This window comes from Triticum aestivum, chromosome 1B (genome assembly GCF_018294505.1).
Source record: "Triticum aestivum cultivar Chinese Spring chromosome 1B, IWGSC CS RefSeq v2.1, whole genome shotgun sequence".
In the NCBI taxonomy this organism is placed as follows: domain Eukaryota; kingdom Viridiplantae; phylum Streptophyta; class Magnoliopsida; order Poales; family Poaceae; genus Triticum; species Triticum aestivum.
Window position 1 is genome coordinate 431,459,618 of NC_057795.1, and position 144,179 is coordinate 431,603,796.

Sequence of the window (144,179 nt, forward strand, 5' to 3'; positions counted from 1 at the left end):
GTATAAGTCATGAAGAAAGCAGTAGCAGAATACTAAACGATCATGTGCTAAGCTAACGGGATGGGTCATGTCAATCACATCATTCTCCTAATGATGTGATCCCATTAATCAAATGACAACACATGTCTATGGTTAGGAAACATAAGCATCTTTGATTAATGAGCTAGTCAAGTAGAGGCATACTAGTGACTATATGTTTGTCTATGTATTCACACATGTATCATGTTTCCGGTTAATACAATTCTAGCATGAATAATAAACATTTATCATGATATGAGGAAATAAATAATAACTTTATTATTGCCTCTAGGGCATATTTCCTTCAATATTATCATCTCAATATCGCAAAACTATTGCAAGGAATCAAACATATCATATTCAGTGATCCACAAGTTTTATGTAGGATTTTATGACTAACCATGTGAATGACCAATTCCTGCCATCTCTCTAAATAGATATAAGTGAAGCAAGAGAGTTTAATTCTTTCTACAAAAGATATGTCCACGCTCTAACAAATTTATGTGAAGCAAAAGAGCATTCTACAAATGGCGGTTTTCTATGTGAAGAGAGACAGGCAATCCAAACTTCAAATGATATAAGTGAAGCACATGAAGCATTCTATAAAGCCATACTCAAAAGATTTAAGTGAAGTGCAATGAGCATTCTATAAATCAACCAAGGACTATCTCATACCAGCATGGTGCATAAAAGAAAAGTGAAAACTAAATGCAAAAGACGCTCCAAGACTTGCACATATCGCATGAATGAAGCTAATCCGAAAACATACCGATACTTGTTGAAGAAAGAGGGGATGCCTTCCGGGGCATCCCCAAGCTTAGAAGCTTAGTCTCCTTGAATATTTACTTGGGGTGCCTCGGGCATCCCCAAGCTTGAGCTCTTGCCTCTCCTCCTTTTCCTCATATCGAGTCATCCTCGATCAAACACTTCATCCACACAAAACATCAACAGAAAACTCGGTAAGATCCGTTAGTATAATAAAGCAAATCACTACTCTAGGTACTATTGCAAACCAATTCATATTTTGTTTTTGCATTGTGTCTACTGTAATATAACTTTTCCATGGCAGTGGGTAGAGTATTCAACCCAAATTTATTGATTCGACACAAGGGGAGCCAAAGAATATTCTCAAGTATTAGCAGTTGAGTTGTCAATTCAACCACACCTGGATAACTTAGTATCTGCAGCAAAGTATTTAGTAGCAAAGGAGTATGACAGTAATGGTAACAGTGGCAAAAGTAAAGATAGCAGTTTTGTAGTAGTGGTAACAGTAGCAACGGAAAAGTAAATAAGCGAAGCACAATATGTGAAAAGCTCGTAGGCATTGGATCAGTGATGGATAATTATGTCGGATGCGATTCCTCATGTAATAGTTATAACATAGGGTGACACAGAACTAGCTCCAGTTCATCAATGTAATGTAGGCATGTATTCTGAATATTGTCATACGTGCTTATGGCAAAGAACTTGCATGACATCTTTTGTCCTACCCTCCCATGGCAGCGGGGTCCTAGTGGAAACTAAGGGATATTAAGGCCTCCTTTTAATAGAGTACCAAACCAAAGCATTAGCACTTAGTGAATACATGAACTCCTCAAACTACGGTCAGCACCGAGAAGTATCCCGATTATTGTCACTTCGGGGTTGTCGGAGCATAACACATAATAGGTGACTATAGACTTGCAAGATAGGATCAGGAAGTCACATATATTCATGAAAACATAATAGGTTCAGATCTGAAATCATGGCACTCGGGCCCTAGTGACAAGCATTAAGCATAGCAAAGTCATAGCAACATCAATCTCAGAACATAGTGGATACTAGGGATCAAACCCTAACAAAACTAACTTGATTACATGGTAAATCTCATCCAACCCATCACCGTCCAGCAAGCCTACGATGGAATTACTCACGCACGGCGGTGAGCATCATCAAATTGGTGATGGAGGATGGCTGATGATGACGACGACGACGAATCCCCCTCTCCGGAGCCCCGATCGGAATCCAAATCAGCCCTCCCGAGAGAGATCAGGGCTTGGCGGTGGCTCCATATCGTAAAACGCGATGAAACTTTCTCTCTGATTTTTTCTCTCTGCGAAACGGAATATATAGACTTGGAGTTGAGGTCGGTGGAGCATCAGGGGACCCACGAGACAGGGGGGCCGCGCCCCCCACCCTTGTGGACAGGGTGTGGCTCCCTGGCCTTGATTCTTTCGCTAGTATTTTTTATATTTTCTAAAAGTTATCTCCGTGGATTTTCAGGTCATTCCGAGAACTTTTGTTTTCTGCACAATAAACAACACCATGGCAGTTCTGCTGAAAACAACGTCAGTCCGGGTTAGTTTCATTCAAATCATGCAAGTTAGAGTCCAAAACAAGGGCAAAAGTGTTTGGAAAAGTAGATACGTTGGAGACGTATCAGTTATAACTATTGCATGAGGAATCGCATCTGACATAATTATCCATCACTGATCCAATGCCTACGAGCTTTTCACATATTGATCTTTGCTTAGTTACTTTACCATTGCCACTGTTACAATTACTACAAAAACTGCTACTGTTACTTTGCCACTGTTACCGTTACTTCCATACTACTTTGCTACTAAATACTTTGCTGCAGATATTAAGTTATCTAGGTGTGGTTGAATTGATAACTCAACTGCTAATACTTGAGATTATTCTTTGGCTCCCCTTGTGTCGAATCAATAAATTTGGGTTGAATAATCTACCCTCGAAAACTGTTGTGATCCCCTATACTTGTGGGTTATCAATTATATCCGGATCATGGAAGGGATGCCGCCTCCGGAGTCGTCAGATGACAACCATACGGACGAGGAGCCGTCGGAGGACGAAGAAGAGGACGATGATGATGATGAGGAGGAATGGTCGAACAAGGAGGAGGACGACGACAACAGCAACAACGATGATGATGGCGGCAGTGATGAAAAGCCAACCGTCAGCGGCAAGAAGCATCCTTGCCAAGACGATGTCGTGGGGCCATCCAACAACAACAATAAAAAGAAGAAGAAGGACTAAATTAAGCAGACTGTACATATCTCTGTTTCTGTTCGCTCATATTAATTTGTTATCTCTGTTTATCCTGTCAATGTCATCGCAGACAGTTAGTAATAAGTATTCGACAGAGATCTTCTACATTATCGCCCATAGGTTGCTTTGTTTAACTATGTGCCCTGACGAGCACACAATTCAAAAAAAAGACCGTATGGGCTGTCTATAATGATCGCACACAAATCTGATTACCGACCTGTTTGCCAGGCATCACACACATCTTGTTACGCCGAATCGTTTGTGTTCACCTCGATCATCACAAACAGTTCATCGGAGTGAACTGTATGCCGTATATCGCACACACATTGATATGGATGCCCATTTCTGTTGTTCTATCTAATCGCAAACATTTCGTATGGATCAACCGTATTCCCAGCATAGCACACGCAACTAAAATCTGAACCCTGTTTGATGTGCCCACCATCGCAAACGGTTTATATCTTTTTTGACAGTTATTTTACACCACCATTTGAGATTATTGCATCGCACACAGTTTCGTCGAAGGGTCTCTGATCCTAGCGTCGCATTAGTAGCATCACGCAGCAGTGGTCAGTCAAGCGAGTACACAAAAAGACTGGTTTCGGCATTTTAGCAAAGCGTTCAAATTCTTCATCATCTTTATTTTTAGTTGACTTAGCTGGAAAGGGCATAGATGTTTGAACCCACGATTCTCTTTCTTTACTGTGTTTTCTAGCAACAAAGTCTCTTTTATCATATCTTTTATTCTTGGGTTGTGGGTTATCAAGATCAACTGTAGGTTCTATCTCAACATGATTGTCTGGTTCTTTATTATTTGTTGAGTTTTAGCATCAGAGATAAAAACTTCATTATCATTATCAGGAGGTTTTTCTACTTCAGGTTCACTAGAGGCATGCAAAGTCCTATCATTTTTCTTCTTCTTTTAGACGGACTACGTGCATTAGTGTTAACTCTTTGAGAGTCTTGTTCAATTCTTTTTGGGTGTCCCTCAGGATAAAGTGGTTCCCAAGTCATCCTACCTCCTCTGGTCATTACTCTAACAACATGATCATTGATATTATTGTTCATTTCATCAAGCAACTCTCTTTGAGATTTAGCAACTTGTTCTAACTGAGTTTGAACCATAGAAGCATGCTTCCCCACACCTCTAACATCATTTGAGATTCTAAATAACAAGTCACTCAAGCGAGCAATCATATCAGAATTGTATTTCAATTGTTTCATAACATTTGCATTGAAGTAATCTTGTTTTCTAATGTAATTTTCAAACTCATAAAGGCATTGGCTAGGGTGCATATTGTGATGATTATCATTATCATTGACTTTCATTTGAAAATTTACCTCTACCACCTTAGGCAGTGGTGGTGTATCAAGCCCATGTATTTCTTCAATAGGAGGTAAATTTTTGACATCCTCAGCTTTAATACCTTTTTCCTTCGTAGATTTCTTTGCCTCTTGCATATCTTCAGGACTGAGATATAAGATACCCCTCTTCTTCGGAGTAGGTTTAAGTGGTGGTTCAGGAAGAGTCCAATCATCATGATTTCTCAATATGTTATTCAATAATTCTATAGCTTGCCCAATAGTTCATTCCCTGAAAACACAACTAGCACAACTCTCTAGGAGATCTCTAGAAGCATCGGTTAGTCCATTATATAAGATATCAAGTATTTCATTTTTCTCAAGAGGATGATCAGGCAAAGATTTAAGCAATTGGAGAAGCCTCCCCCAAGCTTGTGGGAGACTCTGTTCTTCAATTTGCGCAAAGTTAAATATTTCCTGTAAGGCAGCTTGTTTCTTATGAGCAGGGAAATATTTTCCAGAGAAGTAATAAATCATGTCCTAGGGACTACACACACAACCAGGAGTAAGAGTATTGTACCAAGATTTAGCATCACCCTTTTATGAGAATGGAAATAATTTGAGAATATAGTAATAGCAAAATTTCTCATCTTGAGCAAAAAGGGTGGCTATATCATTCAACTTAGTAAGATGTGCCACCACAGTTTCAGTATCATAGCCATGGAAAGGATCAGATTCAACCAAAGTAATTAACTCTGGGTCGAAAGAGAATTCATAATCCTTATCATCAATAAAGATAGGTGAAGTAGCAATCTTAGGATCACATTTCATTCTAGCATTCAAAGATTTTTCTTTATACTTGCATAATAATTTCTCTAGATCATCTCTATCCTTACAAGCAAGAATATCTCTAGTTGTCTCCTCATTAATTACATAATCTTTAAGAACTTTTGGCAATTCGTATCTAGGAGGGCTAGTTCTAATAGATTTTTCAAGATTTTTAGTTTCGAGCTCATCATCAGTTTTAACAATATCATGTTTTCTTACTTTAGCAATTTGTTCATCAAGAAATTCACCTAGTGGCACATTATCATCAAGCAAGGTACTAGCATCATCATAAGTATCATTCGTAGCAGAAGTAGCATCATCAATACCTTGCGATATATTAGGATTAATAGCATGTGGTGGTGTTGCAAGTTTACTTACAACAGAAGGTGAATCTAAAGCAGAGCTAGATGGCATTTCCTTACCTCCCCTCGCCTTAGAGGGAAAAATCTTAGTCTTAGCATCCTTCAGATTCTTCATCATGGTAATTTGATAATAATCCCAAGTGACTCAACAAATATAGCTATGCGCCCCGGCAACGGCGCCAGAAAAAGGTATTGATAACCCACAAGTATATGGGATCGCAACAATTTTCGAGGGTAGAGTATTCAACCCAAATTTATAGATTCGACACAAGGGGAGCCAAAGGAATTTGTAAGTATTCGCAGTTGAGTTGTCAATTCAACCACACCTGGAGATTAATTATCTGTAGCAAAGTGATTAGTAGCAAAGCAATATGATAGTTTTGATAGTGGTAGCAATAGCAATAGTAACGATAACAGTGATAGTAGTGATTTTGTAGCAAGTGCAGTAGTAAGAGCAACAGTAGTAACTTAGCAAGATCAATATGTAGGAAAATCATAGGCATTGGATCGATGATTTGTTGGATGATATTCATCATGTGACAGTTATAACCTAGGGCGATACGGCACTAGCTCCAGTTCATAAATATAATATAGGCATGTATTCCGTAAATAGTCATACGTGCTTATGGAAAGAACTTGCATGACATCTTTTTTCCTACCCTCTCATGGGTGTTGGGTCCTATTGGAAACTAAGGGATATTAAGGCCTCCTTTTAATAAAGAACCGGAACAAAGCATTAACACACGGTGAATACATGAACTCCTCAAACTACGGTCATCACCGGGAAGTGTCCCGACTATTGTCATGTGACGCTCGGATAATTAAGCTACAGTAATCCTCGGCTAATGATGCCATGTCACCACTCTTACTGTTGCTAATCCTCGATTGATCCAAATCGCAATCCAAATTCAAGTTCAATCTAAAGTCCAAAATTCAAATTTCTCAAACATGCAAATAAAATGTTCAAAGCGTGGAAAATAATCTCTAGTTATTTTTCATGTTGGAACCAACCTCTTTTGGATTCCCATGTGTCCCTGGAAATTTATTTAGTGCTCCAGCAGCATTTAAAATTGGCCTTCACAATTTCTAAAAATGGTTAGGAAACTCCTTTTGACCCCATACTTTTTGTTCCATCTCAATTTATTGTGTTAGATTTATGTGCCAAGTTTTGTTCAAAACAAAACTCATTTGGTACAAAAAGAAAATGCAAAAGAAAAAGAGAAAATGGAAAAAGAAAAGAAGCAAAATAAAAGTAAACCCCCTGACTCCCACTGGGCCTAACCCAGCAAACCGACCCAGTCCGCCCACCTTGCCCTCTCGGTCCCTTCCCTCTCTCCTGTTTGTGCGACCGAGTCACTACAAGGGCAGGTCGCCCCGGACCACCTCGCCGGTGCCGACGCCGGGAGGGGATAAGGCCTCCAGCACTCCCGGCTCCTCGATCCCCTCTCCCACTTGCCCCCTCGCTCACCAATCCCCTCTCTTGCCTCCCAGACCGACCCTGCTCCCCCTCCTCTCTCTCTCGCTCGCCCACCTCATCCGAGTGCCACCACCGCATGTCCGTGCCGTAGCCGCGGCGACCACTTCCAAAGAGCCACCTCGACGAGTTCACGGGCTCCGCCGGGACCCCCTCTCCTTCTACGCCAAGCCACGAGGACCCGGATGCCCCCATGGCGCCACCCCCAGCTCGGCTCCTTCCTCGGGCCGCCACACACAGCTGCCGTCTCCGGTCGCCTCGACTCTCCCTCGGGCCTCCTCTGCAACGGAGGTGAGGACCACGAGCCCCCACTCCTCCTACCCCTCTGTACCTGGCACCGTAGGACTCCCACTGCGCCGCCCAGCCCCCCTGGCACCCGTGCCATGTTCTCCAGCCGCCGTTCGGCTGTCGTCGATGTCGCCGTTCGACCACCACCGCGCCTCCCTTCACCCTTCCACTGGGCGCGGCCTCGCCTAGCGCGGGTGTTGCGCGCTCGTGCGCGCCTGTCTGTGTCTCCACGCGTGCGGGTCGTACCCCGACCGAGCGCCGGCCGCCACACTCATCATTGTCGCTGCTGGTAGAGCCCACCCTAGCCGTGCCGATGCCACCACTAGGAGCGCCTCGCGGCGCTGAACCTGCAGAGCCCAGGCGCGCTTGCTATGCCTGCCGAAATCGGCCGGCCGGCGAGCGCCGAGCCGCCGGATTAGCTCCGACGGTTAACGCTGATGTGGCACGGTTAATTAGCAATGGTCGGGCTAATTAACCCCCCTAAACTAACCCCCCCCCCCACTGCTACTGACCCGTGGGCCCAAGGCCATTAACTTAGATTAGTTTTAAACTAATTTAAGTACACCCCCCCTTTACAATGACAGGTAGCCCCCACCTCTATTTATCTCTTTAAAAAGAAAATATGAATCTGTGAGGATGACACCTGGGCCCCACTACCCAGGTTTGACCAGTCAAGAGTTGACTAGTCAACTATGACTGGACTAAATGACTAGGTCAACCCAGCCCCCTGGCCCCACATGTCATTGACTGTGGCTAGCCCTTGCTGAGTTTAAAATGTATATCCTGTTTTTAATTCGTTCTAATAATAATTCTAGGAATTTTTAGAAAAACTTTAAAACTTTAGAAATTCATAGAAAATAATCCGTATCTCGGATGAAAAAGTTTTCTACATGAAAGTTGCTCAGAACGACGAGACGAATCCAGATACGCAGTCTGTTCATGTGTCTCACATCCCTAGCATAGCAAACATTGAACTTTTCCCCTTTGGTTCGTCTGTCTGACAAACGGCCGGAACCGGGAAAACTTTCCCGGATGTTTCCCCCTTCGCCAGTATCACCTAGCACCACGTTAGAACACCTCTAGCACTACTTTTTGTCTTGCGATGCTTATGTTTCCGTGTATTTACTGTTTCTACCCCCTCTTCTCTCCGGTAGACCCCGAGACCGATGCTGTTGCCACTGTGATCGACTACGTCGACGATGACCCCTCCTTGTCTGAGCAACCAGGCAAGCCCCCCCTTTGATCATCCCGATATCGCCCATTCTATAATCTCATGCTTGCATTAGATTTTGCTACTATTATTGTTTGCTCCTATTCTGAATGCATTGCCTGATTTTGTACCTGTTATTGTTACCTACCTGCTTATCCTAAACTGCTTAGTATAAGTTGGCTAGTGATGTATCAGTGACCCCCACCTTGTCCTTGTCGCCCCTGCTTCATCATCGATGACTCGATCAACGTGATCGACGACCAGAGCCCAACACCTCACATCACATCACGCCCCTTTTGTTGCTCGACTCTGCAGAGCTACTATCGAGTGCCGAGGGTGATCCCTCATAACGCACTCCTGATGATAATTCTGTAGTGTAGCTATTCGGTCGTGGTCATCGAGGGTGATTTCCTCTTTCACCATTCCCGATACGGCTTTGTCGTTCAACCCCTCAAGTGTGAACCTCGAGGGTGGTCCCTCTTACATTCACCTTGATGATTACATCGAGTGGAATCCTCTATGGGTGATTCCTCGGGCTTTCCCCTTGATGTTTGGACACACGGTTACAATGACATTACTTGAGACCTTGGTGAAAGTCGGGCGGGCCCGGAGAGCACCCGCAAGATGGTTACGTGGCACGGTCGGGCATTCCGAGCCCTTGTCGTAAGTCCACGAGACGGGGCGACGGGGTCACTTTCGATCGTGAGTCTCTGCTCGTCTTCGCAAGCTAATAGTACACTATGGTTTGGGTATTTGTTCTGAGTTGGCCTCTGGCCTTTACGCACTAACCACCACATGAGAATAGATATGGGCCTCGACGTCGCAGTATCAGCCAAAGCTTTGTCAGACGTCCAGCTCAGCAGTGCGGCACGGTCGGATCGTGCTGGCCATCCGAGGCGGTGCTGGTATTCACCCTGCGCGCAACGACCCGGAGTGCTGCGAGCGATGGGCCCAAGACCCCGGAGTGCTTAGGATGTAGACCAGCGGGGACCTCTCTGTTGAGCCTAGGTCGGGCTGCGACGTGTTGATCTTCTGAGGGCGGGCATTGACCCCAGAAAGGTGTGTCCGGCCAGAGTGATCGAGCGTGTTGGGTAACGTGGTGCACCCCTGCAGGGAAGTTATATATTCGAATACCATGTCCACGGTAATGGACGTTCAGACTTATATCCTGATCTTATACCACTACGAATGGATACTTGGATATGTGGCTCTGGGATTGCTTTCTCGTAGGGAGTCGAGGAAGGATCTCTGGGCATTAATGTTACAACATGTTTGTTAATTATAAACTGCTATTCTTTACTCTCCTAAATGCTGCAAGATGCTTGGAGCTGCTTGAAGATGCTAGTCTTCGATAGGCTAGGCCTTCCCCCTCTATTCTGGCATTCTGCAGTTCAGTCCACAGATACAACCCTTCCATTTGATACCAATGCATACTTAGTATAGATCTAATGCTTGCGAGTACTTTGGATGAGTACTCACGGTTGCTTTGCTACCCCTTTCCCCCCTTCTTTCTTCTTTCCGGTTGATTCAACCAGATGGTGGATCCCTGGAGCCAGATGCCACCGCCGATGGATGCTGCTACTTGAAGACCGCCGACGACCAGGAGTAGTTAGGAGGTCCCAGGCAGGAGGCCTTGCCTCTTCGATCGTTGTTTCTTTTGTGCTAGCCTTCTTAAGGCATCCTTGTTTAACTTATGTCTGTACTCAGATATTGTTGCTTCCGCTGACTCTTGTGTATCGAGCTTGTATTCGAGCCCTCGAGGCCCCTGGCTTGTAATATGAAGCTTGTATTATTTTATTTGTGTCTAGAGTTGTGTTGTGATATCTTCCCGTGAATCCCTGATCTTGATCATACACATTTGCGTGTATGATTAGTGTATGGTCGAATTGGGGCGTCACAAGTTGGTATCAGAGCTGACTGCCTGTAGGATCCCCCTTTCCAACTCCTTGGCCGAAGTTGAGTCTAGTCTTTTAAAAATTGTTTTACTAACATGGCTGTGTGGCTTACGGGCCCACATCGCCAATTTGGTGGTATTAGGATCTTTTATTCCTTGTGTATACTCTGGGAATCTGATCTCTCTTCCATTCAGGTTAAATGGTTTTGCAAACTATAAGTCTAGGTTCTCGTAAATACTTCTCCCGGAGCGCCCCTTCATTCCAGATGATGGCCCGCTTCACCAAAAGATTCTGAAGATACTCTCTGATGCTTTCTCGAGACCCTTGTGTCCTTCGCCGTTGCAATCCCTACCACCAATAAATCCTTATGCGTAACTACCTACGTTGTCGTTCATACCTTCATCCCCAGTTGCTCTTGTTATTAAGATGTCCTAAAATACTCTTCGATGTTCTGAGGATCCTTTATGCTTGCTGCCCTGCAGTCCTTGCCGCATGAATACCCCTTCGAATAATTACTCGCCCTTATCGAGTATCCATTCACCCCCCGTTATTCTTATGCTTCATAAGATACTTGGTAATACAATCTGAGTTTTCGATGACCTCTGTCGCCTATTGCTTTTGAAAGTCTTACCTGCCTACACTCTGGTTAATTCCATATGCCTAGCAGTATCCATTGACGTCCTTTGTCATTATCATCTTGAGTCTTTCGATTTGATATGTCTGTGTCGCAATCATCAGTTGATCCTTATAGATTATCTTTCCAGCTCAGATGTCTGCCCGAACATGAGTTGGTTCTCGGCCGATTAGATTGCCATTGATTGTGCCCTAAGTCTATTCAACTTAACCATCCTTGGTCAGAGCGTTTGCTTCTGATCCCTTGATTTTGGAAATCGCAGTTCCCTTTGCATTGGACTCTGAATTAGTCAGTTGCTTCTATAATCCGATACCTTGCATTCTTTCTTCTTCTGGCTGAGTATCGATACTCACATCAGATCCCTCGTGTACCACCAGATCCTTTGTGGGGTTCTATCCGACAGCGTCCTTCATATGCCGTAACCTTGTGAGCTTCCTCGGATACATAATGCCTTTGGTAAATTGTATCCCCTGCTTTTGTCAACCATGCTATGTTTCCGAGCTTGAGTTATTTATTCCTAAACTTTGTGGTATGTGTTCCTAAGATGCCCCGATGGGTTGAACCTATGCCTTCCACAATCTGTGTGAACCCGGAAACTTCTACAGGTCATACTCTACTAGTGTTATGCTAGATAAAATTTGAACACTACGACTTTGTCGAAATTGGGAAGTGAATGAAAGGTTATGCATTAGAGAAGTGGGAGTGGACCTTGAACTTTGTGTTCATTCCCATGGACACGATGTAGATCCTATCATGGAAGCTTCTTGTTATAATAATTGTCCCCTTGTGATAAGTTCATCTTGTATCAATGTTTGGTCCTTTGCAACCGTGGTTCCGACCAGATTGTTCTTCTTTGATCTCATTGCTCGGACAAGTTAAAGTACTTGTCTTCTGCAGAGCTTTTCATCTGTCCAACCTCTATCCGGTTCTACCTTCGAGTAATACCCTCTGGTATCTCGAGAATATCACAGAACTACATAACTTCTTATGAGTTCTTCATCAACTATTATTTCTCGTCGATTCAAATTTTCCACGGGTTCTGAGTTGTTAGACACTCGAGAACACCGATAACTGATTCGAGTCTACACTTTCCTTTCCATTATTTTGTTCAACCTTTTTTTGTAACCTATCATACCTGAGCAGTGATAATTTCCTGCTTATGTAAACACCTCGGTGTACATTCTCTGCCAGTAAGACCTTGTTACTATTGTTGATGGCATTCTGGTAGCCGCCGATGGACGAGAACTTTGCCTATTGGTCCACCTCGTCTTAACGAGCAGGAAAATGGTTCTCTTCGCCCCTCGCCCTTGGTACCAACGTTGCTGCCAACATAACTGAGAGGTTGTCCTCTGACCTGCCTTGCTATCATGACCGTGCAAAATGTAACGCCTTCTTGCTTTTAACCCACATGGTGGGACCATAACCCACAGTTCCACAGGATCAAAACCTAACTCTCCTGTACATCTCTGTCTTCCAAAATTGTTCCTCACGCTTGGTTTCGTATGTAATTCACGAGCCACCTTCTTGTGATCTGTTCTGGTATCAGATGTAATACTTATTCTTGAAGCTTTGAACCCCTTTAACCCTCTGTTTCAGACATCGAACGATTACCTACCCGGTTGAAGCTTCTTATTGCTCCTTCTTATCTTGCTCTCGATGACTTTCTTAAATTTCAACTTGAGAGAAAGCCTCTATGCCACGTTCAGTGAGATAGCCCTCAGGTACCTATCTTGTGATGTGCTCCGTCCTTCTCAAGTCTTCCCCCCTTACTTCACCACGTAAATCTCGTGACGAGATTTCTTGTAGTGGAGGAGAATTGTGACGCCGGATAATTAAGCTACAGTAATCCTCAGCTAATGATGCCACATCACCACTCTTGCTGCTGCTAATCCTCGATTGATACAAATCGCAATCCAAATTCAAGTTCAAACTAAAGTCCAAAATTCAAATTTCTCAAACATGCAAATAAAATGTTAAAAGCGTCGAAAATAATCTCTAGTTATTTTTCATGTTGGAACCAACCTCTTTTGGATTCCCGTGTGTCCCTGGAAATTTATTTAGTGCTCCAGCAGCATTTAAAATTGGCCTTTAAAATTTCTAAAAATGGTTAGGCAACTCCTTTTGACCCCATACTTTTTGTTCCATCTCAAGTTATTGTGTTAGATTTATGTGCCAAGTTTTGTTCAAAACAAAACTCATTTGGTACAAAAAGAAAATGCAAAAGAAAAAGAGAAAATGGAAAAAGAAAAGAAGCAAAATAAAAGGAAACCCCCTGACTCCCACTGGGCCTAACCCAGCAAACCGACCCAGCCGGCCCACCTTGCCCTCTCGGTCCCTTCCCTCTCTCCTGTTTGTGCGACCGAGTCGCTACACGGGCAGGTCGCCCCGGACCACCTCGCCGGCTTCGACGCCGGGAGGGGATAAGGCCTCCAGCACTCCCGGCTCCTCGATCCCCTCTCCCACTTGCCCCCTCGCTCACCACTCCCCTCTCTCGCCTCCCAGATCGACCCCGCTCTCCCTCCTCTCTCTCTCGCTCGCCCACCTCATCCGAGTGCCACCACCGCCATGTCCGTGCCGTAGCCGCGGCGACCACTTCCGACGAGCCACCTCGACGAGTTCACGGGCTCCGCCGCGACCCCCTCTCCTTCTACGCCAAGCCACGAGGACCCGGACGCCCCCACGGCGCCACCCCGAGCTCGGCTCCTTCCTCGGGCCGCCACACACAGTCACCGTCTCCGGTCGCCTCGACTCTCCCTCGGGCCTCCTCTGCAACGGGGGTGAGCACCGCGAGCCCCCACTCCTCCTACCCCTCCGTACCTGGCGCCGTAGGACTCCCCCTGCACCGCCCAGCCCCCTCGGCACCCGTGCCGCGTTCTCCAGCCGTTGTTCGGCTGTTGTCGATGTCGCCGTTCGACCACCACCGCGCCTCCCTTCACCACCCCCCTGGGCGCGGCCTCGCCTCGCGCGGGTGCTGCGCGCTCGTGCGCGCCTGTCTGTGCCTCCACGCGTGCGGGTCGTACCCCGACCGAGCGCCGGCCGCCGCACTCATCGTTGTCGCTGCTGCTAGAGCCCACCCTAGCCGTGCCGATGCCACCACTAGGAGCGCCTCGCGGCGCTGAACCTGCAGAGCCCAGGCGCGCTTGCTATGCCTGCCGAAATCGGCCGGCCGGCGAGCGCCGAGCCGCCGGATTAGCGCCGGCGGTTAACGCTGACGTGGCACGGTTAATTAGCAATGGTCGGGCTAATTAACCCCCTAAACTAACCCCCCCCCCCCACTGCTACTGACCCGTGGGCCCAAGGCCATTAACTTAGATTAGTTTTAAACTAATTTAAGTACACACCCCCTTTACAATGACAGGTAGCCCCCACCTCTATTTATCTCTTTAAAAAAATATTAATCTGTGAGGATGACACCTGGGCCCCACCACCCAGGTTTGACCAGTCAACAGTTGACTAGTCAACTATGACTGGACTAATTGACTAGGTCAACCCAGCCCCCTGGCCCCACACATTGACTGTGGCTAGCCCCTTGCTGAGTTTAAAATGTATATCCTGTTTTTAATTCGTTCTAATAATAATTCTAGGAATTTTTAGTAAAACTTTAAAACTTTAGAAATTCATAGAAAATAATCCGTATCTTGGATGAAAAAGTTTTCTACATGAAAGTTGCTCAGAACAACGAGACGAATCCAGATACGCAGTCCGTTCATGTGTCTCATGTCCCTAGCATAGCAAACGTTGAACTTTTCCCCTCCGGTTCATCCGTCTGACAGACGTCCGGAACCGGGAAAACTTTCCCAGATGTTTCACCCCTTCGCCAGTATCACCTAGCACCGCGTTAGAATACCTCTAGCACTGCTTTTTGTCTTGCTATGCTTATGTTTCCATGTATTTACTGTTTCTTCCCCCTCTTCTCTCCGGTAGACCCCAAGACCGATGCTGTTGCCACTGTGATCGACTACGTCCACGACGACCCCTCCTTGTCTGAGCAACAAGGCAAGCCCCCCCTTTGATCATCCCGATATCGCCCATTCTATACTCTCATGCTTGCATTAGATTTTGGTACTGTTATTGTTTGCTCCTATTCTGAATGCATAGCCTGCTTCTGTACGTGCTATTGTTACCTACCTGCTTATCCTAAACTCCTTAGTATAGGTTGGCTAGTGATCCATCAGTGACCCCCACCTTGTCCTTGTCGCCCCTACTTCATCATCGACGACTCGATCAACGTGATCGATGACCAGAGCCCGACACCTCACATCACACCACACCCCTTTTGTTGCTCGACTCTGCAGAGCTACTATCGACTGCCGAGGGTGATCCCTCATAACGCACTCCTGATGATAATTCTGTACTGTAGCTATTCGGTCGCGGTCATCGAGGGTGATTTCCTCTTTCACCATTCCCGATACGGCTTTGTCGTTCAACCCCTCAAGTGTGAACCTCGAGGGTGGTCCCTCTTACGTTCACCTTGATGATTACATTGAGTGGAATCCTCCATGGGTGATTCCTTGGGCTTTCCCCTTGATGTTTGGACACATGGTTACAATGACTTTACTTGAGACCTTGGTGAAAGTCGGGCGGGCCCGGAGAGCACCCGCAAGATGGTTACGTGGCACGGCTAGGCATTCTGAGCCCTTGTCGTAAGTCCACGAGACGGGGCGACGGGGTCACTTTCGATCGTGAGTCTCTGCTCGTCTTCGCAAGCTAATAATACACTATGGTTTGGGTATTTGTTCTGAGTTGGCCTCTGGCCTTTACGCACTAACCACCACGCGAGAATAGATATGGGCCTCGACGTCGCAGTATCAGCCAAAGCTTTGTCAGACGTCTAGTTCAGCAGTGCGGCACGGTCGGATCGTGCTGGCCATCCGAGGCGGTGCTGGTATTCACCCTGCGCGCAACGACCCGGAGTGTTGCGGGCGATGGGCCCAAGACCCCGGAGTGCTTAGGATGTAGACCGGCGGGGACCTCTCTGTTGAGCCTAGGTCGGGCTGCGACGTGTTGATCTTCCGAGGGCGGGCATTGACCCCAGAAAGGTGTGTCCGGCCAGAGTGATCGAGCGTGTTGGGTAACGTGGTGCACCCCTGCAGGGAAGTTATATATTCGAATACCGTGTCCACGGTAATGGACGTTCAGACTTATATCCTGATCTTATACCACTACGAATGGATACTTGGATATGTGGCTCTGGGATTGCTTTCTCGCAGGGAGTCGAGGAAGGATATCTGGGCATTAATGTTACAACATGTTTGTTAATTATAAACTGCTATTCTTTACTCTCCTACATGCTGGAAGATGCTTGGAGCTACTTGAAGATGCTAGTCTTTCATAGGCTAGGCCTTCCCCCTCTATTCTGGCATTCTGCAGTTCAGTCCACAGATACAACCCTTCCATTTGATACCAATGCATACTTAGTATAGATCTAATGCTTGCGAGTACTTTGGATGTACTCATGGTTGCTTTGCTACCCCTTTCCCCCTTCTTTCTTCTTTCCGGTTGATGCAACCAGATGGTGGATCCCTGGAGCCAGATGCCACCGCCGATGGATGCTGCTACGTGAAGACCGCCGACGACCAGGAGTAGTTAGGAGGTCCCAGGCAGGAGGCCTTGCCTCTTCGATTGTTGTTGCTTTTGTGCTAGCCTTCTTAAGGCATCCTTGTTTAACATATGTCTGTACTCAGATATTGTTGCTTCCGCTGACTCTTGTGTATCGAGCTTGTATTCGAGCCCTCGAGGCCCCTGGCTTGTAATATGAAGCTTGTATTATTTTATTTGTGTCTAGAGTTGTGTTGTGATATCTTCCCGTGAGTCCCTGATCTTGATCGTACACATTTGCGTGTATGATTAGTGTACGGTCGAATTGGGGCGTCACATGTCACTCCGTGTTTGCCAGATCATAACACGTAGTAGGTGACTATAACTTGCAAGATTGGATCTAGAACACAGATATGATTGTGATAACATAAACGGTTCAGATCTGAAATCATGGCACCCGGGCCCAAAGTGATAAGCATTAAGCATGGCAAAGTCATAGCAACATCAATCTCTCTACATAGTGATACTAGGGATCAAGCCCTAACAAAACTAACTCTATTACATGATGAATCTCATCCAACTCCTCACCGACCAGCGAGCCTACGAAGGAATTACTCACTCCAGTGGGGAGCATCATGGAATTGGCGATGGATAAGGGTTGGTGATGACAAGGATCCCCCTCTCCGGAGCCCCAAACGGACTCCAGATCTGGCCTCTAAACGAAGAACAAGAGACAGCGGTGGCTCCATCTCGTGGAACACGATAATTCTTTCTCCCTGATTTTTTCTGGAAAAATAGGATTTTATAGCGTCGGTTTCAGGGTCTGCGGGGCCACCAGGTGGGGACAACCCACTAGGGCGCGCCTAGAGGGGGGGCGCGCCCTGGTGGGTTGTGCCCAACTAGGTGCCCCCTTCAGTGGTTCTTGGCTCCAGAAATTCTCTTTTATTGTATAAAAAATCCTCGCAAAGTTTAGTTCCATTCCGAGAACTTTTATTTCTGCACAGAAACAACACCATGGTAGTTCTGCTGAAAACAGCGTCAATCCGGGTTAGTTTCATTCAAATCATGCAAATTAGAGTCCAAAACAAGAGGAAAAGCGTTAGGAAAAGTAGATACGACGGATATGTATCAATGTACCACCGGTAATTTGTTAAAGTTTAAAGAGTATTCAACCGTTGCTTTAACTTGAACCTATCTTACTAATGACCAAATTTGTTCTTTATTCCTACATAGTCGCCACCTCCACTTTGTAAGTACTTCACATGGATTGATTAAGATGTGCCAGAAGATGTTAAAAAAGATCAACATCGAGACTGTCTAAGGAGGCAACAGTTGTTTGAAGAAGCATTTCAGAGAGGCTTGGATGAAGAGCGTCGTGAAAAGGAGAAGATGGAGCGAAAGAAGCGTGAGGAGGAGAGGGCACGGAAGGAGAAGATTGCTCGTGAAGAGAAGAGAGCAAGAAAGCTTGCAAGGGCTCGTGAAGCCCAAGAGGAGGATGAGGCACACGGCAAGAAAGGAAAATGGCCTTGTGTGACCCAATAAGGCCTTCGTTTCGAGAAACTTGTCATGAACTATGCCTTCGATTCGATAAACTTGTGATGAACTATGTCTTTGATTTGTGAAACTTGTGATGAACTATGTACTTTATTTGTGAAACCTGTCATGAACTATGTCTTTGATTTTTGAAACCTGTGATGAAGCTATCTCATGAACTACATTTGTTGTGCTATTGTTGTGACTTGTTGAAATGATGATGATGAAGAAGAAAAACAGAGCAAACTCTACTTTGCACCCTACCGCGAGACGTCTTGGCGGTAGGATATGAAAACCTACCACCAGAGGTCATGGCGGTAGGGTGCCTAACTTTCCTGTGATGAAAAAACTCCCCTGTTATGTGGTAGGGTTGGCCACCCTACCGCCAAGGTAGACGGCGGTAAAGTTGGTCACCCGACGGCCTGTTGTGCTGCCTCTCCTGTGACCAACTCGGCCACATTTTCTACGGTAGGGTTGGCCACCCTATCGCCAAGGTCCATGACGGTATGCTTGGCCACCCTACCGCCAAGGTCCATGGCGGCAGGGTTGGCCCCTACTGCCTTCTGTTGGCTGTCCTGTGGAGAATTCGGCCACATTTTCTGTGGTAGGGTTGGCCACCCTACCACCAAGCACCATGGCGGTAGGGTGGCCACCCAACCTTCTTTTTCCTTTCTTTTTAGCCCTTTGCCTTTGCCTTTCTTACAAACTCCTATGAACTAAGCATCCACAAATGACATCCAGAAATGACCGAGTAGCAAAGACATACATAACTGAGCATAGTTCATTACATCCACAAAGGACACTTGTTCAAATGACTTAAAACATCTACCGATTCAAATGACATGAGTTCAAACCAACCAAATGAAGGGGAGTGAGGGAGGTACCTTGCGATTACTATAACGGTCATTGAAGGCAAAAATCCTAACTGTCTCTTGACAAAAACTATAACCCTAGGACTAGATCGAGCTACAATTCGAGAGGTAACTACTATAAATTTCGTCATAAGCATTTACTTAAACATAACCCTAACCATAACCCTAGCCATAACATTAAACCCAACCCTAACAAAGCCCTAAATGATAGTTCTTAGTACCCAAACAATGCTAGTCACACAATACATTGTCAAAGCACAAACATTACCCTAAATGCATCATATACATTGATTTCACCACAACAAAACCATGAACTAGGGTTTGCAATAAAATGAGCAAAATACAAGATTCCAACGAACCAAATGAAGGGGAGTGAGGGAGGTACCTTGGGTGATGAAAGTGCTCCGGATCCACCGGACAAATCTCAAGTAAATGACTAACATTTGAGAGGCCTTGTGTGAGTAGAAGAGGGGAGAAGAGGCCTTGAGCTTGAAAGAGTGAGAATGGGGTATGGGGGTGAATCTGTGGGTGGGAGAACACAACTGTCGGTGTCAAAACCGGCGGATCTCGGGTAGGGGGTCCCGAACTATGCGTCTAGGCGGATGGTAACAGGAGACAAGGGACACGATGTTTTACCCAGGTTCGGGCCCTCTTGATGGAGGTAAAACCCTACGTCCTGCTTGATTAATATTGATGATATGGGTAGTACAAGAGTGGATCTACCACGAGATCAAGGAGGCTCAACCCTAAAGCTAGCCTATGGTATGATTGTTGTAATGTATGTTGTGTCCTATGGACTAAAGCCCTCCGGTTTATATAGACACCGGAGAAGGCTAGGGTTACACAGAGTCGGTTACAATGGTAGGAGATCTACATATCCGTATCGCCAAGCTTGCCTTCCACGCCAAGGAAAGTCCCATCCGGACACGGGACGGAGTCTTCAATCTTGTATCTTCGTAGTCTTGGAGTCCGGCTGTCCGGACACCCCCTAGTCTAGGACTCCCTCAGTAGCCCCCGAACCAGGCTTCAATGACGGTAAGTCCAGCGCGTATATAGTCTTCGGCGTTGCAAGGCGGGTTCTCCCTTTAAGTTCCATGTACCTGCCGAACAATGTCCGGCTTCCTCATAAATGTTGTGCTTCTTGGCTTCTACGCCCAATAATGGCCTTCTTCCACGCGTCGCACGAATGCAAAAAGCCAGGGTGTCTTTTATGTTTCACCCCCTAGTCGTGCAAGTCATCCGCCTACAAAAGAGGCAAAAATCCAGATCCAAATCGCACCATCTTCCTTCCGCGAATACTCATCGGTGCGCCTTTGACCCAAAAATCCATTCCATCATGGACCGTCGACGCGGCTCCTCTTCTCGCGCTCCCAGCCCACTGCCAGGAGATTGGAGGAGGTGCTCTGTTCCACACAACGAGCTAGTGAAGCTCCAAGCGGGGGGATATCTCCCTCCGGCCTTCATGGTCCCGGTTCGAGCCGGGCTGGCCACCTACCAAGGTGGGAAGCAAGCAGAGGCTACCCCAAGTCCCAACAAAGGGGAGCGGGTATGCTTCGTCCCTTATCTGATAAGGGGACTCGGATTTCCGATACATCCGTTTCTCCGCGGGCTCCTGGAGTTCTACGGACTCCAGCTCCATCACCTTACACCCGCCTTTGTCCTGCATATCGCGGGTTACATAGCTCTTTGCGAGCTATTCCTGGGCATCGAGCCCCATTTTGCACTATGGAAGAGGTTGTTCTGCCTCGTACCCCATTCTCACGAGGGATCTATATATCAAGTGGGCGGCGCCGAAGTATGGCGCATTGCCGGGACCAGATATCCATCCGGTACCCCGAAGAAGGCGTCCGAAGATTGGCCTTCAGAATGGTTTTACATAGAAGACGCTCCGCTGCCGGACCCAATCCGGGTCGGCCTCCCAGAGTTTAGTGCTGCTCCTCTGAAGAAACGCCTTAGTTGGCGCCCGCGGAGCCCCCAATTGGAGGAAGACAAGAGCGTCCATTACCTGATGGGCCGAATAAAATTACTAGCCCATTCCGGGTTGACCATGATTGGAGTCATGGCAACATGCATCATGCGGGGGGTACAACCATTGCAATACAGGGGCCACCCCATGTGAGATTTCAACGGGGAAGATGATGCCACCCGCCATGGCCGCAAAGGGCCGGATTCGACCGAGGATCTGGTGCAGATCCTGTCCGACCTGTACAAGGGGGAGAAGGAGGACTTCCTTCGAACGAACCCCTTGAATGGGTTTTCCATGAATAACCCTCGGAGCTGGGTAAGCGAACACTTTTAAGGGCTCAACCCATGCTTTCAAAGTCTAAGCTTTTTACATTATATCTTCGGCGCAGGAACTGCGCCGGATTGTGGAGGACATGGTAACTCCAGCTCCGCAACCCGAGGATCCAGAGAGATCCCAGGATCCGGCCTCTGAAGAGGATCCGGATATCAAGGTGGAGCTGATCGACGGGGTGTTCCACCAGCTCAGCATGGATAACGCTTTAGTCGCCATTACGGCGGACTACCCCGGATTATATCCGGCTTCCCAGGTGATTGTGACCGAGGTCTGGACACCATTATCTCTTCCTTGCCCATTTCTGACCTTCATGAACGATGGTGCTTTACAGGAAACGCCTTCAAGGCGGGAAGCCGAGCCCGCGGCGGCTGACCAACAAATGCCAGTCCGGACCAGCAGGCGGAAAAGGAGCACGGCGCGGACTGGAACGTCGCCGCAAGGGTATAGTTCGTATTTAAATATTCAGAGCAACATTCCTAGGGAGCGTATGAGTGCTCGTGATCTTTGTAGGAGAAAAAGCGCTCGCCGGACTGCGGGCGTAGAGGTTGCCGATCCGACCTATACCGGTCAGGCTCCAGCGCCTGGTCTGGAGGGGGAGACAAGCGTAAGGCGCGGGCCGGATACTCCTCCAATGGAGGATACCGACAGACTGTCCGCCACCAAGTCTGAGGTGGAGAGCGCCATGAACCATAGGCGCCGCCGGACAGTATTTCGTGACGCGTGCTTTTCCCCTGAGGCGCTGAACGCCTTTAACGCGGGGGACGCGCACCTCCGTGCTGCTCAAGATGGTTTTACCAGAGCCACGGAGCAGTATGTAAAAGACATACGGGTAAGGGAATTTAATGGTTATATATGCCAGTAGCCCCCGAGACTTAAAGTAGTTATGTTAACTGATTTAAGGATCATTTGAAATGCAGGCTCTTACCGAGAAGAATGCCCAGCTGTCTCAGGAGCTGCAAGAATGCAAGGCCCAACTTGAGGCCGCACTTGCTGCCGCAGGAGGAAACACAGAGGCCCCTCCTGGTAACACATTTTTTTGTTAAATATAAGCGCTGTGCGGCGTGCGCGCAAGTCTAATAATGACATTGCAGGTGCTGCCGGACAAGATCCGGACAGGCAGGAACTGCTGCGCCAGCTGAAGGCCGGTGAGAGGGTGCTGAATAGGGTACAACAGGAAAGGAACAAGCTACAAGATGCCCACGTCCAGCTTGGAGAAGAGCTGAAAGGCGTTCGGGTCGAGCTGTCCGGCTCCGTTAAGGAGAATCAGCGGCTTCATCGCGGCATCTATAGTAAGTGCTTGAGTGAACTCCTTTGAAAAGAAGAGTTCGGCAAGGAAGTCAATTGACAGAATATGTCTTGTAGGTATACTCACAGGTCGCCCTGCGGAGGAGATGCCCGTATCGACGGGTGATCAACTTCCCGAGCTGTTGCAACTGCTCGAACGAGTCCGGCAGGCGATGAGCGGCGTCGTCCAGGCATTATGGCCAGTCGTCTCCCTACCCGAGGGCCTTGGGGAGCTTGCGGAGAAACTCCAGGGAGTGCGGCAACGCTTCCGTTTATAGAAGATTTCGGCCTGCCGCCAGGGTGCCAGGGAGGCTTGGGCCGTGGTGAAGACGCGGTACAAGAAGGCGGATCCCAACTACATGGCCGAAGTTGGACCGGTGGGGCCCGATGGGAAGGAGATCCCTGTGAGTTTAGTATACAACCAAGTAGAGTTGGCTGCTAAATTTTCCCAACGGGACTATAAGTTAGACAGCCTGTTAGACGGGATTGAGGAGGAATACAATCAGTAAATTTGACAATGTATTTTAAAATGACATGTGAAATGCCTTCTAGCCGGATTGTAGATCATTTGTCTTTGCCGGCCTTTTCGCTTCGACCTCGGGACCCTAGAGTCCGGAGTGTGTCCGAATACCTTTTTGGTTAAGAAACAATCGGGGTATGCATGGAGACCAGGCGTAGGGGTCATTAGTGCTTTATCAGACAAGTGCCCAACTATGTATGTTATATTACATGGTTAGTAAGAAACATCTTCCAGGGAGAATAGTTCCGTTAAGGGTTCCTTTCCCTGGGAGGCATGCCCTAAAGTGCATGTCCGGACTGCGAAAAAAGCAGAAAAACATCTGGGTTAGATAAACAGATAGGTAAAAAATCATCTTTCAACTCACCGACCGAATATTCCCTTAAGAACGCTAGCTTTCGGCTTCACCCAGTCTGAGGTACACATCCGTCTGACCCAGCAGTAACAATCGCAAAGGTGCTCCCTTTACCTCCTAGCCGAACAATCGGGAACGTAGGGGTAAGCACAGGAGCCAGGCAACCCAGCTTGGCCAAAACTTAAGTCATATCGATGCATATAATGGTGAGTAAAAGGTACATGTGGAAGCTTGACACATGTGCTAGGCATGAAGCCCTTGCAATTGAGCTTCTTGAAAAGAAGCCCCCAGGTATAATGAGTGCGGATGGCACATCGAGTGTGTGCGAACAATGCGCAAGTGGGCCCTTAAGGGCTTTTTATGAAGAAAGGTTAAGAGAAGAAAGAGAAACGAAGTGCAGCTGGAGTGTAAAAGATTTGGACGGGGGAAGGGGACGAACTCTTAGTCCGGCGCTAGGCGTAGAATCTTCGGAGGCGGGCTGCGTTCCATGGGTTCGGCTCGAGTCGGTTGTCCGATGCATTTCGCAGACGGTACGCCCCGCCGGTCAGGACTTGGTCGATAATGAAGCGGCCCTCCCATTTGGGCTTGAGCTTGTCCTTTTTCTTGTCCGGCAGGCGTAGAACTAGCTCGCCAACGTTATAAGTCTTGGCCTATACTTCTCTGCTTTGATATCTTCGAGCTTGCTGCTGATAAAATGCGGAACGAGCCTTGGCGACGTCGCGTTCCTCCTCCAATGCATCCAAGTTGTCCTGCCGATCCAGCTCGGCTTCTCGTTTTTCGTACATGCGCACTCGAGGTGAGTCATGAATGATGTCGCAGGGCAAGACCGCCTCTGCGCCGTATACCATAAAAAATGGTGTGAATCCGGTAGTACGGTTAGGCGTTGTCCGCAGCCCCCAGAGTACGGAGTCGAGCTCCTCTACCCAGTGCGTGTCGGATTTTGTAAGTGACCGCACTAGTCTGGGTTTAATGCCGCTCATTATTAGACCATTTGCTTGTTCCACTTGACCGTTGGTTTGAGGGTGATAGACTGAAGCGTAATCGAGCTTAATGCCCATATTTTTGCACCATGACTTAACCTCGTCGGCCGTGAAGTTCGTGCCGTTGTCGGTGATGATGCTATGGGGGACACCGTAACGGTGTACGACCCCGGATATAAAGTCTATCACTAGTCCGGACTCTGCCGTTTTGACCGTTTTGGCCTCTATCCATTTGGTGAATTTATCCACCATGACCAATAGGTACCTTTGCTTGTGGGTTCCCCCTTTAAGGGGTCCAACCATATCAAGCCCCCAGACCGCGAACGGCCAGGTAATGGGTATAGTTTTGAGGGCGGTGGGTGGCATATGGCTCTGATTAGCAAAGAGCTGACAACCGACGCATCTCTGGACTAAGTCCTGGGCATCTGCCCGGGCCGTCGGCCAATAAAATCCTGTATGGCATGCCTTTCCTACAAGGGCCCGGGCTGCTGCGTGGTGTCCGCCTAGTCCGGCATGAATTTTAGCCAGGAGGTTTCGCCCTTCCTCTTCGGAGATACACCTTTGAAGGACTCCGGTTGTACTTTTCTTATAAAGTTCTCCCTCATGGACCTTGTAGGCTTTCGATCGCAGGACTATGCAGCGGGCCTCATTTTGTTCTTCGGGGAGTTCCTGCCTAAGCAAGTAGGCTAGGAATGGTTCTGTCCACAGGGCGATTACTGCCATTATGTCGTGGGCTGAAGGTGTTATGTCATCGGCTGAATCGCCGGTTGGCGCGGTTGTTTCCGGTTTGTCATTTCCGGTCTCCCCTTCCCATAGTACGGACGGCTTGAAGAGCCGTTCCAGGAAGATATTTGGAGGGACAGCATCACGTTTTGCACCGATGCGTGCCAGTACGTCGGCTGCTTGGTTATTATCTCGGGCTACGTGATGGAATTCAAGTCCTTCAAACCGAGCTGACATTTTTAGGACAGCGTTGCGATAAGCTGCCATTTTCGGATCCTTGGCGTCAAAGTCTCCGTTTATTTGGGATATTGCAAGGTTTGAATCCCCGCGCACCTCTAGGCGCTGAATGCCCATGAAGATTGCCATCCAGAGACCATGTAGGAGGGCCTCGTATTCGGCTGTGTTGTTGGAGTCCGTGTACATTATTTGAAGTACGTATCGGACTGTGTCCCCGGTTGGGGACGTCAAGATGACGCCAGCCCCCAGTCCGGCCAACATTTTGGAGCCGTCGAAGTGCATAGTCCAATTGGAGTATGCGCCGTACTCTTTAGGGAGTTCGGCTTCGGTCCATTCAGCGACAAAGTCAGCCAAAACTTGTGACTTTATCGCTCGCCGAGGCTTGTAGGTTATGTTGAATGGTAGGAGCTCGATGGCCCATTTTGCAATCCTGCCCGTTGCGTCGCGGTTGTTTATAATGTCATTGAGTGGTACTTCAGAGGCCACTGTTATCGAACACTGTTGAAAGTAGTGTCGGAGCTTCCGGGATGCCATGAACACCGCGTAGGCTATCTTTTGATAGTGTGGGTAACGGGACTTGTAGGGGGTTAACATAGTGGATACGTAGTACACAGGTTTTTGAAGAGGGAATTTATGCCCTTCTGTTTCTCGTTCAACGACGAGTACCACGCTTACAACTTGATGTGTTGCTGCGATGTATAACAACATGGGTTCGCCTAGGTTTGGCGCAGCTAGGACCGGATTTGTTGCCAATATGGCCTTTATTTCTTCGAGTCCGGCAGTGGCAGCATCCGTCCACTCGAAGTGTTCGGTGCGCCTAAGGAGGCGATAAAGGGGCAATGCCTTTTCTCCCAAGCGGGAGATAAAACGGCTTAGAGCTGCCACGCATCCGGTTAATTTTTGTATCTGCTTGAGGTATTTTGGAATATCCAACTGTGACAGAGCTCGGATCTTGGCCGGGTTTGCTTCAATTCCTCTACCGGATACAATGACGTGTTTGGTTTTGACGACTACGTCGTCTACGTATGCCTCGACTGTTTTGCCGATCTGGGTAGCCAGACATGTTTGAATCATGCGCTGATATGTTGCGCCGGCGTTTTTAAGTCCGAAGGGCATCATGTTGAAGCGGAATGGTCCATATGGAGTGATGAATGCCGTTGCGGCTTGGTCTGCTTCCGCCATCTTGATTTGATGGTAGCCAGAGTATGCGTCGAGGAAGCACAACGAATCGTGCCATGCGGTAGCATCGATAATTTGGTCGATGCGGGGGAGGGGGAAGGGATCCTTTGGGCAAGCCTTATTGAGGTCTTTAAAATCGACGCATAGGCGCAGGATTTGTCCTTCTTTGGTACCATTACCAGATTTGCTAGCCAATCCAGATGTTTGATATCTCTGATGAATCCGGCTTCCAATAGTTTGGCTAGCTCTTCTCCCATTGCCTGTCTTTTGGGTTTGGAAAATCGTCGAAGAGCTTGTTTGACTGGCTTGAATCCTTTTAGGATGTTTAGGCTGTATTCTGCCAATCTGCGTGGGATTCCGGGCATATCCGAAGGATGCCAGGCGAAAATGTCCCAATTTTCCCGAAGGAATTCGCGTAGTGCGGCGTCTATCTCGGGGTTCAATTGTGCCCCAATGGAGGCCGTCTTTGTTGGGTCCGTTGGATGGACCTGGAATTTTACTATTTCATCTGCTGGTTTGAAGGAGGTGGACTTGGATCTTTTATCGAGTATCACATCGTCCCTGTTCACCGTAGAGCGCAGTGCGGTGAGTTCTTCTGCTGCTAGGGCTTCGGATAGTGCCTCCAGGGCTAGTGCGGCTGTCTTGTTTTCGGCGCGGAGTGCTATGTCTGGATCACTAGCGAGAGTGATTATTCCGCCGGGCCCAGGCATTTTGAGCTTCATATACCCGTAATGGGGTATGGCTTGAAAAATTGTGAATGCCTCTCGTCCTAATATAGCGTGATATCCGCTGTTGAACGGGGCCACTTGGAACGTGACTTCTTCGGATCTGTAATTGTCCGGCGAGCCGAACACCACATCGAGTGTGATTTTTCTGGTGCAGCGCGCTTCCCGGCTAGGGATTATTCCTCTGAAGGTTGTGTAGCTTCGCTCAATACGGCTCCAGTCTATTTCCATTTTTTGAAGAGTTTCCTCGTAAATGAGGTTTAGTCCGCTGCCGCCATCCATGAGGACCTTTGTAAGTCGAAAGCCGTCCACTATGGGACTAAGTACCAGTGCGGCTGGTGCTCGGGCTGTTCGGAATTTAGGTTCGTCGCTGGCGTTGAAGGTGATGGCTGTGTCGCTCCACGGATTTGCTATTGCTACTTGGTAGACTTCGGCGAGGCCGTGGATTGTTCGTTTTCGCATATTATTTGATGCGAAGGTCTCGAAGACTGTTGATACCGTACCGGTATTGTTGGAGTGGTTTTCCGGGGCTAGAAGCTCCTCGCCACTTTTGGCCACCTGCCGTAATATCCAACATGCTCGAAGGCTATGTGTTGGGACGGCGCCCTCTGTACTATGAAGCTTACAGGGTCCGCTGAGCCATCCCTCCAGTACGGTTCCGTGCCCTTTATGGGGTTTTTGCTTTTTGGTTTTTGTATCTGGGGCCTGAGTATGATGCACCCTTTTGTTGCGGACTAGGGTTGTATTCGGGGCCGGATTGTCCCAAAACTGATTTTCGGTTTTCCGGAAACTCTCCATCGCACAGTATTTTCGTACTATGGACGCCAGATCGGTGAAGCGTGTGATTTTACGACGGCCGATGGCGTTCAATATTCCCTTGTCCGTGCAATTATTGCAAAAGATTGAAATTGCGTTTTCCTCTCGGCAGTCCTTTATCTTGTCCATGACCAGGAGGAATCGGTCCCAGTAGTGATGTACTGTTTCAGCGGGCTCTTGCCGTATTAGGGATAGATCGCATATGTCTGGGCGGGTGGGTGGAATAAATTCCGGATCCCTACCCATCTCGGGGCTTAAACGCCGTGAAGTTTCCAATTTTGGAAGCTTGGATTGCTGGACGTTGTCCAACGAGTCCGGTCCGATGCCTGACTTTAAGTTCAGTGCTCGATCGAATTCCGTTCCTTCGCGGGAATCCGGCGTGGAGGGTTCGGGAGCCCGGACATGTCTAGTTTTTAATACAGGAGAAAAGTTGCCGCATTGTTCCTCTACCACTGCGACGTGGTGGGTGACCTGGGGAGAGTTAATCTCTCTCAGATCGGTTTTAAGCCCAATCTGATTGTAGTCCGTAGCGACTCCCAGGGCGGCGATGCGATCCAAGAGTTCGTTGACAGACGAGAGCTCTATCGGATCCAGCCGCTCGGCGAATTCCGAGCTGACATGGAGATTGCTTTTGACGACTTGAGAAGTCATTGTCGAAGCAATGGCCGGACAGGCGGTCATAAGAAAACCACCTAGCCGGATAGTTTGGCCGGCGGCCAAGGCCCCTTTGGCGAAAATACCGTCCTTGAAGATGGGTGGAGGCATCCTTCCTATCGGTGACGGCACAGAGGAACTCTCAATGAAAGCACCAATGTCGGTGTCAAAACCGGCGGATCTCGGGTAGGGGGTACCGAACTGTGCGTCTAGGCGGATGGTAATAGGAGACAAGGGACACGATGTTTTACCCAGGTTCGGGCCCTCTTGATGGAGGTAAAACCCTACGTCCTGCTTGATTAATATTGATGATATGGGTAGTACAAGAGTGGATCTACCACGAGATCAAGGAGGCTAAACCCTAAAGCTAGCCTATGGTATGATTGTTGTAATGTATGTTGTGTCCTATGGACTAAAGCCCTCCGGTTTATATAAACACCGGAGAAGGCTAGGGTTACACAGAGTCGGTTACAATGGTAAGATATCTACATATCCGTATCACCAAGCTTGCCTTCCACGCCAAGGAAAGTCCCATCCGGACAAGGGACGGAGTCTTCAATCTTGTATCTTCGTAGTCTTGGATTCCAGCGGACGATGATAGTCCGACTGTCCGGACACCCCCTAGTCCAGGACTCCCTCAACAACCCCCACCCCTCACAATCTTATCCAGGACCCTACCGCTAGAGTACCCCGCGATAGGATGTTACTGTAACGCCCCAGATCTAACTTTCCATATTTGTATCCAACTCTTGCCGTCTCCGGCGCTAAGTTATATTTATTTCTCGGGTTGGGTCTTTGTCTTCGTGTGTGTTGTTTTCGTTTTCATGCATCTCATATCAGGTCATCACGTGCATTGCATTTGCATACATGTTCGTCTCATGCATTCGAGCATTTTCCCCGTTGTCCGTTTTGCATTCCGGCGTTTCGTTCTCCTCCGGTGGTCATTTCTACCTTTCTTTCTCGTGTGGGGATTAAACATTTCCGGATTGGTCCGAGACTTGCCAAGCGGCCTTGGTTTACTACCGGTAGACCGCCTGTCAAGTTTCGGGTCATTTGGACTTCGTTTGATACTCCAACGGTTAACCGAGGGACCGAAAAGGCCTCGTGTGTGTTGCAGCCCAACACCCCCCAAATTTGGCCCAAAACCCACCAAACTCTGCTCCATGTCCTAGAGCGTTCGATCACGATCGTGTGGGCGAAAACCGCACCTCATTTGGACTCTCCTAGTTCCCTCTATGCCTATATATACACCCCTCCGTTTTCGGATCTCTCCCTCTCCCCGAAACCCTAAAAAAAAAACAGATCCCCGTCAGATCCGCGCCGACGGACGTGTCCGCCCCCGGCCGGACAGCGTCCGTGGCCGCAGCCCGCCCACTCGGGGGCCGCCACGTCACCCCCGCCGCCGCCGCCTCCCACCGCGGCCCGGGAGCCCGCATCCGGCCCCCGCGGCCCGGTGAGCTCCGCCGCCGCCCGGGACTCGCCTCCCGCCGGGATCCGCCGCCTCCCCGACCTCCGGCGACCGGCGCCGTCGCCGCCGCCGCACCGGCCGCCGCCGCGCCGCGTGCCCGCGCCTCCGTGGCCGCGCCCTCGCCCGCGGCCGGCCCCGCCGGCCACCTCGCCGCCCCTCGTCGCCCCGGCGACCACCGGATCCGCCCCGGCCGCCTCCTCCCGCGACTCCGGCGGCCAAGTCCGGCCAGCTACAGTGTTCCCCGCCGCCGCCTCGGAGTCCGTGCCCGATCCAGATCTGGATCTGGGATATTTCGGTTGACCTCTCTCCCCCGAAACCCTAATTTTTCGTGCTATCTTTGACTGCTTGTATCTCCGCAACCGTAGCTCCGTTTTGGGTGTATGATATATCAAAATCTTCGCCTCGACATGTACATCATTTCATTCCATTGCATCATTTGCATTTGAGGTCATCTTGATACCCAAAATGCTGTTAGAAGGAGGCTTCGTGAGTTAAATTGCAGATCCGTTAGTTCATCATGCACTTTTGTCATTTTTGCTATATTTAATTCGTGCATGATATGCCTGTGCCCCTTTGGGATGTATTGTGAAGCATTTTGTCTTCTTTCCAGAGGTGCCACCCATGCATTTTTAGGATGTGTGTGTTGTCTTGTGCAAGCTTGCGAAGTAGGGTACCTGAGAATGCAGATTTCAGGGACTTAGTGATTTTCACTAAGTCTGGGATATTTTAGTTCACGATGCTATATGTCCAGCTTGTTTCCTAGTGATCCGTGCCTCTTTTGAGGATGATCAGTAAGGGAGTTTTGATATTTATGTTATGCTCTATCCATCCATGTCTTTGTTTGCATTTGTGGAGTGCTCTAGGTTGACTCAATCGAGCTCAACTTTTGCTTCATTGTTAATCCGGGCAGATCGTCAACTTGTTTGCGATTTCGCCGATGCTACCGTTAGCGTTCCATGCATGCTATGCCTTCGTTCTTGCCATGTGTAGCTAGCACTTTGTGCCTTCTTGCTGGTGATATGCTTTCCTTGCCATGACTTGCACCGTAGTGAGTGCATCGAGCTCGTTTACATGCCTTCGTGAGTTAAATTTCAGCATGTCTCAGTTTTCACTAAGTCTAAAAACTGATTGTGTTCGAGCGATGTTCGTGAGCTCGGTAGAGTATTTTGTGAACCCTTTTGGCCCCAGGTCACTTTGGGTGTTTTGTTAAGCTTGTTGAGTAGCTCCATGCCATGTTCTTACTTGTCATGTTTAGGTTTTCTATCATGTTGTTTTGCTGCTCCGAAGAGGGCTTCGTGATCTGAAATTTCAGACTAGTGTTAATTTCACCAAGTCTGAAATCTGTTTTGCATTTGCGTTTTAGCCATGCTTGTTTGAAACTCTTAATGGATGAATTTGCCTATGGCTCAGTGCTAGTGTTTTGTCAACCATCTTGTGTACATCACTGCCATATATTTTTTTTTCATGTTTGGTGGCTGTAGCATGTTCTTTTCGTTGCATTTAGATGCCTACTTGCTGTAAATCGCAGACCGGTGTCATATCTTAAAACGCTTGCCATTTCCAAACCGTAGCTCCGATTCCTATGATCTTTATATCGTTTTCAAGCGATTTCATCCCCTCTATCCAGTGGCACACTTGGTTTTCCAAGTTGATGCCAGGGTCATGCATTTCCTGTCATATCTTGCATTTTGCATCCCGCATCGCATCCCGCATAGCATATCGTCATTTCATCATATTGCTTGGTCTTGCCCGTGGTTGATTGTATCCTTGTTGCTTGTTTGTCTTGTTGGGTAGAGCCGGGAGACGAGTTTGCTACCGAGGAGCCCGTTGAGTTTGCTTGTGAGGATCCAGTCAACTCTGACAACTGTGCAGGCAAGATGATCATACCCTCGAAATCACTACTATCTTTGCTATGCTAGTTTGCTCGCTCTTTTGCTTGCCACTGCTTCGATGCCTACCTTTTGCTTGTCAGCCTCCCAATTGCCATGTTGAACCTCTAACCCACCTTTGTCCTAGCAAACCGTTGATTGGCTATGTTACCGCTTGCTCAGCCCTTCTTATAGCGTTGTTAGTTGCAGGTGAAGATTGGAGCCGTTCCTTGTTGGAACATTTATATTGCTTGTTGGGATATCATTATATTGATATGTTATCTTAACGCATCTATATACTTGGTAAAGGGTGGAAGGCTCGGCCTCTCGCCTAGTGTTTTGTTCCACTCTTGCCGCCCTAGTTTCCGTCATATCGGTGTTATGTTCCCGGATTGTTGCGTCCCTTACACGGTTGGGCTATAATGGGAACCCCTTGATAGTTCGTCTTGATTAAAGCTTTTCCAGCAATGCCCAACATTGGTTTTATCATTTGTCACCTAGCCTCTTTTTCCCTTGGGTTTCCGGAGCCCGAGGGTCATCTTATTTTAACCCCCCCGGGCCAGTGCTCCTCTGAGTGTTGGTCCGAACCAGGCAGCCTGCGGGGCCACCTCGGGGAAACTTGAGGTTTGGTTTTACTCGTAGCTTGACCTATCCGAGCGTGCCCTGAGAAAGAGATATGTGCAGCTCCTATCGGGATTTGTCGGCACATTCGGGCGGTGTTGCTGGACTTGTTTTAACCTGCCGAATCATCTTGTTGTACCGAGATACCGAGTCTGATCGGTGTGTCTTGGGTGGAGGTCTATTCCTTCGTTGACCGTGAGAGCTTGTTATGGGCTAAGTTGGGACCCCCCTGCAGGGATTGATCTTTCGAAAGCCGTGCCCGCGGTTATGGGCGGATGGGAATTTGTTAATGTCCGGTTGTAGATAACTTTAATTAAACTTAATTAAAATGAATCAACCGTGTGTGTTACCGTGATGGCCCCTTCTCGGTGGAGTCCGGGAAGTGGACACGGTGTTGGAGTTATGCTTGCGCAGGATGTTCCTTTAGCTTCTCGCTCGAGCTTCGCCTTCTCTTCTCGCTCTCTTTTGCGTATAAGTTAGCCACCACATATGCTAGTCGCTTGCTGCAGCTCCACACATATTGGCCTTATCCATTCCTATGAGCTAAATAGTCTTGATCGCGTGGGTGTGAGATTGCTGAGTCCCTGTGGCTCACAGATACTACTACTCCAGATGCAGGTCCAGGTGATTCTGCTCCAGTTGACGATTACGAGCTCAGGTGGGAGTTCGACGAGGACTCTCAGCGATACTACGTATCTTTTCCGGATGATCAGTAGTGGTGCCTAGTTGGGGTTATCGATTCAGGACCTTGTCGCATGTTGGGGGTCTTTTCTATTTTGGCGCCGTAGTCGGGCCATGAGTGCTTGTTTGATGGATGTTATTTATGTACTCTGATGTGACGTGGCGAGTGTAAGCCAACTATGTTATCTCCCCCTTTATTATGTATTACATGGGATGTTGTAATGATTGCCTGACTTGCGACATTGCTTTCAATGCGGTTATGCCTCTAAGTCGTGCCTCGACACGTGGGAGCTATAGCCGCATCGAGGGCGTTACAAGTTGGTAATCAGAGCCTTCCCCGACCTTAGGAGCCCCATTGCTTGATCGTTTTTAGCAGCCGAGTTGTGTCTAGAAAAATGTTTTGAGTCCTTAGGAATTATATATCGGAGAGCTTAGGAATTCTTTTACTTCCCAGTCTCCTCATCGCTCTGGTAAGGCATCCTGGCGTAGAGTTTTGACTCTTCTCTTCTCAAATTTCACTAAAAAATTTTTAGGATCACGCGAGTATCTTGGTTTTGTTACGATGGTTTTGTGACGAGAACATTGTTCTTGGTGCCTCCTGTCTTTAGGGGTTGTGGCAGTGTCCCGGGGAGTTGAGCTCCGAGGTGTTGTCGTCACAATTTTATCGTTGCAATTCTGGTATACTTGAGACATGTTCGCCGACATCGAAAATCTCTTTTATGCAGTTCGTTGGTGAGATAACCTCGACGCCACCCAGTACTGGGGCGGGAGTTCGGGAGTATCGCCATAACTTGTATAACGGATGCTTTTCGAAGGTTGAGGTAGATGGTTTCCGAAGTTTTCCTGGTTATGTGTTGAAGGATGGATACAGCTGGATGTAGGATTTGCTAGTTTGGGTGAGATATTGTGCTTCCCCTGTATCCCCAACACCTGATTGCATAACCGGAAAGGTTCGGGAGTTTCATAGGTGGGAAATCTAGTAGCTCTAGTTCTTCTTCCACGGATATTGGTTTGAGATTGGGATTTCTTACCGATTATTCGTTCTTGATCCGTACCTTGTTGATTTATCTCTCTACCTTAATTCTTCGGGGCTTCGCAATTTATGGATGTGTGATCTTTTGAAGAGGAATGCATTCGTTTATTTTGTTCGGATGTGAAGAATATATGTTGCAATTTTCATTCCGTTGGATTCAGCTTCTATATTGTTGTCTATCTATGTGCTAATGGTGGTCAACCTCTTCAGGATGGCTCCTCCAACGCGCACGACTCCGGGAGAAACCACTGCCACCTTTGCTCTTCTGCTGATACGGCTGACGGAACGGAGGAGGAGGAAGCCAATACTTCTGCTGCTTGACCACTTGAGTAGAGGAAGACGGAGTAACATCTCTGGCACGCTTCCTGGAAGCATCACATCTCATCTGAGCAGCCTCTTGCTTCAGTGCCATGTTGTAGAACTCATCGTATCTCAACGGCTCAAAGAGGACAAGAGCGAGCTGAATTTCCTCACGAAGACCACCCCTGAACTGATAGATCATACTCTTCTCATCAGGAACATCCTGCTTGGCAAAACGGGCGAGCTTCTGGAACAACTTGTTGTAGTCATAGACAGACAAAGAGCCTTGCTTCAGATTGCGGAATTCCTGACGCTTACTCTCAACCACACTTTGAGGGATGTGATGAGCGCGGAAATCTTGACGGAAATCGTCCCAAGTGATCAGACGTCCACCTCTGGAATCCTTGTACTGCTGGAACCACTCTGCAGCCTGATCTTTGAGCTGGAAAGAAGCGAACTTGACGAAATCTTCAGGCCTGACGTTGCTGCATTCAAAATGCTTGCCCCTAGATACGTGGGACCTTTCAAGATTGTCACCAAGAGAGGCGACCTCGCCTATCAACTCGAGCTTCCTTCAAACTTTGCAAATGTTCATGATGTGTTCCATGTCTCTCAGCTTCGAAAGTGCTTCAAGACTCCTGACCGCACCGTCAACTTCGAGGACATTGAGCTCCAAGAAGATCTCTCCTATCGTGAGCACCCAGTTGCTATTCTCGAAGAGACTGAACGCAAGACTCGCAACAAGTCAATCAAATTTCTCAAAGTCAAGTGGTCACACCATTCCGACCGTGAAGCTACCTGGGAACGCGAGGATCACCTCCGTTCTGAGTACCCGGAGTTCTTTCAGTCCTAGATCTCGGGACGAGATCTTTTCGTAGTGGTGGAGTGTTGTAACGCCCCAGATCTAACTTTCCATATTTGTATCCAACTCTTGCCGTCTCCGGCGCTAAGTTATATTTATTTCTCGGGTTGGGTCTTTGTCTTCGTGTGTGTTGTTTTCGTTTTCATGCATCTCATATCAGGTCATCACGTGCATTGCATTTGCATACATGTTCGTCTCATGCATTCGAGCATTTTCCCCGTTGTCCGTTTTGCATTCCGGCGTTTCGTTCTCCTCCGGTGGTCATTTCTACCTTTCTTTCTCGTGTGGGGATTAAACATTTCCGGATTGGTCCGAGACTTGCCAAGCGGCCTTGGTTTACTACCGGTAGACCGCCTGTCAAGTTTCGGGTCATTTGGACTTCGTTTGATACTCCAACGGTTAACCGAGGGACCGAAAAGGCCTCGTGTGTGTTGCAGCCCAACACCCCCCAAATTTGGCCCAAAACCCACCAAACTCTGCTCCATGTCCTAGAGCGTTCGATCACGATCGTGTGGGCGAAAACCGCACCTCATTTGGACTCTCCTAGTTCCCTCTATGCCTATATATACACCCCTCCGTTTTCGGATCTCTCCCTCTCCCCGAAACCCTAAAAAAAAAAACAGATCCCCGTCAGATCCGCGCCGACGGACGTGTCCGCCCCCGGCCGGACAGCGTCCGTGGCCGCAGCCCGCCCACTCGGGGGCCGCCACGTCACCCCCGCCGCCGCCGCCTCCCACCGCGGCCCGGGAGCCCGCATCCGGCCCCCGCGGCCCGGTGAGCTCCGCCGCCGCCCGGGACTCGCCTCCCGCCGGGATCCGCCGCCTCCCCGACCTCCGGCGACCGGCGCCGTCGCCGCCGCCGCACCGGCCGCCGCCGCGCCGCGTGCCCGCGCCTCCGTGGCCGCGCCCTCGCCCGCGGCCGGCCCCGCCGGCCACCTCGCCGCCCCTCGTCGCCCCGGCGACCACCGGATCCGCCCCGGCCGCCTCCTCCCGCGACTCCGGCGGCCAAGTCCGGCCAGCTACAGTGTTCCCCGCCGCCGCCTCGGAGTCCGTGCCCGATCCAGATCTGGATCTGGGATATTTCGGTTGACCTCTCTCCCCCGAAACCCTAATTTTTCGTGCTATCTTTGACTGCTTGTATCTCCGCAACCGTAGCTCCGTTTTGGGTGTATGATATATCAAAATCTTCGCCTCGACATGTACATCATTTCATTCCATTGCATCATTTGCATTTGAGGTCATCTTGATACCCAAAATGCTGTTAGAAGGAGGCTTCGTGAGTTAAATTGCAGATCCGTTAGTTCATCATGCACTTTTGTCATTTTTGCTATATTTAATTCGTGCATGATATGCCTGTGCCCCTTTGGGATGTATTGTGAAGCATTTTGTCTTCTTTCCAGAGGTGCCACCCATGCATTTTTAGGATGTGTGTGTTGTCTTGTGCAAGCTTGCGAAGTAGGGTACCTGAGAATGCAGATTTCAGGGACTTAGTGATTTTCACTAAGTCTGGGATATTTTAGTTCACGATGCTATATGTCCAGCTTGTTTCCTAGTGATCCGTGCCTCTTTTGAGGATGATCAGTAAGGGAGTTTTGATATTTATGTTATGCTCTATCCATCCATGTCTTTGTTTGCATTTGTGGAGTGCTCTAGGTTGACTCAATCGAGCTCAACTTTTGCTTCATTGTTAATCCGGGCAGATCGTCAACTTGTTTGCGATTTCGCCGATGCTACCGTTAGCGTTCCATGCATGCTATGCCTTCGTTCTTGCCATGTGTAGCTAGCACTTTGTGCCTTCTTGCTGGTGATATGCTTTCCTTGCCATGACTTGCACCGTAGTGAGTGCATCGAGCTCGTTTACATGCCTTCGTGAGTTAAATTTCAGCATGTCTCAGTTTTCACTAAGTCTAAAAACTGATTGTGTTCGAGCGATGTTCGTGAGCTCGGTAGAGTATTTTGTGAACCCTTTTGGCCCCAGGTCACTTTGGGTGTTTTGTTAAGCTTGTTGAGTAGCTCCATGCCATGTTCTTACTTGTCATGTTTAGGTTTTCTATCATGTTGTTTTGCTGCTCCGAAGAGGGCTTCGTGATCTGAAATTTCAGACTAGTGTTAATTTCACCAAGTCTGAAATCTGTTTTGCATTTGCGTTTTAGCCATGCTTGTTTGAAACTCTTAATGGATGAATTTGCCTATGGCTCAGTGCTAGTGTTTTGTCAACCATCTTGTGTACATCACTGCCATATATTTTTTTTTCATGTTTGGTGGCTGTAGCATGTTCTTTTCGTTGCATTTAGATGCCTACTTGCTGTAAATCGCAGACCGGTGTCATATCTTAAAACGCTTGCCATTTCCAAACCGTAGCTCCGATTCCTATGATCTTTATATCGTTTTCAAGCGATTTCATCCCCTCTATCCAGTGGCACACTTGGTTTTCCAAGTTGATGCCAGGGTCATGCATTTCCTGTCATATCTTGCATTTTGCATCCCGCATCGCATCCCGCATAGCATATCGTCATTTCATCATATTGCTTGGTCTTGCCCGTGGTTGATTGTATCCTTGTTGCTTGTTTGTCTTGTTGGGTAGAGCCGGGAGACGAGTTTGCTACCGAGGAGCCCGTTGAGTTTGCTTGTGAGGATCCAGTCAACTCTGACAACTGTGCAGGCAAGATGATCATACCCTCGAAATCACTACTATCTTTGCTATGCTAGTTTGCTCGCTCTTTTGCTTGCCACTGCTTCGATGCCTACCTTTTGCTTGTCAGCCTCCCAATTTCCATGTTGAACCTCTAACCCACCTTTGTCCTAGCAAACCGTTGATTGGCTATGTTACCGCTTGCTCAGCCCTTCTTATAGCGTTGTTAGTTGCAGGTGAAGATTGGAGCCGTTCCTTGTTGGAACATTTATATTGCTTGTTGGGATATCATTATATTGATATGTTATCTTAACGCATCTATATACTTGGTAAAGGGTGGAAGGCTCGGCCTCTCGCCTAGTGTTTTGTTCCACTCTTGCCGCCCTAGTTTCCGTCATATCGGTGTTATGTTCCCGGATTGTTGCGTCCCTTACACGGTTGGGCTATAATGGGAACCCCTTGATAGTTCGTCTTGATTAAAGCTTTTCCAGCAATGCCCAACATTGGTTTTATCATTTGTCACCTAGCCTCTTTTTCCCTTGGGTTTCCGGAGCCCGAGGGTCATCTTATTTTAACCCCCCCGGGCCAGTGCTCCTCTGAGTGTTGGTCCGAACCAGGCAGCCTGCGGGGCCACCTCGGGGAAACTTGAGGTTTGGTTTTACTCGTAGCTTGACCTATCCGAGCGTGCCCTGAGAAAGAGATATGTGCAGCTCCTATCGGGATTTGTCGGCACATTCGGGCGGTGTTGCTGGACTTGTTTTAACCTGCCGAATCATCTTGTTGTACCGAGATACCGAGTCTGATCGGTGTGTCTTGGGTGGAGGTCTATTCCTTCGTTGACCGTGAGAGCTTGTTATGGGCTAAGTTGGGACCCCCCTGCAGGGATTGATCTTTCGAAAGCCGTGCCCGCGGTTATGGGCGGATGGGAATTTGTTAATGTCCGGTTGTAGATAACTTTAATTAAACTTAATTAAAATGAATCAACCGTGTGTGTTACCGTGATGGCCCCTTCTCGGTGGAGTCCGGGAAGTGGACACGGTGTTGGAGTTATGCTTGCGCAGGATGTTCCTTTAGCTTCTCGCTCGAGCTTCGCCTTCTCTTCTCGCTCTCTTTTGCGTATAAGTTAGCCACCACATATGCTAGTCGCTTGCTGCAGCTCCACACATATTGGCCTTATCCATTCCTATGAGCTAAATAGTCTTGATCGCGTGGGTGTGAGATTGCTGAGTCCCTGTGGCTCACAGATACTACTACTCCAGATGCAGGTCCAGGTGATTCTGCTCCAGTTGACGATTACGAGCTCAGGTGGGAGTTCGACGAGGACTCTCAGCGATACTACGTATCTTTTCCGGATGATCAGTAGTGGTGCCTAGTTGGGGTTATCGATTCAGGACCTTGTCGCATGTTGGGGGTCTTTTCTATTTTGGCGCCGTAGTCGGGCCATGAGTGCTTGTTTGATGGATGTTATTTATGTACTCTGATGTGACGTGGCGAGTGTAAGCCAACTATGTTATCTCCCCCTTTATTATGTATTACATGGGATGTTGTAATGATTGCCTGACTTGCGACATTGCTTTCAATGCGGTTATGCCTCTAAGTCGTGCCTCGACACGTGGGAGCTATAGCCGCATCGAGGGCGTTACAGTTACACCCTACCGCCAGGGTCGGTGGTGGTCGGTTCCTTTGCCACGCGTGAGTGGCTGTTAACTGCCAGACGCCGTCAGGGCACCTACCGCCAGGTGTGGCGGCAGTAGCCTATGCAAGGCTACCGCCAGGTTCGGCGGCGGTAGAAAAAGGGTCAAATCTCGAAATTTTTTGGACCAGGATCAGATCCTGCTAAACTACGTGAAAAGGGTCAAAACATGAAATTTTGCCTCCGTGTGAACGTGTTGCATGATCGGATACACGCATGCATGCTGATGGCTTCCCTTTTTAATTTTGCATCAGGTGCATGCAGTTGATCAATGTGTATGCATGGATGGGTCGCATGTGCATGTCCACTCACTTGAGCATTCCTGGATGAATTGATAGGACTATAGGACTACATGCATGTCGCATGCATACATGTGCAAAAATGCAAGGTTTAAGAAATAAATTAATCACACTGTTTTAATCCCGAAAATAAAAACATATTCGATAAAATCCCTAAAATAAAAACTAAAAGTCAAAACATTTAAGTATTACCCTTCAAGAAGAAAGAAAAATAAAAAAACAAATAATAACTAAATTTGCACATACTTTACACAGAAATTACGCATTTCTATAATATGCAAGTACTAGCATATAATAATAGAATTTTCACAAAAATGAAGTTTTCTAAGAAGGAATGAATCAGTGGCATTGGTATTACTATTAAGGAAGAAAGGAAATAAAATAAAAGGTAAAATGATATTAAAATAATGAAGTTTCTAAGAAAGAATGAATTTGTGGCATTGATACTTTAAGAAAAGTAAAAATAAGTACAACAAACAACGACAAAATTTGCATACTATTTCATAGAGATGGCACATTTTATAATATGCAAGAACAAACATATAATTGTGACTTTTTTGCAAAAGAATGTTTCCCACGAATGAATAAATTAGTGGCATTGGCAGAACCCTTAAAGATGAAATAAAATAAAAGAAAAGAAAAATTAGAATCAAAATAATTATTTTTTCTATGGAAGAATGAATTTGTGGCATTGACATTGCACTTTAAGAAGAAAGTAAATGAAAAAAACTAAAAACAACTCAAAATAATGAAGTTTTCTATGGAATAATGAATTAGTGACATTAGTATTACCCTTTAAGAAGGAATAAAATGAAATAAAAACTAAAATAAAAATTATTCCAAGAAATTATGAATTAGTGGCCATACTATTGCCCTTCAAGAAAAAAATGAAAAAAACTAAAACAAACCATGACAAAATTTGCATACAATTTACACAGAAATTGCATTTCTTATAATATGCAAGAATAAACATATAATAGTTGTCGTGGACTTAACACGGCAGATGCCCTAGGAAAAGGACTTAGGTGTGGAGCCATCACAACTAGGTTAGGTTGAAGGGGTTAAACGAGACAAAGGACAGAGAGAGTTTACCCAGGTTCGGCCCCTCTCAACGAGGTAAAAGCCTACTCCTGCTTTAGGTTGTATTGCTCGGGTTTCAATTACCAGGGAGCGAATACGCTTGACCTAGTTCTCGATCAGTTGTTTCTTGAGTTAACACACCACCGGGTCACCCCTTTATATACACATGTTGATGCCCGGCGGCTTACAGAGTCTCGACCGGCTCACAAAAACGTGACTGGCTCAGTTTCTAACTTAGCTTGTCTTACAGTACAAGTTAAGATATGGCGGCTCACACCCATGGGCCTCAAGCCCTCCCCGGGTCTTGGGCCTTCAATAAGCTTGCCCTATGAACCACCATCTTCACATCCTTATGGGCCTCTCCATCTTCAGCCGCCAATGGCATGACCCGGCCCCTACTGGCGGGTCATACCCAGTAGTTATATCCCAACATTAGGCCCCAGGTTGATTTGAACTTGTTCCCATCAATCTTCAGTACTTGACTTAGTAGAATCTTCCATCGTCAATTTTTACCAATTCATTGTAACCCGTCATGACGTCACATCTTAGAATTGTGTTAAGCCGCCATGATGTCATCTCGCATTAACTTCGCAGGAAGCCCAGAACATCTCAATAGATCTTTATCTTTAATGGACCTCCCAAAAATCAAGGCGACCGTGTAGCCACATAATCATTTTTCCAGACTCCTTGATTCCCGTGCATGCCACTTATCCATCTCCTTATAAATAGGGATAGGGGGTCCTCCTTTTCACTTTTACCTTGCCCCGTCATCTTCATCTTCTTCCTCACGACACCTCAGCCATCCCGAGCTCCGCCGTCGCCGTCTCCGTCCAGCGCCCTCAACTCCGGCCGCTGCATCGACCTGGTCGGACAAGAGCACTGCAGCACACCTCCTATGTTCCTCAACATCAGTAAGTACTTACTTTTCCCTGTAGCAGATCTGCATTAGGGTTTTCACCATTTGATATGTCTCTGTCGTATCTATAATTTTTGATTGTTCCATGCCAATATTATTCAACTTTCATATACTTTTGGCAACTTTTTATACTACTTTTCGGGCTAACATATTGATCCAGTGCCCAGTGCCAGTTTCTGTTTGTTGCATGTTTTATGTTTGGCAGAAACCCATATCAAACGGAATCCAAAACAAATAAAAACAGACAGAGAAGTATTTTTGGAATATTTGGGATTTTCCGGAGGAAGAATCAATGCGAAACGGTGTCCGAGGTGGCCACGAGACAGGGGGGTGCGCCCTCCCCCTGGGCATACCTGGCATTCTCGTGGGCCACCCGTAAGGCGGTTGATGCTCTTCTTTTGTCGGAAGAAACCTAATTTTATGAGAAAAATCTGGGCGAAAGATTCACCCCGATCGGACTTACGGATCTCCAGATATAAAAGAAACGGTGCTAGGGCAGAATTTCAGAACGCAGAAACAGAGAGAGACAGACAGATAGATCCAATCTCGGAGGGGCTCTCGCCCCTCCCACGCCATGGGAGCCAAGGACCAGAGGGGAAACCCTTCTCCCATCTAGGGAGAAGGTCAAGGAAGAAGACGAAGAAGGGGGGCTCTCTCCCCTTGCTTCCGGTGGCGCCGGAACACCGCCGGGTGCCATCATCATCACCGTGATCTTCACCAACACCTCCGCCACCTTCACCAACATCTCCATCACTTTCCCCCATCTATATCCAGTGGTCCATGCTCCCGCAACCCGCTGTACCCTCTACTTGAACATGGTGCTTTATTCTTCATATTATTATCCAATGATGTGTTGCCATCCTATGATGTCTGAGTAGATTTTCGTTGTCCTATCGGTGATTGATGAATTGCTATGATTGGTTTGAGTTGCATGTTTTATTATTGGTGTTGTCGTATTGTGCCCTCTGTGTCGCGCAAGCATGAGGGATTCCCGCTGTAGGGTTTGCAATATGTTTATGATTTGCTTATGGTGGGTGGCGTGAGTGACAGAAGCACAGACCCGAGTAAGTAGGTTGTTTGCGTATGGGATAAAGGGGACTTGATACTTTAATGCTATGGTTGGGTTTACCTTAATGATCTTTAGTAGTTGCGGATGCTTGCTAGAGTTCCAATCATAAGTGCATATGATCCAAGAAGAGAAATTATGTTATCTTATGCCTCTCCCTCAAATAAAATTGCAATAGTGATTACCGGTCTAGTAACATAGTCAATTGCCTAGGGACAATTTCACAACTCCTACCACCACTTTTCCACTCGCTATATTTACTTTATTGTTTCTTTATATAAACAGCCCCTAGTTTATATTTACGTGTTCTTTATTATTTTGCAAACCTATCCTTTCACACCTACAAAGTACTTCTAGTTTCATACTTGCTCTAGGTAAAGCGAACGTCAAGCGTGCGTAGAGTCGTATCAGTGGCCGATAGGACTTGAGAGAGTATTTTTTCTGCCTTTAGCTCCTCTTTGGGTTCGACACTCTTACTTATCGGAAGAGGCTACAACTATCCCGTATACTTGCGGATTATCAAGACCTTTTTCTGGCGCCGTTGCCAGGGAGTCATAGCGTGGGGTGAATATTCTCATGCGTGCTTGTTTGCTTTATCACTAAGTAATTTTTATTTGCTGTTCTTAGTCGTTTTCTATCTTTAGTTATGGGTAGGAAACGCAAAATACCAAAAACATTAGTTGTACCTACTGCACCAATGGTTGAAGAACCACTCAAAATCTATCACACTGCTGAAGCTTTTTACTGGATCATCTTCGATCCCTATGTGCTCGTGCTGAAACCCCCACTAGCTTAGTTGAGGGCAAATCTTTAGATGAGCATGCTTGTTTTGTGGGACACCGTATATCTGAAAAAGGGAAACTTTTACTGGATCAAATTCATCGGTTGCAATGCTATGCTTGGAATTTATGTGAAATATATGATATTACTTGTTGTTCTGAAAACCCTAAGAAACATCTTCCCTACCAATGTGAGTTTATTGATAATGGAATCGTATCTTCATACGCTAAGGGTGTTTATAATTACTATGATGTTCAAGAAATTGAAGAATTTGTTGCTTTTAAGGGTGCTTATGAAATTGCTTCTTTGATTGAAAAGTATGATGCTACTCTCTACAAATCTGAAAATTTTGCCATATTTGAATATTGTTATGATAATTGTTCTTCTAATGCCGATGTTAAACTATATATTGAGAAATTCTCCGTTTTCCAAGAAGAGACTAATATTTTGCAGGAAGCTATGGAAGAAGAAATTGATGAAACTGTGAGCTCATTGGATGAAAAAGATGATGAGGAGAGCAAAGAACAAAAGGAGGAAGAGTGGATTGATCACCCGATCCCACCTTCTAATGAGAGTAACTCTTCAACTCATACATTGTTTAATTCCCCTTTGTGCTTACCGAAGGATGATTGCTATGATGATTGCTATGATCCCTTTAATTCGTTTGAAATATCCCTTTTTGATGATGCTTGCTATGATTGTGGCCAAGATGCCAATATGAATTATGCTTATGGAGATGAACTTGCTATAGTTCCTTATGTTAAACATGAAATTGTTGCTATTGCACCCACGCATGATAGTCCTATTATCTTTTTGAATTCTCCAAACTACACTATATCGGAGAAGTTTGTGCTTATTAAGGATTATATTGATGGGTTGCCTTTTACCATTGCACATGATGATTTTGATAGATATAATATGCATGTTCTTGCTGCTCCTACTTGCAATTATTATGAGAGAGGAACTATATCTCCACCTCTCTATGTTTCCAATACGATAGAATTGCAAGAAACTTCTTATACTATGCATTGGCCTTTACTATGTGTGCATGAATTGTTCTTTTATGACATGCCGATGCATAGGAAGAGACTTAGACTTCGTTGTTGCATGATATATGTTACTTTGTGCTCACTACTAACTCACAAATCATTGTTAATTAAAATTGGCTTTGATATACCTTGGGATCTGGTTGGATTCATTACTTGAGCACTATATGCCTAGCTTAATGGCTTTAAAGAAAGCGCTGCCAGGGAGACAACCCGAAAGTTTTAGAGAGTCATTTATTTTTGTTGTGTGCTTTCATATAGTTTAAAAACGAAAAAAATAAAGAGGGGAACCAAAACTTTTCAAAAACGAAAGTGAAAGTGAGAAAGACAAGCATTGTTGAAGTGGGAGCTAGCCTTGAACTTTGTTCATGCTCACGGAAACTTTGTGAATCTTGATTACAGAAACTTTTCAACAAAAATAATTATCCCCTTGTACAATTCCATTGTATTACAAAAATAATGTGCCAAGTTTTGCCTTTAGGATGTTTACAATGCTTGTTGGGTTGTACGGTGCAGGACAAAAACTTTGGCTGTAGTGCGCGATTTTACATTTGTAACTGAAAAGTCAAACGGTTCTGGGTCCTCTTGCACTGTCTTTCTGTACAACTTTTTTAGTTTTCCTAATTTTGGTAGAATTTTTGGGGTACCAGAAGTATTGTGAATGTTAAGATTGCTACAGACTGTTCTGTTTTTGACAGATTCTGTTTTTGATGCATAGTTTGCTTGTTTTGATGAATCTATCAATTTATATCAATGGATTAAGCCATGGAAAAGCTATATTACAGTAGACACAATGCAAAAACTAAATATGAATTGGTTTGATACAGTACTTAGAGTAATGATTTGCTTTACTAATGGATCTTACCGAGTTTTCTGTTGAAGTTTTGTGTGGATAAACTGTCTAATCGAGGATGTCTCGATATGAGGAAAAGGAAGAGAGGAAAGAGATCAAGCTTGGGGATGCCCAAGGCACCCCAAGTAAGTATTCAAGGAGACTCAAGCATCTAAGCTTGGGGATGCCTGGGAAGGCATCCCCTCTTTCTTCAACAAGTATCGGTATGTTTTCGGATTCGTTTCGTTCATGCGATATGTCCAAGTCTTGGAGCGTCGTTTGCATTTAGTTTTCACTTTTCTTTTATGCACCATGCTAGTATGAGATAGTCCTTGGTTGATTTATAGAATGCTCATTGCACTTCACTTAAATCTTTTGAGTATGGCTTTATAGAATGCTTCATGTGCTTCACTTATATCATTTGAAGTTTGGATTGCATGTTTCTCTTCACATAGAAAACCGCCATTTGTAGAATGCTCTTTTGCTTCACTTATATTTGTTAGAGGGTGGGCATATCTTTTGTAGAAAGAATTAAACTCTCTTGCTTCACTTATATCTATTTAGAGAGATGACAGGAATTGGTCATTCACATGGTTAGTCATAAAATCCTACATAAAACTTGTAGATCGCTGAATATGATATGTTTGATTCCTTGCAATAGTTTTGTGATATAAAGATGGTGATAATAGAGTCATGCTAGTGGGTGGTTCTGGATTGTAGAGACACTTGTGTTGAGGTTTGCAAGTCTCGTAGCATGCACATATGGTAACCGTTGTGTGACAAATTTGAAGCATGGGGTGTTTCTTTGATTGTCTTCCTTATGAGTGGCGATCAGGGATGAGCGATGGTCTTTTCCTACCAATCTATCCCCCTAGGGGCATGCGTAGTAGTACTTTTCTTTGAGGGCTAATAAACTTTTGCAATAAGTATATGAGTTCTTTATGACTAATGTGAGTCCATGGATTATACACACTTTTACCTTTCCATCATTGCTAGCCTCTTTGGTACCGCGCATTGCCCTTTCTCACCTTGAGAGTTAGTGCAAACTTCGCCGGTGCATCCAAACCCCGTGATACGATACACTCTATCACACATAAGCCTCCTTATATCTTCCTCAAAACAGCCAGCATACCTACCTATCATGGCATTTCCATAGCCATTCCGAGATATATTGCCATGCAACTTCCATCATCATCATATACATGACTTGAGCATTCATTGTCATATTGCTTTGCATGCTCATAAGATAGCTAGCATGATGTTTTCATGGCTTGTCCGTTTTTTGATGTCATTTCTACGCTAGATCATTGCACATCCCGGTACACCGCCGGAAGCATTCATATAGAGTCATATCTTTGTTCTAGTATCGAGTTGTAATATTGAGTTGTAAGTAAATAAAAGTGTGATGATTATCATTATAGAGCATTGCCCCATGAAAAAAAGAAAAAAAGAAAAGGCCAAAGAAGCCTAAATAAAAAAGGGGGACAAAGAAGCCCACCCAAAAAAAAAGAAAAAAAAAGAAAAAAGGGGCAATGTTACTATCCTTTTACCACACTTGTGCTTCAGAGTAGCACCATGTTCTTCATATAGAGAGTCTCCTATGTTATCACTTTCATATACTAGTGGGAATTTTCATTATAGAACTTGGCTTGTATATTCCAATGATGGGCTTCCTCAAATGCCCTAGGTCTTCATGAGCAAGCAAGTTGGATGCACACCCACTTAGTTTTCAGTTTGAGCTTTCATACACTTATAGCTCTAGTGCATCCGTTGCATGGCAATCCCTACTCCTCGCATTGACATCAATTGATGGGCATCTCCATAGCCCGTTGATTAGCCGCGTCGATGTGAGACTTTCTCATTTTTTTGTCTTCTCCACATAACCTCCATCATTATATTCTATTCCACCTATAGTGCTATATCCATGGCTTACGCTCATGTATTGCGTGAGGATTGAAAAAGCTGAATTGCGTTAAAAAGTATGAACCAATTGCTCGGCTTGTCATTGGGGTTGTGCACGATGGGAGCATTTTGTGTGACAAAAATGAAGCATGGCCAAACTATATGATTTTGTAGGGATAAGCTTGCTTTGGCCTTGTTGTTTTGAAAAACATGATTGCTTTATTAGTACGCTCGAAGTATTATTGTTTTTATATCAAACGATAGACTACTGCTTTGAATCACTCATGTCTTAATATTCATACCATGATTAGATACATGATCAAGATTATGCTAGGTAGCATTTCACATCAAAAATTATCTTTTTATCATTTACCTACTCGAGGACGAGCGGGAATTAAGCTTGGGGATGCTGATACGTCTCCGTCGTATCTATAATTTTTGATTGTTCCATGCCAATATTATTCAACTTTCATATACTTTTGGCAACTTTTTATACTACTTTTGGGACTAAAATATTGATCCAGTGCCCAGTGCCAGTTCCTGTTTGTTGCATGTTTTATGTTTCGCAGAAACCAAATATCAAACAGAATCCAAACCGGATAAAAACGGACGGAGAATTATTTTGGAATATTTGGGATTTTCCGGAGGAAGAATCAACGCGAAACGGTGTCCGAGGTGGCCACGAGACAGGGGGGCGCGCCCTCCCCCTGGGCGCACCTGGCACTCTCGTGGGCCACCCGTAAGGCGGTTGACGCTCTTCTTTTGCCGCTAGAAAGCTAATTTTATGAGAAAAATCTGGGCTAAAGATTCACCCTAATCGGAGTTATGGATCTCCAGATATAAAAGAAACGGTGCCAGGGCAGAATTTTAGAACGCAGAAACAGAGAGAGACAGAGAGATAGATCCAATCTCGGAGGGGATCTCGCCGCTCCCACGCCATGGGAGCCAAGGACCAGAGGGGAAACCCTTCTCCGATCTAGGGAGAAGGTCAATGAAGAAGAAGAAGAAGGGGGGCTCTCTCCCCCTTGCTTCCGGTGGCACCGGAACGCCGCCGGGGGCCATCATCATCACCGCGATCTTCACCAACACCTCCGCCATCTTCACCAACATCTCCATCACCTTCCCCCATCTATATCTAGCAGTCCACTCTCCCGCAACCCGCTGTACCCTCTAGTTGAACATGGTGCTTTATGCTTCATATTATTATCCAATGATGTGTTGCCATCCTATGATGTCTGAGTAGATTTTCGTTGTCCTATCGGTGATTGATGAATTGCTATGATTGGTTTGAGTTGCATGTTTTATTATTGGTTCTGTCCTATGATGCCCTCTGTGTCGCGCAAGCGTGAGGGATTCCCGCTGTAGGGTTTGCGATATGTTTATGATTTGCTTATGGTGGGTGGTGTGAGTGACAGAAGCACAGGCCCGAGTAAGTAGGTTGTTTGCGTATGGGATAAAGGGGACTTGATACTTTAATGCTATGGTTGGGTTTTACCTTAATGATCTTTAGTAGTTGCGGATACTTGCTAGAATTCCAATCATAAGTGCATATGATCCAAGAAGAGGAAGTATGTTAGCTTATGCCTCTCCCTCAAATAAAATTGCAATAGTGATTACCGGTCTAGTGACGTAGTCAATTGCCTAGGGACAATTTCACAACTCCTGCCACCACTTTTCCACTCGCTATATTTACTTTATTGCTTCTTTATCTAAACAGCCCCTAGTTTATATTTACGTGTTCTTTATTATCTTACAAACCTATCCTTTCACACCTACAAAGTACTTCTAGTTTCATACTTGCTCTAGGTAAAGCGACGTCAAGCGTGCGTAGAGTCGTATCAGTGTCCGATAGGACTTGAGAGAGTATTTGTTCTACCTTTAGCTCCTCGTTGGGTTCGACACTCTTACTTATTGAAAGAGGCTACAACTATCCCGTATACTTGCGGGTTATCACTATTCATCGGTGTTCTTCATTGTTCCTCATTTTCTTTTCTTGGCCCCGTAGTTTGATCTGAATATAGTACCGAAGTTGCGTGGCAGTAGTTTAGCACCCCTTTTCAATCATAGAATATCCTTCCTCTATACAAAAACTTCATCTGAGCATACGAGTTCTTCTGCCGCCACCGCCTTAGGTTTAGAATTTAGTTTATTTTCTCAACTACTGTAGATCCAAAATCATAACCACAATCTGTGGAATCTGTTTGTCGATCACTTAGCAAAATTTACTTTTAGATATGTTGTACTGCAAACATGCGGGCGGCTTATATGATAAACCGTAAACCACCATATAGCATTAGTCCCCTTTGTTAAGCCGTCAGTATGTGTTCAGAATCCGTATAACCCGGCACCGCCTTCCGGCTTAATCATGTCGATCCTTATAGCACTTACTTTTTAATCACTGGCCGGCTTAACAACATAATCTTAAAATGACAATATTTTCTTTTTAGGCCTTCATCCTCAAAAGGACCAAGACTGTCACCGCATGCAACTGGGTCGTCTCCCGGGTCACTGAGGAATCACTGAACGAATATGTTCAAATGGGCGTCTTAGCCAAAAAATATGTCATGCATTGGAGGGTCCCCGACACAGAAATCCCTCCTGGGCCTAAGGAAGGTGAACTAATTGTTTTTCCGTGATGTACTGCACTTCTTCAAGCATCATCCTCAAGACATCGGGCCCAATTCTATCTCAAACATTTGTAACTTTCAAGTGTTTTGTGAAGTGTACCTTCAATAGGAGCCCAATGTAGAGCTGTTCAGGGAATTCTATTACCTGAACCGACAGACTGAATTCACAGATGGGCCCAACCTAGAATTAGGCGGTATTTCGATTCAGAGGCGGAAAGAAGCCACCTTCCCACCTGCAAAATTGCCCAGTCACCCTAAGGACTGGAACCAACCATGGTTTTACTGCAAGATGCCTCTCCAGAAGGGGAACATCCTCTGTCGGGTTATCGAGAAAACTAGCTTAGCAACATGCACCACCTCCCGGAGCGGATCAGCACAGAGGAGTGGGCCAAATTTATGCCCCTTTTTCAAAAATCAGAGCTTTAGTGGCTAACGGTTTGACTGGCATTGGCCTAGTTTGATGCTGGGTCGCATGGAGAATTCTGCCCTTAAGCCGCCGCCCCGTCTTAATGTGCGAGTAAACTGGAGACGTCAAAGACCCCCAGCACCACAACCAAATAGAGCTGAATGATGATGATATCAATGATATGACCAAGTCCCTGCTGAACGAGAGCTTGGCAGCCTGCAGCAAAATAGGGTTGAATCCTTTCTGCGTTCTCAACAAGCCACCACATGTAAGCTTTTAAACGATTTCCAGTTTAATCATATCTTCACTTAAAATTTCCTCTTATAACCATTTGATTGCCGCTGGCCGATTCTCCTTTTTGGAATAGGAAGTTGCAGGATAAGCCGGCCAAGAAGACCCAACGAAGAAAAAGGCTACTAAAAAGCCTGCCAAGAAGAAGACCAACCCCTCCAAGTTATTTAACTTGGATGATGATGAGTCGGAGGTAGAACTTGATTCCCTTGGCTTATTTTTTGTAATCTTATTGACAATGATCACTATCAGGATGACACGGAAGGCAGTCACGCAGATGGTGAAGAGGTAACTATCCTTTCCTCCGACTCAGAACCTTTGCCAAGACAGAAAGTTCGTCAAGCAAGTCGGAAAGTATGGTTTTCTCACCCTTTAGCTTACTTGGATTCCAACTTTATTTTGAAGAAGAAGCAGCATGCAGCTCGCTGCACAACCCGGAATAGCAGCGGTGGGGTTCTCTCCTTCGGCTTACCCAACACGTCGGCTCCTCGCAAGCGCCGTCGAGAGGTTTCACAGATTTCCGACTTAGCTTTTCCCAAGGCGGGTCTTTTTCAACAACCTCTTAACCCTTCTAATTCAAACTATCAAGGAACTTCTCACTCTTCATCTGGTGATTCCACTGGGACTTAGGTTCCTCTGTTCAAGACTGTTCCTGGGTGAGAACACTTAAGCCTGCTTGCTTTAACACCTTACTCAATTGGTTTACCAATCTCATCATGTGTTTTACTTTCAGTGCTATGGCCAAACCCAGCAAGAGGCTGAAGGTTAATAAACCAGCCAAAGATCCCAAGGTTGCTGACCCGGAGAAGCAAACAATGTCTGAGTGTTTGCATCAGACTTCTGAAGCAACCATGGATGATCCACCGCCAAAGGAGCACCCTGTCACCATGGACTCCGTAAATGTTGATCCGGAGAATGCTAAGCCGCCCAGTCCCGCTCAGCCGGCTCAATAAACTGAAGAAGTAATAGTTACTGGGACGGCTTATACTGCTCCAGACAACCCCACCGCCTTATCCAAGCACAGCGCCAAGGAAGAAATTTCAGCTGTTGATAAGGGCAAGTGGAAACTAGACTTAGAAAGTTACGGCCAGTTCAATGCTCAGGAGATTCACTCTGGTTATCTAAACCGCCTTCACACCAGCCGTGACTTTGAGGCCGGCCTGGTCAACCTTATGAAGGAGCATTTTGAGCTAAGAACTGCAATCTTCCCCATATAAGTATACATCTGTCAGCCGCCAAGTCTACTGAATATGAAAACTTGAATATGCTGTAGACTTAAATATCCTTTTTGATCTTGTAACCATGCCATAATAATGTGTAATCTGCAAAATCAGAATGACTAGTCCCCATGGGCCAGGTTAAACTCGAAAGTTAAGCCGGGACTTCAAATAGTAGTGCTCAGTTTCGCACGTGTAGCCCCCAAGGTCCAGCTTAATCAACATGGCTAAGCCGAGACTTATCACCATATTTATGAATAAAATCCAAATATGTAGCCCCCATGAACTGGCTATAGTTGTAGAAATTTAGCCGGGTCATCATAGAATTGTCTTGAAAAAGAGCAATGTACATTAGCCCCCAAGTGCCAAGTAAAATACTTGTATTATGCTTGGAACTTCAAATAAGGTGATTATCATAACCATATATTGGTGCTGACTCGCCGTATCTTATAGGCTGAATTAACCATGAAAGAATCTCAAGAGGCGGATGTGAGGAAAAATATCCAATCCCAACAATCGGAGACTTCAAAGGTAAGTCAGAGCTGAAAACTGCCTTAGAAAATATTGAGAAGCTGAAGAAGGATTTCAGCACAGAGAGAACTAGCTGGGAGAGCTGAAGATGCCAAAGTTGCCCTTAAACCGGTGACTGATGAGGTGTCCGGTTTAAATCATCAAATCAATAGCATGACAGCCGCCATCTTTGGTAAGTAATATCGCACTTCAATCTTTCATCATCAATGCCTGGAATAATCATTCAACCGGCTTATCAATATCTTTTGTAATGCGGGCTCCAGAGTTTCCCACCTTGGCTCAGACATGCGCATGAAGCTAAAAGTTGCCTACACTCTATAGAGAAATTATACACTGGCGCTCAACGGGCTATCTCTGTTGTCTCCCGCAAGAAGCAACCACCTTCACTCATCAAGGAAGTGTTGGAAAAATGACTGTGCTGTCGAAAAGAGTTGAAGAATTAAAACTGGTGCAATCACTGCGCTAAGCCGGGCAAAGTCATGGCAAGCAAACTTGACCCGGAAGAGCTATCCATCGGTTGCCCTAGCTTAAAAGAAGATGGGTCTCCCTTTAGCGCCAATGACTTCACCAATATAGTAAGGGAGATGCGTCCTTTGGCAAGTAAATTGGATGAGGAAACTGATCTCTCCAAGTATCATCCGGTTTATGATGTTGACAACAAGAAAGTGAAAGCGCCAGTTCATGAGGCCATGGACCTTATCCCTCGACACATAAGCACACCTTCGCTCCTAACATTGACCCGTCAACCCTTATAGACGATGAAGCTGTTTTCAAAGCTTTGACTGGGATCAATTGGGCCACATCTGACTTCCAGCCAATGGGTGAAGAAGAAGAAGAATAATAACCGGTGCAAGATGACCCGGAATCTTCAACACGCCAAGGCCAAGACAACTGATCCAAGGGCCGGTTTATCATCCACATCATTGGATGTTGTGTGCATCAGAAACACTTATTCTTTTGGGCCACATGGCACCTTGTAATAGTCTAGTTGAAAACAATGATCTGCCATGCCATCGTGCATGCTTATTTGCATAACACTTTGAATTGTTGATCTAATGTTGAAGATTTGCTGCTTAAGCTCATAATTCAATCACACAAATCGTATTTATCATACTCCCTGCACACAAGCAGATAACATGTGCCTTGGCGGTTTACCCTAGGGCAGGTCATAATGTCCCATATAAAAGTTGCTGGCGACTGCATAGTCCATAACTAGGGCGGGTTATCAAAACCTTGCATATTCATATAACAAGTAAGTAACATACCTATGCAATTTATTCATACTGCCGGCTTACAATGCCATATGCAGCAAGGGTAACAGCCCAAAGACTTAGAGCACAATGCCCAAAGTGCCTAATCAAACATACTGGCGACTTATCGTCCAAAGCCAGGCCGGGTTATCAAAACTCCGGATATACTCAAATATGAGTCATAAGGATCAAGGATACATGGCTTGAATCATTTTAAAACCATATGTCAATATGGTACAAAAGATGAACCCAAAAAATGTTCAAAGCAAATACAAATCAGACTAAACAAGGCCTTCATAGGTTGCCAAGCCTCAATATCAAGTGCTATTCAAGGGCCGCACAACCACTAAGTTAATCATTAATTCAAACCTGTAAGCCGGGTCTCACATGACCAATCGCCATTTTAACTTTGACAAGTTCAGGTTCTTTATAAGATTGACTATCAAGAGTACGACAAGTCATTCCAGGATTACCTGGGCAGAGTGGCAGACATACAAAGGCAGGATAACCCAGATTTTTGGTGAATACACCTGGCGTCCAAGCCGATCACAAGGGTAAAATAAAGCTATGGTCATTGAACAGGAAGCCCCCAAGTAATTTGCAATCAAGGCTTACAAGCCGGATCAGTAGGGTAGTCATAGCTATGCTCAATGAGTAGGAAGCCCCCAAGTAGTCTTTATCAAGGTGTACAAGCCGGATCAAGAGGGTAGTCACAGCTATGCTAAATGAGCAGGAAGCCCCCATGTGATATTATGAATTGACATAAAGACTCAAATTCTCACAAATGAAATGACAGAGGCCCTAAATTATCAGGGATGTCGGCTTTATTATAATAATCATAATATATACATTGGTAGAAGTATGTACATCACAAGAACCGGTGGCTCAGGTGTAATAAGGCCAAAGATGAGCAATGTTCCAGGGCCGACAGGTCTCCTCCTCATACTTGCATGAGTCCTTGTGCTCTCGAATATCAATGAGGTAGTATGACCCGTTGTTCAGATTTCTGCTGACCATAAAGAGCCCTTCCTAAGGTGGAGACAATTTGTGCATGTCTGTCTGATCCTGGATGAGCCGGAGCACCAAGTCACCTTCTTGAAAGGTCCGAGTTTTAACCCGACGGCTGTGAGAACGATGTAGATCTTGCTGGTAAATCGCCGAATGAGCCGCCACAAGGTCACGCTCCTCATCCAGAAGGTCAAGAGCATCCTGATGTGCTTTTTCATTATCAGCTTCAACATAAGCCGCCACACGGGGCGAGTCGTGACGGATGTCACTTGGGAGAACCGCCTCTGCTCCATAAACCATGAAGAAAGGCGTGTAACCCATAGATCTGTTGGGGGGTAGTATTGATACTCCAAAGCACTGAGGGTAACTCGTCAACCCAACAACTCGGCGTCCTCTGCAAAGGGACCATAAGTCGGGGTTTTATGCCCCTCAAGATTTCTTGATTGGCTCTTTCAGCTTGACCATTGGACTGGGAGTGAGCCACTGATGATACATCAAGGCGAATATGCTCTCGTTGACATAATTGTTTCATAGCACCCTTCGATAGATTAGTGCTATTATTAGTTATAATGCTGTGAGGGTAACCAAAATGGAAATCACCTTTTTGATGAATTGAACCGCCGTTGCTACATCACACTTGCTGACCGGCTCTGCCTCAACCCACTTTGTAAACTTGCCAACTGCCACCAGGAGGTGAGTCTTTTTGTCCTTTGATCTTTTAAAAGGCCCAACCATATCCAGCCCCCAGACTGCAAACGGCCAAGTAATTGGAATCATCCTCAATTCTTGAGCCGGTATATGAGCTTGTCTTGAAAATTTCTGACAACCATCATACTTGCTAACCAAATCCTCTGCATCAGCATGAGCCGTCAGCCAATAAAACCCATGGCAAAAAAGCCTTAGCCACAAGAGACTTAGAGCCGGCATGATGGCCACAATCTCCTTCATGAATCTCTCGTAGAATCTCACGGCCCTCCTCGGGAGAAACTGATAACCCACAAGTATAGGGGATCGCAACAATTTTTGAGGGTAGAGTATTCAACCCAAATTTATAGATTCAACACAAGGGGAGCCAAAGAATATTTGAAGGTATTAGCAGCTAAGTTGTCAATTCAACCACACTAGGAGATTAATTGTCTGCAGCAAACTGATCAGTAGCAAAGTAGTTTGATAGTTTTGATAGTAGTGATAGTAGCAACGGTAACGGTAACCGTGATAGCAGTAATTTCGTAGCAAGTGCAGCAGTAACGATAGCACTAGTAACTTAGCAAGAACAATATAAGATAAATTCATAGGCATTGGATCGGTTACTTGTTGGATGATATTCATCATGAGACAGTTATAACCTAGGGCGATACGGCACTAGCTCCAGTTCATCAATATAATGTAGGCATGTAATCCGTAAATAGTCATACGTGCTTATGGAAAGAACTTGCATGACATCTTTTGTCCTACCCTCCCGTGCAGCGGGGTTCTATTGGAAACTAAGGGATATTAAGCCTCCTTTTAATAGAGAACCGGAACAAAGCATTAACACATAGTGAATACATGAACTCCTCAAACTACAGTCATCACCGGGAGTGGTCCCGACTATTGTCACTCTGGGGTTGCCGGATCTTAACACGTAGTAGGTGAATATAACTTGCAAGATCGGATCGAAAACATGGATATAATGATGATAACATAAATGGTTCAGATCTGAGTTCATGGCACCCGGGCCCAAAGTGACAAGCATTAAGCATAGCAAAATCATAGCAACATCAATCTTAGAACATAGTGGATACTAGGGATCAAGCCCTAACAAAACTAACTTGATTACATGATGAATCTCATCCAACTCCTCACCGACCAGCGATCCTACGAACGAATTACTCACTCCCGGTGGGGAGCATCATGGAATTGGCGATGGAGAAGGGTTGGTGATGATGAAGAATGAAGATCCCCCTCTTCGGACCCCAAACACACTCCTGATCTTGCCTCCCGATGAAGAACAGGAGGTGACGACGGCTCCGTCTCGTGGATCGCGATAATTCTTTCTCCCTAATTTTTTTCTAGAAAAATAGGATTTTATAGCATAGGTTTCAGGGTCTGTGGGTCCACCAGGTGGGGACAACCCACCTGGGCGCGCCAGGAGGGGGGCGCGCTGCTACGTCTTGAGCTTGCGTTGGTTTTCCTCAAAGAGGAGAGGGTGATGCAGCAAAGTGTAGCATAAGTATTTCCCTCAGTTTTGAGAACCAAGGTATCAATCCAGTAGGAGGCTCCTCAAAAGTCACACGTACCTACACAAACAAACTCAGAACTCGCAACCAACGCAATAAAAGGGTTGTCAATCCCTTCACGGCGACTTGCGAAGTGAGATCTAATAAAGATAGTATGATAAGATAAATATATTTTTGGTATTTTATAATATAGATGCAAAAAGTAAAGATGCAAATAAAGTAGATTGAAAGCAAATATGATAAGAGATAGAACCGGGGGCCATAGGTTTCACTAGAGGCTTCTCTCAAGATAGCATAAGTATTACAATGGGTGAACAAATTACTGTCGAGCAATTGATAGAAAAACGCATAGTTATGAGATTATCTAGGCATGATCATGTATATAGGCATCACGTCCATAACAAGTAGACCGACTCCTGCCTGCATCTACTACTATTACTCCACACATCGACCGACTCCCGCCTGCATCTAGAGTATTAAGTTCATAAGAACAAAGTAACGCATTAAGAAAGATGACATGATGTAGAGGGATAAACACATGCAATATGATATAAACCCCATCTTGTTATCCTCGATGGCAACAATACAATACGTGCCTTGCAACCCTTTCTGTCACTGGGTAAGGACACCGCAAGATTGAACCCAAAGCTAAGAACTTCTACCATGGCAAGAAAGACCAATCTAGTAGGCCAAACCAAACTGATAATTCGAAGAGACTTGCAAAGATAAATCAATCATACATAAAAGAATTCAGAGAAGATTCAAATATTATTCATAGATAAACTTGATCATAAACCCACAATTCATTGGATCTCGACAAACACACCGCAAAAAGAGTTTACATCGAATAGATCTCCGCTAGAGAGGGGGAGAACATTGTATTGAGATCCAAAAAGAGAGAAGAAGCCATCTAGCTAATAACTATGGACCCGTAGGTCTGTGGTAAACTACTCACAACTCATCGGAGGGGCAAGGATGTTGATGTAGAGGCCCTCCATGGTTGATTCCCCCTCCGGCAGAGTGCCGGCGAAGGCTCCAAGATGGGATCTCGCGGATACAGAAGGTTACGGTGGTGGAAATTGTGTTTCGTGGTGCTCCTGGATGTCTTCGGGGTACATAGGTATATATAGGAGGAGGAAGTATGTCGGTGGCCGCCCGAGGGGCCCACGAGATAGGTGGCGCGCCCTAGGGGGGCACGGCCCCTATCTCGTGGGGCCCTCGGAAGCTTCTTGACTTGCACTCCAAGGTCTCCGGATCAGGTTCGTTCCAAAAATCACGCTCCCGAAGGTTTCATTCCGTTTGGACTCCGTTTGATATTCCTTTTCTTCAAAATACTGAAATAGGCAAAAAAAACAGCAATATGGCCTGGGCCTTCGGTTAGTAGGTTAGTCCCATAAATGATATAAATGTGTAAAATAAAGCCCATAAACATCCAAAAGGGGTAATATAGTTGTTGGGGAACGTAGTAATTTCAAAAAAATTCCTACGCACACGCAAGATCATGGTGATGGCATAGCAACGAGAGGGGAGAGTGTTCGTCCACGTACCCTCGTAGACCATAAGCGGAAGCGTTAGCACAATGCGGTTGATGTAGTCGTACGTCTTCACGATCTGACCGATCCAAGAACCGAACGTACGAGGCCTCCGAGTTCAGCACACGTTCAGCTCGATGACGATCTCCGGCCTTCGATCCAGCGAAGCTCCGAAGATGAGTTCCGTCAGCACGACGGCGTGGTGACGATGATGATGTTCTACCGGCGCAGGGCTTCGCCTAAACTCCGCGACGATATGACCGAGGTGGAATATGGTGGAGGGGGGCACCGCACATGGCTAAGGAATGATCCGTAGATCAACTTGTGTGTCTATGGGGTGCCCCCCCACCCCCGTATATAAAGGAGCAAGGGGGGAGGCCGGCCGGCCCCTTGGGCGCGCCAAGGGAGGAGGAATCCTCCTCCTAGTAGGAGTAGGACTCCTCCTTTCCTACTCCTACTAGGAGGGGGAAGGAAGGGGGAGAGGGGGAAGGAAAGGGGGGGGCGCCGCCCCCCCCTCCTAGTCCAATTCGGACCAGAGGGGGGAGGGGCGCGTGGCCCATGCTGGCCGCCCTTCTCTCCTTTCCCCTAAGGCCCATAAGGCCCAATACTCTCCCGGGGGGTTCCGGTAACCCTTCCGGCACTCCGGTTTTCTCCGAAATCACCCGGAACACTTCCGGTGTCTGAATATAGTCATCCAATATATCAACCTTTATGTATCGACCATTTCGAGACTCCTCGTCATGTCCGTGATCACATCCGGGACTCCGAACAAACTTCGGTACATCAAAACTTATAAACTCATAATAAAACTGTCATCGTAACATTAAGTGTGCGGACCCTACGGGTTCGAGAACTATGTAGATATGACCTAGAACTATTCTCGGTCAATAACCAATAGCGGGACCTGGATGCCCATATTGGTTCCTACATATTCTACGAAGATCTTTATCGGTCAAACCGCATAACAACATACGTTGTTCCCTTTGTCATCGGTATGTTACTTGCCCGAGATTTGATCGTCGGTATCCAATACCTAGTTCAATCTCGTTACTGGCAAGTCTCTTTACTCGTTCTTTAATACATCATCTTATAACTAACTCATTAGTTACAATTCTTGCAAGGCTTAGGTGATGAGTATTACCGAGAGGGCCCAGAGATACCTCTCTAACAATCGGAGTGACAAAACCTAATCTCGAATTATGCCAACCCAACATGTACCTTCGGAAACACCTGTAGAGCACCTTTATAATCACCCAGTTACGTTGTGACGTTTGGTAGCACACAAAGTGTTCCTCCTGTAAACGGGAGTTGCATAATCTCATAGTTGCAGGAACTTTTGTATAAGTCATGAAGAAAGCAATAGCAGTATACTAAACGATCAAGTGCTAGGCTAACGGAATGGGTCATGTCAATCACATCATTCTCCTAATGATGTGATCCCATTAATCAAATGACAACACATGTCTATGGTTAGGAAACATAACCATCTTTGATTAATGAGCTAGTCAAGTAGAGGCATACTAGTGACTATATGTTTGTCTATGTATTCACACATGTATCATGTTTCCGGTTAATACAATTCTAGCATGAATAATAAACATTTATCATGATATGAGGAAATAAATAATAACTTTATTATTGCCTCTAGGGCATATTTCCTTCAGTCTCCCACTTGCACTAGAGTCAATAATCTAGATTACATAGTAATGATTCTGACACCCATGGAGTCTTGGTGCTGATCATGTTTTGCTCGTGAGAGAGGCTTAGTCAACGGGTCTGCAACATTCAGATCCGTATGCATCTTGCAAATCTCTATGTCTCCCACTTGGACTTGGTCCCGAATGGAATTGAAGCGTCTCTTGATGTGCTTGGTCCTCTTGTGAAATCTAGATTCCTTTGCCAAGGCAATTGCACCAGTATTGTCACAGAAGATCTTCATTGGTCCCGATGCACTAGGTATGAGACCTAGATCGGAAATGAACTCCTTCATCCAGACTCCTTCATTTGCTGCTTCCGAAGCAGCTATGTACTCCGCTTCACATGTAGATCCCGCCACGACGCTTTGTTTAGAACTGCACCAACTTATAGCTCCACCGTTTAATAAAAACACGTATCCGGTTTGCGATTTAGAATCGTCCGGATCAGTGTCAAAGCTTGCATCGACGTAACCATTTACGACTAGCTCTTTGTCACCTCCATATACGAGAAACATATCCTTAGTCCTTTTCAGGTATTTCAGGATGTTCTTGACCGCTGTCCAGTGATCCACTCCTGGATTACTTTGGTGCCTTCCTGCCAAGCTTATTGCTAAGCATATGTCAGGTCTGGTACACAGCATTGCATACATGATAGAGCCTATGGCTGAAGCATAGGGAACATTTTTCATTTTCTCTCTATCTTCTGCTATGGTCGGGCATTGAGTTTGACTCAACTTCACACCTTGTAGCACAGGCAAGAATCCTTTCTTTGCCTGATCCATTTTGAACTTTTTCAAAATTTTGTCAAGGTATGTGCTTTGTGAAAGTCCTATTAAGCGTCTTGATCTATCTCTATAGATCTTGATGCCCAATATGTAAGAAGCTTCACCGAGGTCTTTCATTGAAAAACTTTTATTCAAGTATCCCTTTATGCTATCCAGAAATTCTATATCATTTCCAATTAATAATATGTCATCTACATATAAAATTAGAAATGCTACAGAGCTCCCACTCACTTTCTTGTAAATACAGGATTCTCCAAAAGTCTGTATAAAACCATATGCTTTGATCACACTATCAAAGCGTTTATTCCAACTCCGAGATGCTTGCACCAGTCCATAAATGGAACGCTGGAGCTTGCACACTTTGTCAGCACCTTTTGGATCAACAAAACCTTCCGGCTGCATCATATACAACTCTTCTTCTAGAAATCCATTCAAGAATGCAGTCTTGACATCCATTTGCTAAATTTCATAATCATGAAATGCAGCAATAGCTAACATGATTCGGACAGACTTAAGCATTGCTACGAGTGAGAAAGTCTCATCGTAGTCAACCCCTTGAACTTGTCGAGAACCTTTTGCAACAAGTCGAGCTTTATAGACAGTTACATTACCATCAGCGTCAGTCTTCTTCTTAAAAATCCATTTATTCTCAATGGCTTGCCGATCATCGGGCAAGTCAACCAAAGTCCACACTTTGTTTTCATACATGGATCCCATCTCAGATTTCATGGCTTCTAGCCATTTTGCGGAATCTGGGCTCATCATCGCTTCCTCATAGTTCGTAGGTTCATCATGGTCAGGTAACATGACTTCCAGAATAGGATTACCGTACCACTCTGGTGCAGATCTTACTCTGGTAGACCTACGAGGTTCAGTAGAAACTTGATCTGAAGTTTCATGATCATCATCATTAGCTTCCTCACTAATTGGTGTAGTTGTCACAGGAACCGGTTCTTGTGATGAACTACTTTCCCATAAGGGAGTAGATACAGTTATCTCATCAAGTTCTACTTTCCTCCCACTCACTTATTTCGAGAGAAACTCCTTCTCTAGAAAGGATCCATTCTTAGCAACGAATGTCTTGCCTTCGGATCTGTGATAGAAGGTGTACCCAACAGTCTCTTTTGGGTATCCTATGAAGACACATTTCTCCGATTTGGGTTCGAGCTTGTCTGGTTGAAGTTTCTTCACATAAGCATCGCAGCCCCAAACTTTAAGAAACGACAACTTTGGTTTCTTGCCAAACCACAGTTCATAAGGCGTCGTCTCAATGGATTTTGATGGTGCCCTATTTAACGTGAATGCGGCCGTCTCTAAAGCATAACCCCAAAACGATAGCGTTAAATCAGTAAGAGACATCATAGATCGCACCATATCAAGTAAAGTACGATTACGACGTTCGGACACACCATTTCATTGTGGTGTTCCAGGTGGCGTGAGTTGCGAAACTATTCCACCTTGTTTCAAGTGTAGGCCAAACTCGTAACTCAAATATTCTCCTCCACGATCAGATCGTAGAAACTTTATTTTCTTGTTATGATGATTTTCCACTTCACTCTGAAATTCTTTGAACTTTTCAAATGTTTCAGACTTGTGTTTCATCAAGTAGATATACCCATATCTGCTCAAATCATCTGTGAAGGTGAGAAAATAACGATACCTGCTGCGAGCCTCAACATTCATTGGACCACAAACATCAGTATGTATGATTTCCAACAAATCAGTTGCTCGCTCCATAGTTCCGGAGAATGGCATTTTAGTCATCTTGCCCACAAGGCACGGTTCGCAAGTACCAAGTGATTCATAATCAAGTGATTCCAAAAGTCCATCAGTATGGAGTTTCTTCATGCGCTTTACACTGATATGACCCAAACAGCAGTGCCACAAGTAAGTTGCACTATCGTTATCAACTCTGCATCTTTTGGTTTCAACACTATGAATATGTGTATCACTACTATCGAGATTTAATAAAAATAGACCACTCTTCAAGGGTGCATGACCATAAAAGATATTACTCATATAAATAGAACAACCATTATTCTCTGATTTAAATGAATAACCGTCTCGCATCAAACAAGATCCAGATATAATGTTCATGCTCAACGCTGGCACCAAATAACAATTATTTAGGTCTAATACTAATCCCGAAGGTAGATGTAGAGGTAGCGTGCCGACCGCGGTCACATCGACTTTGGAACCGTTTCCCATGCGCATCGTCACTTCGTCCTTGGCCAGTGCTCGCTTATTCCGTAGTCCATGTTTCGAGTTGCAAATATTAGCAACAGAACCAGTATCAAATACCCAGGTGCTACTACGAGCTCTAGTTAGGTACACATCAATAACATGTATATCACATATACCTTTGTTTACTTTGCCATCCTTCTTATCCGCCAAATACTTGGGGCAGTTCCGCTTCTAGTGACCAGTCTGCTTGCAGTAGAAGCACTCAGTTTCAGGCTTAGGTCTAGACTTGGGTTTCTTCTCTTGAGCAGCAACTTGCTTGCTATTCTTCTTGAAGTTCCCCTTCTTCTTCCCTTTGCCCTTTTTCTTGAAACTAGTGGTATTGTTGACCATCAACACTTGATGCTCCTTCTTGATTTCTACCTCCGCAGCTTTTAGCATTGCGAAGAGCTCGGGAATAGTCTTGTTCATCCCTTGCATATTATAGTTCATCACAAAGCTCTTGTAGCTTGGTGGCAGTGATTGGAGAATTCTGTCAATGACGCTATCATCCGGAAGATTAACTCCCAGTTGAATCAAGTGATTATTATACCCAGACATTTTGAGTATATGCTCACTGACAGAACTATTCTCCTCCATCTTGCAGCTGTAGAACTTATTGGAGACTTCATATCTCTCAATCCGGGCATTTTCTTGAAATATTAACTTCAATTCCTGGAACATCTCATATGCTCCATGACGTTCAAAACGTCGTTGAAGGCCCGGTTCTAAGCCGTAAAGCATGGCACACTGAACTATAGAGTAGTCATCAGCTTTGCTCTACCAGACGTTCTTAACATCGTCAGTTGCATCAGCAGCAGGCCTGCCCCTAGCGGTGCTTCCAGGACGTAACTTTTCTGTGCAGCAATGAGGATAATCCTCAGGTTACGGACCCAGTCCGTGTAATTGCTACCATCATCTTTCAACTTTGCTTTCTCAAGGAACGCATTAAAATTCAACGGAACAACAGCACGAGCCATCTATCTACAAACAAACATAGACAAGCAAAATACTATGAGGTATTAAGTTCATGATAAATTTAAGTTCAATTAATCATATTACTTAAGAACTCCCACTTAGACAGACATCTCTCTAGTCATCTAAGTGATTACGTGATCCAAATCAACTAAACCATAACCGATCATCACGTGAGATGGAGTAGTTTTCAATGGTGAACATCACTATGTTGATCATATCTACTATATGATTCACGCTCGACCTTTCCGTCTCCGTGTTCCGAGGCCATATCTGCATATGCTAGGCTCGTCAAGTTTAACCTGAGTATTCTGCGTGTGCAAAACTGGCTTGCACCCATTGTAGATGGACGTAGAGCTTATCACACCCGATCATCACGTGGTGTCTGGGCACGACGAACTTTGGCAACGGTGCATACTTAGGGAGAACACTTCTTGATACTTTTAGTGAGAGATCATCTTAAAATGCTACCGTCAATCAAAGCAAGATAAGATGCATAAAGGATAAACATCACATGCAATCAATATAAGTGATATGATATGGCCATCATCATCTTGTGCTTGTGATCTCCATCTCCGAAGCACCGTCGTGATCACCATCTTCACCGGCGTGACACCTTGATCTCCATCGTAGCATCGTTGTCGTTTACGCCATCTATTGCTTCTACGACTATCGCTACCGCTTAGTGATAAAGTAAAGCAATTACAGGGCGTTTGCATTTCATACAATAAAGCGACAACCATATGGCTCCTGCCAGTTGCCGATAACTTCGGTTACAAAACATGATCATCTCATACAATAAAATATAGCATCACGTCTTGGCCATATCACATCACAACATGCCCTGCAAAAACAAGTTAGACGTCCTCTACTTTGTTGTTGCAAGTTTTACGTGGCTGCTACGGGCTGAGCAAGAACCGTTCTTACCTACGCATCAAAACCACAACGATAGTTCGTCAAGTTGGTGCCGTTTTAACATTTGCAAGGACCGGGCGTAGCCATACTCGATTCAGCTAAAGTGAGAGAGACAGACACCCACCGGCCACCTTTAAGCACGAGTGCTCGTAACGGTGAAACCAGTCTCGCGTAAGCGTACGCGTAATGTCGGTCCGGGCCGCTTCATCTCACAATACCGCCGAACCAAAGTATGACATGCTGGTAAGCAGTATGACTTGTATCGCCCACAACTCACTTGTGTCCTACTCGTGCATATAACATCAACGCATAAAACCTAGGCTCGGATGCCACTGTTGGGGAACGTAGTAATTTCAAAAAATTTCCTACGCACACGCAAGATCATGGTGATGGCATAGCAACGAGAGGGGAGAGTGTTCGTCCACGTACCCTCGTAGACCATAAGCGGAAGCGTTAGCACAATGCAGTTGATGTAGTCGTATGTCTTCACGATCCGACCGATCCAAGCACCGAACGTACGGGGCCTCCGAGTTCAGCACACGTTTAGCTCGATGACGATCTCCAGCCTTCGATCCAGCGAAGCTCCGGAGATGAGTTCCGTCAGCACGACGGCGTGGTGACGATGATGATGTTCTACCGGCGCAGGGCTTCGCCTAAACTCCACGACGATATGACCGAGGTGGAATATGGTGGAGGGGGGCACCGCACACGGCTAAGGAACGATCCGTAGATCAACTTGTGTGTCTATGGAGTGCCCCCCCCCGCCCCCGTATATAAAGGAGCAAGGGGGAGGCCGGCCGGCCCCTTGGGCGCGCCAAGGGAGGAGGAATCCTCCTCCTAGTAGGAGTAGGACTCCTCCTTTCCTACTCCTACTAGGAGGGGGAAGGAAGGGGGAGAGGGGGAAGGAAAGGGGGGGCGCCGCCCCCCCCCTCCTAGTCCAATTCGGACCAGAGGGGGGAGGGGGCGCGCGGCCCATGCTGGCCACCCCTCTCTCCTTTCCCCTAAGGCCCATAAGGCCCAATACTCTCCCGGGGGGTTCCGGTAACCCTTCCGGCACTCTGGTTTTCTCTGAAATCACCCGGAACACTTCCGGTGTCCGAATATAGTCATCCAATATATCAATCTTTGTGTCTCGACCATTTCAAGACTCCTCGTCATGTCCTTGATCACATCCGGGACTCCGAACAAACTTCGGTACATCAAAACTTATAAACTCATAATAAAACTGTCATTGTAACGTTAAGCGTGCGGACCCTACGGGTTCGAGAACTATGTAGACATGACCTAGAACTATTCTCAGTCAATAACCAATAGCGGGACCTGGATGCCCATATTGGTTCCTACATATTCTACGAAGATCTGTATCGGTCACACCGCATAACAACATACGTTGTTCCCTTTGTCATCGGTATGTTACTTGCCCGAGATTTGATCGTCGGTATCCAATACCTAGTTCAATCTCGTTACCGGCAAGTCTCTTTACAGTCGGAGTGACAAAACCTAATCTCAAATTATGCCAACCCAACATGTACCTTCAGAAACACCTGTAGAGCACCTTTATAGTCACCCAGTTACGTTGTGACGTTTGGTAGCACACAAAGTGTTCCTCCTGTAAACGGGAGTTGCATAATCTCATAGTTGCAGGAACTTTTGTATAAGTCATGAAGAAAGCAATAGCAGTATACTAAACGAGCAAGTGCTAGGCTAACGGAATGGGTCATGTCAATCACATCATTCTACTAATGATGTGATCCCATTAATCAAATGACAACACATGTCTATGGTTAGGAAACATAACCATCTTTGATTAATGAGCTAGTCAAGTAGAGGCATACTAGTGACTATATGTTTGTCTATGTATTCACACATGTATCATGTTTCCGGTTAATACAATTCTAGCATGAATAATAAACATTTATCATGATATGAGGAAATAAATAATAACTTTATTATTGCCTCTAGGGCATATTTCCTTCAATAATAGCATGGAACAATCAAAAATTATAGATACATTGGAGACGTATCAAGCATCCCCAAGCTTAATTCCTGCTCATCCTCGAGTAGGTAAATGATAAAAAGAGAATTTTTGACGTGGAATGCTACCTATCATAATTCATAATGTATTTTCTTTATTGTGGCATGAATGTTCAGATCCAAATGAATACAAAATAAAAGTTCATATTGATAAAAGAAATAGTAACACTTCAAGCATACTAATCAAAGTAATCATGTCTTCTCAAAATAACATGGCAAAAGAAAGTTCATCCCTACAAAATCATATAGTTAGGCTATGCTTCATTTTCGTCACACAAAGATGTTCCCAACTTCTATACCCCCGATGACAATCCAAGCAATTGTTTCATACTTAAATAATCTCAAACTTTTTCAACCTTCACGCAATACATGAGCGTGAGCCATGTATATAGCACTATGGGTGGAATAGAATATGATGATGGGGATTGTGTGGAGAAGACAAAAAAGGAGAAAGTCTCACATTGACGAGGATAATCAACGGGCTATGGAGATGCCCATCAGTTGATGTCAACATGAGGAGTAGGGATTGCCATGCAACGGATGCACTAGAGCTATAAATGAATGCTCAACAAAAGAAAACTAGTGGGTGTGCATCCAACTTGCTTGCTCATGAAGACCTAGGGCATTTGAGGAAGCCCATCGTAGGAATATACAAGCCAAGTTCTATAATGAGAAATTCCCACTAGTATGAAAAAGACAACTTATGAGACTCACTATATGAAAAACATGGTGCTACTTTGAAGCACAATATATGAGACTCACTACATGAAGAACAAGGTGCTACTTTGAAGCACAAGTGTGGAAAAAGAGATAGTAACATTGCCCTTTTTATTTATTTTCTTCCCCCCTTTTTTTTGGGCCTTTCTTTTTTTTCTTTTTTTGGCCTTCCTTTTTTTTCTTTGGGCAATGTTCTAATAATGATGATCATCACACTTCTATTGATTACAACATAAGGATTACAACTCGAAACTAGAACAAGATATGACTCTATATGAATGCCTCCGGCGGTGTACCGGGGTGGTGCAATGAATCAAGAGTGACATGTATGAAAAATAATGCATGGTGGCTTTGCCACAAATATGATGTCAACTACATGATCATGCAATGGCAATATGACAAAAGTAAAGTATGTCATGAAGATGATGAGCGGAACGGTGGAAAGTTGCATGGCAATATATCTCGGAATGGCTATGGAAATGCCATAATAGGTAGGTATGGTGGCTATTTTGAGGAAGATATAAGGAGGTTTATGTGTGATAGAGCGTATCGTATCACGGGGTTTGGATGCACCGGCGAAGTTTGCACCAACTCTCAAGGTGAGAAAGGGCAATGCACGGTACCGAAGAGGCTAGCAAAGGCAGAAAGGTAAAAGTGCGTATAATCCATGGACTCAACATTAGTCAAAAGAACTCATATACTTATTGCAAAAATATAGAAGTCAACAAAAACCAATTACTACGCGCATGCTCCTAGGGGGATAGATTGGTAGGAAAATACCATCGCTCGTCCCCGACCGCCACTCATAAGGATGCACAAGCCAGGTACACTTCATGTTTCAAATTTGTTACACAACTTTAACCATACGTGCATGCTAAGGGACTTGCTAACTTCAACACTAGAATTCTTTAAATTTATAATCACCCAACTATCATGACTTTAATATCACTACCTCCATATCTCAAAACAATTATCAAGTATCAAATTGATCATAGCATCCAATTCACTTCCTATGATAATTTTTGTTATACCCAACTTGGTTGCTCATCATTCTAGGACCAACTTTATGATAATAGCAAATACCATGCTGTTCTAAAAGAATCTCAAAATAATATAAGTGAAGCATGAGAGACTAGCAATTCTTCAAAATTAAGACACCACCGTGCTCTAAAAGATATAAGTGAAGCACTAGAATAAAACTATCAAGCTCGAAAGATATAAGTGAAGCACATAGAGTATTCTAGCAAATTATAATCAAATAGGCTTCTCCCAAAAAGGTGTGTACAGAAATGATGATTGTCGTAAACTAAAAAGCAAAGACTAATATAATACACGACGCTCCAAGCAAAACACATATCATGTAGCGAATAAAAATATAGCTCCAAGTAAAGTTACCAATGGACAAAGACGAAAGAGGGGATGCCTTCCCGGGGCATCCCCAAGCTTAGGATTTTGGCTATTCTTGAATATATTGGGGTGACATAAGCATCCCCAAGTTTACGCTCTTGCCACCCTTTATTCCATAGTCCATAAAAGCTTTACCCAAAACTTGAAAACTTCACAACACAAAACTCAACAGGAAATCTTATAAGCTCCGTTAGTGAAAGAAAACAAAACCACCACATAAGTTACTGCAATGAACTCATTATTTATTTAATTTGGTGTTAAACCTACTGTATTCCAACTTATTTATGGTTCATAGACTGAATATTAGCCATAGATGCATTGAAATAAGCAAACAACACACGAAAAACAGAATCTGTCAAAAACAGAACAGTCTGTAGGAATCTGTAACTAACGCAAACTTATGGAACTCTAAAAATCCTACCAAATAGGAAGTCCTGGACAATTTGTTTATTGAACAGCATAAAAAAGAATCAATGCAAAAGCACGTTCCTGTGATTTAACAAAATTATATTCGTGCGCGTAAAGTTTCTGTTTTTCAGCAGAATCAAATCAACTATCATCGTAGGTTATCCTATAGGTTCTACTTGGCACAAACACTAATTAAAAGATAAAAACACATCTAAACATAAGGTAGATTCAAGATTTATTGGATAACAGCAAGGAAAAATATTGGGTTGTCTCCCAACAAGCGCTTTTCTATAAAGCCTTTTTAGCTAGGCATTGAGATTTCAATGATGCTCACATGAAAGACAAGAATTGAAGCACAAAGAGAGCATCATGAAACACGTGACAAACACACTTAAGTCTAACATACTTCCTATGCATAGGCATCTTGTAAGCAAACAAATTATCAAGGCAAGCAAAAACTAGCATATGCAAGGAAGAACAAAGAGATGATAGCAATCTCAACATGAAGAGAGGTGATTTAGTAACATGAAATTTTCTACAACCATATTTTCCTCTCTCATAATAATTACATGTAGGATCATAAGCAAATTCAACAAAATAGCTATCACAAAACATATTCTCAACATGATCCACATGCATGCAAAGTAGATAGTGGGATTAACATTAGCTAAAGTCATGACCTTTCCAAACCCACTTTTATCAAAAATATCAAAAGATTGAACATACTCCAAATATGTGGGATCTAAAGTTGACACTCTTCCAAACCCACTTTCAATATTATTTCAAACATTATTATGAATCTCATATTCATCATGGGGCTTAAATAAATTTTCAAGGTTATAAGAAGGATCACCCCAATCATCATCATTGAAACAAGTAGTAGACATAGCAAAACTAGCGTCCCCAAGCTTAGGGTTTTGCATATTATTAGCACAATTGACATCAAGAGAATTTATAGGAAAAACATTGTAATCATGCTTTTTATTCAAGGAGTTATCGTGAATCACTTCATAAAGTTCTTCATCACAATTTTCAGATTCACGAATTTCAAGCAAAACTTCATAAAGATAATCTAGTGCACAAAACTCACTAGCAATTGGTTCATCATAATTGGATCTCTTAAAAAGATTAGCGAGCAGATGAGGATGCATAGATATTAGGTTCTCTGTTTAGTAATAAATAAGCATCTATTCCAACCAAATGAGCAAACGAAAGGGCAAGCAAAAAGATAGAGGAGGAGATTGAGAAAGAGAGGGCGAATAAAACGACAAGGGTGAAGTGGGGGAGAGGAAAATGAGAGGCAAATGGCAAATAATGTAAATGCGAGGGAGATGGGTTTGTGATGGGTACTTGGTATATCTTGACTTGAGCGAAGACCTCCCCGGCAACGGCGCCAGAAATCCTTCTTGCTACGTCTTGAGCTTGCGTTGGTTTTCCTCGAAGAAGAGAGGGTGATGCAGCAAAGTGTAGCGTAAGTATTTCCCTCAGTTTTGAGAACCAAGGTATCAATCCAGTAGGAGGCTCCTCAAAAGTCCCACGCACCTACACAAACAAACTGAGAACTCGCAACCAACGCAATAAAGGGGTTGTCAATCCCTTCATGGCCACTTGCAAAAGTGAGATCTAATAAAGATAGTATGATAAGATAAATATATTTTTGGTATTTTATAATATAGATGCAAAAAGTAAAGATGCAAATAAAGTAGATTGAAAGCAAATATGATAAGAGATAGACCCGGGGGCCATAGGTTTCACTAGAGGCTTCTCTCAAGATAGCATAAGTATTACGGTGGGTGAACAAATTACTGTCGAGCAATTGATAGAAAAGTGCATAGTTATGAGATTATCTAGGCATGATCATGTATATAGGCATCATGTCCATAACAAGTAGACCGACTCCTGCCTGCATCTACTACTATTACTCCACACATCAACCGACTCCTTCCTGCATCTAGAGTATTAAGTTCATAAGAACAGAGTAACGCATTAAGCAAGATGACATGATGTAGAGGGATAAACACATGCAATATGATATAAACCCCATCTTGTTATCCTCGATGGCAACAATACAATACGTGCCTTGCAACCCTTTCTGTCACTGGGTAAGGACACCGCAAGATTGAACCCTAAGCTAAGCACTTCTCCCATGGCAAGAAAGACCAATCTAGTAGGCCAAACCAAACTGATAATTCAAAGAGACTTGCAAAGATAACTCAATTATACATAAAAGAATTCAGAGAAGATTCAAATATTATTCATATATAAACTTGATCATAAACCCACAATTCATCGGATCTCGACAAACACACCGCAAAAAGAGTTTACATCGAATAGATCTCCACAAGAGAGGGGGAGAACATTGTATTGAGATCCAAAAAGAGAGAAGAAGCCATCTAGCTAATAACTATGGACCCGTAGGTCTGTGGTAAACTACTCACAACTCATCGGAGGGGAAAGGGTTTTGATGTAGAGGCCCTCCATGGTTGATTCCCCCTCCGGCAGAGTGCCGGCGAAGGCTCCAAGATGGGATCTCACAGATACAGAAGGTTACGGTGGTGGAAATTGTGTTTCGTGGTGCTCCTGGATGTTTTCGGGGTACTTGGGTATATATAGGAGGAAGAAGTACTTCCGTGGCCGCCCGAGGGGCCCACGAGACAGGGGGCGCGCCCTACAGGGGGGGCTATCTCGTGGGGCCCTCGAAAGCTTCTTGACTTGCACTCCAAGCTCTCCGGATCAGGTTCGTTCCAAAAATCACGCTCCCGAAGGTTTCATTCCGTTTGGACTCCGTTTGATATTCCTTTTCTTCGAAATACTGAAATAGGCAAAAAAACAGCAATATGGGTTGGGCCTCCGGTTAGTAGGTTAGTCCCAAAAATGATATAAATGTGTAAAATAAAGCCCATAAACATACAAAAGGGGTAATATAATAGCATGGAACAATAAAAAAATTTAGATACGTTGGAGACGTAGCACGCGCCCTGGTGGGTTGTGCCCACCCAGGTGCCCCCCTGTGGTGGGTCTTGGCTCGAGAAATTCTTGTTTATTGCATAAAAATTCCTCCCAAAGTTTCGTTCCATTCTGAGAACTTTTATTTCTGCACAAAAACAACACCATGGTAGTTTTGCTGAAAACAACGTCAGTCCGGGGTTAGTTTCATTCAAACCATGCAAATTAGAGTCCAAAACAAGAGGAAAAGTGTTAGGAAAAGTAGATACGTTGGAGACATATCAACTCCCCCAAGCTTAAACCTTTGCTTGTCCTCAAGCAATTCAGTTGATAAACTGAAAGTGAAAAAGAAAAACTTTTACGAACTCTTTTGCTCTTGTTTGCATAAATAAGCTTAAACAGCACCCAGGTTTTCAGCCAACATTATAACTAACCATGCCGACAATAACTCTTAAAGATTATATTGACTCATATCAATGACATAATCAGCTAGCGAGCAATAATAAGATATCTCAAACGGCAACATGTTATCAAAACAACCATGATATAATATGACAATAGTGGTATCTCGCTATCCCTTTCCGAGACTGTAAAACATAAATGTAGAGCACCTCCAAAGTTCAAGCAGCGGCTAAACATTGTAATTCATGGTAGAAAAGATCCAGTCATGATGCACCCAACATTAGCTACACACAATGCTTAAGTCATGACAGCAGTGCTCTCAGGTTCTGGTGCTTCTTTTAGAAGGTGATGACACAACATAAAAGTAAATAGAAAGTCCCTTCACAGAGGGAAGTAGTGATTTGTAGAGGTGACAGAGCTCAAGTTTTTAAAACATAGGTAAATGATATTTTGAGACATGCACCCTTCTCATTTACTTCACGACCATCAGTTATCAACATCTTCCATGCTAAGCACGCTAGTGGCGGTTCCCAAGCGATAAAAGTAAAGGTTTTGACTCCATTGGGAGTTTTTGTTTGATTATTTGCAAGCTTTTTCTGTTTGCAGTTTGGGACTGGGCATCCCTATTACCGCCCTTTTCTCGTGAGATGGCGAGTGAATGAACACTCGACCTGAGAATAACGCGCTTAGCATGGAAGATACCGACCACCTCATGTCGTTCCATGAACGATCTAGACACACAAAAAGGATATTTATTAGAAGTTTTTAGAGGTGGCACATGCAAATTTACTTAGGATGGAAGGGTAATAACGCATATAGGTAGGTATGGTGGACTCATCTGGAATAACTTTTGGTTCAAGGTTTTTGATGTACAAGCAGAATTCCCACTTAGTACAGGCAAAGGCTGGCAAATAGATGGAGAAGCAGCCAGCTAGAGAGCAATAACGGTCATGAACATGCATTATGCATAAGTAACATTGGACACTAGCATGAGTAGGATATGAGCACCATGAACATAAATATCATAGAGGTTATTGATACGTCTCCAACGTATCTATAATTTTTGATTGCTCCATGCTACTTTATCTATTGTTTTGGACTATATTGGGCTTTATTTTCCACTTTTATATTATTTTTGGGACTAACCTATTAACCGGAGGCCCAGCCCAGAATTGCTGTTTTTCCTATTTCAGTGTTTCGAAGAAACGGAATATCAAACGGAGTCCAAACGGAATGAAACCTTCGGGATCGTGATTTTCCAACCGAACGTGATCCAGGAGACTTGGACCCTACTCCAAGCAGTGCCCGATGAGGTCACGAGGGTGGAGGGCGCGCCTCCCTACCTCGTGGGCCCCTCAGAGCTCCACCGACGTACTCCTTCCTCCTATATATACCTACGTATCCCCGAACGATCAGAACAGGAGCTAAAAACCTAATTCCACCACCGCAACCTTTTGTATCCACGAGATCCCATCTTAGGGCCTGTTCCGGAGCTCCGCCGGAGGGGGCATCCACCACGGAGGGCTTCTACATCATCACCATAGCCCCCCCGATGAAGTGTGAGTATTTTACTTCAGACCTTCGGGTCCATAGCTAGTACCTAGATGGCTTCTTCTCTCTCTTTGGATCTCAATACAATGTTCTCCCCCTCTCTTGTGGAGATCTATTCGATGTAGTCTTCTTTTTGCGGTGTGTTTGTTGAGACCGATGAATTGTGGGTTTATGATCCAGTATTATCTATGGAAAATATTTGATTCTTCTCTGAATTCTTTTATGTATGATTGAGTTATCTTTGCAAGCCTCTTCGAATTATCCTTTTTGGTTTGGCCAACTAGATTGGTAGTTCTTGCAATGGGAGAAGTGCTTAGCTTTGTGTTCAATCTTGCGGTGTCCTTACTCAGTGACAAAAAGAGTTGCAAGGCACGTATTGTATTGTTGCCATCGAGGATAACAAGATGGGGTTTTTATCATATTGCATGAATTTATCCCTCTACATCATGTCATCTTGCTTACGGCGTTACTCTGTTTTTACTTAATACTCTAGATGCATGCTGGATAGCGGTCAATGAGTGGAGTAATAGTAGTAGATGCAGAATCGTTTCGATCTACTTGTTTTGGACGTGATGCCTATATACATGATCATTGCCTAGATATACTCATAACTATGCTCAATTATGTAATTTGCTCAACAGTAATTTGTTCACCCACCGTAGAATACTTATGCTCTTGAGAGAAGCCACTAGTGAAACCTATGGCCCCCGGGTCTATTCTCATCATATCAATCTATATCACTTTATTTACTTGCTTTGTTTTTACTTTGCCTTTACTTTTTACTTTGCATCTATCTATCAAAAATACCAAAAATATTATCTCTATCAGATAAAACTCTCGTAAGTGACCGTGAAGGGATTGACAACCCCTAAGCGTTGGTTGCGAGTTTCTATCGTTTTGTGTAGGTACGAGGGACTTATGCGTGGTCTCCTACTGGATTGATACCTTGGTTCTCAAAAACTGAGGGAAATACTTACGCTACTTTGCTGCATCATCCTCTCCTCTTCGGGGAAATCCAACGCAGTGCTCAAGAGGTAGCAAGAAGAATTTCTGGCGCCGTTGCCGGGGAGGCTCACGCAAGCAAGTCAACAATACCAAGTACCCATCGCAATCCCTATCTCTCGCATTACATTATTTGCCATTTGCCTCTCGCTTTCCTCTCCCCCACTTCACCCTTGCCATTTTATTTTCCCTCTCTTTCCCAATCTCCTCCTCTCTTTCCCGTTTGCCTTTTCTCGTTGCCTTTCTGTTTGCTTGTGTGTTGGATTACTTGTTGCCATGGCGTAAGATAATACAAAATTGTGTGATTTCTCGAATACCAATAATAATGATTTCCTTAGTACTCCGATTGCTCCTCTTAATAATGATGAGTCTTGTGAAATCAATACCGCTTTGCTGAATCTTGTTATGAAAGATCAATTCGCCGACCTTCCTAGTGAAGATGCCGCTACTCATCTAAATAATTTTGTTGATTTGTGTGATATGCAAAAGAAGAAAGATACGGATAACAATATTGTCAAATTGAAGTTATTTCCGTTTTCACTTAGAGATCGTGCTAAAGTTTGGTTTTCATCTTTGCCTAAAAATAGTATTGATTCTTGGAACAAGTGCAAAGATGCTTTTATCCCTAAGTATTTTCCTCCCGCTAAGATTATCACTCTTAGGAACGATATCATGAATTTTAAACAACTTGATCATGAGCATGTTGCCCAATCTTGGGAAAGAATGAAATTAATGCTTAGCAATTGCCCTACTCATGGTTTGAATTTATGGATGATCATACAAAATTTTTATGCCGGATTGGATTTTGCTTCTAGAAATCTTTTAGATTCGGCCGCGGGAGGCACTTTTATGGAAATTACGTTAGGGGATGCTACCAAATTGCTTGATAATATTATGGCTAATTATTCTCAATGGCACACCGAAAGATCATCTAGTAAGAAAGTGCATGCTATAGAAGAAATCAATGTTTTGAGTGAAAATATGGATGAACTTATGAAGATGTTTGCTCCTAAAAATACTCCTCTTGATCCCAATGATATGCCTTTATCTACTTTGCTTGAGAATAATAATGAATCTATGGATGTGAATTTTGTTGGTAGGAATAGTTTTGGAAACAACTCTTATAGAGGGAATTTTAATCCTAGGCCTTATCCTAGTAATCCTTCTAATAATTATGGAAATTCCTACAATAACTCTTATGGAAATTTTAATAAGATGCCATCTGAATTTGAGAGTAGTGTTAAAGAGTTTATGAATTCACAAAAGAATTTTAATGCTTTGCTTGAAGAGAAATTGCTTAAAGTTGATGATTTGGCTAGGAACGTTGATAGAATTTCTCTTGAAATTGATTCTTTAAAGCTTAGATCTATTCCTCCTAAGCATGATATCAATGAGTCTCTCAAAGCCATGAGAATTTCCGTTGATGAGTGCAAGGAAAGAACCGCTAGGATGCGTGCTTCCAAAGATGCCTTTATTAAAGCGTGTTCTTCCAATCCCTATGAAAATCAAGATGAAGATCTAAAAGTTATTGATGTGTCCCCCATTAAATATTTGTTTTGCAATATGAATCTTGATGAATCTGAAGATTATCTTCCTTTACCTAGAAGGCGTTCTAAGAATTCGGAGTTTCTAGATCTTGATGATGAAATTTATGAAAGTGGGATTGAAATAAATAAAAACCGTGATGTTGCTAAACCCACTATTTTGGATCTCAAGGAATTTAATTATGAAAATTGCTCTTTGATTGGTTGTATTTCCTTGTTGCAATCCGTGCTAGATTCTCATCATGCTTATAGTCAAAATAAGGCCTTTACCGAACACACTGTTGATGCTTTGATGCAATCTTATGAAGAAAAACTTGAGTTAAAAGTTTCTATCCCTAGAAAACTCTATGATGAGTGGGAACCTACTATTAAAATTAAAATTAAAAATTTTGAGTTTCATGCTTTGTGTGATTTGGGTGCTAGTGTCTCTACTATTCCCAAAACTTTATGTGATTTGCTAGATTTCCGTGATTTTGATGATTGCTCTCTAAACTTGCATCTTGCGGATTCTACTATTAAAAAACCTATGGGAAGAATTAATGATGTTCTTATTGTTGCAAATAGGAATTATGTGCCAGTAGATTTTATTATTCTTGATATAGATTGCAATCCTTCATGTCCTATTATTCTTGGTAGACCTTTCCTTAAAACGATTGGTGCAATTATTGATATGAAGGAAGGGAATATTAGATTCCAATTTCCCCTAAAGAAGGGTATGGAACACTTCCCTAGAAATAAAATAAAATTACCATATGAATCTGTCATGAGATCCACTTATGGATTGCCTACCAAAGATGGCAATACCTAGATCTATCCTTGCTTTTATGCCTAGCTAGGGGCGTTAAACGATAGCGCTTGTTGGGAGGCAACCCAATTTTATTTTGTGTTTTTTTTGTTTTTTCTTCTATTTAGGAATAAATAATCCATTTACCTTCTGTTTGGATGTGGTTTATATTTAATTAGTATTTGTGCCAAGTAGAACCTATAGGATAACCTACGATGATAGTTGATTTGATTCTGCTGAAAAACAGAAACTTTGCGCGCACGAATTTAGTTATGATAAATCACAGGAACGTGATTTTGAGTTGATTCTTTTTTATTCTGTTCAATAAACAAATTTTCCAAGACTTCCTATTTTGGTAGAATTTTTAGAGTTCCAGAAGTTTGCATTAGCTACAGATTGCTACAGACTGTTCTGTTTTTGACAGATTCCGTTTTACGTGTGTTGTTTGCTTATTTTGATGAATCTATGGCTAGTAAAATAGTTTATAAACCATAGAGAAGTTGGAATACAGTAGGTTTTACACCAATATAAATAAAGAATGAGTTCATTACAGTACCTTGAAGTAGTCTTTTGTTTTCTTTCTCTAACGGAGCTCACGAGATTTCTGTTGAGTTTTGTGTTGTGAAGTTTTCATGTTTTGGGTGAATTCTTTTGATGGATTATGGAACAAGGAGTGGAAAGAGACTAAGCTTGGGGATTCCCATGGCTCCCCCAAGATAATCCAAGGACACCAAAAAGTCAAAGCTTGGGGATGCCCCGGAAGGCATCCCCTCTTTCGTCCACTTCCATCGGTAATTTACTTGGAGATATATTTTTATTCACCAACATGATATGTGTTTTGCTTGGAGTGTCTTGTATTATTTGTGTCTTTGCTTGTTAGTCTACCACAATCATCCTTGCTGTACACATCTTTTGAGAGAGTCATACATGAATTAGAATTTGTTAGAATACTCTATGTGCTTCACTTATATATTTTGAGCGTGATAATTTTTGCTCTAGTACTTCACTTATATCTTTTAGAGCACGGTGGTGGATTTGTTTTAAAGAAACTATTGATCTCTCATGCTTCACTTAGATTATTTTGAGAGTCATTAATAGCATGGTAATTCGTTTAATGTTAATATACTTAGTGTTCTAGACATGTGAAACTTTCTTTTGAGTAAATTGAATACTAAAGATAAGTTTGGTGCTTGATAATTGTTTTGAGATATGGAGGTAATAATATCAAAGTCGTGCTAGTTGATAATTGTGAATTTGAGAAATACTTGTGTTGAAGTTGCAAGTCCCGTAGCATGCACGTATGGGTAAAGTTGTGTAACAAATTTGAAACATGAAGTGTACCTGGCTTGTGCATCCTTATGAGTGGCGGTCGGGGACGAGCGATGGTCTTTTCCTACCAATCTATCCCCCTAGGAGCATGCGCGTAGTACTTGAATTTTTTGATGGCTTCTAAATTTTTGCAATAAGTATATGAGTTCTTTTGACTAATGTTGAGTCCATGTATTACACACACTCTCACCTTTCCACCTTTGCTAGCCTCTTCGGTACCGTGCATTGCCCTTTCTCACCTTGAGAGTTGGTGCAAACTTCACCGGTGCATCCAAACCCCGTGATACGATTCGCTCTATCACACATAAACCACCTTATATCTTCCTCAAAACAGCCACCATACCTACCTATCATGGCATTTCCATAGCCATTCCGAGATATATTGCCATGCAACTTCCATCATCATCATCATGACATACATTACTTTTGTCATATTGCCATTGCATGATCATGTAGTTGACATCGTATTTGTGGCAAAGCCACCGTGCATTATTTTCCATACGTGTCACTCTTGATTCATTGCATCATCCTGGTACACCGCCGGAGGCATTCATATAGAGTCATCCTTTGTTCTAAGTATCAAGTCGTAATTGTTGAGTTGTAAGAAAAATAAAAGTGTGATGATCATCATTATTAGAACATTGTCCCAAGTGAGGAAAGGATGATGGAGACTATGATTCCCCCATAAGTCGGGATGAGACTCCGGACGAAAAAAAGAGGCCATAAAAAAATAGAAAGGCCCAAACAAAAAAAATGAGAGAAAAGAAGAGAAGGGACAATGCTACTATCCTTTTACCACACTTGTGCTTCAAAGTAGCACCTTGTTCTTCATGTAGTGAGTCTCATATATTGTGCTTCAAAGTAGCACCTTGATCTTCATGATAGTGAGTATCATAAGTTGTCTTTTTATACTAGTGGGAAATTTTCATTATAGAACTTGGCTTATATATTCCAATGATGGGCTTCCTCAAAATGCCCTAGGTCTTCGTGAGCAAGCAAGTTGGATGCACACCCACTAGTTTTCTTTTGTTGAGCATTCATAGCTCTAGTGCATCCGTTGCATGGCAATCCCTACTCCTCATGTTGACTTCAATTGATGGGCATCTCCATAGCCCATTGATTAGCCTCGTCAATGTGAGACTTTCTCCTTTTTTGTCTTCTCCACACAATCCCCATCATCATATTCTATTCCACCCATAGTGCTATATCCATGGCTCGCGCTCATGTATTGCGTGAAAGTTGAAAAAGTTTGAGATTATTTAAGTATGAAACAATTGCTTGGCTTGTCATCGGGGGTATAGAAGTTGGGAATATCTTTGTGTGACGAAAATGAAGCATAGCCTAACCATATGATTTTGTAGGGATGAACTTTCTTTGGCCATGTTATTTTGAGAAGACATGATTGCTTTGATTAGTATGCTTGAAGTATTATTATTTTTGTATCAATATGAACTTTTGTCTTGAATCTTTCGGATCTGAATATTCCTATCACAATTAAGAAGATTTATATTGAAATTATGCCAAAGTATCACTCCGCATCAAAAATTCTTTTTTCTCATTTACCTACTCGAGGACGAGCAAGAATTAAGCTTGGGGATGCCTGATACGTCTCCAACGTATCTATAATTTTTGATTGCTCCATGCTACTTTATCTACTGTTTTGGACTATATTGGGTTTTATTTTCCACTTTTATACTATTTTTGGGACTAACCTATTAACCGGAGGCCCAGCCCAGAATTGTTGTTTTTTGCCTATTTCAGTGTTTCGAAGAAATGGAATATCAAATGGAGTCCAAATGGAATGAAACCTTCGGGATCGTGATTTTCCAACCGAACGTGATCCAGGAGACTTGGATCCTACTCCAAGCAGTGCCCGAGGAGGTCACGAGGGTGGAGGGCGCGCCCCCCTGGGCGCGCCCCCTACCTCGTGGGCCCCTCGGAGCTCCACCGACATACTCCTTCCTCCTATATATACCTACGTATCCCCGAACGATCAGAACAGGAGCCAAAAACCTAATTCCACCACCGCAACCTTCTGTATCCACGAGATCCCATCTTGGGGCCTATTCCGGTGCTCCGCCGGAGGGGGCATCCACCATGGAGGGCTTCTACATCATCACCATAGCCCTTCCGATGAAGTGTGAGTAGTTTACTTCAGACCTTCGGGTCCATAGCTAGTAGCTAGATGGCTTCTTCTCTCTTTTTGGATCTCAATACAATGTTCTCCCCCTCTCTCGTGGAGATCGATTCGATGTAATCTTCTTTTTGCGGTGTGTTTGTTGAGACCAATGAATTGTGGGTTTATGATCCAGTATTATCTATGGAAAATATTTGATTCTTCTCTGTATTCTTTTATGTATGAGTGAGTTATCTTTGCAAGTCTCTTCGAATTATCCTTTTTGGTTTGGCCAACTAGACTGGTAGTTCTTGCAATGGGAGAAGTGCTTAGCTTTGGGTTCAATCTTGCAGTGTCCTTACTCAGTGACAGAAAGAGTTGCAAGGCACGTATTGTATTGTTGCCATAGAGGATAACAAGATGGTTTTTTTATCATATTGCATGAATTTATCCCTCTACATCATGTCATCTTGCTTACGGCGTTACTCTGTTTTTACTTAATACTCTAGATGCATGCTGGATAGCGATCGATGAGTAGAGTAATAGTAGTAGATGCAGAATTGTTTCGATCTACTTGTTTTGGATGTGATGCCTATATACATGATCATTGCCTAGATATACTCATAACTATGCTCAATTCTGTCAATTGCTCAACATTAATTTGTTCACCCACCGTAGAATACTTATGCTCTTGAGAGAAGCCACTAGTGAAACCTATGGCCCCCGGGTCTATTCTCATCATATCAATCTATATCACTTTATTTACTTGCTTTGTTTTTACTTTGCCTTTACTTTTTACTTTGCATCTATCTATCAAAAATACCAAAAATATTATCTCTATCAGATCTCACTCTCGTAAGTGACCGTGAAGGGATTGACAACCCCTAAGCGTTGGTTGCGAGTTGCTATCTTTTGTGTAGGTACGAGGGACTTGTGCGTGTTCTCCTACTAGATTGATACCTTGGTTCTCAAAAACTGAGGGAAATACTTACGCTATTTTGCTGCATCATCCTCTCCTCTTCGGGGAAATCCAACGCAGTGCTCAAGAGGTAGCAGTTATGTTGGTTTTGATTCAACTACATGCATGAACATGTGCCAAGTCAAGCCACTCAAACATTCAGAGGAGGATACCATATCATCATACTACATCACAATCATTTTAACGCAATGTTGATATCCAAGATAAATCATTATCCACTCCCAGCTACTTATGCATGGCATGAAAAACTATAATCTCTAGTTGTCATTGCAAACATATTTAATCATAATGGGCTGAATCATGGATACTAGGTAAAACATATTTACACAAACAGAACAAGTCGATTTCATACCCGTTCCTCTCTACCACGGCCAGTTCATCGAATATCGTCATTATTACCTTTCACTTGCACGACCGAACGATATGAAAATAATAATGGTGCAAGAGTGTCGTGGACTAAGCTGGAGTCTGCAAACATTTTATTCAACAGGAGAAGACAAGGTAAAATGGGTTCTTTATTAGATCAACAATTATTCATATGATATGCACTCAACATTTTCATCGTGGTCTTCTCCTCGGTAAGACTCGAATAAAAAGAAAATAAATTCAGAGAAACACACTCAAATATTTTTAGAGTTTTTTGGTTTTCTATCAAGCAAATAAAAGGGAAAAGCAAAAACGAGAAAAACTATTTACATGGGAAAGCTCCCAACAAGAAAAAGAAGAACAAGGGAATCTTTTTGGGTTTTCTTTTTAGTATTACAACTATGCATGCATAGAAGGTAAACTAACTACAACTATTTTTTTGGTTTTTCTAAAGTTTTTCGAACACACAAGAAGAAAGCGAGAAAATAAATCTAAGCATGGATGATAAAATGAAAAAGTGTTAACACCGACAACTGGAATGAAATATGTGAAGATGAATGTAAAGTCGGTGAGAAACACGTACTCCCCCAAGCTTAGGATTTTGGCCTAACTTGGTAAACAGTCAGTAGCCTGGATGGCAGTTGGGGTACTGAGGAGCGGGCATCCACTCATCCCACTGCTGAGGCTCCTCCACTACTATAGCCTGGTTATTCCGGTAGGCGATGATATCTACAGGCATAATCCTATATCCGCCCCTGGCAACATGATCTAACAAATCAGGAGCATGCAATGGAATAATATCACAAGTTTCAATGCTAAAGACCAGGTTATAAGGAATAGGAATGTCAGGGTAATCTCGTGCAATAAAACGGTGGTGCTCCATGGCTGCACGGTCTAGGTAAACCTTGGTCAGAGGGTAATCATGAGGGCGTATCTCAACATTAAAGTGAGCCGCCGAACGAGTAGCAAAAGTCCCACCATGTATTTTACCCTTGGACTTATTAATGTGGAGGCTATGAGCCATAATAGCTCCCAAGCTATAAGTGTTGTCGCCCTCTAGTGCACGACGCAAAACAGGAAGGTCTGGTGAACTGAGTGCACCCACCTTCTCTCTAGCAAGTAGCATTTTGCAATGAAAAGAGCAAAGTAATGAACATCAGGAAAATGCAAGCTAGCAGCAGTGATAGCTGACACCCCTCTCTCATCTCCCACTGTCAAGGTGAGATAAAAGGCCTCAAACTCTGCCGACCTAGGCTCAGCTAAGCTCCTGTCATAAGGGATCATGCATATGTTACAAAATTCAGTAAGTGGTATTTGATGAGTTTCAGCATATAAATCAAACCGCACTTCAGGAGGATTATTCCTAGAAAGGAAAGTAAAACTTTGAACAAAGATGTTTGTGAGGATTTGATGCTGTTCACACTCATCTATGATGAAGTCGGTCAGGTCGACATTAGCAGCATGTTGTGTGGACTCCTGAAGGATTCCGGCCTCTTCCATGAACTGGGTATGCGGCCATTCGCACGGCCGCACCTTCGCCAACCTCCGAGGATGGAAATCACTATCAGATGACTCCCTAACACCCTTGGAGTTCTTCTTAGAAGCAAACTTCCTAAAGATATTCATCTTTTTCCTATGAACAAAAATTCTGAAATTCTTAGTCAACAAATTTTTCCAACAAAACTTCACAAAATTGATAGCAACTACTCGTAGGGATACATAGAGGCCATAGCAAGCATTCAAACTACTTAGAACTCTAAGAATTCAACATGCAAGCTCATCTACAGCAGCACCAAGAGTAGCTAATTATTCAAAATATAAACCACTAAAACAAAAACTAATTGGACAAACGGTGGAGTCACATACCAAGCAACAATCCCCCGAAATAGTTTCGAAAACGGAGCTTCGAGCAAAGAGATCGAAATCCGCGGGTTTGAGAGCAAGATCACGGGAGAGAGAGTAATGGAGAATTTTTCTGGAGGTAGGTGATGATGTGGTGTGAAGGGATAAGTGAGGGGGCCCACGTGGGGACCACAACCCATCAGGGTGCGCCTGGGGGTCCTGGCGCGCCCAGGTGGGTTGTGCCCACCTGGTGCACCTCCCTCTAATATTATTTGCACTGAAAATTCTTAAATATTCAAAAAAAACGTATTAAATTTTCAGTGCATTCTAAGAACTTTTATTTTTGGGTCATTTTTTATTGAACGGGAAATTCAGAAACAGACAAGACATGGCATTTCATTTTATTTAACTAATAAAAACAAAAAAAACAAAAAGTTGGGATAGAAGGTAGTGCTTACTAAATTCATCAACTTCATACCACTCAAAAATGATTCATTAAAAAGGTTAATCAGGTCTTATTAACAACCACTTTCTATTAGCATGAAACCAAAGAACTTTCGTAAATCACTGATACGTCCATTTTGCATCATGCTTTTATATCGATATTTATTGCAATATGGGTTGTTACTACACATTATGTCAAAATACTTATGCCTTTTCCCTCTTGTTTTACAAGGTTCACATGAAGAGGGAGAATGCCGGCAGCTGGATTCTGGGCTGCAAAAGGAGCAAAATATTAGAGACCTATTCTGCACAACTCCAAAAGTCCTGAAACTCCACGAAAGTCAGTTCTGGAATATATTAAAAATATTGGGCGAAGAAAGCATTAGAGGGGGGGACCACTAGACTATGGATGGTATGGAGATGCAATTCTATGATTAACATCATACTTAGCGAGCATCTTACGAAAAGCACCATGAATAAAAGGTGAACCACCATTAGTCATTAAATATCTAGGGACTCCAAACCACGGAAAAATAACTTCTTTAAGCATCTTAATAGAGGTGTTATGATCAGCACTACTAGTTGGAATAGCTTCTACCCACTTAGTAAAATAATCAACGGCAACTAAAATATGTGTATACCCATTAGAGGAAGGAAACGGTCCCATATAATCAAAACCCCAAACATCAAATGGTTCAATAACAAGTGAACAGTTCATAGGCATTTCTTGATGTCTACTAATATTACCAATTCTTTGACATTCACCACAAGACAAGACAAACTTACGGGCATCTTTGAATAGAGTAGGCCAATAAAAACCGAATTGCAATACCTTATGTGCAGTTCTATCTCCAGCGTGCTGTCCTCCATATGCCTTGGAGTGACACTTGCATAGGATCTGTTCCTGTTCATGCTCAGGTACACAACGTCTAATGACACCATCTACTCCTTCTTTATAAAGGTGTGGGCCATCCCAAAAGTAATGCCTTAAATCATAGAAAAACTTTTTCTTTTTCTGGTATGTGAAACTAGGTGGTATAAATTGAGCAACAATGTAATTAGCATAATCAACATACCATGGAGCAGTGCGAGAAGCATTTACGGCAGCTAATTCTTCATCAGGAAAGCTATCATCAATAGGTAGTGGGTCATCAAGAACATTTTCTAACCTGGACAAGTTGTCTGCAACAGGGTTCTCAGCTCCCTTTCTATCAATAATATGCAAATCAAATTCTTGTAGCAAGAGGACCCATCTAATAAGTCTGGGTTTAGCATCTTTCTTTTCCATAAGGTATTTAATAGTAGCAAGATCAGTGTGAATAGTTACTTTGGAATCAACAATATAAGGTCTTAACTTATCACAAGCAAATACAACTGCTAAAAATTCCTTTTCAGTAGTAGCATAATTTCTCTGGGCACTGTCTACAGTTTTACTAGCATATTGGATAACATTTAATTTCTTATCAACTCTTTGTCCTAGAACAACACCTACAGCATAATCACTAGTGTCACACATGATTTCAAAGGGTAAATTCCAATCAGGTGGCTGAACAATAGGTGTAGAAATCAAGGCTTTCTTAAGTATTTCAAATGCTTCTACACAATCATCATCAAAGGCAAAAGGAACATCTTTTTGTAACAGATTAGTCAGAGGCCTACAAATTTTTGAGAAGTCTTTAATGAACCTCCTATAAAACCGGCATGACCAAGAAAATTTCTTATACCTTTGATGTCCTTAGGACACGTCATCTTTTTAATAGCATCAACTTTAACATTGTCAACTTCAATACCTGTTTCAGAAATTTTATGATCCAAGACAATACCTTCATTAACCATAAAGTGGCACTTCTACTAATTCAAGACAATATTAGTTTCTTTGCATCTTTGCAAAACTCGATCAAGGTTGCTTAAGCAATCATCAAAAGAAGTTCCATACACGGAGAAATCATCCATGAAAACCTCAACAATCTTTTCACAAAAGTAAGAGAATATAGCAGTCATACATCTTTGAAAGGTAGCGGGTGCATTACATAAACCAAAAGGCATATGTCTATAAGCAAAGGTACCGAAAGAGCAAGTAAAAGTGGTCTTATCCTGATCCTCTTTTGACACAGGTATTTGAGAGAAACCAGACTAACCATCTAGAAAGAAAAAAAAATGTGTATGTTTGGATATTCTTTCTAGCATTTGATCAATAAAAGGCAGAGGGTAATGATCTTTTCTAGTAGCTTTATTCGATTTGCGGAAATCAATTACCATTCTATAACCTGTAATAATTCTTTGTGGGATCAATTCGTCTTTATCATTAGGAACAACAGTAATACCTCCCTTCTTAGGGACACAATGAACATGACTTACCCACTGACTATCAGCAACAGGATAAATTATACCTGCCTCCAAAAGCTTTAGTATTTCATTTCTTACCACTTCTTTCATCTTAGGGTTTAGCCATTGTTGGTGATCAGCAATTGGTTTAGCGTCTTTCTCCAATTTTATTTTATGCTAGCATAGAGTGGGGCTAACACCCTTAAGATCATCAAGAGTATATCCAATAGCAGCACGGTGCTTCTTCAGAGTTTTCAATAATTTCTCTTCTTCTTGCTCTGAAAGGTTAGCACTAATAATAATAGGATATATCTTCTTTTCATCAAGATAAGCATATTTGAGAGTATCAGGTAAAGGTTTAAGCTCAAACATGGGATAACCCTTGGGTGGAGGGGGGTCCCCTAGGATTTCAACAGGCAAGTTGTGTTTCAAAATGGGTCCATGTTTAAAGAATACTTCATCTATTTCCCTTCTTTCATTCATGAACATATCATTTTCATGGTCTAGAAAATATTGTTATAAAGGATCATTAGGAGTCATGGCAATAGAAGCAAGACCAATAATTTCATATTTACTAGGCAATTCTTTATCATGGGGTTGTCTACGAAATTTAGCTAAATTAAAATCATGAGACATATCCCCTAAACCAATAGTAACAATATCCTTTTCACAGTTTATCTTAGCATTAACAGTATTCAAGAAGGGTCTACCAAATATAATGGGATAAAAGTCATCTTGTGGGGAACCAAGAACAAGAAAATCAGTAGGATATCGAACTTTCCCACACAAGACTTCAACATCTTTAACAATCCCACTTGGTGAAATAGTATCTCTATTGGCAAGGTTAATACTAACATCAATACCTTCTATTTCAGCAGGTGCAATATCATGCATAATTTCTTTGTATAAGGAATGAGGTATTGCACTAACACTAGCACCCTTATCACATAAGCCATGATAACAATGATCACCTATTTTAACATAAACAACAGGCATGCCAACAACAGGTCTATTTTTATGTTTAGTATCAGGTCTAGCAATTCTAGCAGCTTCATTAGAGAAGTAAATAACATGTCCATCAATATTATCGACCAAGAGATCTTTAACCATAGCAATACTAGGTTCAACTTTAATTTGCTCAGGAGGTGTAGGTATTCTAGCATTACTCTTACAAACCATATTAGAAGCTTTACACGATCCTTTGTTCTAACAGGAAAAGGTGGTTTCTCAATATAAGCGGTAGGAACAATAGGATCAACATTATAACTGATAGTCTTTTCTTCAACTTTAATAGGTTCTACTACTTTTACTTCAATGGGAGGATGATATTTAAACCACTTCTCTTTAGGGAGATCAGCATGAGTAGCAAATGGTTCACAGAAAGAAGCTACTATCCCAGAGTCAAGTCCATATTTAGTGCTAAATTCACGAAAAGCATCGGTATCCATAAATTTTTTAACACAATCAAACTTAGGTGTTATACCTGACTCCTTACCTTTGCCGAGATCCCAATCTTCATATTTGCGTTTAATTCTTTCCAATAAATCCCATTTGAATTCAATAGTCTTTATCATAAAAGAACCTGATTGGGGCATGAATATAACATTGACTTAAGCCTCCCCCAAGCTTGAGCAATACTTTCTCCTTCGCGGGGCCAAAAATTATATATATAATTGTGATCACGATGAACCAGATGCATATGATAAAACTTCTGATGAAATTCTAGTTTCAATCGGTTGTAGTTCCATGATCCAATATCATCACATAGCCTAAACCATGTCAATGCCTTTCCCTTCAAAGATAAAGGGAAGACCTTCTTCTTGATAACGTCCTCGGGCATACCTACAAGCTTAAATAATCCACAAACTTCATCCACATAGATTAGGTGCATATCGGGATGTAGTGTTCCATCTCCTGTAAAAGGATCAACCAGCAGTTTCTCTATCATACCTGAAGGAATTTCAAAGTAAACATTTTCAGTAGGTTCAGTAGGTCGAGGAGCAACTCTTTGCTCTACTGGTCGGGGTGAAGATACCCTGAACAAGCCCCTCAAAAGATTATTTTCCATAGTAACAAGTGACAGTAAATTTCAGCACACTATATAAATTTTTCCTTACCAAATTCCACCTACCACAGGCGCTCACTCCCCGGCAACAGCGCCAGAAAAGAGTCTTGATGACCCACAAGTATAGAGGATCTTTCATAGTCCTTTCGATAAGTAAGAGTGCCGAACCCAATGAGGAGCAGAAGGAAATGACAAGTGGTTCTCAGTAAGGTATTCTCTGCAAGCACTGAAATTATCGGTAACAGATAGTTTTGTGATAAGGTAATTCGTAACGGGTAACAAGTAACAAAATTAAATAAGGTGCAACAAGGTGGCCCAATACTTTCTGTATCAAAGGACAAGCCTGGACAAACCCTTATATAAAGCAAAGCGCTCCCGAGGACACATGGGAATTATCGTCAAGCTAGTTTTCATCATGCTCATATGATTCGCGTTCGTTACTTTGATAATTTGATATGTGGGTGGACCGGTGCTTTGGTACTGCCCTTCCTTGGACAAGCATCCCATTAACCCCTCTCGCAAGCATCCGCAACTACGAAAGAAGAATCAAGGTAAACCTAACCATAGCATGAAACATATGGATCCAAATCAGCCCCTTATGAAGCAACACATAAACTAGGGTTTAAGCTTCTGTCCTTCTAGCAACAATCATCTACTTATTACTTCCCAATGCATTCCTCTAGGCCCAAGCAATGTTGAAGTGTCATGTAGTCAACATTCACATAACACCACTAGAGGAAAGACAACATACATCTCATCAAAATATAGAACAAATACCAAATTCACATGACTACTTATAACAAGACTTCTCCCATGTCCCCAGGAACAAACGTAACTATTCACAAATCATATTTATGTTCATAATAAGAGGGGTATTAATATGCATAAAGGATCTGAACATATGATCTTCCACAGAATAAACCAACTAGCATCAACTACAAGGAGTAATCGGCACTGCTAGCAACCCACAGGTACCAATCTGACGTTTTGAGACAAAGATTGGATACAAGAGATGAACTAGGGTTTGAGAGGAGATGGTGCTGGTGAAGATGTTGATGGAGATTGAACCCCCCCCCCCCCCCCGATGAGAGGATCGATGGTGATGACGATGGTGACGACTTCCCCCTCCCGGAGGGTTATTTCCCCGGCAGAACAGCTCCACCGGAGCCCTAGATTGGTTCCGCCAAGGTTCCGCCTCAAGACAGTGGCACTTCGTCCCGAAAGCTTCCTTATGATTTTTTCCATGGCAAAAGACACCTTATACCAGAAGATGGGCATCAAGGGCTTCTAGGTGGCCCACGAGGCAGGGGGTGCGCCTAGGGGGGTAGGGCGCGCCCCCACCCTCGTGGACAGTGGGTGGCCCCCCTCTGGTGCTATATGCGCCCAATATCTTTAATATATTCCAAAACTGACTTTTGTGGAGTTTTAGGACTTCTGGAGTTGTGCAGAATTGTTCTCTATTTTGCTCCTTTTCCAGCCCAGAATCCAGGTGCCGACATTCTCCCTCTTCATGTAAACCTTGTAAAATAAGAGAGAAAAGGCATAATTATTGTGACATAATGTGTATTAGCAGCCCATATTGCAATAAATATCGATATAAAAGCATGATGCAAAATGGACGTATCAACTCCCCCAAGCTTAGACCTTGCTTGTCCTCAAGCGGAAGCTGATATCGAAAAATATGTCCACATGTTTAGAGATAGAGGTGTCGATAAAATAAAATACGGACATGAGGGCATCATGATTATTCTTAGAGCAGCAACATATGTATATTGTCATATGATTTCTTATGCTTAGAGTAACAATATATTCACAATGTCAAGTATGAATCAGAAACTTCACTAAAAACTAGCAAACTATAATCTCAGTCATTGAAGCAATTGCAATTTATCATAACATGGGAAAGAGTCAATATATAAGAGCTTTTCAGCAAGTCCACATACTCAACTATCATATAGTCTTTCATAATTGCTAACACACACACGATACTTATGGGTATGAAGTTTCAATCAGACACAGAGAAAGATAGGGGCTTATAGTTTCGCCTCCCAACCTTTTACCTCAAGTGTAATGTCAACCATAATGCTTTATGAAAACCCACATCCAATTGGATATATATATCAGGATCTTTCCAACACATAGTGCTTTCCAAAGGATAAAGTGTAAAAAGGAAAGGTGAAGATCACCATGACTCTTGTATAAGGTAGAAGACAAAAATAAAAGATAGGCCCATCGTAGAGGGAAGCAGAGGTTGTCATATGATTTTAGGGTTGGATGCACAAAATCTTAATGCAAAAGAACGTCACTTTATATTGCCACTTGTGATAGGGACCTTTATTATGCAGTTCGTCGCTTTTATTTCTTCCATATCACAAGCTCGTATAAATCTTATTTTCTCCACACTAATAGATCATACATATTTAGAGAGCAATTTTTATTACTTGAAACAATGACAACTTACTTGAAGGATCTTACTCAATCCATAGGTAGGTATGGTGGACTCTCATGGCAAAACTGGGTTTAAGGATGTTTGGAAGCACAAGTAGTATCTCTACTTGGTGCAAAGAGTTTGGCTAGCATGAGGGGGAAAGGCAAGCTCAACATGTTGGATGATCCATGACAATATAATTTATTTCGGATATAAGAAAACATAACCCATTACGTTGTCTTCCTTGTCCAACATCAACTTTTTAGCATGTCATACTTTAATGAGTGCTCACAATCATAAAAGATGTCCAAGATAGTATATTTATATGTGAAAACCTCTCTTTCTTTATTACTTCCTATTAATTGCAACAATGATCAAAACTATGTTTGTCAACTCTCAACAACTTTTATTCATCATACACTTTATGTGTGAAGTCATTACTCTTCATAAGATCAATATGATCTTTTTATTTCTTTTTATTCTTTCTTTTTCTTTTATTCCCTCAGGATCATAGCGATATAGCAAAGCCCTCAACTCTAGACTAATCTTTATTATATATAGCTCACGGACTCGATTACATAGATAGGGATCCACACAAAACTCAAAACCAGATCATACTAAACTTTATTCTACAAGATCAAGATATAACCAAAGGATCAAACTGAGAAAAACAGTAAAGATAGAAGTGTGATGGTGATACGATACAGGGGCACCTCCCCCAAGCTTGGAAATTGCCAAGGGGAGTGCCCATACCCATGAAATTATGTCTCTTTCTTAGGGGATGGTGATGTAATATTCTTGGCGATGATGCCCCTTAGGATACGGTTCTCTTCGTCGAGCTTATTGACCTGCTATTTAAGATCCATTGTTTCCTTACGGAGTTTATCCACAACTGTTAAGGCTTCTTTCACCCATGGATGTTGCATAGCTGCGGGAGAACATGTAACACTCTTTTTCATATTTTCATAAGAAAGAAATCCAGCATTGGGAGGTATAACTGAATTTGGAATTACTGAGCTCTGGAGTTCCTCCATCATAAATCTGGCTTGGAGACGAGAAGTAACTTCTTGATCCTCCTCCATAGCATCTATCCTTTTTAAGTCGGCCTCTATCTCTTCCTCTGTTGATGGCCCAAAGCGGTGAGCATCGCTATTTGCTCTTGGCCCCGGTGTCGGATTAGATACCCGACTCTCTCCGACTGACTCCTGAGAAGATATCTTGCTCTAAATTTGCTGCAGAGACAACTCAAAAAAACACAGGATTTCGTCGTGGTACGGTGGTCAAAACCTTCGGGAGATTATAATGAATTTTTGCTGACCAAAAGAAGTATCATGGAAGAAAACGGTGTCCGAAGGGCACACGAGGTGCCCACGAGGCAGGGGGCGCGCCCAGGGGGTAGGGCACGCCCTCCACCCTCGTGGATGCCCCGTGTCCTTTCTGGACTACTTCTTATTTTCCTATTTTCTTAAATATTCCAAAACGGAGAAAATTTGATATTAGAACTGTTTTGGAGTCGGTTTACTTACCGTACCACATACCTATTCCTTTTCAGAGTCTGGAACATTCTAGAAAGTTTCCCTTATGTATTCCTCCGGGGTTACGGTATCAATAACATTGGTTTCAACATTTATGGGATTACCTGAGATATAATGTTTGATTCTTTGACCGTTCACCACCTTCAGATTTGTGCCTTCGAAATTGTTGATTTTTATGGCACCAGAACGATAGACCTCCTCGATAACGTAAGGACCTTCCCATTTAGAGAGAAGTTTTCCTGCAAAAAATCTTAAACGAGAGTTGTATAGCAAAACATAATCACCTACATTAAACTCACATTTTTGTATCCTTTTGTCATGCCATCTTTTAACTTTTTCTTTAAATAGTTTGGCATTCTCATAGGCCTGGGTTCTCCATTAATCAAGTGAGCTAATGTCAAATAGCCTCTTCTGACCGGCAAGTTTCAAATCATAATTGAGCTCTTTAATAGCCCAATATGCCTTATGTTCTAGTTTGAGAGGTAAGTGACATGCTTTTCCATAAACCATTTTATATGGAGACATACCCATAGGATTTTTATATGCAGTTCTATAGGCCCATAATGGATCATCAAGTTTCTTGGACCAATTCTTGCTAGATCTATTAAAAGTCTTTTGCAAATCCTTTTTGTTTCCTTTTTGTTTATGGATACCATTATATAAGAGTTTGTCCAGGCTTGTCTTTTGCTACAAAAAGGATTGGGCCACCTTGTTGCACCTTGATTACTTTTGTTACTTATTAGCCATTACGAATTACCTTATCTCAAAACTATCTGTTATCGATAATTTCAGTGCTTGCAGAGAATACCTTACTGAAAACCGCTTGTCATTTCCTTCTGCTCCTCGTTGGGTTCGACACTCTTACTTATAGAAAGGACTATGATAGATCCCCTATACTTGTGGGTCATCAATCACTAAGTTACCTCAATAGGGATATGAATGTCCCGAACAATAAGCATTTCATTTTTCTTTTTGACAGTGGGTAGAGGTATTTCAAAACTTCCAATAGTGTTTGTCGGAGATTTTTCAATAACATTAACACCATTCACTTGGAATTGTTTCTTCAGAAAGTGCACAAAAGTGACCTTGCTTTTATTGCAATCAATAACAACCCCTGCAGTATTCAAGAAGGGTCTACCAAGGATAATCGACATGTTTTTGTCCTCGGGCATCTCAAGGATAACAAAGTCAGTCAAAATAGTAACATTAGCAACAACAACGGGCACATCCTCACAGATACTGATAGGTATGGTAGTTGATTTGTCAGCCATTTGCAAAGATATTTCAGTAAGTGTGAGTTTATTCAAATCAAGTCTTTTATATAGAGAGAAAGGCATAACACTAACACCAGCTCCTAAATCACACAAAGCAGTTTTCGCATAATTCTTTTTGATAGAGCAAGGTATAGTTGGTATTCCCGGATCCCCAAGTTTTTTGGGTACTCCATCTTTAAAAGTATAAATAGCAAGCCTAGTGGAGATTTTAGCTTCCGGTATTTTTCTCTTATTAGTTATGATGTCTTTCATGTACTTTGCATAAGGAGCATTTTCCAGATATTAGTCAAGCGAGTACGCAAAAAGACTGGCCTCAGCATCTCAGCAAAGCGTTCAAATTCTTCATCATCTTTATTTTTAGTTGACTTAGGTGGAAAAGGCATAGGTTTTTGAACCCACGGTTCTATTTCTTTACCGTGTTTTCTAGCCACAAAGTCTCTTTTATCATACCTTTTATTCTTAGGTTGTGGGTTATCAAGATCAGTAGGTGGTTCTATCTCAGCATCATTGTCTGGTTCTTTATTATTTGTTTGAGTGTCTTCATGAACCTCATCATTATCTTTTTCATTATTAGAAGGTGAGTGTTCATTACCGTACTGAGTTTCAGCATCAGAGATAGAAGTTTCATTATCATTATCAGGAGGTTTTTCTATTTCAGGTTCACTAGAAGCATGCAATGTCCTATCATTTTTCTTCTTCTTTTTCTTTCTAGATGGACTAGGTGCATCAGTGTTAACTCTTTGTGAGTCTTGTTCAATTCTTTTTGGGTGTCCCTCAGGATAAAGTGGTTCCTGAGTCATTTTAGTTCCTCTAGTTGCAACTCTAACAGCAAAGTTGTGTTTATTATTATTCATTTCATCAAGCAACTCTCTTTGAGATTTAGCAACTTGTTCTAACTGGGTTTGTACCATAGAAGCATGTTTTCCAACACCTCTAACATCATTTGAGATTCTAAATAACAATTCACTCAAGCGAGCAATCATATCAGAATTGTATTTCAATTGTTTCATAACATTTGCATTGAAGTGATCTTGTTTTCTAATGTAGTTTTCAAACTCATAAAGGCATTGTCTAGGGTGCATATTGTGAGGATTGTCATTATCATTGAACATCATTAGAGAATTTACCTCTACCACCTTAGGCAGTGGTGGTGTATTAAGCCCACGTATTTCTTCAATAGGAGGTAAATTTTTGACATCCTCAACTTTAATACCTTTTTCCTTCATAGATTTCTTTGCCTCTTGCATATCTTCAGGACTGAGATATAATATACCCCTATTCTTCAGAGTGGGTTTAGGCGGTGGTTCAGGAAGAGTCCAATCATCATAATTTTTCAATATGTTATTCAATAATTCTTCAGCTTGTCCAATAGTTTGTTACCTGAAAACAAAACCAGCACAACTATCTAGGAAATCCCTAGAAGCATCGGTTAGTCCATTATAGAAGATATCAAGTATTTCATTTTTCTTAAGAGGATGATCAGGCAAAGTATTAAGTAACTGGTAAAGCCTCCCCCAAGCTTGTGGGAAACTCTCTTCTTTAGTTTGCACAAAGTTAAATATTTCCTGTAAAGCAGCTTCTTTATTATGAGCAGGGAAATATATTTCAGAGAAGTAATAAATCATATCCTGGGGACTACGCACACAACCAGGAGCAAGAGTATTGTACCAAGCTTTAGCATCACCCTTTAATGAGAACCGAAACAATTTGAGAATAAAGTAATAGCGAGTTTTCTCATCATGAGTAAAAAGGGTGGCTATGTCATTCAACTTAGTAAGATGTGCCACAAAAGTTTTAGTTTCATAACCATGAAAAGGATCACATTCAACAAAAGTAATTAACTCTGAGTCTACAGAGAATTCATAATCCTTATCATTAATAAAGATATGTGAAGTAGCTGAAGGAAATATGCCCTAGAGTCAATAATAACGTTATTATTTATTTCCTCATTTCATGATAATGTTTATTATTCATGCTAGAATTGTATTAACCGGAAACATGATACATGTGTGAATATATAGACAAACTTAATGTCACTAGTATGCCTCTACTTGACTAGCTCATTAATCAAAGATGGTTATGTTTCCTAACCATAGACATGTGTTATCATTTGATTAACGGGATCACATCAATAGGAGAATGATGTGATTGACTTGACCCATTCCGTTAGCTTAGCACTTGATCGTTTAGTTGTTGCTATTGCTTTCTTCGTGACTTATACAAGTTCCTATAACTATGAGATTATGCAACTCCCGTTTATCGGAGGAACACTTTGTGTGCTACAAAACGTCACAACGTAAATGGTGATTATAAAGGAGCTCTACAGGTGTCTCCAAAGGTACATGTTGTTTCGGCGTATTTCGAGATTAGGTTTTGTCACTCCGATCGTCGGAGAGGTATCTCTGGGCCCTCTCGGTAATGCACATCACTATAAGCCTTGCAAGCAATGTAACTAATGAGTTAGTTACGAAATGATGCATTACGTAACGAGTAAAGAGACTTGCCGGTAACGATATTGAACTAGGTATTGGATACCGATGATCGAATCTCGGGCAAGTAACATACCGATGACAAAGGGAACAACGTATGTTGTTATGCGGTTTGACCGATAAATATCTTCATAGAATATGTAGGAGACAGTATGAGCATCCAGTTTCTGCTATTGGTTATTGACCGGAAACAGTTCTAGGTCATGTCTACATAGTTCTCGAACCCGTAGGGTCCGCACGCTTAAGGTTTCAATGACAGTTATATTATGAGTTTATGAGTTTTGATGTACCGAAGTTTGTTCAGAGTCCCGGATAAGATTACGGACATGACGAGGAGTCTCGAAATGGTCGAGACATGAAGAGTGATATATTGGAAGCCTATATTTGGATATCGGAAGTGTTCCGGGTGAAATCGGAATTTTATTGGAGTACCGGGAGGTTACCGGAACCCCCCGGGGGCATAATGGGCCTACATGGGCCATAGTGGAGAGGAAGAGAGGAGGAAAGAGGTGGTCCACGCCCCCTCCCCCCCTAGTCCGAATAGGACAAGGAGAGGGGGGCGGCGCCCCCCCTTCCTTCCTCTCTCCCTCCTCCTTCCCCCCTTCTCCTACTCCAACTAGGAAAGAAGGGAGTCCTACTCCCGGTGGGAGTAGGACTCCCCCTTAGCGCGCCCTCCTTGGCCGGCCGCCCCCTCCCCCTTGGCTCCTTTATATACGGGGGCAGGGGGAACCCCATAGACACAACAATTGATCTCCAAGATCTCTTAGCCGTGTGCGGTGTCCCCCTCCACCATAGTCCTCGATAATATTGTAGCAGTGCTTAGGCGAAGCCCTGCGACGGTAGAACATCAAGATCATCACCACACCGTCGTGCTGACGGAACTCTTCCCCGACACCATGCTGGATCGGAGTCCGGGGATCGTCATCAAGCTGAACGTGTGCTGGAACTCGGAGGTGCCATAGTTTCGGTGCTTGATCGGTCGAGCCGTGAAGACGTACGACTACATCAATCGCGTTGTTCTAATGCTTCCGCTTTCGGTCTACGAGGGTACGTGGACAACACTCTCCCCTCTCGTTGCTATGCATCACCATGATCTTGCGTGTGCGTAGGATTTTTTTTGAAATTACTACGTTCCCCAACAGTAGCAAACTTAGGATCATATTTCATTCTAGCATTCACAGATTTTTCTTTATACTTGCATAATAATTTCTCTAGATTATCTCTATCCTTACAAGCAAGAATATCTCTAGTTGTCTCCTCATTCATAACATAACCTTCCGGTACCTTAGGCAATTCATAGCTAGGAAGGCTAGTTCTAGCAGGTGTTTCAGGAGTTTCAGTTTCAAACTCATCATTAGATTCAACAACATCATGTTGTATTACTCTAGCAATTTGTTCATCAAGAAAATCACCAAGTGGCATATCATCATTATCAAGCGAGGTACTAGCATCATCATAAGCATTATCCATAGCAGAAGTAGCATCATCAATAACTTGCGACATATCAGGATTAATAACATGTGGTGGTGTTGCAAGTTTACTTATAACAGAAGGTGAATCTAAAGCAGAACTGGATGGCAGTTCCTTACCTCCCCTCGTCTTAGAGGGAAAAATCTTAGTCTTAGCATCCTTCATATTCTTCATAGTGATAGATTGATAATAATCCCAAGTGACTCAACAAATATAGCTATGCTCCCCGGCAACGGCGCCAGAAAAAGTTCTTGATAACCCACAAGTCTAGGGGATCGCAGTAGTTTCCGAGGGTAGAGTATTCCACCCAAATTTATAGATTCGACACAAGGGGAGCCAAAGAATATTTGAAGGTATTAGCAGCTGAGTTGTCAATTCAACCACACCTGGAGATTAATTTTCTGCAGCAAAGTGATCAGTAGAATAGTTGTTTGATAGTTTTGATAGTAGTGATAGTAGCAACGGTAATGCTAACTGTGATAGCAGTAATTTTGTAGCAAGTGCGGCAGTAACGATAGCAGTAGTAACTTAGCAAGAACAATATAAGATAAATTTTTAGGCATTGGATCGGTGACTTGTTGGATGATATTCATCATGAGACAGTTATAACCTAGGGCGATACGGCACTTGTTGGGGAACATAGCAGAAATTCAAAATTTTCCACGCATCACCAAGATCAATCTATGGAGTAACTAGCAACGAGAGAGAGGGGAGTGCATATTCATACCCTTGAAGATCGCGATGCGGAAGCATTGCAAGAACGCGGTCGGTGGAGTCGTTCACTAAGCGATTCAGATCGCGGCCGAATCCGATCTAAGCACCGAACAACGGTGCCTCCGCGTTCAACACACGTACAACCCAGGGACGTCTCCTCCTTCTTGATCCAGAAAGGGGAGAGGAGAACTTGAGGGAGAGCTCTGGCAGCACGGTGGCGTCGTGGTGGAGCTTGCAGTTCTCCGGCAGAGCTTCGCCAAGCACTACGGAGGAGGAGGAGGTGTTGGGGAGGGAGAGGGCTGCGCCAGGGGAAGCGTGAAGCTCCCATGCGCCTCCCCACTATATATAGGGGTGGAGGGGCAGGTTTATTACCCTCCAAGTCCATTGGGGCGTCGGCAAAGGTGGGAGGAAATAAATCCCATCATTTCCTTCCCCACTGATTGGTATCCCCCTCTTTTAGGGATCTTGATCTTATCCCTTCGGGATATGATCTTATTCCTTCTAAGGGGGGATCTTGGTACGCCTTGACCAGGGGTGTGGGGCCTTTCCCCCACTACCCACGTTCATGTGGGTCCCCCCATGCAGGTGGGCCCCACTCTGGAACCTTCTAGAACCTTCCCGGTACAATACCGAAAAATCCTGAACATTTTCCGGTGGCCAAAATAGGACTTCCCATATATAAATCTTTACCTCCGGACCATTCCGGAACTCCTCGTGACATCGGGGATCTCATCGGGGACTCCTAACAACATTCAGTAACTGCACACTAATTCCCATAACAACTCTAGCGTCACCGAACCTTAAGTGTGTAGACCCTACGGGTTCGGGAATCATGCAGACATGACCGAGACAGCTCTCTGGCCAATAATCAACAGCGGGATCTGGATACCCATGTTGGCTCCCACATGTTCCACGATGATATCATCGAATGAACCACGATGTCAAGGATTCAAGCAATCCCGTATACAATTCCCTTTGTCAATCGGTACGTTACTTGCCCGAGATTCGATATTGGGTATCCCAATACCTCGTTCAATCTCATTACCGGCAAGTCACTTTACTCGTTCCGTAATGCATGATCCCGTGACTAACTACTTAGTCACATTGAGCTCATTATGATGATGCATTACCGAGTGGGCCTAGAGATACCTCTCCGTCACACGGAATGACAAATTCCAGTCTCAATTCGTGCCAACCCAACAGACACTTTCGGAGATACCCGTAGTGCACCTTTATAGCCACCCAGTTACATTGTGACGTTTGGCACACCCAAAGCATTCCTACGGTATCCGGGAGTTGCACAGTCTCATGGTCTAAGGAAATGATACTTGACATTAGAAAAGCTTTTAGCAAACGAACTACACGATCTTGTGCTATGCTTAGGATTGGGTCTTTTCCATCACATCATTCTCCTAATGATGTGATCCCGTTATCAATGACATCCAATGTCCATGGTCAGGAAACCATAACCATCTATTGATCAACGAGCTAGTCAACTAGAGGCTCACTAGGGACATGTTGTGGTCTATGTATTCACACATGTATTACGGTTTCCAGTTAATACAATTATAGCATGAACAATAGACAATTATCATGAACAAGGAAATATAATAATAACCATTTTATTATTGCCTCTAGGGCATATTTCCAACAGTCTCCCACTTGCACTAGAGTCAATAATCTAGTTCACATCACTATGTGATCCTAATGAATCCAACACCCATGGGGTTTGATCTTATCTCGCTTGTGAGAGAGGTTGTTAGTCAATGGGTCATAACCTTTCAGATCCATGTGTGCTTTACAAATCTCTACATCATCTTGTAGATGCAGCTACCACGCACTATTTGGAACTATTTACTATTCAGAGTCATCCAGATTAGTGTCAAAGTTTGCATCGACGTAACCCTTTACGACGAACTATTTTACCACCTCCATAATCGAGAAAAATTCCTTAGTCCACTAGTCACTAAGGATAACTTTGACCGCTGTCCTGTGATCCATTTCTGGATCACTCTTGTACCCCTTGACTGACTCATGGCAAGGCACACTTCAGGTGCAGTACACAGCATAGCTTATTGTAGAGCCTACGTCTAAAGCATAGGGGACGACCTTCGTCCATTCTCTCTCTTCAGCCGTGGTCAGGTCTTGAGTCTTACTCAATACTCACACCTTATAACACAGCCAAGAACTCCTTCTTTGCCGATCTATTTTGATCTCCTTCAAAATCTTGTCACGGTGCGTATTCATTTGAAAGTACTATCAAGCGATTTTTGATCTATCCTTATAGATCTTGATGCTCAATGTTCAAGTATCTTAATCCAGGTTTTCCATTGAAAAACACTTTTCAAATAACCCCATATGCTTTCCATAAATTCTACATCATTTCTGATCAACAATATGTCAACAACATATACTCATCAGAAATGCTATAGTGCTCCCACGCACTTCTTTGGAAATACAAGTTTCCAATAAACTTCGTATAAACCCAATATCTTTGATCATCTCATCAAAGCATATATTCCAACTCCGAGATGCTTACTCCAGTCGTTAGAAGGATTGCTGGAGCTTTGCATACTTGTTAGCATCTTTTAGGATTGACAAAACCTTCTGGTTGTATCACATACAACCTTTCCTCAAGAAAATCGTCAAGGAAACAATGTTTTGACATCCTATCTGCAAGATTTCATAAATAATGCAGTAACTGCTAATATAATTCCAACAGACTCTTAGCATCGCTACGAGTGAGAAAGGCTCACCGTAGTCAACTCCTTGAACTTGTCGGAAAACATCTTAACGGCAAGTCGAGCTTTCTTAATGGTGACACTTACCATCATTGTGTGTCTTCCTTTTAAAATCCATCTGTACTCAACAGCCTTACGACCATCAAGTAGTTCTTCCAAAGTCTATACTTTGTTTTCATACATGGATCCTCTCGGATTTAATGGCCTCGAGCCATTCGTCGGAATCCGGGCCCACCATCGCTTCTCCATAGCTCGTAGGTTCATTGTTGTCTAGCAACATGACCTTCAAGATAGGATTACCGCACCACTCTGAAGCAGTACGAGTCCTTGTCAACCTACAAGGTTTGGTAGTGACTTGATCCGAAGTTTCATGATCACTACCATCAGCTTTCACTTCAATTGGTGTAGGCGGCACAAGAAAAACTTCCTGTGCCCTGCTACACACTAGTTGAAGTGACGGTTCAATAACCTCATCAAGTCTCCACCATCCTCCCACTCAATTCTTTCGAGAGAAACTTTTCCTCGAGAAAGGACCCGATTCTAGAAACAATCCCTTTTGCTTCCGTATCTGAGACAGGAGGTATACCCAACTATTTTTGGGTGTCCTATGAAGATGCATTTATCCGCTTTGGGTTCGAGCTTATCAGCCTGAAACTTTTTCACATAAGCGTCGCAGCCCCAAACTTTATAAGAAATGACAGCTTAGGTTTCTCTAAACCATAGTTCATACGGTGTCATCTTAATGGAATTGTGTGGTTCCCTATTAAAGTGAATGTGGTTGTGTCTAATGCCTAACCCGTAATGATAGTGTTAATTCGATAAGAGACATCATGGTATGCACCATATCCAATAGGGTGCAGTTACGATGTTCGGACACACCATCACACTATGGTGTTCTAGGCGGTATTAGTTGTGAAACAATTTCCACAATGTCTTAATTGTGTGCCAAACTCGTAACTCAGATATTTATCTCTATGATCATATCATAGACATTTTATCCTCTTGTCACGATGATCTTCAACTTCACTTTGAAATTACTTGAACCTTTCAATAATTCAGATTTGTGTTTCATCAAGTAAATATACTAAGAATCTACTCAAATCATCTGTGAAGTAAGAGCATAATGATATTCACTGCGTGCCTCAGCACTCATTGGATTGCACACATCAAATGTATTACTTCCAACAAGTTGCTCTCTTGTTCCATCTCACTGAAAACGAGGCCTTTCAGTCATCTTGCCCATGTGGTATGATTTGCATGTCTCAAGTGATTTAAAAACAAGTGAGTCCAAACGATCCATCTGCATGGAGTTTCTTCATGCGTATATACCAATAGACATGGTTCGCATGTCTCAATCTTTTGAAAAACGAGTGAGTCCAAAGATCCATCAATATGGAGCTTCTTCATGCGTTTTATACCAATATGACTTAAGTGGTAGTGCCACAAGTATGTGGTACTATCATTACTATCTTATATCTTTTGGGACGAACATGTGTATCACTACGATCGAGATTCAATAAACCATTCATTTTAGGTGCAAGACCGTTGAAGGTATTATTCAAATAAACAGAGTAACCATTATTCTCCTTAAATGAATAACCGTATTGAGATAAACATAATCCAATCATGTTTATGCTCAATGCAAACACCAAATAACAATTATTTAGGTTTAACACCAATCTCGATGGTAGAGGGAGCAGGCAATGCTTGATCACATCGACCTTGGAAACACTTACAACACACATCGTCATCTCACCTTTAGGTTGTCTCCGTTTATTCCGTAGCTCTTTTATTTCGAGTTACTAAAACTTAGCAACCGAACCGGTATCTTAATACCCTGGTGTTACTATGAGTACTAGTAAAGTACACATTTAATACAATGTATATCCAATATACTTCTGTCAACCTTGCCAGCCTTCTCATCTACCAAGTATCTAGGGTAGTTCTGCTTCAGTGACCGTTCCCTCATTACAGAAGCACTTAGTCTTGGGTTTGGGTTCAACCCTGGGTTTCTTCACTAGAGCAGCAACTGATTTGTCGTCTCATGAAGTATCCCTTCTTGCCCTTGCCCTTCTTGAAACTAGTGGTTTTACTAACCATCAACAATTGATGCTCCTACTCGATTTCTACTTTCACGGTGTCAAACATGGTGAAATGCTCAAGGATCATCATGTCTATCCCTGATATGTTATAGTTCATCACGAAGCTCTAATAGCTTGGTGGCAGTGACTATGGAGAACCATCACTATCTCATCTGGAAGATTAACTCCCACTCGATTCAAGTGATTGTAGTACTCAGAAAATCTAAGCACATGCTCAATGATTGAGCTTTTCTCCCTTAGTTTGCAGGTTAAGAAACTTGTCGGAGGTCTCATACCTGTTGACGTGGGCACGAGCCTGAAATCCTAATTTTAGCTCTTAGAACATCTCAGATGTTCAACGACATTTCAAAAAATGTCTTCGCTGCTTCAATTCTAAACCGTTTAACATTGCGCACTGAACTATCATGTAGTCATCAAAACGTGTATGTCAGATGTTCGCAACATCCACAAACGACGCTCGAGGTTCAGCACACCGAGCGGTGCATTAAGGACATAAGCCCTCTATGCAGCAATGGGGACAATCCTCAGTATACGGACCCAGTCCACATAATTGCTACTATCAACTTTCAACTAAAATTTTCTCTAGGAACATATCTTAAACAGTAGAACTAAAGCGCAAGCTACGACATAATTTGCAAAGTCCTTTTGACTATGTTCATGATAATTAAGTTCATCTAATGAACTCCCACTCAGATAGACATCCCTCTAGTCATCTAAGTGATACATGATCCGAGTCAACTAGGCCGTGTCCGATCATCACGTGAGACGGACTAGTCATCATCGGGGAACATCTCCATGTTGATCGTATCTACTATACGACTCATGTTCGACCTTTCGGTCTCTTGTGTTCCGAGGCCATGTCTGTACATGCTAGGCTCGTCAATTCAACCTAAGTGTTTTGCGTGTGTAAATCTGGCTTACACCCGTTGTACGTGAATGTTAGAATCTATCACACCCGATCATCAAGTGGTGCTTCGAAACAACGAACTTTCGCAACGGTGCACAGTTAGGGGGAACACTATTCTTGAAATTTTAATGAGGGATCATCTTATTTATGTTACCGTCATTCTAAGCAAATAAGATGTAAACATGACAAACATCACATGCAAATCATAAAGTGACATGATATGGCCAATATCATCTTGCGCCTTTGATCTCCATGTTGAGGCACGACATGATCACCTTCGTCACCGGCATGACACCATGATCTCCACCATCGTGTCTTCATGAAGTTGTCTCGCCAAATATTACTTCTACTACTATGGCTAATGGTTTAGCAATAAACTAAAGTAATTACATGGCGTTTTCAATGACACGCAGGTCATACAATAAATTAAGACAACTCCTATGGCTCCTGCCGGTTGTCATACTCATCGACATGCAAGTCGTGATTCCTATTACAAGAACATGATCAATCTCATACATCACATATATCATTCATCACATTCTTTTGGCCATATCACATCACATAGCATACCCTGCAAAAACAAGTTAGACGTCCTCTAATTGTTGTTGCATGTTTTACGTGGCTGCTATGGGTTTCTAGCAAGAACGTTTCTTACCTACGCAAAAAGCCACAACGGTGATATGCCAATTTCTATTTACCCTTCATAAGGACCCTTTTCATCGAATCCGATCCGACTAAAGTGGGAGAGACTGGCACCCGCTAGCCACCTTTATGCAACAAGTGCATGTCAGTCGGTGGAACCTGTCTCACGTAAGCGTACGTGTAAGGTCGGCCCGGGCCGCTTCATCCCACGATGCTGCCGAATCAAGATAGGACTAGTAACAGTAAGCAAATTGAACAAACCAACACCCACAACTACTTGTGTTCTACTCGTGCATAGAATCTATGCAATAAACCTAGCTCATGATGCCACTGTTGGGGAACGTAGCAGAAATTCAAATTTTCTATGCATCACCAAGATCAATCTATGGAGTAACTAGCAACGAGAGAGAGGGGAGTGCATCTTCATACCCTTGAAGATCGCGATGCGGAAGCGTTGCAAGAACGCGGTCGGTGGAGTCGTTCACTAAGAGATTCAGATCGCGGCCGAATCCGATCTAAGCACCGGATAACGGTGCCTTCGCATTCAACACACGTACAGCCCAGGGACGTCTCCTCCTTCTTGATCTAGCAAGGGGAGAGGAGAAGTTGAGGGAGAGCTTTGGCAGCACAACGGCGTGGTGGTGGAGCTTGTAGTTCTCCGGCAGAGCTTCGCCAAGCACTACGGAGGAGGAGGAGGTGTTGGGGAGGGAGAGGGCTGCGCCAGGGGCAGCGCGAAGCTCTCATGCGCCTCCCCACTATATATAGGGGTGGAGGGGGCTGGTTTCTTGCCCTCCAATTCCATTGGGGCGTTGGCAAAGGTGGGAGGAAAGAAATCCCATCATTTCCTTCCCCACCAATTGTTATCCCCCTTCTTTAGGGATCTTGATCTTATCCCTTCGGGATATGATCTTATTGCTTCTAAGGGGGGATCTTGGTGCGCCTTGACCAGGGGTGTGGGGCCTTTCCCCCACTACCCACGTTCATGTAGGTCCCCCCATGCAGGTGGGACCCACTCCGGAACCTTCTAGAACCTTCCCGGTACAATACCGAAAAATCCCAAACATTTTCCGGTGGCCAAAATAGGACTTCCCGTATATAAATCTTTACCTCCAGACTATTCCAGAACTCCTCTTGACGTCCGGGATCTCATCCGGGACTCCTAACAACATTCGGTAACTGCACACTAATTCCCATAACAACTCTAGTGTCACCGAACCTTAGTGTGTAGACCCTACGGGTTCGGGAATCATGTAGACATGACCGAGACAGCTCTCTGGCCAATAACCAGCAGCGGGATCTGGATACCCATGTTGGCTCCCACATGTTCCATGATGATCTCATCGGATGAACCACGATGTCAAGGATTCAAGCAATCCCGTATACAACTCCCTTTGTCAATCGGTATGTTACTTGCCCGAGATTCAATCGTCGGTATCCCAATACCTCGTCCAATCTCGTTACCGGCAAGTCACTTTACTCGTTCTATAATGCATGATCCCGTGACTAACTACTTAGTCACATTGAGCTCATTATGATGATGCATTACCGAGTGGGCCCAGAGATACCTCTCCGTCACACAGAGTGACAAATCCCAGTCTCGATTCGTGCCAACCCAACAGACACTTTCGGAGATAACCATAGTGCACCTTTATAGACACCCAGTTACGTTGTGATGTTTGGCACACCCAAAGCATTCCTACGGTATCCGGGAGTTGCACAATCTCATGGTCTAAGGAAATGATACTTGACATTAGAAAAGCTTTTAGCAAACGAACTACACGATCTTGTGCTATGCTTAGGATTGGGTCTTGTCCATCACATCATTCTCCTAATGATGTGATCCCGTTATCAATGATATCCAATGTCCATGGTCAGGAAACCATAACCATCTATTGATCAACGAGCTAGTCAACTAGAGGCTCACTAGGGACATGTTGTGGTCTACGTATTCACACATGTATTACGGTTTCCAGTTAATACAATTATAGCATGAACAATAGACAATTATCATGAACAAGGAAATATAATAATAACCATTTATTATTTCCTCTAGTGCATATTTCCAACAGCACTAGCTCCAGTTCATCAATATAATGTAGGCATGTATTCTGTAAATAGTCATACGTGCTTATGGAAAGAACTTGCATGACATCTTTTGTCCTACCTTCCCGTGGCAGCGGGGTCCTATTGGAAACTAAGGAATATTAAGGCCTCCTTTTAATAGAGAACCGGGACAAAACATTTAACACATAGTGAATACATGAACTCCTCAAACTACGGTTATCACCGGGAGTGGTCCCGACTATTGTCACTCCGGGGTTGCTGGATCATAACACGTAGTAGACTATAACTTGCAAGATCGGATCTAAAACATGGATATAATGATGATAACATAAATGGTTCAGATCTGGGTTCATGGCACCCGGGCACAAAGTGACAAGCATTAAGCATAGCAAAGTCATAGCAACATCAATCTTAGAACATAGTGGATACTAGGGATCAAGCCCTAACAAAACTAACTCAATTACATGATGAATCTCATCCAACTCCTCACCGACCAGCGAGCCTACGAAGGAATTACTCACTCCCAATGGGAAGCATCATGGAATTGGTGATGGAGAAGGGTTGGTGATGATGAAGAACAAAGATCCCCCTCTCCGGAGCCCCAAACGGACTCCAGATCTGGCCTACCGATGAAGAACAGGAGGTGACGGCGGCTCCGTCTCGTGAATCGTGATAATTCTTTCTCCCTAATTTTGGAAAAATAGGATTTTGTAGCGTAGGTTTCAGGGTCTGTGGGGCCACTAGGTGGGGACAACCCACCTGGGTGCGCTAGGAGGGGGGTGTGCCCTAGTGGGTTGTGCCCACCCAGGTGCCCCCTCTGGTGGGTCTTGGCTCAAGAAATTCTTGTTTATTGTATAAAAATTCCTCACAAAGTTTCATTCCATTCCGAGAACTTTTATTTCTTCACAAAAACAACACCATGGTAGTTCTACTGAAAACATCGTCAGTTCGGAGTTAGTTTCATTCAAACCATGCAAATTAGAGTCCAAAACAAGAGGAAAAGCGTTAGGAAAAGTAGATACGTTGGAGACGTATCAGAAACACAACGCTGAAATGCCCCTGTGACACTGCATCGGTGCCACTCGCCATTAACAATATTCCCCGCTGGGTTATCTGCCTGGCCAAAGTTTCATCCTCAGGCAACTCACCCCGGGTCATATAAGCCAAATATGGAACTGTCCAATCAGGAATAGCATGAAGAGCCGCCACCAACTGTGCCTTCGGGTTAGGAATAGCAAGATCTTCCTCCGTAGGCAATTTAACTAAAGGATTATGCAAAACATCAAGGAAAACATTAGGTGGTACCGGCTTACGCTGGGACCCCAGCCTGCTTAAAGCATTAGCCACCTCATTTTTCCTGCGATCAACATGTTCAACTTGATAGCCCTTGATGAAGGAAATATGCCCTAGAGGCAATAATAAAGTTGTTTATTATATTTCCTTATATCATGATCAATGTTTATTATTCATGCTAGAATTGCATTAACCGGAAACTTGATACATGTGTGGATATATAGACAAAACACCGTGTCCCTTGCAAGCCTCTACTAGACTAGCTCGTTAATCAAAGATGGTTAAGTTTCCTAACCATATATATGTGTTGTCATTTGATAAACATGATGTGATGGACTAGACCCATCCGTTAGCTTAGCATGATGATCGTTAAGTTTTATTGCTATTGCTTTCTTCATGACTTATACATATTCCATTGACTATGAGATTATGCAACTCCCGATACCAGAGTAATACCTTGTGTGCTATCAAACATCACAACGTAACTAGGTGATTATAAAGATGCTCTACAGATATCTCCGAAGGTGTTTGTTGGGTTGTCATAGATCGAGATTTGGATTTGTCACTCTGGGTATCGGAGAGGTATCTCTGGGCCCTCTCGGTAATGCACATCATGATAAGCCTTGCAAGCAATGTAACTAATGAGTTAGTTGTGGGATGATGTATTGCAGAAAGAGTAAAGAGACTTGCCGGTAACGAGATTGAACTAGGTATGAAGATACCGACGATCAAATCTCGGGCAAGTAACATAACGATGACAAAGGGAATAACGTATGTTGCCATAACGGTTCGACCGATAAAGATCTTCGTAGAATATGTAGGAACCAATATGAGCATCCAGGTTCCGCTATTGGTTATTGACCGGAGAGGTGTCTCGATCATGTCTACATAGTTCTCGAACCCGTAGGGTCCGCACGCATCATTCAATGACGATTTTGTATTATACGAGTTATGTGATTTGGTGACCGAATGTTATTCAGAGTCCCGGATGAGATCACGAACATGATGAGGAGTATCGAAATGGTCGATAGGTAAAGATTGATATATAGGACGATGGTATTCCGGCACTGGAAGTGTTTTAGGATGCACCGGGTACTTATCGGGTCACCAGAAGGGGTTCCGGGCACCCCGGGCAAAAGATATGGGCCTTAAGGGCCAAGAGGGGAAAAACACAAGCCACAAAGGGGATGGTGTGCCCCCCATATGGGCTAGCCAAGTTGGAGAAGGAAAGGGGAAGAAGGAAAAAAAAGGGAATAGGACTCCCCCTTCCCCCTCTTCCCTTCCTACTCCGAATAGGAATAGGAAAGGGGGAGGCCGAATTGGGAGGACCCCAAGTAGGATTCCTCCTACTTGGGGCGCCCCCTTGGCTGCCTCTCCTCCCCTCCAACCTATATATATGTGGGGGGCGCCGCTAGAACACACAACAAACATTGTTTGCCGTGTGCGCCGCCCCCCTCCACAATTTACGCCTCCGGTCATATTCACATAGTGCTTAGGCGAAGCCCTACGCGGATCACTTCACCATCAGCGTCACCACGCCGTCGTGCTGACGAAACTCTCCCTCGACACTTTGCTGGATCAAGAGTTTGGGGGACATCATCAAGCTGAACGTGTGCAGAACTCGGAGGTGCCGTACGTTTGGTGCTTGATCGGTGGGAACGAGAAGAAGTTTGACTACATCAACCGCGTTGTCAAACGCTTTCGCTTTCGGTCTACGAGGGTACATGAACACACTCTCCCCTTCTCATTTCTATGCATCTCCTAGATATATCTTGCGTGAGCGTAGGAATTTTTTTGAAATTGCTTGCTACATTCCCAACACTTGAAATGACCAGCAATAACATCAACCTCTCGGCGATAAGCCGCGATGAGTGGATCCTTGGAATCCCAAGTTCCTGAAACTTGCTGAGCCACAAAATCTGAGTCGCCAAAACACCTCACCTAGCTTAAATTCATCTCTTTAGCCATCCAAAGACCATGGAGCAAGGCCTCGTACTCAGGTGTTATCCGGCTTCTCCTCAGGCATCTGCAGCTTTGTCCAGTCATTGATGAAATCCACAAGTGCTTGAGACTTGATAGCTATCCGAGGCATTTATTTCAAACCATGGGGTCCAAGCTCAATGCCCCACTTGGCTACCTGGCCCGTGGCTTCTTTGTTTTGAATAATATCCCCTAAGGGAGCAGAACTGACCACAGTGATGGGATGACCAAGGAAATACTACTTTAACTTACGACTAGCCATGAGCACTCCATAAACCAGCTTCTGCCAATGTGGGTATCTCTGCTTACATTCAATGAGTACCTCACTAACATAATAAACCGGCCGCTGAACCAGATATTCCTTGCCTGATTCTTTCCTTTCCACAAAAATTGCCACACTGACGGCTCTACTATTAGCAGCCACATATAATAGTAAGGGCTCCTTATCAATAGGAGCTGCAAGGATTGGCGGCTCAACCAACTGCCTTTTCAATGCCTCAAACGCCTGATTGGTAGCATCACTCCAAGCAAAGTGATCTGTTTTCTTCATCATCTGATACAGAGGGATAGCCTTTTCGCCCAAATGGCTTATAAACCGGCTTAAAGTTGTAATACGACTCGCCAGACGCTGTACATCATTAATACACGTCAGTTTAGCCAAAGAAGTGATAGCCTTGATTTTCTTCGGGTTAGCTTCAATGCCTCTTTTAGAAACCAAAAATCCCAAGAGCTTGTCTGCAGGCACACAAAAAACACACTTGGCCGGGTTAAGCGTCATCTTGTAGACCCAGAGATTGTCAAAGGTCTCTTTCAAATCATCTATCAAGGTCTCCTTCTTCCTGGATTTCACAACATCATCCACAAAAGCATGAACATTGCGTCCAATCTGGTCATGAAGGCTATTCTGAACACATTGCTGATAAGTCGCATGGGCACTCTTGAGCCCAAAAGGCATAGACACATAACAGAAGCTCCAAAGGGAGTGATGAAAGCTGTCTTCTCACGGTCCTTAACTGCCATCTTGATATGATGATAACGAGAGTAAGCATCCAGAAAACTCAAAGGCTCGCAACCCGCCATAGCATCGATGATCTGATCAATCCGAGGGAGAGCAAAAGGGTAAGCTAGACATGCCTTGTTAATTAAGGTTTGTGTAATCCACACACATACGCCAAGTTCCATTCTTCTTAAGTACCAGCACCGGGTTAGCCAACCACTCAAGATGAAAAACTTTAATTATGAACCCAGTCGCCAAGAGCCGGGCCACTTCTTCACCAATGGCCTTACACCTCTCTTCATTAAAATGATGAAGGAATTGCTTGACCGGTTTAAACTTTGGATCAACATTGAGATTGTGCTCAGCGAGTTGCCTCAGTAAACCTGGCATGTCTGAAGGCTTCCATGCAAAGATGTCCCGGTTCTCACGGATGAACTCGATGAGCGTGCTTTCCTATTTCGGATCCATATTGGCACTGATACTGAACTGCTTGGATGACTCACCAGGAACAAAGTCAACCTGTTTAGTGTCATCCTCCGACTTAAACTTCAACAAGGGGTCATGCTTTGTGGTTGGCTTTCTAAAAGGTGTCATATCTGCCGGGTCAACATTATCTTTGTAGAACTTCAACTCCTCTGTTGCACAAACAGACTCAGCATAAGCAGAATCACCCTCTTCACACTCCAAAGCTATCTTCCTGTTGCCATGTACTGTGATAGTGCCCTTATGACCCGACATCTTGAGCTGCAGATAAACATAACAAGGTCGTGCCAAGAATTTAGCATAAGCCGGCCGTCCAAACAGGTCGTGATAAGGGCTCTTGATCTTGACTACTTCAAAAGTCAATGTCTCCGCTCTGTAATCATGATCATTGCCGAAGGCTACTTCCAAAGCTATCTTGCCCACCGGGTATACTGACTTACCAGGCAGCACCCCATGAAAAATAGTAGAAGATGGCTTAAGATCTTTGTTAGTTAAATTCATACGGCGAAAAGTATCATAGTAAAGGATATTGACATTGCTGCCTCCACCCATAAGCACATTGGTAAACTTGTACCCTCCAACCTGAGGAGCAACCACCAAAGCCAATTGACCTGGATTGTCAACCTGGGGCGGGTGATCCTCATGGCTCCGTACAATAGGATGTTCAGACCATCGCAAGTATCGGGGAACTGCCGGCTCAACCGCGTTCACTGCCCACTTATGATCTTCTGGTCTCGTTTGCATAAGCTCATGGTAAATACATGATATTGACCACTATTCAGTTGCTTTGGATTACTCTGATACTAGACTGCTGTTGCTGATTCCCTTGACTAGATTGCTGATTAAAGCCACCTTGATTTCCTTGGCCCAGAAAACCGAAGCTTGAGCCGCCACCTCTAAAGCCAGGTCCGTGAGAGCCGGATCCTGACCCGCCATATGGGCCATGATTGTTCTGGAAAAAACTAGAATTTCTATACTCCCTCATGATGAAACAATCTTTCCACAGATGACTAGCCGGCTTCTCTTGCATAACGTGCTTTAGGCAAGGTTGATCCATCATTGCTCCAAGGTTGAACTTTGGCCCTCCAAACTGGGGCGTTGAAGATTTCCCCTTATGAAGCTGACTATTACCTTGCGTGTTGGTATTGGCCACAAAGTCTGAACCGTCGTCCATCGGCTTGCGCTTACCATTGCTACCTTGACCCGCCGTATTGTGTTCATGTCCCTTTGCATTGCCACTCTTCTTCCCCTTGCCAGCCTTCTCCTCATCAGATTCAAGGTCCTTAGTACTATCAAAGTCAGCGTATTTGACGAGAGCCGCCATGAGATCTTCCATATCATTGCAGTGGCGCTTAAGCCGCCCTAGCTTCTGCTTAAGAGGAAGGAATCGGCAATTCTTTTCCAACATCAGGACAGCTAACCGGCATTGATACTATCCGATGAGTGGATAACAGCCGAGATCCGGCGCACCCAATTCGTTGTTGACTCGCCCTCACCCTGGACGCAAGAGTCTAAATCAAGAATCGACATAGGATGCTTGCACGTGTCTTTGAAATTTTGCATAAAACGTGCCTTCAACTCAGCCCATGACCTGATGGAGTTAGGGGGAAATCCTTTAAGCCAAGTGCGTGCCGGCCAATCCAACATCATGGTGAAATATTTAGCACACGCAGCATCACTAACATCCAACATCTCCATGGCCATCTCATAGATCTCAATCCAGGCCTCTGGTGGCTGATCTGTCATGTAATTAGGCACCTTGCAGGGCCCTTAAAATCCATGGGTAAGCGCTTGTTACGTAGAGCTGGCACTAAACATGGCACACCAAGGGTTCTAGAGGTCACTCCTGCCTCCACAGATGCCGATGGTTAAGCCGAAGATTGTTGATGAGCCGCCAACTAAGCCGCCAGCTCAGCCTCCCGACGTGCCCTGCCCTGATCTACCAAAGCCTGGGCATCGTTACCAACACGCGGCGGGTCATGCCTACAAGGCTGGTAATGGTGCCGCTCACTGCTTGAAACTGCTGGTGAATCAATATGCCTGCTATAACTCTGGCTTGGATGCGGGGTTGAATGAATCCGTTCTCGACTATACGAGTAAGCCGCCTGTTGTGCCACCGCTGTCTGAAGAAGCTCTTCGGCTCTCCCTATCTCCATCGTAGCTGGTGACTCGCCTTCAATAGGGAGAGACGCCAATTGTGTAGCCGCGGCAATCATATTATTCAGAGGGTTAGAATAATGATCCGGCGGTGTTGGCACTTGCTGAGGCGGAGTCAAGTTCAAGTGAGGCGGGTCTGCTGCACGTAGCTGAACCGGTGCTCCGGTCGCGGGCGCCTCAACAACCCGGTCTACCACGGGCGGGTCACTGGTTCCTGCCCCAGGTGTGCTGAAAAGGTTCCTAGCCTCAAAATCTGTGGTAGACGGGTCTGGTGCCTCCTCCTCATAATAGCATTCGAAGCGTTCTGATCCGAGGTGAGCCAGAACGACTCTGCCTGGATCAGTTGCGACTGCGCGTCCAAGGCGGCTCGCTCTATCGACATCCTAGCGTTCTCAGCGGCAAGTTCTTCGTTGGCTTGAGCTATCTCATCTCACAGCTTCGCGACATCCACCTTATGTTGTGCTTGAGTCTCTGGCGTTACCTCTGTCCCCATTAAAGTAGCCAAAGCATCCAAAAGCTTGGTCAGAACCTGAGCCAGTGGGCGCGTAGAGCCACTTGCTCCAGCCATTGCCGCAGCTGTTGAACTGGAAGTCATGGCCGTAACAGTTGTCGAATTGAGCACTGGCTGCGTACCAGCCATGAAGATTGCAACCCGGTTCGGCGGCTCATAGGGGTCCGAAATATTGTCGCCATCGAAACAGCCCCCAAGCCCACCATCTTGCAATTGATATATGGAATTGGTCTCTTCGGTTGAGGACTCATCACCAGAGTAGATGGTCATCTCTCCACCGGGCACAAATCCTTCCTCAAGATCCACTCCTTGAGTAAAACCCACGAAAGCGTGCTTCACTGCGGGTTGAACCTTGGTGGGTCATGCACGTTGAGCCATCTCAACGATGTCGGTGCAGGTGTCCGGCTCAATCCCCGACTCGCCGATCTTCCCGATGAAGACATGGATTCCGCCGAAGGGGACTCGGTACCCGTACTCAATTGAGCCGGCCTCAGGGCCCCAGCCAGCGTTGTCCATGTAGAGCTTGCTGCAGCGGCTTTTGGTCATCCGGCCAATGGCATATCCCTTGATCCCTGCGAAGCTGCCCTTCAAGAACTCGAAATCACCGTGTGCTGGCCCCATGGTGGGCGCCAACTGTCGTGGACTTAACACGGCAGATTGTTGGGGAACGTAGTAATTCAAAAAAATTCCGACGATCATGCAAGATCTAACTAGGAGATGCATAGCAACGAGACGGGAGAGTGTGTCTAGGTACCCTCGTAAGCGGAAGCGTTTAGTAACGCGGCTGATGTAGTCGAACATCTTCATGATCCAACTGATCCAAATACCGAACGTACGACACCTCCGAGTTCTGCACAAGTTCACCGTGATGACGTCCCTCGAGCTCTTGATCTAGCAGAGGTTTGGGGATGATGAGTTTGGTCAGCACGACGGTGTGATGACAGTGTTGATAATGTGATCCGCGTAGGGCTTCGTCTAAGAACTACGACAATATGATCTGAGGTGTAATCTGTGGAGGGGGTACCGCACACGGCTAATACAATTGATCTTGTGTGTTCTAGGGTGCAACCCTGCCTCCTTATATAAAGGAGGAGAGGGGGAGGCCGGATGGCCCCTGTAGGGCGCGCCAAGAGAGAGTAGTCCTACTAGGACACCAAGTCCTAGTAGGATTCTACTTGGTGGAAGGGGGAAGGAGGAAGGAAGAGGGAGAGGGAAAGGGAAAGGGGGGCCGCGCCCCCTACCCTAGTCCTATTCGGACTCCCCATGGAGGGGCGCCACCTCCGCGTGGCCTGCCCTCTCTCTCCCCTAAGGCCCATGTTGGCCCATTACTTCCCGGGGGGGTTCCGGTAACCCCTCCGGCACTCCGTTTTTACCCAGTGCCTCTCGGAACTCTTCTGATGTCCGAATAACATTGTCCAATATATCATTCTTTATGTCTTGACCATTTCGAGACTCCTCGTCATGTCTGTGACCTCATCCGGGGCTCTGAACAACATTCGGTCATCAAAACACATAACTCATATAATACAAAATCATCATCGAACGTTAAGCGTGAGGACCCTACGGGTTCGAGAACTATGTAGACATGACCAAGACACCTCTCCGGCCAATGACCAATAGCGGAACCTGGATGCTCATATTGGCTCCTACATATTCTATGAAGATCTTTATCGGTCAAACCTCATAACAACATACATTATTCCCTTTGTCATCGGTATGTTACTTGCCCGAGATTCGATCGTTGGTATCATCGTACCTAGTTCAATCTTGTTACCGGCAAGTATCTTTACTCGTTCTGTAATGCATCATCCCACAACTAACTCATTAGTCACATTGGTTGCAAGGCTTATAGTGAAGTGCATTACGGAGAGGGCCCAGAGATACCTCTTCGATACATGGAGTGACAAATCCTAATCTCGATCTATGCCAACTCAACAAACACCATGGGAGACACCTGTAGAGCATCTTTATAATAGCCCAGTTACGTTGTGACATTTGATAGCACACAAGGTGTTCCTTTGGTATTCGGGAGTTGCACACAAGGTGTTCCTCTGGTAATCTCATAGTCAGAGGAACATGTATAAGTCATGAAGAAAGCAATAGTAATAAAACTAAATGATCATAATGCTAAGCTAACGGATGGGTCTGGTCCATCACATCATTCTCGAAATGATGTGATCACATTCATCAAATGACAACACATGTCTATGGTCAGGAAACTTAACCATCTTTGATTAACGAGCTAGTCCAGTAGAGGCATACTAGGGACACTCTGTTTGTCTATGTATTCCTATATGTACTAAGTTTCCAGTTAATACAATTCTAGCATGAATAATAAACATTTAGCATGATATAAGGAAATACAAATAACAACTTTATTATTGCCTCTATGGCATATTTCCTTCAGTCTCCCACTTGTACTAGAGTCAATAATCTAGATTACATAGTAATGATTCTAACACCCAAGGAGTCTTGGTGCTGATCATGTTTTACTCCTGAGAGAGGCTTACTCAACGGGTCTGCAACATTCAGATCCTTGTGTATCTTGCAAATCTCTATGTCTCCCTCCTTGACTTGATCGCAGAGGGAATTGAAGCGTCTCTTGATGTGTTTCATTCTCTTGTGAAATCTGGATTCCTTCCCCAAGGTAATTGCTCTAGTATTCTCACAAAAGATTTTCATTGGACCCGATGCACTAGGTACTACACCTAGATCGGATATGAAGTCCTTCATCCAGACTCCTTCATTTGCTGCTTCCGAAGCAGCTATGTACTCCGCTTCACACGTAGATCCCGCCACGACGCTCTGCTTGTAACTGCACCAACTGACAGCTCCACCATTCAATATAAATATGTATCCGGTTTGTGACTTAGAATCATCCGGACCAGTGTCAAAGCTTGCATTGACGTAACCATTTACGACGAGATCTTTGTCACCTCCATAAACGAGAAAGACATCCTTAGTCCTTTTCAGTTATTTCAGGATGTTCTTGACCGCTGTCCAGTGATCCACTCCTGGATTACTTTGGTACCTCCCTGCTAAACTTACAGCAAGGCACACATCAGATCTGGTACTCAGCATTGCATACATGATAGAACCTATGGCTGAGGCACAGGGAATGACTTTCATTTTCTCTCTATCTTCTGCAATGGTCGGGCATTGAGTCTGACTCAACTTCACACCTTGTAACACAGGCAAGAGCCCTTTCTTTGACTGGTCCATTTTGAACTTCTTCAAAACTTTATCAAGGTATGTGCTTTGTGAAATTCCAATTAAGCATCTTAATCTATCTCTATAGATCTTGATGCCCAATATATAAGCAACTTCGCCGAGGTCTTTCATTGAAAAATTCTTATTCAAGTATCCTTTTATGCTATCCAGAAATTATGTATTATTTCCAAACAACAATATGTCATCCACATATAATATTAGAAATGCTACAGAGCTCCCAATCACTTTCTTGTAAATATAGGCTTCTCCAAAAGTCTGTATAAAACCATATGCTTTGATCACACTATCAAAGCGTATATTCCAACTCTGGGAGGCTTGCACCAGTCCATAAATAGATCACAGGAGCTTGCACACTCTGTTAACATCTTTTGGATCGACAAAACATTCTGGTTGCATCATATACAACTCTTATTTAGGATATCCATTAAGGAATGTAGTTTTAACATCCATTTGCCAAATTTCATAATCATAAAATGCGGCAATTGCTAACATGATTCGGACAGACTTAAGCATCGCTACGGGTGATAAGGTCTCATCGTAGTCATCTCCTTGAACTTGTTGAAAACCTTTCACAACAAGTCGAGTTTTGTAGACAGTAATATTACCGTCAGCGTCAGTCTTCTTCTTGAAGATCCATTTATTCTTTATTGCTTGACGATCATCGGGCAAGTCAACCAAAGTCCATACTTTGTTCTCATACATGGATCCCATCTCAGATTTCATGGCCTCAAGCCATTTCACGAAATCTGGGCTCATCATTGCTTCCTCATAGTTCATAGGTTCGTCATGGTCAAGTAACATGACCTCCAGAACAGGGTTACCGTACCACTCTGGTGCGGACCGTACTCTAGTTGACCTACGAGGTTCGGTAGTAACTTGATCTCAAGTTTCATGATCATCATCATTAGCTTCCTCACTAATTGGTGTAGGAATCACTAGAACTGATTTATGTGATGAACTACTTTCCAATTTGGGAGAAGGTACAATTACCTCATCGAGTTCCACTTTCCTCCCACTCACTTCTTTCGAGAGAAACTCCTTCTCTTGAAAGGATCCATTCTTAGCAACGAATATCCTGCCTTTGGATCTGTGATAGAAGGTGTACCCAACAGTCTCCTTTGTGTATCCTATGAAGACACATTTCTCCGATTTGGGTTCAAGCTTATCAGGTTGAAGCTTTTTCACATAAGCATCGCATCCAAACTTTAAGAAATGACAGCTTAGGTTTCTTGCTAAACCATAATTCATATTGTGTCGTCTCAGCAGATTTAGATGGTGCCCTATTTAACGTGAATGTAGCCGTCTCTAAAGCATAACCCCAAAACAATAGCGGTAAATCGGTAAGAGAGACATCATAGATCGCACCATATGTAATAAAGTACGGTTATGACATTCGGACACACCATTACGATGTGGTGTTCTAGGTGGCGTGAGTTGCGAAACTATTCCACATTATTTCAAATGAAGACCAAACTCATAACTCAAGTATTCACCTCCACGATCAGATTGTAGAAACTTTATTTTCTTGTTACGATGATTTTCCACTTCTCTCTGAAATTCTTTGAACTTTTCAAATGTTTTAGACTCATGTTTCATTAAGTAGATATACCCATATCTGCTCAAATCATCTATGAAGGTCAGAAAATAATGATACCCGCCGCGAGCCTCAACGCTCATCAGATCGCATACATCAATATGTATTATTTCCAATAAGTCAGTTGCTCGTTCCATTGTTCCGGAGAACAGAGTCTTAGCCATCTTGCCCATGAGGCATGGTTCGCAAGCATCAAGTGACTCATAATCAAGTGATTCCAAAAGCCCATCAGCATGGATTTTCTTCATTCGCTTTACACCGGATAACAATTATTTAGGTCTAAAACTAATCCCGACGGTAGATGTAGAGGTAGCGTGCCGACGGCGATCACATCGACTTTGGAACCATTTCCCATGCGCATCGTCACCTCGTCCTTAGCCAATCTTCATTTAATTCGTAGCCCCTGTTTCGAGTTGCTAATATGAGCAACAGAACCAATATCAAATACCCAGGTGCTACTACGAGCATTAGTAAGGTACACATCAATAACATGTATATCAAATATACCTTTAAATTTGCCTTCCTTCTTATCCGCCAAATACTTGGGGCAGTTCCGCTTCCACTGACCAGTCCCTTTGCAGTAGAAGCACTCAGTCTCAGGCTTAGGTCTAGACTTGGGCTTCTTCCCTTGAGAAGCAACTGGCTTGCTATTCTTCTTGAAGTTCCCCTTCTTCCCTTTGCCCCTTTTCTTGAAACTAGTGGTCTTGTTAACCATCAACACTTGATGTTCTTTCTTGATTTCTACCTCCGCGGCCTTTAGCATTGCGAAGAGCTCGGGAATTGTCTTATCCATACCTTGCATATTATAGTTCATCACAAAGCTTTTGTAGCTTGGTGGGAGTGATTGAAGAACTCTGTCAATGACACTATTATCAGGAAGATTAACTCCCAGCTGAGTCAAGTGGTTGTGGTACCCAGACATTCTGAGTATGTGTTCACTGACAGAACTATTCTCCTCCATTTTGCAGCTATAGAACTTGTTGGAGACTTCATATCTCTCAACTTGGGCATTTTCTTGAAATATTAACTTCAAATCCTGGAACATATCATACGCTCCATGACATTAAAAACGTCTTTGAAGTCCCGATTCTAAGACATAAAGCATGGCACACTGAACTATCGAGTAGTCATCAACACGTGACTGCCAGGCATTCATAATGTCTGCAGTTGCTGGCGCGGGTGGTACACCTAGCGGTGCTTCCAGGACGTAATTCTTCTGTGCAGCAATGAGGATAATCCTCAAGTAATGGAGCCAGTCCGTGTAGTTGCTACCATCACCTTTCAACTTAGCTTTCTCTAGGAACGCATTAAAATTCAAGGGAACGGTAGCACGGGCCATTGATCTACAACAACATAGATATGCAAAAACTATCAGGTACCAAGTTCATGATAAATTAAAGTTCAATTAATCATATTACTTAAGAACTCCCACTTAGATAGACATCCCTCTAGTCATCTAAATGATCACGTGATCCATATAAACTAAACCATGTCCGATCATCACGTAATATGGAGTAGTTTTCAATGGTGAACATCACTATGTTGATCATATCTACTATATGATTCACGTTCGACCTTTCGGTCTCAGTGTTTCGAGGCCATATCTGCATATGCTAGGCTCGTCAAGTTTAACCCGAGTATTCCGCACGTGCAAAACTAGCATGCACCCGTTGTATGTGAACGTAGAGCTTATCACACCCGATCATCACGTGGTGTCTCGGCACGACGAACTGTAGCAACGATGCATACTCAGGGAGAACACTTATACCTTGAAATTTAGTGAAGGATCATCTTATAGTGCTACCGCTGTACTAAGCAAAATAAGATGCATAAAGGATAAACATCACATGCAATCAAAATATGTGATATGTTATGGCCATCATCATCTTGTGCCTTTGATCTCCATCTCCAAAGCACCGTCATGATCTTCATCGTCACCGGCTTGACACCTTGATCTCCATCGTAGCATCATTGTCGTCTCACCAACTATTGCTTCTAAGACTATCGCTACCGCTTAGTGATAAAGTAAAACAATTACATGGCGATTGCATTTCATACAATAAAGCGACAACCATAAGGCTCCTTCCAGTTGTCGATAACTTCTACAAAACATGATCATCTCATACAACAATTTATATCTCATCACGTCATGACAATATCACATCACAACATGCCCTGCAAAAACAAGTTAGACGTCCTCCACTTTGTTGTCGCAAGTTTTACGTGGCTGCTACGGGCTTCTAGTAAAAACCGTTCTTACCTACGCATCAAAAACCACAATGATTTTTTCGTCAAATGTGTTGTTTTAACCTTCAACAAGGACCGGTCGTAGTCAAACTCGATTCAACTAAAGTTGGAGAAACAGACACCCGCCAGCCACCTGTGTGCGAAGCACGTCAGTAGAACCAGTCTCATGAACGCGGTCATGTAATGTAGGTCCGGGCTGCTTCATCCAACAATACCGCTGAATCAAAGCAAGACGTTGGTGGTAAGCAGTATGACTATTATCGCCCACAACCCTTTGTGTTCTACTCGTGTAGATAACATCTACGCATAGACCTGGCTCGGATGCCACTGTTGGGTAATGTAGTAATTCAAATAAATTCCTATAATCACGCAAGAACTAACTAGGAGATGCATAGCAACAAGACAGGAGAGTGTGTCTACGTACCCTCGTAGAGCAAAAGAGGAAGCGTTTAGTAATGCGGTTGATGTAGTCGAACGTCTTCACGATCCAACTGATCCAAGTACCGAACGTACGGCACCTCTGAGTTCTGCACATGTTCAGCGCGAGACGTCCCTCGAGCTCTTGATCCAGCAGAGGTTCGGGGATGTAGATGACTTCCGTCAGCACGACGGCATGATGACGGTGTTGATGATGTGATCCACGTAGGGCTTCGCCTAAGCACTATGACAATATAATCTGAGGTGTAATCTGTGGAGGGGCGCACCGCACACGGCTAAGACAACTGATCTTGTTTGTTCTAGGGTGCCCCCCCCCCCACCTCCATATATAAAGGAGGAGAAGGGGAGGCCGGCCGGCCTCTGTAGGGCGCACCAAGAGAGAGGATTCCTACTAGGACTCCAAGTCCTAGTAGGATTCCACTAGGTGGAAGGGGGAGAAGGAAGGTAGAGGGAGAGGGAGAGGGAAAGGGGGGCGCCCCTCCCCTAGTCCTATTCAGACTCCCCATGGGGGGGCATGCGCCACCTCCTCGTGGCCTGCCCTCTCTCTCCCCTAAGGCCCATGTTGGCCCATTACTTCCCCCGGGGGGGGGGGGGGTTCCGGTAACCCCACCGGCACTGTGTTTACCCGGTACCTCTCGGAACTCTTCCTGTGTCCGAATAACATCGTCCAATATATCATTCTTTATGTCTCGACCATTATTTCGAGACCCCTCATCATGTCCATGATCTCATCCGGGACTCCGAACAACATTCGGTCATCAAAACACATAACTCATATAATACAAAATCGTCATTGAATGTTATGCGTGTGGACCCTACAGGTTCGAGAACTATGTAGACATGATTGAGACCGCTCTCTAGTCAATAACCAATAGCGGAACCTGGATGCTCATATCGGCTCCTACATATTCTACGAAGATCTTTATCGGTCAAATTGCATAACAACATACGTTATTCCCTTTGTCATCGGTATGTTACTTGTCCGAGATTCGATCATCGGTATCATCATACCTAGTTCAATCTCGTTACCGGCAAGTCTCTTTACTCGTTTCATAATGCATCATCCCGCAACTAACTCATTAGTCACATTACTTGCAAGGCTTATAGTGATGTGCTTTACCGAGAGGGCTCAGAGATACCTCTCCGATACACGGAGTGACAAATCCTAATCTCGATCTATGCCGACTCAACAAACACCATCGGAGACACCTGTAGAGCATCTTTATAATCACCTAGTTACATTTTGACATTTGATAGCACACCGGTATTCGTGAGTTACATAATCTCTTAGTCAGAGGAACATGTATAAGTCAGGAAGAAAGCAATAGCAATAAAACTAAACGATCATAATGCTAAGCTAATGGATGTGTCTTGTCCATCACATCATTCTCTTAATGATGTGATCCCGTTCATCAAATGACAACACATGTCTATGGTCAGGAAACTTAACCATCTTTGATTAACGAGCTAGCCTAGTAGAGGCATACTAGGGACACTCTACTCTGTTTGTCTATGTATTCACACATGTACTAAGTTTCTGGTTAATTCAGTTCTAGCATGAATAATAAACATTTATCATGATATAAGGAAATATAAGTAACAACTTTATTATTGCCTCTGGGGCATATTTCCTTCACAGATGCCCTAGCAAAAGGACTTAGGTGTGGAGCCATCGCAACTAGGTTAGCTTGAAGGGATTAAACGGGACAAAGGACACACAGAGTTTACCCAGATTCGGCCCCTCTCAACAAGGTAAAAGTCTACTCCTGCTTTAGGTTGTATTTATTGGGTTTCGATTACTAGGGAGCGAATACTCTTGACCTAGTTCTCGATCAGTTGTTTCTTGAGTTAACACACCGTCGGGTCACCCCTTTATATACACAGGTTGATGCCCGACGGCTTACAGAGTGCCGACCGGCTCACAAAAACGTGACCGGCTCGGTTTCTAACTTAGCTTGTCCAGTACAAGTTAACATATGGCGGCTCACACCCGTGGGCCTCAAGCCGTTCCCAGGTCTTGGGCCTTCAATAAGCTTGCTCTATGAACCGCCATATTCACACCCTTATGGGCCTCTCCATCTTAAGTCGCCAGTGGCATGACCCGGCCCCTTCTGGGCGGGTCATACCCAGTAGTTATATCCGCAACAATAGTGAAAGTTTTGTAAGAAGGAATGAATTAGTAGCATTGGTATTACCCGTACAGATGAAATAAAATAAAACCAAAAGCAAAAAAAATCAATATAATGAATTTTTGTCAGAAGAATGAATTTGTCGCATTGATATTATCCTTTAGGAAGAAAGAAATTGAAAAAAACCTAAAACAAAATCAAAATAATAAAGTTTTCTAAGAAAGAATGTTTTTTTAGATATTACCCTTTTAGAAGAAAGAAAATGAAATAATTCTAAAATAAACAATGAAATAATTTACACACTATCTACACAAAAAAGAGTTTCCTAAGATCGAAATATTGGCATTGGTACTACTCTTAAAGGAAATAGAAACTAAAACTAAAACTAAATCAAAATCAAAATCAAAAGAATGAAGTTTTATAAGGAAGAATGACATAGTGACGTTGGTGTTACCCTCTAAGAAGAAATAAAATTCTTTTAGTAAACTTGCACACAAATGTGCATTTAACTTGCATTCTTTGGTATGCAAAATAATAATCATATAATATTGCAATTTTTGCACATATTGTATAGTACTTGTGCGTATATATTGACACTCACCTAATATTCCAAAATAACCTAAAAATAAAAATAACAATAGACTAATAAAGAAAAACAGAAAACAAAAACAAAAAACATAAAATAGAAAATAGAAAAAACAAAGGAAGAGAGGGAGGGCCTAGTCATCAGATGGGCTACATAGAGCATGTTGGGTTGCACAGCTTAATGGGCCAGCCTGTTAAGGAATTGAACGACCCAAAATAAAGGGGTCAATCAAAAATTTCCAGCCCAAAACAAGACGTATCACATAGCAGGAAAAAAAAGCACGAATCTTGAAGCATCAATCAACGGTCAGAAAAGTTGATTGACACAAATTTAATTTTCAGGCAACTTACATCTAGCTAACGTGATAGTATATGTATCGTTATGCCTTTCATTTGACATATATGAGTTGTAGCTGGAGTGGCGCGAAAAAACCCCAGATATAATGGGACACGGTAGGACGATCAACCAGTTACACATTAAATGCCCTAAACATAAATAGCCTCACTACACACTAGATATTTGAACTATAGGGTAAAAAAGCAGCATCAGCTAATGTCAAAAAACTGGTGAGCTTATTTGGTCTAAAACCGCGACAAAACCAAGTCAAAATTCTAAATCTGCAACCAAAAAATGACTCAAATCTTGTATAAACTCTTCACATCATTTGCTGACAACATGTGTTCTTTTTTTAGGCCTTTTCTACCATCATACATCATCTTGTCCCAATGAAAATTAAAAATCTGAAAACAATTCAAGGAACAGAATAGTAAAGAATCCCTTCCTACAATTGTTCCCGGGATGAAATACAAAGGTGCATGCCATAAAATCCAATAAAATCAAAGCTAGTGAAACTGGGTCTCCTTCCTTGGGTTGTTGCCGGCAATGGTATGCAACATAATCTATTTCTTAATGCAGGGGGCTGTCAACGATCGGCCGCAGACCGGCACCCCTGTGCCACCCCAGATCGACGGCCAGGATCAACAGGCAGCTGCTTCTTCATGTTCTTCGTCCTTGGCGTCCACAAAAAGCTCACGTACCATCCTAACACAAAACATTAGTTCGGTAGTTAACAATTGTTCTACATGGAGGATCTACCCTAAATTTGATTGATCATGTCACACTCCGCAACAAATAGGCCCAAATAGTCCTGGCCATGGGCCGGGCCTGGGCCTAGATTTCGAGCCCGATGGCCGGGCCAGGCCCGGGCCCATCGTTTTCGCTGTTTAAGGAAGAGGCCCGGCCCTTGGCCCGAGGCTCGGCGGGCTTTTAGCGTGATGGGTCGGGCTCGGGCCTGATTTTTAGGCCTGAGGGCCAGGCCAGGGTTTTTTGCATCGGGCTTTTGTAGGCCCGGCTCGGCCCGACAGATGGCCAGGTATAGGCCCAAATGATATGTGTACGCACATACAAGTTGTCAGACACGGATTAGACGATGCGCTAGAACTATTCGACAGCGTGATCCTTGTCTTGGTTCACCTCCTTAGGCAAATTCTAGTTGATCCCTTAAAAGTAGAGGAGCAAAACAGTGAAGTAAATTTAGTGAAGAATTTCTACTCCACTAACTTTTTGTGGGACCTAGCCGAACTCCTAAATTTAGCGGAGTAAAAAGCAAATTTTCATAAGTTTGACATAGATTTGATTTAAACAATCGAAATTTGACACACAATGTACGTAAGTATCCGCCGAAACATAGTCTAGTTTTGAACATATGAACTTGAACTTAAGGCTAGTCATAGTGGAGAGTAACTTAGACTAGTAACATGCATATGTTACAACCTTCATAGTGGTGACTAATATATGTGTGGTATCATGCAAGCTATCATTTATTAAGATGTAGACTCATTTCGGCTTGGGGTTATGTTACAATAACATTTTATGTTACTAATATGTTATCGAGTATACCTTTTAAATTGTCGCCTCACGTAGCCGCCGCCTCCTCTCCCAAGATTAGATTTTTCTCTGCCTCCCGCCGGCACTGCTGTTGGTCCACCTCGTCTCTAGTGGCCTTGGGGCCATGGAGGCGTGGTGGATCCTGACCTTTGCAAGTGGTAGGGCTTCATTCTTAGATATTACTTTTGGTTTTGTTAGGGTTTATGTCATGCTAAGGAAGATGAGACGGTGGCGGCTCCTTGAAGATGGACAAAGTTCTCCCTGCCTAGCCTCATTCCGATGGTGCGTCTAGCACCGTTGGTGGGCGTATGGAGATGTGTCCCTGGCGGATCTATCTTTGGTGGATCTGCTCGGATCTGTTTGTCGTCCGTCCACATTCGTGTGTCTTCAGGTTAGATCCTTCTGATCTATGCTACCCTTCATCATACTTGGGCTCCTTCCAAGCCGCGTGCCCTTCCATGCCATATATGTCGGAGGGGGAAGGAAACAGGGGGGAGGGAAGGAAGGGGGAATCCTATTCCACTCTTACCTTTCCCTTCCCCTCTTTCCTTATAGGCCGACCCATATGGGGGGCGCACCAGCCCCTTGTGGCTGGTGCGTTTTCCCTCTTGGCCCATCAAGCCCATATCTTTTGTCGGGGGTACACGGAACCCCTTTCGGTGACCCGATAAGTACCCGGTACCCCCCAAAACACTTCCAATGTCTGAATACTATCGTCCTATATATCAATATTTACCTCTCGACCATTTCGAGACTCCTCGTCATGTCCGTGATCTCATCCGAGACTCCGAACAACATTTGTTCACCAAATCACACAACTCGTATAATATTATATCATCATCGAACGTTAAGCGTGCAGACCCTACGCGTTCGAGAACTATGTAGACATGACCGAGGCACCTCTCCAGTCAATAACCAATAGCGGAACCTGGATGCCCATATTGGCTCCTACATATTCTACGAAGATCTTTATCTTTCGAACCGTTATGACAACATACGTAATTCCCTTTGTCTATCAGTATGTTACCTGCCCGAAATTCAATCGTCGGTACCTTCATACCTAATTCAATATCATTGCCGGCGAGTCTCTTTAGTCGTTCTGTAATACATCATCTTGTGACTAACTCCTTAGTCATTTGCTTGCAAGCTTATGATGTGTATTACCAAGAGGGCCCAGAGATACCTCTCCGAAACTCGGAGTGACAAATCCTAATCTTGATCTATGCCAACTCAACAAACACCTTCAGAGATACCTATAGAGCATCTTTATAATCACCCAGTTATGTTGCGATGTTTGATAGCACAAAAGGTATTCCTCCGGTATCCAGGAGTTGCATAATCTCATAGTCGAAGGAATATGTATTTGACATGAAGAAAGCAATAGCAATAAATTGAACGATCAATATGCCAACCTAACGGATGGGTCTTGTCCATCACATCATTCTCCTAGTGGTGTGATCCCGTTATCAAATGACAACACATGTCTATGGTTAGAAAAGCTTAGCCATCTTTGATCAATGAGCTAGTCTAGTAGAGGCTTACTAGGGACACGGTATTTGTTTATGTATTCGCACATGTATTTAAGTTTCCGATCAATACAATTCTAGCATGAATAATAAACCTTTATCATGATTTAGGAAATATAATAATAACCATTTTATTATTGCCTCTAGGGCGTATTTCCATCAAGGGGAAGGAAAGCGGAGGGGTGGCCCCTCCGCCTTTCCCTCCTCAGGAGAGAAAGGAAAGGGGGGAGGGGGCGCCACCTCCTCTTTCCTTCCTCCCGCACTCCAATAAGTAGGGGCACTTGGTAGAGACCCCAAGTAGGATTCGGCTGTCGGATTTCGGGTTCCGGCAGACCCTTGAGGTTCGAACTCTGGGGTGCGCACGAAGATCTTTCCCCTACCAACTCGCGTCTCGAAGCCTCGCAAGGAATCTAGGCTAGAAAGAAGAACACACAAGGGACACGAGGTTTATACTGGTTCATGCCACCATTGTGGTGCAATACCCTACTCCAGTGTGTGGTGTGGTGGATTGCCTCAGGGGTTGATGATGAACAATACAAAGGGAGAACATCCTCGCGAGGGGTTGTTCTTGAGCTGGTGCGATGAACTTCTTGGGTGAGTTCAGTTGCCTCTCTCTCTCTCTCTCTAGTCTATGCGCAATCTAGATCCTCCCCCTCTACTGTGGTGGCTAGTCCTATTTATAGAGGGAGGCCCTAGGCCTCTTCCCAAATAATGAGCGGGAAGGGCGCCAACAATTGTCCATTTTGAAGGGGAACATCTAGTACAGTTATCCTGACTAAAGTTGGTCTTCGACTGCCAAAGACTCTGGCGGTGACGCCGTCCTGGGCTCCACGATGACTTCCATCCTGCCGCTCTGCTGGTCTTGGTCTTGTTGCACCGAAACGGTAACCTTTGCCTGATGCCTTGGTCTGTGTTTGCCCCCTTTGCACCAAAGGGGAAACAAGGACACTGCGTAGGCCGGCGCCCGCCTAGCGCCCGCCCGGTCTCGATCGTCATGGCTTGCGTCACGGGCTCCTCGCGAGGTGCCCTGCCTTGATCTCTCCGCCTCCTCGCGAGCCTGCCTGATGAGGCTGCTCCTGAGGAAGCTTCCTGTCGTCCGCCCCGCGAGGCTTGGCCGCTTGCGAGGGTCTTGAGCTTGAGTTGATGAAGCTGGGCTGCACTGGGCCTTCGCTTGAGCCACGCCGCAGGCCGCAGGCAGGCAAGTCTGGGGACCCCCGTTCCCAGAACGCCGACAGTAGCCCCCGGGCCCAAGGCGCACCCGGACTTGGCTTAGCAGAGAAGCGAAGCGGCAAGTGCGAAGCGCCGCGGACCCCAATAGCCTACAGCCTTGGGCGCCGCGTGGCGATTGATTGGACGTCGGCATCTCCGCTTCCCCATGATGCCTCATTACGCGCCCGGCTAGACGGACCCATGGTTGCACACAGTTGTTCCCCTTTCGCCGCTCACACGCTTCCTACCCTTCCTTCCTCCTCGGGCTCCAACCTCCGCCTCCAATCTGGCTCGAGCTCTCCCCTCTTTCCATCGCCATGGCACCAACGAAGAAGGAATGGGGAAAGAAGCCCGCGCCTTCACCCTGCTCGTCTCCGGTGGCGGCCTCCGCCATTGATCGGTCGATCATACTCAATCCCGAAGCCTTGAACAAGGTCCACTCTGCTCTTGCCTCCATCTTCAACGAGTGCGGCAGGACCACGGTCTAGCCTACGTCCCATGCCTCCTTTGATAGGGTCGTCACGGAGGTTCGGTTCTTCGTTGATGCCCTGTGGGCGGGTCTGGTTCCCCCTTTTTCCGTTTTTTTCAATGTGGTGCTCTCCCATTATCAGATCCACATGATTCACTTGGGGCCTGAGTCCATTACCCTCCTGGCTGTTTTCGCCTTTGTTTGTGAGGCAGTGGTGGGCATCCCTCCTTCCGTTGCCCTCCTACGCCACTTCTTCTCTTTGCTCCTGAGCGACCCCACTCAATGCTTGGGGTGTGTGAGCTTCCTCGCCGTGCAGGAGACAACTGCTTCAGGGATTGATTTCGGCCTTCCTCCTCCTAAGGCCAGGTTCAGAGAGCGGTGGCTGTATGTGGATGTCGAAGTGCCCAGCCCCTGCTCTCGCACCCAACCTTGCCTGTTGTTCCCAACTCAGGCTGGGATCATGAGACGCTCATGAGCCCCTGGCTCGCCTTCGTCTGGCGCCGCTTCCAGAGTTTGAGGGCGCTCGACATGACGGCGCCCAAGGTGGTGAAGGAGTTCCTCCAACGTCGCATTGCTCCTCTCCAGCGCCACTCCTGCCGGATGTGGGACTTTGCGGGGCACAAAGACCGCATGCGGCTTCAGGAGGAGGATCTGGCGCCTGAAGTGCTGCGGACGGTGCTCAGGGTCCTGACTGGCGACCCTTCCCCAGGCAGCCTTCGACACGATGTTGCCCTCTTGTATCTTTGCTCGGGCAGGGCCGATTTTTCAAGATGCCCAGCTTTGACGAGTGGGGGCTGCGCCCGGCTAGCCTCACGGGGCCCTGCGAGAACCCAGTTGTTGTGGTTGCTCTTTCGGTCGCCCAAAGCGGTTCTGTCTCAGGCGATGGAGCGGGGAGACGAGAACCGCCGGGAACTGAAGGGGCTGATGTCGAGATGTTGACGCCGCGCGGATCCCCGAAGGCGGCATCTCCCGAATCCCGTCCTGGAGCAGTGGCAGGCGAGGAGTTGTGGCTTACGGCTCCCAAGGCTGGGGCTTTCGAGGCCCCGGCCATTCCTCATGAGGCGGCGCCTGGTGGCATCCCCCATGCCGGTCCCCTTGGCGCTGATCACCTTGACGCCTCTTCCATGCCACGGACCGACCCCTACGCCGAGCGCTTAGGCTGGTTCCGCGTAGACTTCAAGGCCCTCCGCAAGAGGAAGGAGGCCTTGGGTGGCGATGATCGCCTTGCCGCCTGTTGAAGCGTAGGAACTACTTTGCCGTGGATGAGTAAGTCCTCTTCTCTCTCTGCTCCTTTACCTTACTATCCCTACATCTGATTGGGGCCTTTTAGGGCCCGTCCTGCCAAATTCGCTGAGTCGGCCCGGCAGCCATCCCCCAAGCTTTGTCTTCTCCGCTGGCCCTGGGCGCACCGAGCTCGAGCAACGCCCCCGCCGCTGGACCGGTCGGAGAAGTGGTCCGTTCCGCTGGGCATCTCGAGCCTACGCGCCTGTTGTCCTCCCTTCGTGAGTCCTCCTGGGGCACAGTCGGCTTGCCCCGCGTTCCTCCTCTGATCGTGGATGGCGACTGGCTGAAGTCGGTCTTCAGTTCCTCCTCTGGGGATGGACCGGCGCCAGGCTGGATTCCCGGCGAGGTCCATCCGGCGATTGATGGGGCGCCAGCCCCCAGTCCCGCGCCGGGAGTGGGCATGCCGCCGCGGGGCCCTCCGCATACACCAGTGGTAGAGGGTGACGCGGAAGACGTGCTCAGGCGCGCTCAGGAGCATCACGCCATTCGTCAAGAGTTCCTCCAGGGAGCGGCGGATGTGGTGAGCCGGATCAGCGCGGAGCTTGCTGGCGAGCATGCATGCCTTATGGCCGAAGGCCTGCGCCTCGCTGAGGAGAGGCGCAAGCTGAAGGTAGCCGTCGCCCTTGCGCGTCACCAGCGTGACCTTGATAATGCGAAGGCTGAAGCGTCGCTGGCGGCCTCGCGAGAGGCCTTCTTCCAGGCCGTCGAGGAGGCCGAGGAAGCAGACCAACGGCGCAGGGATGTGGAGGAGCGCGCGTGGGAGCTCCAAGCCTGGAGCAGCTCTCTGGAGGGGCAAGTGGAACTGTGCCAGGCGGCCCTTGTGTCGCTGAAGGAGGCTTCCATCGACCAGGCGGAGCTCCTAAAGCGCGAGGAGGCACTGACGCTGGAGGCCGCCGAGTGCAATCTTGACCTTGAACGGTTGGAAACAAGGGAGCGTCTGGTGACTCAGGCGGAGGATGACGTTGCCGCGCGGGAAGCCTGAGCCCAAGAAGAGGTCGACCACCACGTGGCGGTAGCTCGCTCGGATCTTGAGCGCGAATACGAAGCGAGGCTAGAGCTGATCAGGGCCAAAGCTGAGGGTAGGACTGCGGCCCTCAGGGCCAAGCTGGCTGAAGTGACGCAGAGTGCAGACTCCTCCGCAGCCGCCCTCGACGCAGCACAGGCAAAGCTGGCCTCTTCCCATGCCAAGATGCTTCTTCTCGAACTATGGGTTGATGGTGCCGAGGCCGTCGTGCGGCGAAATGAGGACGAGATCCGTCAGCGGCAGACTCTGGAGCATGAGCATGCCCCCATGCTCCAGACGCTCAGGGAAAGGGCCAATGCGGCCCTGGGCAACATTTGTGAGGCGGCTGTTGCTGAGCCTCGCGTGATCAACTATGCTGGCAACATCCAGTTCTTCACGGATGTGGTGACACAGCTGGAGACCCGCTCTGACAGGGCCCGTTGGCTTGTCGAGGAGAGGAGCCGAGCCTTGCTTGGGCGTGCCTTCTCCCGTGTCTTCAGCTATCTGCAGGATAGAGATCCCCACTTCGATTTTGACGCCGCCATCGCTCCGGTGCCCGTAGCCATTCGGGGCGACCTGGCGCAATGGGTGGAAGACAACGTGGACGCCCTCGTCCGGGCCTTCGCATCTGATGATGATGGCATGATCATGGCCGCCAATGAAGGTGGCGTTGTGGACGAGCCCGGCGCTGACGGAGGTGGTGGCGGTGGCGGTGATGATGTCAGTGACGCCAGCGATGTCTCCGGAGGCGCCCCGGAGGACGCGGTGAGTGACATGTCCGACTGATTGCATGTCACTGCTATTTTTTTACCCTGCATGAAGAAGATTTGGGCTCGGCCCTAAAGACTGTAAGAGCATTTTGGGAGGGGGATCCCCTCATGTAAAGGTTTGCAATCAATATCCTTCTAAGTATAACGCCACGTGTGAGATTATGCCGGGCTAATGGCCCAGCGATGTGTCAGCTGGCTGGTTTACCTTTTGACCCTGACGAGTCCCGAGAGGGCGTGTGGGGGTCGCAGCGCCTCAAGCGTCTTTCGGGCAAACCCATTGATCCTGCGATGCGAACCTCCGGAGAGGGTGCGACGACAGCGGTCCGGATTGTAGACGTGCTTGGCCTGGCCTGGCTCGCGAGGGGCTCACGAGGGGAGGCAGTTGATGCTATCTTTGGACGCAAAGCCGAAACTAAAACACGAGAGATTGCTTGAACGAGACTAAACACCCCTCCCCCAAACACGCGCAAGTCTCAATCTCAAATCCAACTTAAACTCGAATCGAAGAACCTTGACAACAGAGGAAAAGGCAAAAGGCAAAAAGCCGCGTCCTGCACCTAGTCTAGTCTTCGACGTGTTCTCACCAGCGCGGAGCTAAGTGCTGCCACTGGGCATGGGCGGGAGGCCCCGAGGCCCGAGGGCGGCTCTCTGGAGACTCCGGGGCGTGTACAGCCCCACTCATTAATACGTGAGAGTGTCACGGGCGGTGAGCTTCACAGGCACTGGGCCTTCTTCACAGGTATCGGCCTTGCTTCATATTGCCAGACGAGGGCCCCGCCTTGCGCCACACTCTACCGCCATTGACGGCGGACAGAGACCAAGGACAATGCTAATGGGGTAGAGCGGTCGCCAGCGGTTCCCCCGACGACCACGGGTCCTCTACCGGGGGCAGGCCCTGAGGCACCTCCTCGGCAGAGGGCCTACCTTCTGAGAACGCCTTGCGCCGAGCGCCGCGGGGATGAACCCGGATCTCGGCCCCTCTCCTGCAGCCCCCGGTGCCCTCCTACCGAGGGGTAAGAGGCTGCAGCATTAGGGCAGCCATCTACTGCGGCGACTTGTACCTCCTGTGCCCCATGGTTAGCATAAGCTTGCTCCTGAGGAATTAGTTGAAGGAAATATGCCCTAGAGGCAATAATATAGTTATTATTTATTTCCTTATTTCATGATAAATGTTTATTATTCATGCCAGAATTGTATTAACCGGAAACATAATACATGTGCGAATACATAGACAAACATAGTGTCACTAGTATGCCTCTACTTGACTAGCTCGTTAATCAAAGATGGTTAAAGTTTCCTAACCATAGACATGAGTTGTCATTTGATTAAACAGGATCACATCCTTAGGAGAATGATGTGATTGACTTGACCCATTCCGTTAGCTTAGCACTTGATCGTTTAGTATGTTGCTAATGCTTTCTTCATGACTTATACATGTTCCTATGACTATGAGATTATGCAACTCCTGTTTACCGGAGGAACACTTTGTGTGCTACCAAACGTCACAACGTAACTGGGTGATTATAAAGGAGCTCTACAGGTGTCTCCGAAGGTACATGTTGGGTTGGCGTATTTCGAGATTAGGATTTGTCACTCCGATTGTCGGAGAGGTATCTCTAGGCCCTCTCGGTAATACACATCACTTAAGCCTTGCAAGCATTGCAACTAATGAGTTAGTTGCGGGATGATGTATTACGGAACGAGTAAAGAGACTTGCCGGTAACGAGATTGAACTAGGTATTGGATACCGACGATCGAATCTCGGGCAAGTAACATACCAATGACAAAGGGAACAACGTATGTTGTTATGCGGTTTGACCGATAAAGATCTTCATAGAATATGTAGGAGCCAATATGAGCATCCAGGTCCCGCTATTGGCTATTGACCGAGAATAGTTCTAGGTCATGTCTACATAGTTCTCGAACCCGTAGGGTCCGCACGCTTAACGTTACAATGTCAGTTTTATTATGAGTTTATGAGTTTTGATGTACCGAAGGAGTTCGGAGTCCCAGATGAGATCGGGGACATGACGAGGAGTCTCAAAATGGTCGAGACGTAAAGATCGATATATTGGATGACTATATTCGGACATCGGAAGGGTTCCGAGCGATTCAGGTATTTTCGGGGGTACCGGGGAGTTACGGGAATACGAGAAAGAAGCAATGGGCCTCATGGGCCAAGTGGTGGAAGAGAGGAGGCAGGGCAAGCGGCCCCCCTAGCCCAAACCGAATTGGACTAGGGGGCCGGCCCTCCTTTCCTCTTTTTCCTCCCTCTCCTTCCTTCTCCTTCTCCTTCCCTTCCTTCCCCTCTCCTAGTTGGACTAGGAAAGGAGGGAGTCCTACTCCCGGTGGGAGTAGGACTCCTCCCTGGCGCGCCCTCCCTTGGCCGGCCGCCCCCTCCCCCTTGCTCCTTTATATACGGGGGCAGGGGGCACCCCATGACACACAAGTTGATCTTCGTGATCGTTCCTTAGCCGTGTGCGGTGCCCCCCTCCACCATATTCCACCTCGGTCATATCGTTGCGGTGCTTAGGCGAAGCCCTGTGTCGGTAGAACATCATCATCGTCACCACGCCGTCGTGCTGACGGAACTCATCCCCGAGACCCTGCTGGATCGGAGTCCGGGGGTCGTCATCGAGCTGAACGTGTCCTGAACTCGGAGGTGCCGTACGTTCGGTGCTTGGATCGGTCGGATCGTGAAGACGTACGACTACATCAACCGCGTTGTCATAATGCTTCCGCTTACGGTCTACGAGGGTACGTGGACAACACTCTCCCCTCTCATTGCTATGCATCACCATGATCTTGCGTGTGCGTAGGAATTTTTTTCAAATTACTACGTTCCCCAACATTAGTGGTACCTGATAGTTGCTGCCACCAGCGCGGTCGTCAAGGCCCTCTTGGGGTTCCTGAAAGAGCTTAGCATCTGGTGTCTCCTCGCTCCAGCCTGGCCCGAGGAACGAGCCATGGTCTTCTTCCAGTGCACACTCTTGATCCACCATGTGGGGCACATAAGCTTCTGGGGCCACCGCCCCATGGGCCTCACCATAGTGCCCTATGCGCCACGCAGTCCGGCTCGGAGCGCTGTCTTGAGGGTGGTGGCGTGGTGGCCCGCCGACGCCGAAGGCCGTGGCGTGCACTCCTTCACCGGCCGGAGATGGGGCCGGTGCGACTTGTCGCCCGGTGCTGACGGCCGGGTTGGCATTGAGTAGGCCCTGGAGTCCGCTTGAAGTTGCGTGGACACGTATGGGGCCGCCATACGGCCTGCCCTGGATCTGGGGTGGCAGCTGGACGCAGAAAGGAGGTGCTCCCGAGGCGGCGGCGTCTAGGAGCTCGGCTACTCGCTCTAACAACACGTCGCGGCCGCCCTCCAGCAGCCGGCACCGTAGCAGCTCTCGGGCCGCCATGAGCGCGGCCCTAGAGTTCGCCTGCTCCCGTCGGGTGTGCGGCGCTGTGGCCGCGGCGTGGCTTGAGGCTCTTGCTGCTGACCGCACCTGCCGTGGTGTGAGGCCAGACGGCGTTTGGCCGCGTCGCCCGCACCCCGCAGCACCCTGCGGAGCGTGAGCTGCCTGAGGCGCAAGGTTGAGGTCGCCCTGGGCCGGCGGCATGGCGTGGGCGGGCCACGCTGCCCAATGGTCGGCGTTGGCAGTCGGGTCGCTTGACATCAGAACGATGAGGCGACGGAACGCGAGGCGGCGGAAGAAGGATTCCGGCGCACCCCCTACCTGGCGCGCCAAATGTCGGATTTCGGGTTCCGGCAGACCCTTGAGGTTCGAACTCTGGGGTGCGCACAAAGATCTTTCCCCTACCAACTCGCGTCTCGAAGCCTCGCAAGGAATCTAGGCTAGAAAGAAGAACACACAAGGGATACAAGGTTTATACTGGTTCAGGCCACCATTGTGGTGTAATACCCTACTCCAGTGTGTGGTGTGGTGGATTGCCTCAGGGGTTGATGATGAACAATACAAAGGGAGAACAGCCTCGCGAGGGGCTGTTCTTGAGCTGGTGCAATGAACTGCTTGGGTGAGTTCAGTCGCCTCTTTCTCTCTCTCTCTCTCTCTAGTCTATGCGCAATCTGGATCCTCCCCCTCTACTATGGTGGCTAGTCCTATTTATAGAGGGAGGCCCTGGGCCTCTTCCCAAATAATGAGCCGGAAGGGCGCCAACAATTGGCCATTTTGAAGGGGAACATCTAGTACAGTTATCCTGACTAAAGTTGGTCTTCGACTGCCAAAGACTCTGGCGGTGACGCCGTCCTGGGCTCCACGATGACTTCCATCCTACCGCTCTGCTGGTGTTGGTCTTGTTGCACCGAAACGGTAACCTTTGCCTGATGCCTTGGCCTGTGCTTGCCCCCTTTGCACCAAAGGGAAAACAAGGACACTGCGCAGGCCGGCGCCCGCCCGGTCTCGATCGTCATGGCTTGCGTCATGGGCTCCTCGCGAGGTGCCCTGCCTTGATCTCCCCCGCCTCCTCGCGAGCCTGCCTGATGAGGCTGCTCCTGAGGAAGCTTCTTGTCGTCCGCCCCGCGAGGCTTGGCCCCTCGCGAGGGTCTTGAGGTTGAGCTGATGAAGCTGGGCTGCACTGGGCCTTCGCTTGAGCCACGCCGCAGGCCACAGGCCGCAGGCAGGCAAGTCTGGGGACCCGCGTTCCCAGAACGCCAACATCGGCCTGCTTGGGGGCGCCTACTGGCTGCTCCCTCCACCCCCACCTATATATATATATGTGTGAGAGGGGGGTGCCTAGCACAACCAGAACAATTGCTTAGCTGTGTGCGGCGCCCCCTCCACAGTTTACACCCTCGGTCTTATTTTTGTAGTGCTTAGGAGATGCCCTATGGAGATAGCTTCACCATCACCGTTACCATGCCGTTGTGCTGCCGGAACTCATCCACTAACTCGCCGTCTTGCTGGATCAAGAAGGCGGAGGATGTCAATAACCTGAACGTGTACTGAACATGGAGGTGTCGTATGTTCGGTACTCGATCGGTTGGAGCACGAAGAAGTTTGACTACATCAACTGCGTTAACAAACGTTTCCGCTTATGGCCTACGAGGACACATAGACATACTCTCCCATCTCGCTTCGCTGCTATGCATCTCCATGGATAGATCTTGCGTGTGCATAGAATTTTTTTTGTTTTCCATGCAACTAGTCCAACAGAAATGGGGGCCAACACGCCCAAACCCTGGACGCCATCTGAATGAACAATCATTTGTAGTCAATGCGGGCCTTAACTGGGCTGGTTAACTAATATTTAGTGGATCCCAATCGATGTGGCCCACCGTAACAATGGCTCTTAGCAGGCCATATAACATGCCGAAATCTTGATAGAGCCGTATAAATGGAAACGGCCCGTGGGCCTCTAGCAGGCCGAAATAAATGTCAATTTTGTCTCGGCCCTTTTAATTGATGGGCCAGTAAGAGGCCAAAAGTGTTTTGGGCCAAAAGAGGCCCAATTTACAAACTACGCTTTTACCAGGCAAAAGTCGCGTCGGGCTGAAATTGTGCCCCGCTGAAGGTGGGCTGCTAATGGACCCAAAATCAGGTGGCAGCGTCGAAGGCTCAACTGTTGTGCAGGACATTAACAGGCCAAAAGACAAAATGGGCTAGAAGTTGGCCCATGTATAGAATGGGCCGAGGAAAGGCCAAAAGTCACAACGGGCTAAAGTTAATGGGCCGAGAAAAGACCGAAAGACATACCGGCGGCATATTGTTCCATATCTATAATGGGCTGCTAACAGGCCGAAAGAAGGGCGGGCCATAATTGAGCCCAAAGACGTAGCGGGCAGTTAACGGGCTGCATGTGACGATGGGCTGGAAATTGTCAAATCTAGAATGGGCCTTTGATGGGTCGATTCTATTTAACTCGTATGGGTTGTGGTTGCGAATGGGCCTGACACAAGTAGGCTGCTAATGGGCCGGCCCGCTTATTTTGACACGCCCGACCTTTTAACCGGAATGGACCACTGTTGGGTCGAGCCACGTGTCGACGTATCATAGGCGCCTCCCATCCATTGGCTGGATGACATCTGTCCCAACGCTGAGCTGACACGTGGATCCTCCGGTGAATCAGAATTTTACACGTGGAAAATCCCCATTGGTTCGAGCTGTTAATGGGTTATCGGATCCAAACCGGACTCGGATAGCTTAACGGCGACCCGTTACGGTGGATGCCACGTGTCGGTTACCCTTGACGAAAACACTTCCATGACGCGACATTTATCGTCATGAAAGTGGACACTTCCATGATGATAATTTCGGTATTGTCATGGAACACTTCTACGACAACACATGTATGACTATCTTGATTCTGTCATAAAATCGTCATGGATGTACATGCATGGCAGAAAACGTGATCGGCCTTCTATGACAAACACGTATCATCACGGAAGTGGTTTTTTTGTAGTGGAGGCAGATGGCGATTTAGGGTTTCCGGGCATTCCTTCTTTTCCTACCCTCTTTATTGTGAATGGGGGCCCACCCTTTTATGAAGCTGGCTTGTGTTGATGTCATGGTGGCATCGCTGGGTGGTACGAGAGGGTGCGCTCGTACCAGGCATTGTCTTCTCTCCTGGTTGCGCTCTAGCACTCCGTTTGCTCACGATTGATTGTCTAGCTTCAGATTTCCTTGTATTCTTTGACCCCTTCCCTCAAAATGGTCAATTATTGTAGGAAACAAAATAAACTAGTAGGACGCCGTGCGTTGCTACTGGCTACAATGCATATAAATAAATCAAAAAAAATTAAGGTTATCTCCAAGGTCAAAGATCATTTCTTCCCATACGTCCGGGTGTGTGGGGACATCAGACGGTTGAACCCTGGGCTCCGCAAAATTCAACCATCTAGACATTTCGAGCTCCACCAAAATCAGATCATATGCGACGAAAAAATGTGATTGTCCATACTATTCGTCATGTTATCTCCAGCACACGCGCCCAACATAAAAAGTCCTAGCCCACGACGCACCCTTCCCTTTTCTTGTCGGAGCCTCCCTTTCTTCTCAGTTTCTGCCACAGCAGGACATTTCTTGTTGAAGCCCTATCCTTTAACCCGGATGACGCCCACCTCACCTTCGCCATGGTGGCCCCTCTCCTTCACAACGTACTTCCTCACGGGCCGTCAAGAAGTGCCCCGCCAACCGCCCTGCTCTCCCCCTGGTCTCCACCCCCTTGTTCATGCTGATCCACCACCGCCATCAAGAGGGAGGAGTCTTGTTTCTTGGGGGTTATCTCCCTTGCTGATGTGGGGTGGGAGGGTGAGGGGAGAACCGAAGGCCGCTTAAGAGGAGTCGAGGTGCCCCTACGGGCGATATGATACGAAAACTGATGCTATTTCACTCAGGAATGAAACTCGCTTGTATGTCATCTCACTTGTGCCAAATCATAAATCTTGATATTGAATCTCCCCCTCAATACAAAATCAAATGAAGTTAGATAAGAAAACTTCTGCTATTTTCACATGAATAACATGAGGCGAAGTAATCAGTAAGCAGTTTAGTTCCTGAGAGTGGACCAAATATTCCAGTTTCATATGCTCACCGGATTGGCAAAACTACACAAATCACATTAGAAAAGTGCCATGGTAAATTATTTACCTAACAGGAAAAAGGTTAAGAAAATGCAGGGTCTAACTGGACCATTAGCTCCCACCGGCTTATTATGTGCAACCTTCACAAAATCCAAAAAAAGAATATTTTGAAATATGATTCCCAAGAACAATCATGGGTCAGATGGTTGTATCTGATTCCGAACAGACTGAGGCCCTATCCAGACAAAAAATAACAATTTCCTAATTAAGTAATTTTATGAACCAAGTATAATCCAAATAGGAATACGTAGCACTAATATTGATGAATAGTGAACGTAAACTGGAGGTCGGATGAGCCGGAGTTTGGTTGGAGCTAGAGTACCACCATCGACCCACATCATAACTATATTATGTCATCCATCGATCTAGCACACTGGTTGAATCCATCCTGATTGATGTTCTTGCTGTGGATCTATGCCATCTTGCCTAAAGAGCTGCATCCCGACCAAATTTTTTGCCGTTGAATCCATGCCTTCCTGCCTAGAGGGCCGAATCCTAATCAAAGTTTTTGCCACTGAATCCATGCCTTCCTGCATTGAAGATTGCATCCTATCTAAAGTTCTAGCTTAATGACCTCTTAAAATCATTTTTTCCTTGCAAGAAAATTAACCTAATAACCCTACATCTAAACGCAGAGTGGGGGTCCTCCAATTTGCAAAATATATTTAAACACTACATATTCTAATTAAGTATTTATTTAATGAATCTTTTTACATTGAAAATCTATTTCAGTAAAAAGAATCTCAAAACTATATTTTCTCAGTTCGATACTTAAATCATCTGAGCATTTCATCCCCTTCCTAAATATATGAATGGACAATATTCGAATTAGAATCTGAAGTAGGCCTCCAAAAGGAGATAGGACACAAAAACTAGAACCATCACTGGTAGATGCAATTGGAATGAATAAACAACCCATTGTATCTTAGGAACAGAGGAATGACCCTAGTTCATGTCTGCAGACCATGCCATCACTTAATTTCCATTAGATATATAAAAAGAGTCAGATATTGAAAATAGTATATGCATACTTCACACTTTAAAAAAATAAACCAAAATATAAGTGGCAAATAGTTTTACGTAGCAAGCTCAAGACTTGAGTGCCCTCACCATGTTACAGGAGACCTAACTTTCATTTTTTTTCGTTCGATAGGCTTAAATTCAGAGCACGATCAGCTGTTTGGAACTGTTACAAAGTAGTACTGTACTTGCAATCTTCATCCATGAGCCACAAACTAATGCTCGTTAAAAATTCATGGTTCCTCCTCTCACTTCTACATTTCACAAACTGAACAATATCATATGACATCACCATGTTACTTGTAGTAAGCAAAACAACAGAAATTGCAAAAAAGAAAAGATATCTAGAATATATATATATATATATATATATATATATATATATATATATATATATATATATGCGGTGCAGAAGCAGAGGAACCAAGACTGCTCACCTGTGATCTTTGTCGCTGGCTTTCATGAGGTCGCCTGCATTTCTTTTTCCTCCTTCCTTGTCGCAGTTATCCTGTGCATAAAGATTAAGAAGGGCATCAAGATTAAGAAGGGCATAGGTACATCAAGATTAAGAAGGGCATCAAGTTGCTCCGGTGCATCAATTTTACACTTCCTTGTTCCAATTGTCCTAAAGAAATGGAATGCTGGAATTATTTCATTCGGTTAGTTGATTGGTTCCCTCACAAAGAAGCAAGGTAACTTGAAGCTGTACTGCTGTAGCATCTTACCCTCCAATTCTGAAGATTGTCAAAATATATAAGGATAACCGTCTGTTGCAATGGAAGTCAAAAAATTGTCACAACGGTATAGGATAAGCTAAAGAAATATTGTACTCGTGCAGCATAATAATAACAACATTTCAAGGTTCTTGTTCTTGGTTCAATTATTCCAGAGGCCAAGATGAATAACTTGGTCATACTTATATAAATAACAGCATCAGCCCAAATGTTTACTTACAGTCACTAATTCAAAAAATATTGGACGGTCTAGTAGTGACAAATTTTAGATTTTCTGGGTGGCAAATGTAATAGACTGTAAAAACTCCTTTTGGATGCTGATGCAGAGCATTTCTATACTTGTTTAGACAATTACAAATATACACATGGGATATGGTAGTCTAACTAATAATGAAATACACAAACCAACATATGATCAGGAATGTCATGCTGAACTCGACTATTGGTTAACATGTTCCTCTTACAAGTACTGCGCGCACGTGCGCGTGTGTGTGTCATCAAGTGACCAAGGTCTAGCATCACCCAAATAACCAAAATCAAGAAACAAGATAGCTCCTAAAAACATTCATTACCTTGAGGGCGTTCATCAGGTTGCTGCATGTAGCAGAATCAACGGTACATCTGTTTAGACCCTAGATGTTTCGGTGCTCAAATGACGCAGTTTCTCCAGGTTGTATGGATGCCTAAACTAAAAGAAAAACGCTATCGGATTTATAGTGTGTCTAGTTTAGTGAAACTGAGCCTCAACAAATGAGGGCAAATATAGACGCCAAGTTTCAAGCAGCTTGTTGTTTCTGTTCTTAGTTTAGGTGCAGGAAACACAACAACATGCAGTTAGATGTCTATTATAGAATTATTTTGCAGGCAATTGAATACTTAGAATAAAATAGTACT